This window comes from Cimex lectularius, unplaced genomic scaffold, assembly GCF_000648675.2.
Source record: "Cimex lectularius strain Harlan isolate CLEC.00 unplaced genomic scaffold, Clec_2.1 scaffold10, whole genome shotgun sequence".
Taxonomy (NCBI): Eukaryota; Metazoa; Arthropoda; class Insecta; order Hemiptera; family Cimicidae; genus Cimex; species Cimex lectularius.
This window is the reverse complement of record NW_019392665.1, coordinates 2267583-2409158: the sequence shown is the minus strand read 5'-3', so window position 1 is coordinate 2409158 and position 141576 is coordinate 2267583. Positions and strand designations below refer to the sequence as shown.

At 33.8% G+C, this 141576-nt stretch overlaps 13 protein-coding genes and 6 long non-coding RNA genes across 30 annotated transcripts; 14 read left to right on the top strand and 5 right to left on the bottom strand.

Moving 5' to 3' along the window:
• Positions 1–3005: 3005 nt before the first annotated feature.
• On the bottom strand, positions 3006–10376 carry LOC106667434 (cytochrome c1, heme protein, mitochondrial). Its single transcript, XM_014395388.2, has 7 exons — positions 10264–10376; positions 9995–10045; positions 9700–9848; positions 9506–9638; positions 3608–3901; positions 3423–3542; positions 3006–3360 (listed from the first exon to the last, which is right to left on the bottom strand). Exons 1-7 carry the CDS (start codon positions 10336–10338, stop codon positions 3253–3255), a joined length of 930 nt encoding a protein of 309 aa, XP_014250874.1. The 5' UTR covers positions 10339–10376; the 3' UTR covers positions 3006–3252.
• A 3079-nt stretch (positions 10377–13455) lies between these two features.
• On the top strand, positions 13456–20746 carry LOC106667418 (protein decapping 5-like). 5 transcript variants are annotated; one of them, XM_014395362.2, is made up of 8 exons: positions 13456–13774; positions 17649–17800; positions 17891–18071; positions 19088–19214; positions 19270–19643; positions 19701–19881; positions 19960–20182; positions 20248–20746. In XM_014395362.2, the coding sequence occupies exons 1-8, from the start codon at positions 13651–13653 to the stop codon at positions 20260–20262; spliced, it is 1377 nt and encodes a 458-aa protein (XP_014250848.1). In that variant the 5' UTR covers positions 13456–13650; the 3' UTR covers positions 20263–20746. The 5 variants fall into 5 exon arrangements, with proteins under 5 accessions (XP_014250848.1, XP_014250847.1, XP_014250846.1 ...); XM_014395361.2 differs by having other exon boundaries at positions 19076–19214; XM_014395360.2 differs by having other exon boundaries at positions 17891–18098.
• A 4852-nt stretch (positions 20747–25598) lies between these two features.
• On the bottom strand, positions 25599–29615 carry LOC106667430 (ubiquitin-conjugating enzyme E2 variant 2). Of its 2 annotated transcripts, XM_024225087.1 has the most exons (5): positions 29179–29615; positions 26587–26729; positions 26394–26519; positions 26202–26331; positions 25599–25698 (listed from the first exon to the last, which is right to left on the bottom strand). In XM_024225087.1, exons 1-5 carry the CDS (start codon positions 29201–29203, stop codon positions 25658–25660), a joined length of 465 nt encoding a protein of 154 aa, XP_024080855.1. In that variant the 5' UTR covers positions 29204–29615; the 3' UTR covers positions 25599–25657. The 2 variants fall into 2 exon arrangements, with proteins under 2 accessions (XP_024080855.1, XP_024080856.1); XM_024225088.1 differs by lacking the exon at positions 25599–25698 and having other exon boundaries at positions 25732–26331; positions 29179–29614.
• Positions 29616–29973: 358 nt separating this feature from the next.
• Positions 29974–30785, top strand: LOC106667428 (mpv17-like protein 2). Its single transcript, XM_014395382.2, has one exon. It carries the CDS (start codon positions 30075–30077, stop codon positions 30648–30650), a length of 576 nt encoding a protein of 191 aa, XP_014250868.1. The 5' UTR covers positions 29974–30074; the 3' UTR covers positions 30651–30785.
• A 2389-nt stretch (positions 30786–33174) lies between these two features.
• Positions 33175–44224, bottom strand: LOC106667427 (N-acetylneuraminate 9-O-acetyltransferase). Its single transcript, XM_014395381.2, has 13 exons — positions 43969–44224; positions 41210–41306; positions 40884–41151; positions 40490–40609; positions 40288–40425; positions 40001–40230; positions 39788–39925; positions 39577–39725; positions 39348–39517; positions 38947–39290; positions 38620–38836; positions 38339–38557; positions 33175–35124 (listed from the first exon to the last, which is right to left on the bottom strand). Exons 1-13 carry the CDS (start codon positions 44135–44137, stop codon positions 34999–35001), a joined length of 2385 nt encoding a protein of 794 aa, XP_014250867.1. The 5' UTR covers positions 44138–44224; the 3' UTR covers positions 33175–34998.
• Positions 44225–50490: 6266 nt separating this feature from the next.
• Positions 50491–59439, bottom strand: LOC112126293. Its single transcript, XR_002909880.1, has 2 exons — positions 51633–59439; positions 50491–50985 (listed from the first exon to the last, which is right to left on the bottom strand). It is a non-coding gene; the product is annotated as an uncharacterized LOC112126293 (long non-coding RNA).
• A 3525-nt stretch (positions 59440–62964) lies between these two features.
• Positions 62965–65233, top strand: LOC106667347. 4 transcript variants are annotated; one of them, XR_002909876.1, is made up of 5 exons: positions 62965–63748; positions 64596–64736; positions 64888–64920; positions 64988–65071; positions 65218–65233. It is a non-coding gene; the product is annotated as an uncharacterized LOC106667347 (long non-coding RNA). The 4 variants fall into 4 exon arrangements; XR_002909877.1 differs by having other exon boundaries at positions 63504–63537; positions 63661–63748; positions 64988–65229; XR_002909878.1 differs by having other exon boundaries at positions 64653–64736; positions 64988–65229.
• A 3254-nt stretch (positions 65234–68487) lies between these two features.
• LOC112126279 (zinc finger protein 425-like) lies at positions 68488–71015 on the top strand. Its single transcript, XM_024225040.1, has 6 exons — positions 68488–68613; positions 68719–68918; positions 68958–69099; positions 70563–70741; positions 70804–70845; positions 70923–71015. Exons 2-5 carry the CDS (start codon positions 68805–68807, stop codon positions 70837–70839), a joined length of 471 nt encoding a protein of 156 aa, XP_024080808.1. The 5' UTR covers positions 68488–68613; positions 68719–68804; the 3' UTR covers positions 70840–70845; positions 70923–71015.
• A 3308-nt stretch (positions 71016–74323) lies between these two features.
• LOC106667348 lies at positions 74324–78031 on the top strand. The gene is made up of 2 exons (XR_001340552.2): positions 74324–74767; positions 77416–78031. It is a non-coding gene; the product is annotated as an uncharacterized LOC106667348 (long non-coding RNA).
• A 1906-nt stretch (positions 78032–79937) lies between these two features.
• On the top strand, positions 79938–80762 carry LOC112126291 (telomere zinc finger-associated protein-like). Its single transcript, XM_024225089.1, has 2 exons — positions 79938–80194; positions 80508–80762. Exons 1-2 carry the CDS (start codon positions 80023–80025, stop codon positions 80747–80749), a joined length of 414 nt encoding a protein of 137 aa, XP_024080857.1. The 5' UTR covers positions 79938–80022; the 3' UTR covers positions 80750–80762.
• Positions 80763–86947: 6185 nt separating this feature from the next.
• On the top strand, positions 86948–87892 carry LOC112126278 (zinc finger protein 454-like). The gene is made up of 3 exons (XM_024225039.1): positions 86948–87071; positions 87349–87562; positions 87718–87892. Exons 1-3 carry the CDS (start codon positions 86948–86950, stop codon positions 87890–87892), a joined length of 513 nt encoding a protein of 170 aa, XP_024080807.1.
• LOC106667343 (zinc finger protein 425-like) lies at positions 87582–89733 on the top strand. The gene is made up of 4 exons (XM_024225038.1): positions 87582–88264; positions 88300–88540; positions 88602–88766; positions 89289–89733. Exons 1-4 carry the CDS (start codon positions 88037–88039, stop codon positions 89480–89482), a joined length of 828 nt encoding a protein of 275 aa, XP_024080806.1. The 5' UTR covers positions 87582–88036; the 3' UTR covers positions 89483–89733.
• Positions 89734–92449: 2716 nt separating this feature from the next.
• Positions 92450–95057, top strand: LOC112126277 (longitudinals lacking protein, isoforms A/B/D/L-like). The gene is made up of 2 exons (XM_024225037.1): positions 92450–92643; positions 93294–95057. The coding sequence occupies exons 1-2, from the start codon at positions 92501–92503 to the stop codon at positions 93508–93510; spliced, it is 360 nt and encodes a 119-aa protein (XP_024080805.1). The 5' UTR covers positions 92450–92500; the 3' UTR covers positions 93511–95057.
• Positions 95058–95378: 321 nt separating this feature from the next.
• On the top strand, positions 95379–97200 carry LOC106667296. The gene is made up of 3 exons (XM_014395162.2): positions 95379–95765; positions 95833–96146; positions 96629–97200. The coding sequence occupies exons 1-2, from the start codon at positions 95639–95641 to the stop codon at positions 96138–96140; spliced, it is 435 nt and encodes a 144-aa protein (XP_014250648.1). The 5' UTR covers positions 95379–95638; the 3' UTR covers positions 96141–96146; positions 96629–97200.
• Positions 97201–97366: 166 nt separating this feature from the next.
• On the top strand, positions 97367–99185 carry LOC106667388. The gene is made up of 2 exons (XM_014395303.2): positions 97367–97834; positions 97897–99185. The coding sequence occupies exons 1-2, from the start codon at positions 97630–97632 to the stop codon at positions 98523–98525; spliced, it is 834 nt and encodes a 277-aa protein (XP_014250789.1). The 5' UTR covers positions 97367–97629; the 3' UTR covers positions 98526–99185.
• Positions 99186–101062: 1877 nt separating this feature from the next.
• Positions 101063–101977, top strand: LOC112126292. Its single transcript, XR_002909879.1, has 3 exons — positions 101063–101092; positions 101146–101203; positions 101304–101977. It is a non-coding gene; the product is annotated as an uncharacterized LOC112126292 (long non-coding RNA).
• A 1218-nt stretch (positions 101978–103195) lies between these two features.
• LOC106667389 lies at positions 103196–105694 on the top strand. 4 transcript variants are annotated; one of them, XR_002909872.1, is made up of 4 exons: positions 103196–103947; positions 104064–104288; positions 104339–105344; positions 105604–105694. It is a non-coding gene; the product is annotated as an uncharacterized LOC106667389 (long non-coding RNA). The 4 variants fall into 4 exon arrangements; XR_002909870.1 differs by having other exon boundaries at positions 103196–103690; positions 103782–103947; positions 104339–105688; XR_002909869.1 differs by having other exon boundaries at positions 104339–105688.
• Positions 105695–107605: 1911 nt separating this feature from the next.
• On the bottom strand, positions 107606–132621 carry LOC106667445 (longitudinals lacking protein, isoforms H/M/V-like). The gene is made up of 5 exons (XM_014395402.2): positions 132519–132621; positions 131213–131409; positions 130350–131016; positions 130158–130259; positions 107606–107634 (listed from the first exon to the last, which is right to left on the bottom strand). The coding sequence occupies exons 2-5, from the start codon at positions 131378–131380 to the stop codon at positions 107621–107623; spliced, it is 951 nt and encodes a 316-aa protein (XP_014250888.2). The 5' UTR covers positions 131381–131409; positions 132519–132621; the 3' UTR covers positions 107606–107620.
• LOC106667452 lies at positions 123885–126761 on the top strand. Its single transcript, XR_002909868.1, has 3 exons — positions 123885–125872; positions 126017–126052; positions 126128–126761. It is a non-coding gene; the product is annotated as an uncharacterized LOC106667452 (long non-coding RNA).
• Positions 132622–141576: the final 8955 nt, after the last annotated feature.

Below are 141576 nucleotides of genomic sequence, written 5' to 3'. Positions count from 1 at the left end.
TGTATTAATTTTACATTCTTCCCAGGACATAGCTTTTTTATTTTATTTTTTTCTTGTACCCTAAACATATCAGTACATATTACAAATGTCATCCAGTACTTTTTATGCACATTGCTAACAAGTAATGCCAGTGCTGCATCTGAAGTACACATGCCATAAGAAATGCTGGCACTCAGTGTGAGGGTTAACGGACTATGGAGGATTAGGATTAAAGAATTGAGGGGTTAAAGAGGTCTCGAGACCATCATCAATTAAGGCAAGATGGCGGGTTCTCAAGGTGGAATGTGCTTGTGCAGTAGGGTTAGAATGGATTGAAAAATAAACTTTTGGTATCGGGAACGGATCAGTTCATTGACGAAGGGAATGTTGAGGTCGTTGACTTTTAATTAGGATTGAATGTCCTGGATGTTGGATGGCTTGACAAAACCCAACAATTCCACTCTTGGTGGTTACAGTAAAGCCTTGTATATAAGACAATTAATTAAGGTTTTTAGTTGAGATAAAAAAGTCAATGTCACGAGAGGGATTCGAACCCACGATCTTCGGCTTGATACGCCGCTGCTCTACCCCTTGAGCTATCGTGACCTCAATCCACTCAGACACCAACCTCCCCATCTCAACCCCACCTTATGAGTTTTCCCTCCTTTTGCCATTTTTCAAATNGAGGCCATGATCTTCGGCTTGATACACCGCTGCTCTACCACTTGAGCTATCGTGACCTCGATCCACTCAGACACCAACCTCCTATCTTAACCCCACCTTTTGAGTTTTCCCTCTTTGTATAAGGTTAGTTTAGTGTTGACAGACGGATTTCTTCGTAGTTATCCAAGTCTTCTGTTAAGTCTATTAAATCTTGTGTGGAGATATGCAATCTAGATATAGACCTAAGTGGTTGACCTGAAGGTTAGTCGGTATCTCCTTGTTGTTGATGTACAGTGAAGGGCAAGACTGTTCAATGCGAATGCACACTGAGTACATTTTCCTTTATTCAGTCTCGCCCTCAACTCTTTGCACCTGTCTCCGATTAACATAGCGATAATGTTGGAGCATGGATAGGATTTCAGCTATAAGACAAAACTGTAGTATAATCTGGTCCTAGGTGCTGATGATTGGGGTGTGCAGGTAGGTCAGCAGGATGGGACCAGGATTGCTTCCTTGTAGGAAGTTCAAGCTCTAGGATTTCCAAGCAGTGGGTAAGAAGTTTTTTTTAGAATTTTATAAACCATGCCCAGCCACCAGACCCTATCAAATGCTGCATCTATGAACACACCCAATCAATTTTCTTCTCCAGAATGGAGTTGATAACCAAAAAAGAAAAAGTTATAACACATTCCTACTACTTTAATTGCAGACAAATATTTCTTGCCTTCAGTTAAGTTGTCTTATATAAGACTTGACCGGAAGTCTGTATCTCTGTTGTTGGGAGGCATCAATGGCTTTTCAATATGAACTCAGTTCATTTTCCTTTATTCAGTTTCGTCCTCAACTCTTTGCACCTGTCTCCGATAAACTTAGCGATAATGTTGCAGCTTGGATAGGATTTGAGCTATAAGACAAAACTGTAGTATAATCTGGTCCTAGGTGCTCATGATTGTATTGGGGTGTGCAGGCAAGTCAGCAGGTTGGGACCAGGATTGCTTCTTTGTAGGAAGTTCAAGCTCTAGGTTGAATCGGTCTGATTTCCAAGCAGTGGGTAGGAAGTTTTTTTTTAGAATTTTATAAACCATGCCCAGCCACCAGCCCCTATCAAATGCTGCATCTATGAACACATCCAATCAATTTTCTTCTCCAGAACGGAGTTGATAACCAAAGAACAAGTTATAACACATTCCTACTACTTTATTAATTGCAAACAAATATTTCTTGTCTTCAGTTAAGTTGTCTTTTAAACCTTGTGGGGGATCTGCCATCTAGTTCTAGTCCTAAATATATTATCTGACTGGACGTCTGTATCTCTGTTGTTGGGAGGCATCAATGGCTTTTCAATATGAACTCAGTTCATTTTCCTTTATTCAATCTCGTCCTCAACTCTTTGCACCTGTCTTCAAGCTCAAGGTGTTCTCTTGGATGTTGGAGCTTGGATAGGATTTGTGCTAGAGGTCAAAATTGAGTATCATCCTAGTAGGTTCTGATGATGGTTTTGGAGTACAGGTAGGTCAGCAGTATAGATGATGCAGTACCAAGAACACTCTCGTGGGACTAGCTTGTATAGTATAGGTCTTTGTTCCGAGAACTCGTTGGTGCACCTCACTGAAGCAGCAGTCTGTTAGTAGGATTTCAGTTTGAGATAAGTTGTGGGTAGTGCTTAAGTTTATAAAGCCTGGGTGCCAATCCCTATCAAAAGCTGTCCTACATCTAGGAACACACCCAAGCAATAATCTTTCTTCTCGAGAACAGGTGGTGACAACTCTGAAACTTAAGAGGCCACAGCTAATATTGAAATGTTACTTTTTCTCCTGGTAATTTTTCAAATAAAATAATTTGTACACTTACAGTTATGGAAAAAATCCTTTCAAAATTAAATATTAATGTAAACAAATCAATATACTCTATTTTACAATAAAATAAATAGAACATTATTTCCATAAAAACTGTCTCGCTGACTCGAGAACTTTTGAAGAGTTGGAAATTGTTAATATTTCCACAGGTAAATGGATGATGATAACAATGATAACAAACAACATATTAACATTAACTTTTTTATATATAAACAAAAATGTACAAGTTTGCAAAAAAAAAAAAAACCTAAATGTGCAGATGTTTTTTGCACATGACTACGTCAATACCCTCAAATAAATAGAAAATATGGAATCAGCACCTACTTGATATATTTTATGCTTTTTTTGACAGTGTGTTTATTCCTCTTGGTTCCCAATTAAAATGAAAAAAAAAATGATAACTATTATTTACACTAAACAATATACAGAAGTTTAAATAAACAAATATATGTAAATAATCAACCATTTTACCTAAAGGATAATAATAAAAATTTAAATATGTTTGAATGTAATAGTCAACAACAATTTTATTTCTTTAAACAAGGAAAAAAAATCTGATTTTCTTTTCAATTAATACGTAAATAATACAGGTGGAAATTGGCTTATTATGTACAAAACTGATAAATTACAGAATTTATTTTTTTTTAAACAAATTAAATTTTAAAAAGACTACGAATGACACCGAGGCTTGACTGTTTTGTATTTCTGCTTCATTAGTTAATTGTTTTATTTTAAAATTGAATTAATAGACACTTCACTTCTTTGGCTCTTGGAAGAAAATCTTTCTAGATTTCATAGTTGACCATTTGCTACGTTTCCAGTACATAGTCACCAGAACGAAGAAAACGCCGATGGTTAAAACCTGAAAATTGAAAATTAAAAATTAGCAAGAAGTTTTGAAGTTTCGATTTAAAATCGGCTAACTTTTATGGTCATTTTTTTCCTATCATCGTGCTCAGGCTCGGACGTCCATTTAAGGAAAGTTGCAACGTCTTTGGCGAGTTGCGATTGCGTGGCAGGGGTGCCGTCGCCGTATTCAATAATCTGTAAAAGAAGAGAAAAAGAAATCAATGACTTTTTTTATTTAAAATTTTAAATGAACATGTTACCTCGTTATAAAGAGCTTGAGCCATGGAGATCGCACCTCCTGGGAAGTAAGGATTGTAATATTGGCCTTCCCTTAATGGGATACCTTCCGGAGGGTCACAGTATCCCGTGAGCAAATGAAATAAGTAATCTTCCTTTCCGTGCCTAGCAGGTACAATGTACGTTAGATCTGGTGGATAAGCACCGTTGTTGGCAGCTCTCGCCGCCTCCTCATTCGGATAAGGGCTCGGTATCGCATCGGAGAGCTTTCCTGGTCTCTTGAACATCTCTCCTATCTCATTTGGGCCGTCAATAATCTAAAGGCAAAAAAAAAAACGACAAAACTCAGCGTGATTTGGCACTATTCGTTTCCAAAGTGAGGATCCGAGAGCATGATATCATGCTCATCATTTTTCAAAGTGAGGTACTGAGAGTGCGACATCGTACACGTCATTTCCCAAGTGAGGTACTAAGAGCTTGATATATTGCTCTTCATTTCTCAAGTGAGGTACTACGAGCATATTGTGCTTTACTCTCTTCATTTTTAGAATCAAGTTCATAGAAGCCAAGTGAAGATGTTATGTAATATGTCTTAGTTTAGCCTTAATTAAATGAAGAGGCTTATATTTCAGAATTATAAAACCTTGATCTGTTACTTCTGATAAACCTTCTCTAAATTAAATCAGTTTCCTTTCAACTAGTCTTTGGCTTTGTTTTCCCCGGTTTGATAATTCGATGACTCGATTTGATATCAAGAAACCTGTAAGTTGATGTTTAATTTTAGGTTGATTTCTTTCAAAAATCTAGTGCTCTCTAGCAGTCACATTTTTGATCGTGTTGCAATGAAATTTGGCAGGGTGGTAAAGAATCGTATAAGGACGGTTGGGATTGTTTTTCAGCCAAATCGACTCGGAGTCACAGAGATATAGGCGATGAAAGTAAAAAATTCGATCAAATTTTTTGGCATTTTTGTGTTTTCTCCCACACAACAACCAGCTCGGTTGTTTTAACTTCACTCCCTCCAGGCTATGCCTTTCATTATTAGATTTTCACATTTTTGATACCGATTTTAAGCTGGATTCTTCCTGTAACTTGTAAGCTCGGTTTGGCTCAAAACCAAGCAGTATTTCAAATTACGACTAATTAAGGTTTTTAGTTGAAATAAAAAAGTCAATGGCACGAGCGGGATTCGAACCCACAATCTTCGGCTTGATACGCTGCTGCTCTACCACTTGAGCTATCGTGACCTCGATCCACTCGGACACCAACTTCCCATCTCAACCGCACCAGGATTTTTTCCCCAAATACAGTACTTTCAATCCTAATTTCTTTCAATTATCAAATTAATTTCTTTTTTATAATAAAATGAAACCAAAGGTGTTTCTTAATTTTTTGTTACAAATATTCCAAGATTTCTTTTAAATTAACCAAGAAATCACGGTAAAAAGCAAAAATCCTTAAAATTGTATATATTATTAATTAACATGGCATGGCCATCACACGTCAAATCTCCCATTATTACCAAAAAAGTAATAGTGAAGTAATGCGAGAAAATAATTAATTAAATAGCTTGAATAAAATTTCAAATTAGGTAGGACCATTTTATTTTCATTATTTTCAGTGGTCGAGGAAAAAATGGCCCGAATCTAATTTAACACCAGCTGTTAATAAGAAACAAAATTTATAAACTTTTTATTCTATTGCAATATGTTTATGATGTTACGTTTTGTATAACATAAATAATAATCATATACCCATGGTTTTCAAATTATTCTATAATTTTTAAAGTAGAACACTGCACAGTGGGACGAAAGGCCCAAAATCTCTGACATGGACCAAAAATTAATTTTTTTCTATTCGAAACCCCTAGTTATTTGCACTCTCTTACAACACCTCTTAGGTATAAGAAAATGCAGCAATTTTCCTGGATACAAAGCAGCATCGTTGTGTATATAAAAAAAAAAGTATTAGAAATCGGCAAGTGAGAGTTAAACATTCGTGAAATTATATTTCTTTCAACTTTAACTTTTTCTTGGTTTTCTAATAATGTTATCTGTTTTTTTTTTGTTTTTTTTTCATACTAATGAGGTATATTGAAACTGAATTAAAAACTTACGTCTAATAAAATACTGGGTGTATTAGATTGACACATTTACTAACTTTGAGCATGTTTGGATGCATTTAAAAAAAAGCTCCAAATTGCTCCAAAAAACTGACCACAGGCTTCTAACTTAAGTATTTAATGAAAGAAATACGAAGCAATTATATCCCTGTTCGTCCCATTTTGTCAGCAAAACATATTGCAACAAGTGGCTTCTGCGGTCAATGTCTATTAATACCACCGTTGTTTCTTTAGTTTTTATATTTATTTATTACATCAATGGCAAGTAGCCAATTTTACAACAGTACACATACTGAAAGTAGCTTTATTTTTGACCAGAGATGAACAGAATAAGTCCAGATCACTACTTAAGTTATTAACTTTAGCACATATTCTAGGAATGGGAGCATTTTTTTAGGTAGTTCGTTTTACATAATGGTATAAAGAACAGAGTAGTGAATCTTGTCTTCTTATCTGGTACATTAAAGGATATCTTCTCCAACAATTCAGGACAACTAATCATATTCCTTAAAAGTTTTACAAGAAAAACAATATCAATTGATGATCTACGATCTTCTAATGAACTAATTGTTCAGTACATTTCTGCGAGTTTCATACGATAACCAACTAGAATTTAGACCAAGTTTGTAAGAACAGTATTTAAGAAATTTATTTTGAACAGATTCAAGTCTATATAAGTAAGTGTGATAATAAAGTGACCATACTACTGAGTTAAACTCTAAGATTGGCCTTATCAGAGAAAAAAACAATATTTTTAGGCAAAATATACTATTAAAATCCTGTGTACTTCTTTTCAAGAAACCAAGTAGTTTCAAACATGTATTTACAATAGATTCAATATGCATGCTAAAAGAAAGAGAGAAATCAAAAATTACACCTAGGTCTTTGATATTGTTTAAAGCTATTAGTTCTACATCAAAGAAATAATATTTAAAATGTAATGGACTATGTTTCTTATGATAATGAACAACATTGCATTTATTAATATTTAGAGTCATATAATTTAGATCACACCATCTGACTAGATTAGTTATGTCTTGTAACATTTCACGGTCTGCAATAGATTTTATTATTTTAAATACTTTGAGATCGTCCGCGAACAACTTAAACTAACTATTTGTAAAACACTTAACAATATCATTAACAAATATATTAAATAACAAAGGCAACATGTGGCCCCCTTGTGGAACACCAGAGGTAACAGATATAGGTTCTGATTCCATATTATCTAACTTTACAATTTAAGTTCTGTTAATCAGAAAATCTCTCAACCATTCTAGCAGGCCACCATGAATACCAATCGCTTCTAGGTAGAACAGAGAAGTTCATGGTTAACTGTATCAAAAGCTTTGCTGAAATCAGTGTAAATGACTTCAACCTGATAGCCAGTATTGCGGGATTAAGTAACATAACATTATTGTCATTCCCGTTGCATTCTCGGTACTAACGTTTTGTGACAATGTTTGAGACTAACGGTGATTTGTTTAATTTTTTACAAAATCCTACAGATCCAAAAAATTATCTACTTCTTAAGGAAGAAATTTTTAGGAATATTTCAAATATGAGTTTCTCCAAATAATATTATTTTATTAGAAGAAAAACATAGTTTTTTGTGTACATTTAAAATAAAGATGGGTGCAATGTGGATACAGGAGGGAAACATCATCGCGAGTTTTATACTTCCAGTTGGAAAATTTTCAGAAGAGGCTCAAGAAGCTTTCAATAAAGTGTTTCGACAATGTAGAGTTTAGATCGAGGAAAATGGCGAAAAATTTGACAAATGAAGATTTTTTAAATAACCTTCTGATCAGCTCCGATCCCAGGATTTCTACCCTCAGACCAAACTGTTCATTGAAAATTCAATGGCAAAAAAATTATTTCCTGAATCCCAGATGCCAAGATCATTTGTCTCAAGATGACCTTGAAGATAAAAATGACACTTTTATGGATTGTGCTGAAGTACCTGAATCGCTATCGCTAGGAGAGACCAGCACTGATATGATGGAGTTAAATTAATTCAACACCATTGTAATTTTCTTTTATATATTCTTTAGTTTATTTTATATATTCTTTGTTTATTTTGATCGATTTTTTTTTATTTGATCAATTTATTACCATTCAATTTTTTGTAAATAATAAAATTTTAAATCATTGTTCTTATTTGCCTAGTTGTTTTCGCACTGCTCCAATCACCAAAATGACTTCACTAATCGATTCTACAATTTAAAAAAAAACAAAGAGAAAATGTTCCACTATGAAATATTTATGGAGGAATGTCAGGGTAAAACTGCCATGCCAGGAAAATCACACTATTCGTCCCACTGTGCGCTGGAGTGATTCTACAAAAGAAATCTACCTCTCATTCCTTTCTGCCGTGAGGGTTTTTTTGTTTGTTTATATTTTGTGCTAAAAAATTACATTGCAGACCATGAATTTTTTTACTCCTTTCTGTCATGAGGGTTGTTTTGTTCATTTATGTTTTGTGCTAAAAAATTACATTGCAGACCATGATTTTTTACTCCTTTCTGTCATGAGGGTTTTTTGTTCGTTTATGTTTTGTGCTAAAAAATTTCATTGAAGACCATAATTTTTTTACTCCTTTCTGTCATGAGGGTTTTTTTGTTCTTTTATGTTTTGTGCTAAAAAATTACATTGCAGACCATGATTTTTTTACTCCTTTCTGTCATGAGAGTTTTTTTGTTCGTTTATATTTTGTGCTAAAAAATTACATTGCAGACCATGATTTTTTTACTCCTTAGTGGCGTGAGGGTTTTTTTGTTCGTTTATGTTTTGTGTTTCTATCATGAGGGTTTTTTTGTTCGTTTGTTTTGTGCTAAAAAATTACATTGCAGACCATATTTTTTTTACTACTTTCTGTCATGAGAGTTTTTTTTGTTCGTTATGTTTTGTACTAAAAAATTACATTGCAGACCATGATTTTTTTCGTGATTAGACATGTCCTTCTGGTGCTTTTCTGATTTCTGCCTCGTGAATATTCTTATTCGTTCTCGTGATGTGATAATTTCTAAGTTGGTGATTAATTTTTCATATTCATTGATGTTGGTGACTAAAAACATTTACATTGCAGACTATGATGGAAAAACATTTTGGAAATATATGAAAAATATGTTCCTTTTTGAAATTAAAGTATCGAAACTTTGAAATCAAGTTTTTTTTCCATTTTTTCCCTTTGAAGGAGGAGAGCCAAAAATCAATGTGTAGAGTTTTCTCTCGATTGGAATGTTTTTAGGTCTTCTGTGCATTAAAAAAGTCGAATTTTTTTACCACCCTCCCTGATGACCAACCTGGATTCGCCTTTGGCTGTTTAAGTTATTATTTTTGTTTTCAGTATTAGAAGTATGGACCACTTTTTCACTTACGAACACTGGACCAAGGTATAGTCTTGAAAGAGAAAGCAAATTTAGTTGCTACTATCAAGCATTCGACTATTTTAAGGTCATCAGGGCAAAATAACCTTAAATAAGTACAGATTGATATAGTTTTTACAGGCGAATTTCCTTAAAGATGATTCAGTCCAATGACTGTATTGAGTCATGTTGGGCTTGAGTATGTCTTTAAGGAAATTTGAGGTCATCTGTAAAAACTTAAATATATCAATCTATAGATATATTTAAGGCCGTTTCGCCCTGATGATGACCTTAAAATAGGTCGAAATCTTGGGAGGAGAAACTAAAGAGTAGAGGTAGGGGTGAGCATGATGGCATGCACTTATTACATCACCGGGGGAAGTAAGAGCGTGATATCACGCTAGCCATCCGTAATAAAAGGTTGTTTTTACCATTTGTTCCTCAGCTTCGGCTTTCGCTTCTTGTTCAGTGTGGGTGACTCCGACAAGATTACGGTAACAGACGTACTTCAAGCTGTGGCACGCAGCACACACTTGCTTGTACACCTCATAGCCCCTCCTTACACTGAAATCATCAATGTTGCGATTGTTTAAAAAATAATAAATTTATTATCATCTTCACTCACCTGGCGTGGTCGAGGGCGTCAAAATAGCCACGGTGGGCCCAGGGCAATTTAGGCGGGTGTAGGATAAGGTCCGACGCCTGGACGCTTTTCTCAAGCGCGTAGAGTAACGCGGCACCACCCCCGACTGTAATGCCAGCCAAAGTTGCGGCCTAAATTCATCAAAACAGCAAACAAAATGTCTAAGCTTAAAATAAAAATATTAAAAAATTTGTTTGCCCACTATAAAATAATACTAACTGTGTGAAACAACAATAATATATTAAATTATTGATATTGATTAAAAATATTGACTTACAATTCTTTTCCCTCGACTCCACTGGGCATTGGCAGTTGATAAATTGGCGCCCTGGAAAGAAAAAAAAAATTGTCAGACTGGAAAGAATAAATGACACATAAGAATAATGAAGAACATTTATGGACCTATTAAATGTATGAAAATGTTATAGGCAAAAGAACTGAAAGGTGAAACTAAGGAAGGCCATCATCAAAATAACCACCCTGAAGACCTAAAGGTGAGACCTTATGGTAGAAAAATTAAACCCATACCCAAATTAATAAAATTACCTGGAGCCGGACGACCGAGGCTTTCGGCCTGAGAAACGAAGACCCTAAAATTCTTCCCAAAGAGGAGGCCATCATCTCGATTCTAAATCGGACGAGAAAGAACCGAAAAATAACCTCAGACCGGATCGAAGAGACGTGAAATTCCCAACTGGACTTAGAATCCGTCGAACACAGAATAAAATTCCTTGCTGACAATCGTTCAATCGCAATTTTAAAAAATTTAGTTTTCAACAGTCGACTATTGTTGTGAAGGGATTTTATTATTGACATACAAGAAAAAAAGTAGGGCAAATTTGCCGCCTTACTGCCAAAAGAGGTTCGGTTTTTGATTCCGTCTCCTTTCAACTAACCTTTAATTTCCTAAATAAAAGTTTTCTTTTACTCCCCCTGCCTTTATAAAAAAAGATACAATCTTTTTTAAAAATATAAAAGTTACTTGATTCAATATTGAAAATGCACAACTTTTTGAGGTATCTTCATAAACCCTGAGGATGGCCGAAAGTTTAGTGATCTGGAAAGGTCTACTTCATCACAAAGTCCTTATGAAGATACCTCAAGAAATTCTAATGTCATTACTGTCAGGTTGATAAAAACTCCAACTTTAATTACCATTTTCCTTGATCTTCTTGAAATGTATCACACTTATTTTTTTCTTCTTTATTGTCATTGTGTTATATTTTACTTATCAATCCTAAGCAGAATAATGTAAAGTACAAACTGTTAAAAAAAAAAAACAAGGTTTTTTTCTGTCGACTTTCATCTGCCTTTTGACACTGAGGTTAGAGATGCCCTGTTTTTTTTAAAAGTTTTAAATTTGCCAAATCAAGAGCAAAGTCATATAAGCTATAAAAGCCCTAAAGGATAGAACAGTATAATCAGTTTGGTCTAAGTAGGGTAGAAGTAGAGAGTTTAACTAAAACAAGGTGTTAAACAAGGTTGTCTTTTAAGCCCTCTTCTGTTAAATAAAAAAATTTCTGTTAATAAATGACTTGTGGCGAATTGTTTAATTATTTTGAAATAGATGACCTAATAGTTGATTCAATCACAAAAAGAAAAAAAATTAGCATTTGCATATGTTCTGGTGTTGCTGGACTCTACCCCACAGGCACTTCAAAAATTGAACAGAACAGATATTTTATTTATACATTATATAAACAATATATACATTATACATGCCTTATGTACATTACACATTATACAGAATGGTTTAGTGGAGTTTCTGTCTACCAACATTTACCTCCAGCTGGTTAGGACATAACGAAATTTTTGCTATTTATATTATTTTCTATTGAGGAGAAAAATATTATATTAAAAACCCCTAGCTATCATGGCCAAATTATAGGAAAGTTTTCTTTATTCTTTTGTGCGTATACTTGTCATCCAAGCAATAGTTTACATGGCAGCAGATTGTACTGGTACTAGCTTCGGATTATGTAAAAAAAAATTTTAAAGATTGCATCTCTGATGGATTCCAGCACCGTCAACATGTTCGTCACATTGTGCAGTTCCGAAATGCATGTATATCAGAACGAGTCTGTCACAAGTCTCGGAAACTTGTTCTACCCAACCTGCGGCCTGGCAAAGTTTCGTATTATATTCAGTAAAATAGTCCTGTTTTCTCTGAAAATCAACCTCCACCAACAGGGGACCCAGATACTCAATCAAGCACAATTCTCATCAGTTGGCTCTCTATATGGAGCCAAGGAACCCCTCGATTAGGTAGGACACACCGAGCAACCTTTCTCTGCAAAACAGACGCAAACGCAGACTTTGGCCCAAAAGCAAGTGTCCACGTGTCAATCTCACATGGCCTATCCCTAACCGGGTGAGGATGGACCTCGGTCTTATGTGTCCAGCTACTGTAGTTGGACTCCAGATGCTGTCAAAGCTAAGTGAAATCAGCACCCAAAACACACAGTTCCAAACCCATTCACATTCACACTCATTCTTGAATACATACAATCCTATATACATACCATTATCAAAATAATTTGATTGTTAATTTCTCATATTGTTATATTTTAATTATATTATAATTTATACTTTTATCAAAATAATTTGATGTTAATTTCTCATATTATATTTTAATTATAATATAATTTATTTTTATGTTATATTTCAATCTTTATTTCTTCTGTATTTATTTCATTTTATATTTTATATTATATTTTATTTATTTATTATTTTGTCAATATAATTTNTATTATTATATTATAATACATTTTCACTTTCATCTTTATTTCTTCTATATTTATTTCATTTTATATTATATTATTTGATATTATTATTGTTATGATTGTTACTTTTATCAAAAAAATTTGATTATTAATTTCTTATATTAAATTTTAATGATATTAAAAGTCATTTTTACTTTAATCTTTATTTCTTCTAAATTTATTTAATTTTATATTACATTATTTTATACACATATTGTTATGATGTTACTTTTATCAAAATAATTTGATTGTTAATTTCTCATATTGTTATATTTGAAGTAAATTATAATTTATTTTTATGTTATTATTTTAATCTTTATTTCATCTAGATTTTATAAATCTACTTTTCTATCCATTTATATTTTCTATTGCATTATTTTATTGTAAGCATTAGATTATATTGTTGTTGTTTTTTTACTTTTTGTACATTTAAAAAAGGGGGTGTAGCTGCCCATTTAATAAATGAATAAATACACTGAGACAGTATTTGGAAAGTTTTTAATTATAATAATATATTATAATAGTATATTATAAGGGTAGTATTTTAGTCATTGCATTGTAAGTAATTTTTTGAAAATATAGTGTATAGTTTGAAGAGGGCAACACTTACTTGTTGGTTTCAGCATGTTCTACTGACAGCAGCACAAACTAGTATTATATTAGGAACAAAAAAACTTAATTTTAGCCAATAAATCAGTTTTTTCTCTATCGTGAAAAAGTTTTAATTAGATTGTTGGAGTGAAATAAAGAAATTTTCTATCCTTGAGGTCCGAGCCTTAAGGAACAGTCAAGTTTATGGTGTAAACAAAGGACCCAAGGCGTAGAAATTAAAGGAGTTTTTTATTATTCTTTTTTTCTTTTTATATTGTGTATTTTTTCCTTTGATATCCGTGGCTTTTTATTTTTAAGTAGAGGAAAAAAGCTAGTGTATTGTGCAGTTTTCCCAGAATATTTTCGTAAGGTTTGGAGTGGGGGTAAATCTGACCCCGCGTAGGGGTAACTTCTACAGCGGATCGCCGAAGCTCGCAACCAGTCGCCATTTTTCATCCGAGCGAGTCTTGTCCTGATGATGTGGATTTGATAGAAAGGGCCGTTTCCAACTGACCAGGAGCCGCTCATCATCAACCAGCCGAAGCTTTTTCTTACCGTCGGACCGCAAACCGAGCGAGCCATGTCTTCGAGCGATATGCCCGAGCTGGGCAGCAAAATAAGCCTGATTTCAAAGGCGGATATCAGATACGAAGGGAAACTGTTTACCGTCGACCCTCAAGAATGCACGATCGCCCTCGCCAACGGTGAGCACCATTTCAAAATACGTTTATACTAATTAAAATCGAGGCGAAGCTTTCTCGCCTCCTTGGAAATGACTTCGGTGGGGAGGGGTGGAGCGGCCGACTTCGTACGGGTCAAACCCTGTTTCCAACTCGTTTCCTAGCGTTTTTATTACTTTTTCAACCCCCTCCTCTTTATTTGACAAAGTCGAAAAAAGTCGTACGGCCGTCTTTTTCACGGCGAAGTACGTGGAAACAGCTTTAAAGCTCGTTTTAACGTACTACGCCGTACCTACGAACGGACATTTTATTCAAGATTTGAAAACGAAATATTCCTTGTAAATAAGGGAAAAACGCGATTTTTCCAATTTCCACGGCCGAAAAATGTTGATTTTTTACCCTTTTCAGACTTTAGTCCTGATCTGTCCAGACATGATAGCATGCATGCTGCGACATGCACCCGACCAATTGGGAAGTTGCACCCAAGCCGGATTTTTTTTCTTTAAATTTTAAAATTTCACTTATTACACAACAATTTAGCAAAAAACAAAACTTAAAACTATTATTTGCACTATAGTACCTGATTTCTAGGTACGTGTACGAAGTTAATACTACTATAAAAAAAAATATGGTCATATTTTAAAATTTTTCCTGCATTCTGCGTTTGAATCTTCTTTTACAGTTTAATTACATAATAATTTTACAAAAAATAAAGCTTTGAACTTTTATTTGCTTTTTCAGTATCTGATTTTTGGATATGAATTAGCAAATGGAAATACTATCATTTAAAAAAAAATCAAAAATTGGTTTCCTGCTTTCAACTTTTGATTATTTATCCTGCTTTGTACTTATTTTTCTCAGTATTTTTTAATGAAAAATGTTCTACCAGGGGCTGGCTTTTTTTTTGAAGATACCATTTATATATCGTTCATGATTGTTCAGGCAGGAATCGTGTTGAATTGCAATTGGCCCAAGATATGGAATACAGGGGGAAACATGAAAATCTTTGTATAAAATTAGCTATTGAATACATTTAATTTTTTTTTCTTTTTTAATTACAAGCTTTTGAAATAAAATATCTTTGAAAAACTGGATATAGTCGCAGGAGCAGACGCTTGTTTTATTGAAAAGTTTAGCATTCATTCGACTTACGAAGTTGACTTTTAACTAAAACTTAATTCCAACAGGATCAATCAAGAATGCAACCCATTTTAAAGAAATTTTATTTAATTTTTTTATTTATTTTTAAGATTAGTTATGTTTTTCATTTTCTTTTACTTCTTGTTAAACTTTATGTTGCAGGTTGTTTTTTATTTAGTCCATACTAGAAGGTAAATTTTAAAAAAATGTTTTGAAATTCTGCCATACTCGTGCAAGCATTTTTTCTTTTTCTTTTTACCTTACACATTTTATTACATTTTAATTAATTGGGAACACAATACGTGTCGGACTATCTCAAGTAACTGATCTTTTTAATTGTAATCATTTACTAATTTTTTGGATATTGTGAAATTGTTGTGGTCTTCTTTTTCTCCCAATTTCACTCAACACCAATATGGACACCACTAGAATAACACCACACTTTATTCTCCCGAAGATGAACCAAATAAAGGTCAAAACATAGTTAAAAAAGGGAAAAAGTGTTTTTTTCATTCTTGCCACTCCTCGCAAATTCAACAAATTATTAAACAACCAGTCTCTTAAAAAAAACAATCATTTACATTATGTACAGTTCTGTTATAAACATAAAAAAAATTAGCCCTGAAATTTTCAAAAAATTGGTTGATCATAGGCTCAATAAGTGATTCAAGTTTTAACATTATTTGGAAATATAAGTTGGGTTAAAAAAAAATCCAGCATTAAATGTATAACATCATTTGAAGAAGCAAAAAAGTGGACTTTGAAATTTGTTTATGCAAGATTTCACAAGCTGAGACTTGTTTATTTAAACAAAATGATTGAAACTGATGAAAATTGTTTGGTTTTTCAACAGTTATTTGATGAATAGTAGACAATAATTGGTGTTAAGACTTTTGCAGTGTGCGAGTCGTTTGAACAATTCACAGCGTTATCAACTTGGTCGAGTTGTACTATTCACAAGCTTTAATCACCTCATTCAGAGCGAATTGAATTTATACAATGATGTATACAATACAGAAATTTTAGGTTTAATCTAAATATTTGTACTCGGTCAAAATGTGTATACAGAAAACATACACTTTGAGCGAGCGAGCACAAATACTTAGATTAAACTTAAAATTTCTATATTGTGTATATCATTGTATAAATTATTACATGTTTTGTATAATTTAAACAATTTTTATTAATCCCAGGCTGTGAAGATGATCTCAATAAAGATCAAAACGGCATGATAAAGAAAATGTTTTTCTAAACCTACATCACACCAGATCGCATCTCATAATAATGTGGATAATACTGTGCAAAATGAAAGCTAAATGGAATACTACAAGACTATATTTGTGTTTGCATTTTTTTTCTTTGTTTATAACAGGAAATTAGAGGTTCTTTTGCCAATAATTTGCTTACTCTGGATCTCTATGATATATTTTAGAAGTGTTTTTTCCCTTGCTCATTGTTGACAATAGAGATTTTATTAATATTACAAAATCTAGCTATTAACGTAGCCAATAAGTAATCATTTTCTAATAACTATCATAGATAATAAAACATATACACTAGAAATCTTGAAAGGAAGTATCTTAGAAGTCATATACACTTGAAAAGACCAGGACTTGTCCAGATGATCGAAAGTCCGAAAATTTGTAATTTTATTAGTAACGTATCATAAAAATGGAAAAAACATATGAACATGAACCTTTTATCCGTATATCAAGTACATTGAAAGTAATAGATAATTTTTATCAGTTTTATTTTTATTTAAGTCCAGACACGCATTTCTTGAAAAATTTATACGTAAAAACCTAATAAAAATGTATGTAATAAAAAAAAATTCAATGAAAGCCAACATACAAACAACACGACAACAATTTCTAGTCTTTTAAAATGTTATACACCTTTTATTTTTTTTTATTTTTTTTTTACAAAAACGTGCCTCTCCTGCCTCTTCGATCGTGTGACTAGTGGAAGGGCGATTTGGCCTTTATGAATTAAAAAAAAAATAATTTATATACATTGAGAATTATGAAAATGATAAAAAATGTGGTGTTTAGTGACCGTTAATTAATGATTATTTGGAGATTGTGAGTCTATACCACTTACACTATTATACCAGACCGCATCTCACGATCTCCAAATAATTTATAAAAAATATTTTAACAAAAGGGTCTGGATAATCTGGAAGTCCGGATCATAGGGGTGTGGATAAACGGGTTTCCACTGTATGCATAAAATAATTTTTTTTACGTTCTTAAATGGCTTGACACGTTTAACTTAAAAGAATCTTTTTGATTCGGCTTCTGTATTGATGTGTCCTACCCCTTTGATGGCGGTGACTTAAATAGGTTCCTTTTACGTTTCCATTTTGTGGTCAAGGTGTCATAAGTCCACATAGGCTTGAGAACCTGTTGATAAAATAAAAACTTATTTTCAATACCCATTAAGCCCAGTAAATTTGCCAGAATTTGATGGCTCAACACCCTTTTTCATCGCAAGCATGTAACTATTGTAATACAAGGTATTTTGCCTCTGGGTATATACAAACCAATATAAAAAATTAATGCTTATCTCGGCACGGTCTTTTAAATCTGCCACGTAATTAAACAAAACTGCTTCCACAAATTTCTGTCAATAAGAAGATGTAGTTCATCATAAATTATTGTTCAAACAGATCGTATTATCGGTTTTAATACTTGAATTTTATTTTTTTCCTGTTAAAATTTCTATCAAGTTTATGTTTTTATAACAATAATGTTTACAGTGAAGTCATTTGGGACAGAAGACAGACAGACGACACATCCTGTTCCGCCTCAAAATCAAATTTATGACTACATCCTTTTTAGAGCTTCTGATATCAAGGATATCAGCGTCGTCCCACCGACCCAGCTCTTATACGACCCGGCAATACTCCAGGTAATTAATTATGAAACCGTACCAATTAGATGCGATTCAGCCCCTTATTGAAAAGCGGTTTTGTAAACAGAATCAATCTCCCTGTTACAGCTGTCGGCCACACCGGCAATGGGAAACAGCAACCGGTTCTCAAACGCCCCAGTCAGCGCTTCATCACAGGCGGAAACCAACACAGGCTACCACCCGATAATAGGCAACATGAGCAGCGGTCAATATCAGGGTTTCAACCCGATGCAATCTGGACTGCAGACACTTGCGAGACCTTCGCCAAGTGAGTTCTTACATCAAGGAAATCTGGGTATGTGACCTTTATCGTGTCATAACTGCAAGCAGCCTGGTAGCTTTACTTATACGCTTAGAATGGCATGCTATTGAAGTATCATCCATCAACATAAAGGCCACATTCCACCATTTAATTAATTATAATAATGCACTTTCATATATATTTATAATTTTGCACGGCTTGATTTAATTTTATTATTGCACTTTTCTCATCCAATTCACTCTTACGACTTACGTACAAATTATTTTGCTCGCAGGGGAAATTTTCATTGGGTTTCATACTAACAATAAAATTAAATAATAAACCTGTAGTTAATTAATTTAATTTTAATAAACTGGCATAACAGTGTTTGGAAAATTAACTACAGGTTTAGGGGGTGTGTATTTCAACCTTTTCCAACGTTCAGTGGTATCTTGAGATACGAGTGCCAAATAGCTTGGTAAGCATGAACAAGTACGCGGAAATCTGAGCTGCTTGTTGGTTGTGACATCATCGGAAGCTCGTATCTCAAATCCAGGCTTATTTCGAGACAAAATTTCGACATGCTGAGGGCTTGCATGTTGGGGGCAATTGTATCTCAAGGTATCACTGTATATACTTTTTTTATTTAGATTAGGCTGATTGAAAATGTACCGAGGAGGAGATTCAAGTGCCTCAAAATGAATCTAAAGAAAAAATGATATAGTTGGACAAGCTTAAATAACACCTAAACCGCATAAGTTGAAATACAACAAAAAGAAAAAAAAAAAATAGCTTTTTATCATTAAAATTGGCGGGTTTAAAAGTATTTTAAGCTTTTGAATGATTAATTGTATTTCCCATTAATATTTTCATTTTTTATTTAATCCACTTAATGTACATCATGTACAGGTTGTAAGTAAATAACAAACTCGAGACAAATGTATTTTATAGATGTTGAATTTGCATTTATAAATAAAATCAAACTGTGTTTCTCAGTTAGTTCGAACAGGCCTTGTAAATGATATTGGAAGGATATGTTCTAGATTTCCTGTCTGGGTCGAGGAGCAGCACCCCCGGGTTGCACAAGCCTTCCCCTTCGATGGATCAGGCCACCCAAGCCAACAGGAAGTCGAGCCCGCCTCATCAAGAAGTCCGCAATCGAAACCAGCGGTAAGGAGGTACGTTCGGATGCTTGGAATCGGAATTTATTTTCGATTTGTTTCAGAGAGATGGGAAACCGAATGGATAAGCAGATCACCCGCACATTCAACATGAGAAACGACAATTACAACCAGAACAGAAACAGGAATAATTATAACCAGCAGAGCCATCAAAATCACCAGAACAGGGATTCGAACGGGCCTAAATCCTGGGGACAACAGCAACAGTCCAAAAACAATCAACAGCAAGGCCTAGGGCAGATGAACCGTATTAACAAGGGGCAGAGGACACAGCAAAGGCAACAGCAGAATTTCCCTAGAGCACCGGGTGCATCTCGAAAACAGCAACAGCCACTGAAATTTGAATCTGATTACGATTTTGATAAGGCCAACAATGAGTTTGAGGAGATAAGAAGCAAACTTTCATCTATGAAAATCGGTAAATTCATCACTGACAAAAACTTGGGAAAGATGATAATTTTTTTTTAACTTTCAGAAACTCAAAATGCCGCACCAGCAGCCCCAGTGTTGAACGGTGATGATAAGAAAGATGATTCAGGCAATGAGACAGTAATAGGGAATGACGTCGAGGCTCTCCAAGAGGATGTTTTCTTTTACAACAAGACAAAGTCCTTTTTTGATAACATCAGCTGTGAGGCCGTCGAACGGAGTAAAGGGTAATTTATAAATTTGAAACAATACAAAAATTCCGAACCTTAAGCCGAGCCTGTGAATACCAAATATATCTTTCAAAGGAGTATCCAGAGGATCGACTGGAGGAAGGAGAGAAAGTTAAACACAGAAACGTTCGGTTTCCTTTCTGCCCGTAGGGGTGGTAACGGCATGTACCGAGGAGGCCAACGCGGAGGCTACTACTACCAAGGTGGAGGACGTGGTGGTTACGGCTATGGAGGACGAGGTAACTTTAGGCCCTTCAGACAAACAAAGCCGACGCCAAGACCACAGCAACAGCCTCAGGTACATTTTCACCATCAATTATACAGTAATATACAATGTAAAATTGTGGTGTTTTTTTTTTACAGGCTGCAAATGCTTAAAAAGAATTATTGGACCTAAACTATTGAATAATTGGATAAACGAGGAAAAAAAAACTATTGAGCGAGGATTTTAATTTGAAGTATCTGAACAAAAGAGAGAACGAATTGATGGTATAAATAGAAAAATTGAAGATTCCGAAGAAGAAAAAGTCTTGTAATAAAGAATAGGATGGGTTTTACTGTATTTCTGTTTTTGTTTTTTCTTTATTTATTTTTCTTTTAATATTTTTTAAATTGCACAAAAACTTTTTTTTTTCTATGGAAGTTTGTAAGGGGGACTGCGTACTCGGGCTTTTAATTTAAATATTTAAGATTGGTAATTTTGTATGGGCGTATTAACCTTGAAGGGATAATACATTGGTATTGTGTGGTTTGTATCCTTTTAGAGGAAGTTGTTGGAAAATTTATTAAAAGTCCTGAAAGACATGTTTTTGAAGAATGCGCATGTTGTTTGTTTTATTTTATTTTTTTAATCATGTGAAATGTCTTTATTGCAGAACAAAAAAAAACCTTATTTCATTTCTAATCAAATGCCAATACAATTAAAGAAAGAGGTGATTTTATTTTGTAATTTCTATTTAATGTTTTTACTAGATACCAAAAAACATATTTTTAAAAAGAACCATGGTTTTTTTAATTATATTGTTCCCATCATTTGTGATTTTAAGATATTAACATGATCCTTTTTTTAGCTTTAAAATGTCTTTTTCTTTTCCCCCTTTTTTAAAAGTTTAATTTTTTAACGAATCTCACCTCTTTTTCCCCCCTATGTATGTATAAAATGAATGTAATGTTAGCACCCTCTTTTCTTTTTCTTTTTTTAAATTTAATAAGAGATTTTTTTTTTAATCGTATTGATGAATATAAAAGGGAAAAAAGCATTGTATAAACACTTTAGATGTATAATCTTAATTTTTATCTCCAGTTAATATAAAAACTTTTGCTTAATTTTTTTCCTACTTATTTTATTCATTTAAGAGAAGAAAAAACAGGATTATATATTATTTTAAGCATTTATACTGACCAAAAATATGCAATTTGCAGTCAGAGGAAGAAAAAAATGCATTAAAAAATGGAACAGAGATAGAATTTATTTTAAAAGAAATTAATGTAATATATTATATAGATAAAAAAAGAAAAAAACAAGGTTTTATTTTTTATCAATTTTATAATAATGTGAACAATCCTTATCCTCATTTATTCATTATAATTTTTGTAAAAAAAAATAGACCAAAAAATAAGAAAAAAAGCAAGATTTTTATTTAATAGATCTCAAGTCTTCCAAACTATGTTTTGGAATGCAAAATTGTTTACTACCAAAAGGAAATTAATAATAAACAAAACTGTTTAGCAAAAAAAAAGTGCATATTTTAATATAACAAATAAAATCCCATTTCGGATCCATCAAGAAAGAATCGAGGCCATGGTGTTATTGTGTAATTTTTATTTTTTGTAATTAATAAAATGCAGCCTTTATGATGTCCATAATCGACCCTCAGAGAAGTTAAAAGAAAAATGATTTTCTCAATAAAAAATAAAAGTCTGTACAGTAATTTTGGTCGTTTCCACTTATCCTCGTCGCCTACCCCCACTTGCTTTGGTCTGCCAAAACCAATTTGTTTTGACAGTGGTATAATTGTTTACATTTTACTTAAACCATAAATGAAAATATTAAAGAAATTTCATATCCCTTAAAATTCTTGACATTTTATGCTCATCTTGTAAGGTCGTAAAATAATTGACTTTTTAATTTAAATTCCCAGTCAGAATACATATAAATGTCTCGAGATTTCCTTTTTTTCTTTTTTAAAATATTTATTTTAAGCTTTTGGTCTCAATGCATTTTTTATTTCGAGTCAAAAAAAGACACTGTGTTGACTACAGCCTTATGCTTGGCTATTTTGATTGCTCATGGTGGAACCCTATTTCTCACTTAAAATTTGTACTTAAAAATTATGTAAATTTTTTTAAATTGATTTGTCGGGTGAGTAGTCAAATAAAAGTTGTTTTAACTTTATAATAATTTTTCATTTATTATATTAGGGAAATAATTAAAATAAGAAATATATATGCATAAAAGCAAACTATGTGGTTTTCATAGAACAAATAAAAAAATCCACATCGTTGAAGAAAAAAAAAATTAAAATGACTGTAACCAATGACATTTTTGCACTTTCTGATGTGGTCAGGTATTTCGAATTGAGCAGTGTAATGGAGGCACAGTTTAAAAAAAGTCTAAATGGGAGGACATGGTCTGTGTGGCCACTACACTCAGTACTCGTGTAATAATAAAATGAATAGGCAATTATGGACACTAAATTAAATTCCTTGATGATAAAACAAGGCTAAGGATCACAGCAATCGGTTTTCTCTCTGCCAAGAGCTGTACTTTCATTAAGCCCATAGGTCTTTTATTTTTTTAAATTTTAACGAGTGTTTCAACTACGTGGTTATGGGTTCATCCTCAGGGTGCCGGTGTTTTTGAAAAAAAAACATTTGTAAGTATGTCAGGTTCAAATACAGGGCCGCCAGATTTGAACTCAGGACCATTGCCTTACAATCATGAGTATGTCTAAAATGTAGTAACTACTGTCGCCCCCTGAGAGACACCTTATGTGAAATGTTTTTCTTTCCGTAAATTGTTTATATTTCTAATGTTTACTTTTTAGTTTTATTGTTCATATTTTGCAACTTCTATCTATATATCTATATATGAAATTATCACCAGAGAAATATTTTAAAAAAATTTGCTAAAAAAGGGGTTGGTTAAACTAACATACCTGCAATCAGACTGAATGTTCCCAGCGTCTGGAAACTTGCATAAGTCATCATAATACAAAAACCGGCTATGAGGTGAAATCATAGATCAGTATTATCAAGTTTCTAAGCTTTTTGAAAAATTATTACTAAAAATAATAAAACCCATTGTAGAAAACAACGAAATCATCCCTGGCCAACAGTTCGGATTCCGAACAAGATATTAAACAATAGACCAAATTCACAGAGTAACATACATGATAGAAAAATCACTCAAAGGAAAACAGATTTGTTCTGCATTTTTCTTGATATCTCAGAGGCTTTTGACAAGATCTGGCATGAAGGACTCACCATTAAACCAAAAGGGATTCTACAAAAGGAATATGTATTTATTATCAGTTCCTGACTTTTTAGAGTCAAACAAGAAGACCAATGTTCAGAACAAAAATTAATAAACGGAGTGCCACAAGGTAGTATACTAGGACCGATACTTGTTACACCAGTTCCAAAAAATGGATGCAGTCAAAATTGCAATGTTTACAGATGTCTCAGCGGTGATATCAGTAAGACTGAGCATCAACCATTCATCCAAAACCTTTCTGAAGGCACACGATAATTAGACAAAAAATAAAAATGGACTATCAGGCTCAATCAGCATCAAGCTTTTTATATAAATTTTACAAATAAAAAGTTGGGACTTGTTCCATCTCTCACCACCGATGCAGCTATTATTATACTATACAGCGATAAAGTCAAATTTCTGGGAAGTTGAGACTTAAACATAAAAAAAAAGAAAAAAATAGGTACCTATACACGACATCGAAACAAACAAGAAAAAAAATTATTAGGTGCCAAAAAAAGATCTAGGGAGTTAACCGTAGATGAATGAAAGCACGGTATAATGACAGTTTACTCTATACAGATTGACAGAACCCGGCTCCAAGAATATACAAGAAAGCCCTTCAGCCTATAAATATTGAACTATGTGGTTGTACAAAAAAACCAAATACACTCCAAAATAAAATGTTATGTAACATGGTCAATGTACCCTGGTAACTAAAGAATAAGGACTTACATATGGATCTTAAGATACATTCAGCCAGCATGAAAATGTGTAAGTGACCTGGTTGGTTTTGGACCAATTTCGATAAATAAAAGGGAAAAATAATTCTCTTTTGCTCAATATTTATTTAATTTAGTGTTCAATATAAACTGATAACCTCTGGCCACAATGAAGATAAGTTTATGGCTCAAGGAAATTCAGTCCATTTTCAGTAAAATAATAAACAAAAATGAATTTTATAATTTAATAGCTGGAAGAAGTGTCACTAGACAGAAACTCGACTAAACCATGAAACAGGAATGGACAATAAAAAATTTGGAGAATCTTTTGATTAGTTCAAAAGTTGAAAAAATCAGGTTGAACAAGGCAAAGTAACACAACAGCTAACTCAAGCAATGGATTCTCTCCGACAAAATTTCCAGCAGATGAAAACCCAAAACTTTACAAATTCATCACCATTTATTTAACTCTTTCTTTTTTTTAAGGCCTTGTTGATGTAACTATTTTGTTTTCCTGCATGGAATTAACGTAAATTGTATTTTTCTTATGGAATATATGTACATAAGTTATACATAACATTGACAATAAGCACACACAAAACAGAAAGTGCCTGAATGGTACATACAAAGAAAAAAAATGCTTTGAACCCTAAAATTCGAGGTGTTTCCTATCGCAGATGACGAGAGCCTACCGTACTTCATTTATTTATTCCTTCTCAAGTCAGAAGTTTTCCAGCTTCTTTCAATGAAGAGTAAAATCTCTTTTTTACCCACTCCATACTTACTAAACAGCACTGAGTCTTGAAGGTAGCTGTTAAATCTCTTAATTATTTTCAATATTTAAAAATAATGGTTCTACTCACAAACTGGTTTTGAAATTATCTGGGTTTTGAACTGTGTCGTTCATCAGATTATTAGTGATTACACGAAATCTGGACCACTGAAAAACTGATTTGTGATTGGAATTTTTTAATTAAATTAATATACTTACCCAATCGTAGCCATTTTTTTCTTAATTATCTTTAGGAGGCAGTTGAACAAAAAATTGACCCATCTATGACAGCTTCAAAATTTGTTTGAAGCAACTCTTGAAAATTATTTATAAATCATAAAATATCTTTAAAATTAAATTTTTATAATTTGATTACTGAGATATCGATTTGATCATATTTCTTTCTTTATAGTAAAGACTGATAGAATAGAAAAAATCACATAGTATACTAGTAACAGAACAAAGACAAAAATTGTAAAAAAAAAGATTTATATTTATCTAGGTTGTATCGTTTGTTTTGTTTAAACGTCAAACGTATTTATTTTCAAGCGTACATCTTTTGTTTTAATATTTTCCATTCTAAAAAGCCTAGAAAAATAAAATATACAAATGAATCAAAATCAAAACAACTGTTTACTTTTATTTGTCTCTTAAATATAACGGATGTTTTTTCTAAACAAGCTTCTAAAAAGTTTTTATTTATCAATCTTTTATAGAAACTCACATTACAATTATTTTAAATGTTATTTTAATAATATATATAGAAAATAAATAGTAATAAGGATTTAAAGGAAATGTACCTTTCTAAGCAGGCTTCACTGGTAAGTCTTTCATTGGGAAAATGCCTACAAAACCCAATTAAAAAAACAAACAAAATGTTTCAGTTAAACGTGTAATTACATTTTTTTTTGTAATAATTATACACAAAAATTAATAAAAGGCGTAAAAATAAACAGACCGTGTCACACTTGATGGCCAATTAGAATTTTAGGAAATTTCTTAATTTTAAAAATTCCAATTTACTGGAAAAATTTCATTTAGCAAAAGCTTTGAAAAGTGCTATTTTAAAAGGCTGTACAAGTTAATAATTTTGTTTGCTATCTAATTAAGTTTCCCATCGTTTTAAAACTGGTTGAAATATATGTACAAAGAAAAACTTGGTTGGGGGAGGGCAAGGGGATGTTGTAAAATGAAAACTGAACGCAATCACTGTTTCTTTTGTTTTAACCCTAAATTTATAAATCATACCAATAAGTTTTAACATTCTTGGTTTAAATACGAGGATAAAATAAAAATTAGAAAATATAAAGTAATTTGGAAAAGAAAATAATGGGCCGTTAGAACGTACTTCCTTCAGGCGGTTGCGTGAGCTTCATGTTATCTTTAATTGTCATGAGTCGACGTAGCTCTTGCAGAAGAGATTTAATAGTACAATCTCTCTGCCATCTCGCTAATAGTGGAACTGCTTTCTGGTCAACCTGCCAATCGACATACACAGCAGAATAAAACAGAAAATAAACATTTTAAAAGAAATAACTACCTGCCCAGTTGTACTATTAACGCAAGTCATATTAATTCGAGAAAGGAAACGAGCCGATGGCGATTCTTCTGGATATTTTTGTCCGCATTCTATCCGTAGGCTATACATTCGATTTTCATACGGAGTCTGAAATTTAAAGTAAAATGAGTTGTCTCTACACGATTTATTTTAATTTTATTCGAAATTTAATTACTCTTGGGGGTCCTATGATCATTCCTGTCCAATGAGTTAGTGTCATGTCATCGTCGTTCTCTAAGCCCCAGGAAATAGTCCCATCACCCACACCTCGTTGGCCTTGCTCCAATTCTTCTAAAAGTCTGAAGTTGCGGGGCACAACTGGAACAAAAAAAAATTGTCAAAACCAGAATCAGCACATTCAAGACTTTTTGTAGGAACAAAACAGTTGAAAACAGCAAAAGTTTAAGTTAGACAGTCAATCAGCATTAAATTATTCCTATTTATAACTCATGTTCACAAGTTCAAATACAATTTCCCAAGTAATAATTCATCAAAATAGAAATAAAAGGTGTAATTAAGGACTTGACTTTTAGGAAACAATAATTTTTTAAAAGTAATCCTTTTTAATAGCATTCTTAGGGAAAAGATATTATGGAAAAAAACAGGGATGATGATGGGAACTGAATCTACAACCGGTCTATGGGCCTAGAGCATAATACTGCTACAACGTTCCTCATTTAATTGACAATTTAGCTTTTATTAGCCATGATTTGAGAAGAAAAAAAATCTTACACTCAATCTAACGACTGTATAAAGAACATTACAAACTACTTTCACATACAAAAATTTAGAAAATGACTAATGATGGATAAGAAGTTCTATTATTTTGTAAATCATAATGTGTTTTTTTTTATATTTATGAGGTGATGAACAGTGCAGATTGGTTGTTTCAATGTGAAGTGGCAGACCAAGATGATCTAAAATTGCAAAAACATCAATATATGTACTTGGAAGAATGTCGTGCATGAGGTTTTTTAATTTTTAAATGAAAAAGCAGGGATAATTTATTGCATTTATGACATTCACTTCTTTGTTCAGATTGTACACATTCATACTGTTGAAATGCTGCCACAATCCCTTGAGCCCTAAACGGGCCGATAAGGGACAGTGTCCACAGCTTGCTCTCATACGTCCTTGCTTCCGTGCAAAAAATCCCGCCACCTGCCAATAAAAAAGGTTCGGACGGAACCTAGCAGATATCGTAGTAATCTAAGCCATCATACCAGGGACTTGGTTACGTTGAGGGTTTAGACGCTGAACTGCTGAGTACTAAAAAGAAAATCAGTTAGGACTACACACCCTTCACCTAGGTTTTAGAGGAATTTATTTAATTTTAGTGTAATTATTTTCATTAATGGTTTCACAACCACACCAGCACACACCCTATTCAACAGGGCCTACTTAGATTAATTTAATTATAATTAGGCCATGTTTAACAACTATAATTGACCATATTATTTCAATTAATATGTACTTTTTATGTACTTATTATTAATATGTACCAAGACTTTACATAAAGTTACTTTTTTTGTAAAGTCTTGGTTGAGATGAAAAAGTTAGTGTCACGAGTGGATTTCAAACCCACAACTTTTGGCTCAATACGTCGCTGCTCTACCACTTGAGCTATCGTGACTTCGACCCACTCGGATACCAACTCGCCATCTCAATCTGCAACCTTTCAAATTTTTCATCATTTTTTCCTTTTTCAAGTGTCGTGTAATCAGGATTCGATTCCCTCCGACTTAAGAAGTGGCCTCGGGGAGCTGTTAGCAAAGTGATAGCTGTTATAATTGATCATCCTTTTTATGTAAGGTTTTGGTTGGAATAAAAAAGCCAGTGACATGAGCGGGATTCGAACCCACGACCTTCAGCTCAATACGCCGCTGCTCTAACCACTTGAGCAATCGTGATTTTGATCCACTTGAGCATCAACTCATCTCACAACCTACAAACTTTCACATTTTTCATCTTTTTGCCATTTTTCAAATGTCGTGTAATCAGAATTCGATCCTCAGCGATTTATGAAGCGGTCAAGGGGAGCAGTTAGCAAAGAGATTACTTCTTTAATTATTACATTAATTCCTGTACGTTTAGCGGCATAGTTGTGTGTAATATTGTATAAAATTTTGTCTTAAAAAATGTTTTGAATATAAAATTTTAAAAAAAATTGTCTATTTTTACATAACAATTTGATTTTTTAAGGACAATGTACAACGGATTGTTGTAAAGTAAGAAGAGTAAAATAAAAAAGTAAGAGAAAATTCGTATTAAAACTAAAATAAATTATTGATCTGGGCTAAAGTCGCGCATGTAATTTGACAAAAATTCGATTAAAAAATATAAAAAAAGGAGTGAAAGATTTCATTTTACAAGCTCGTTATCTAATATCGACGACCTTCACTTGGCCCTGATGAAAATTTGTTTATTCTTTTTAAGTTCTTCTGTTGTTGGAGGGTATTATTTATTTAATTTTTTAATTTGTATGGGGTTGGTTTTTTTGTTGTTGAAGGGGTGTTTAAAAAAAATTCGCGTTTTTTTTCCATGTTTCTCCTTTAAGAGAGATTATTATTATTAAATAGAATGGAGCGTTCTTATTTTTATTTTTTTATGTAGTGTAGTGAATGTACGGATTTTTTTTTTTAATCGACTGTAAAAAGAAAGGATACAGTTGAGGTTAGTCGCAGGGTCGAGGGATACGAACCTCATCCACTGCGTTTTCATGTCAAAAATTAAAGGATAGTCTCGTCTGTTGAAAGGGCAGACTTACCAACACGTCCCGTAGGACTGGCCATGGCTCCGCCTCTAACCGTGCGATTCGAGAAATGACGTTACCGCCGGCGTATCGGGCCCAAACACATAAAAGCTAACCGGGCAAAATTAAATTCGATCCAATTCGAAAAAGGGCCGGATTATCCTCAGGGGGAGGACACGCGATTTGCCACCGGCACGAGCTTAATCCGCGAAAACAACGAGTAGAAAACGAAGAAAGAAAAAAAAAGAAAACGGCCAGGGGGGAAAATCCAAAAAGAAAAAAAATCTGTCAGAAAATAATATTTCGCGTGTCTACTGTTATAGCCGCGGCACGTTGCGATCGGCTCCTTTCCAACTCTACTCGGACTTCTGGGACTCGGGTGGGAAAATCACAAGCGACCGAGTTCCGTGACTCTGCCACTCTCCCTAAGCGGACAGCAGAGCAGAAACAGAAGAAATCCACGGCCACCGGTATATAACATTGCCGGCATGCACCTAGATTCCAGGATATTTTACACAAAAATAATAATCAATCAATTTCGTCGTTTTGTCCGAGAAGGAAAAGTTTCTCGTATGACGAGGCAAAAAAATAAAAATAAAATAAAAGTGTGACTAAGCCTTGTGGGCGAAGCTAAATGCATATCCCTTACCCTCAGGATTACAAGTTTTACTTAAACAATAATCTCATTTTTTTTTCTATTTCCTTTTTATTGATAATTTCTCTCAAACTAGAAAAAAATAACAAGGAACATTTTTATCATTGACTTATAAAAACTTTTTTTTTTCTTAATGTGAAAATTTGAAACCTTCAGTTTTTTTTATTTTGAGAAGGTCAACTTTTTCAAGTAGAGAGAGAGTTGAAAGATCGGCGAGACGACGGTCCGGAGAGCGGTCGGGGTTCGAGTTTCGAGGATGTCTTTCTGGCGAATTTCGTTCCTGCTGGAAAGGGCGAGGAAGGCCAAGGAGATCATGTTCGACAGACACCTGTTCCTGACTAACGTCTCTATTTCCGTGACCCTCTCCGGTGTCGGTGACCTGATCGTTCAAAGTTACAGGAAACACCACGGCAAGTGCAAAGAGATCGACCTGACCAGGACGAAGAACATGTCGCTGACCGGCGCGACCGTCGGTGTCCTCTGTCACAACTGGTACAAGTACCTGGACGTCTGGCTTCCGGGTCACACTGTCTCGATGGTCTTGAAGAAGGTGGTCGTCGACCAGATCGTCTTCTCGCCCGTCATGCTCACAGCTTTCTTCCTCACCCTGGGTGTTCTCGAAAAGTCTTCGTGGAAGACTATAAGAAACGAATTGGTCGAAAAGGGAAAGATACTGTACATGGCAGAGTGGGTCGTATGGCCCCCGGCTCAAGTGATCAATTTCTACCTACTACCGACAAAGTATCGGGTCCTATACGACAATACCATATCTCTCGGATATGACATATATACGTCACATATCAAAAATGACCTCGATCCAGATGGTAAATGACACTCGATGTTAAAAAAATCTCATTGTGTCAAAGTACTTACAATATTTGATCTGTGATATTTGCCTTACGAGTTGTACATAAATCACATATTGAATATGTATTTAAAATTTGAATAAATTATTTTTATCGAGGAATATCGTGCCAAATTTATTTCTTTATACAAAACCTTAAATTTACTCATTTCCATTTTATCATGACAATTTTTATTATCTTATCTTACAATTAGTTTTTTTTTACAAATTAATAACAATTAATTATTCTTTTTATGTAAGGAATTGGTTGGGATGAAAAAGTTAGTGTCACGAGCGGAATTCGAACCCACGACCTTCGGCTCAATACGCCGCTGCTCCAACCACACCGGCTGTCGAGACTGAAGTAGTTAGAGCAGCGGCATATCGAGCCGAAGGTCGTGGGTTCGAATTCCACTCGTGTCACTAACTTTTTCATCCCAACCAAGTCCTTACATAAAATGAATAATTAATTGAATTAAAAATAGTTTAAAGTACAGTTATACAGCAAAATGAAGATTTTTCTAATATTTCTTTTAAAAAATTCCATGAAAATGTATATAAAAGTTTTGCAGTTACGTACACCAAATAAAGTTGTAATCGAATAATTTTTATTGCTTCTTAAATAGATTTCCATTTTAGTATGTAGACCACGTTTATTCTTCTTCTGTGTAATTGAGCCTCTTTGACATTATTTCAACATTCCAAAAATCAAATTTTTGCCTTCTTGATACTGCATGTTTTGTTAGTCTGATACCAGTTCTGGATTAATTACCACAATCAGAAACGACCATAAATTCTAAGTTTTATTATAAATTTTGTTTGACCAATGTTTTTTGGTTGGACATTCACTACATGAGATCCTAAAAAAAAAATTCACCTTTTTCCTTACCCTTGCATAAATCATGTATTTGAACATATATTTAAAATTTGAATAAATTATTTTTTTCGAGGAATATCGTGCCAAATTTATTTTTTTAATCTTTTTATGTAAGGTCTTGGTTAAGATGAAAAAGTTTGTGTCATGAGCGGGATTCGAATCCACGACCTTCGGCTCAATACATCGCTGCTCTAACCAAACCAGCTGTCGAGATTGAAGTGGTTAGAGCAGCGGTATATTGAGCCGAAGGTCGTGGGTTCGAATTCCGCTCGTGACACTAACTTTTTCAAAAAATAGTTTAAACTACAATTATACAGCAAAACAAAGACTTTTTCCAATATTTCTTTTAAAAATTCCATGAAAATTTATATAAAAGTTATACGGTTATATACAACAAATAAAGTTGTAATCGAATAATTTTTATTGTTTTTAAATAGATTTCCATTTTAATAATTACGTATAATTGAGGCTCTTTGACAAATATTTCAACATTCGAAAAATCAAATTTATGCCTACTTGATACTGCATGTTTTGTTAGTCTGATACCAGTTCTGGATTAATTACCATAATCAGAAACATGACCATAAATTCTTCGTTTTATTATCAATTTTGTTTGACCACTGTTTTTTGGTTGGACATTCACTACACGAGAGCCTATAAAAAACATTAATCCTTTTAAAATTTGAATAAATTATTTTTATCGAGGAATATTGTGCAAAATTTATTTCTTTAAAGAAAACCTTAAATTTACTCATTTCTATTTTATCATGACAATTTTTATTATCTTATCTTACAATTAGTACATAATTTTAATAAAAATTAATTATTCTTTTTTATGTCAGATTAAGCGGTATATCTGGATTCCAAAATTTATATTATTTTTAAAAAAAAATCAAAATGTGTTTAGTAATTCACTCAGGCTCTGAAGATGACCCAAGTAAAGGTTGAAACATTGGGGAAAAATATGAAAAAGGTGTTTTTCAAAAATTCATTCCTGGCAGCTCCTCACTACTTCAACAAATTATTAGTTTGTTAAAACTTTTAATTATATATTTTATACAACATATAGACTGTAATATGACAATTATTTTGTACCATATCTTACAATTAGTTAATAATACAAGATTTTATGTTGAACCGGCACAGGGTCACTTACTGGGTCTATCTACTCTCAGGGTTTTTTTTTTTTTGAGTTATTCAAACAAGAACTCCTCACTGAAGATGGCACAATGCTGAAATGCTTTGAATAACTAAAAAACATCCATGAGTAGAGACAGACCCAGTAAGTGACCCAATGCCAGTTCGACATTTGTTCACCATCTCCCAGACCAAAACCATGATCAACAATAGAAAATTTGTTGGGATCATCTCAAACTTAACATTTCATGCAGGAGTATTCACTAATTGAAATATTTAATTCATAAAAATTTTCATAAACCAATCACAATTTTTTTTAAACAAGGGTTGGCAACAGCAGATATCAATGTGTTTGGAAAAAAAAAAATTGTATGTAAGGTTGGAATGCAGAGCCGCTGGATTCGAACCCGGGATCTTTTTGAATGGCTACATTTCCAGAAAATTATTTAATCGAGGTAGTTAGGTTTGTTTTTAATAAAACTATTACCAACGATAATCATATTTTATTATCTTTAAACAATAACAACAAAGGTAACAATTTTGTCATGATAATTAATATTTGAAGTAATTTGAGTTTAGTGATATACAACCTAAACTATTGACCCTATTAAAAGCCTAAGCAAAAAAAAAAAAGGAAAAAAATTCAAATTGAAATATACAATAAGTCTATATTTTCTCCTAATACTATTACGAACAAAGTTGCTAAGACTTTAAGACACCATTATTATTATTTATTTTACAGTTTTACAATCTCGGAGTATTCAATACTTTTTTTTTATACAAATGTTCTTGTATAAAATGGCAGTAGTATAAAAAAATATTTACAATGTGAGCATTCTGCTTAAAATCTGTATAAGACACAAATACACGCACACACAACCTCTCAAAAGTTTAAAGCCAAGATTGTAATATAAAAAACAGCAGCCAGCTTTATCGACCGAGATAAACATTTTCTTATTCTGAATATATATACTTTTTTTGCACTTTGGTCCCAGGTTCTCGAGTCAGTCGATTTTCCTGCAAACTTTAAACTTTCGAGGAACGATGGTTCAAACATGTTGTGGGGGGGAGAGGAACCGAGCCTCAACATATTTACAATTATTAAGAATTAGGAAACAATAATATAAGTAGTCACAACCATAAACTCAACTTGTGAGGTGTCGGTAAGTTTTCAAAAGTAGTCGGGTTTTGTACTTTTGAATTAAGAAATGTTTATACTTAAGAGGATTTGTGTCGTAATTTTGTAAATTTAATAATTCGCAAAACCCTGTTGATACTCGTGCTTTCCTCTTTTTATTTTCTTAGGTCTTTTTATTTTATTAGGTTTACATAATACAGGGTGTAAAATGTAAAATGTCATATTTTTTTAAAGCTTTTTCTTTAAAGAGTTTTTTACTCTTGTTGGTTCTCCATCATCACATCGATGGTATATTTTAATCTCACTGTACCTATTTTAGAATTCATAAAAATTTAATTATCTGTTTTATATTGTTTTCATATGTATAATAATATTTAAATGCAGTTATTTCGACAATAGATTATCTCTGAAGTTAATTGCCATTTGATTGTGGGACATTTTATTAAAAAAAATATTCAGTCATTTGCTTTTTTCTGTATAATTCCACAATCATTTTCAGCTGGGGGGGGACCAATTTATGAAATATCACATGTCTCAAGTCATTTTGCATGTCTCTGGGTGGTGAGGTTAAATTAAAATGGAAAAATGAACTATACATACAAAACTCACCACTTTTGAAAAACTACCCCTTTGATTTTTTTTTTCTAAAAAAAAGTATTATTTACACAATTTTATACACACAGACATGCATTCGAATTACCGTACTAATAAACTTCTGATATGCACTGCACTTTACACAATTAAAAATGAAAAAACAAAGAAAAAAAAAATGACTAGAATAACAAATATCATGAAGAATACAGACTAAAACGATTAAGTAGGAATGAAAGTGTGTCTCTTACAAGTGAAAATGTTCGTGACATGAGATCCTTCAAGTTAAAATTTTTAAATTTTACCCTAAACAATGTGGTAACATGTTATCCCCTAACAATCTCTCCTTTTCTTCCTTTCACTTTTTACAAAATATCTGTCATTTTCTAATGCAACAGAAACATATCTGTTTTGAAAAAATAAAAGGCACATAACTCTAGAAAAAAAGAAAAACTGAACCCCCTAATTGACAGTTTTCTTTTCCGCATTTTTACATATAGGCGGAGGGGGGAATCCAGAAGTGTTATAATGAAATATGGTCAATTGCCAAGATTTTTAAAGGCTGTACGAACGAATCATTAACCACGGGTGCCTCAGAACATCCCATCGTGAATCCCAATCGGGACGAGAATCATCAAGAATATGAAGAAATTTCTCAACACTAGCCTCCAATCGGATGGAACGGCATAAGGCATCAGAATACCAGTCAGTTTATGTATCTGCAACATATATAAAAGATATTAAAAATACCCTGCAACAAAAAAAATTATTGATTACAATATTTAGAATTAACAATATTTTATATAATTTTTACTCTTGTTTTGCAAATATATAAGTTACATCAACAAGAAGATTTGTTAATAATAATTGTAGGGTAAGACCAACTTAGTATTTTTCTATTTTTAATAAAAGTTATTTTGGAAAACAAAGTACTTTTTGTCTCAACGTCAACTTATGTAAGAAATTGATTAGGTTTCGTAGTCCGATTGACCAATTATGTTCTTTTTCAATAAATTAAACTTTAAGTAAGGTATTGGTTAAGATAAAATTTAATTTATTTAGAGATTTAATTGGTCAATCGGACCACGAAACCTAATCGATTTAATAAGGATAATTAAGTACTTCACTAAAGCTCTCCGTGGTCATTTCATTTGTCGCCGAGAATCAAATAGATTACATGACGTTTGAAAACTGGCAAAAAGGAGAGAAATTTAAAAAAAAAATAAAGTGAGGTTGAGATGGGAAATTGGTGTCCGAGTGGATCGAAGTCACGATAGCTCAAGTGGTGTAGAGCAGCGGCGTATTTAGCTGAAGGACGTGGATTCGAATCCCGCTCGTGGCACTGACTTTTTTTTAACTTAACCAATACCTTACTTAAAGTTTAATTAATTGAAAATAATTTAAGAAATATTTTTGTATCCTGAGGCAAAGTTACAATGATGATAAAGTATTTGCTTATATTGGGTGTGGCATTTTTCCTAGCAAAAACAGTCTAACTTTCAAAATATAATGAATTTTTTTATATTTTTAATCTAAACCATAATTTCCTTTGTTTTCAATAACTTATTGCCAATGTTTTGGTAGCAGAAACAACTATTTGTTGTAGTCTTGTTCCTTTTTTGGACCTTTTTCCTTCATCGCTGATCCAAGAAGTAAGGATTTGGTTGCACGTATGCAATAAATTATTCCTTGAATATCCCGCTAGACAAGAGGACTTTATGAGAGGGCTCTTAACCCCTACAGCGTTTCATTCTTCTTGCAAACCGTCCTTCGGCATTTAACATTTTTATAAAGGACTTCTCATACCTAGCGACCAATAGGAAATAAATCTTTTCTCTTTGATATTACTTAGGCGTTAAACACAACAAGCTCTTTGTTTCTCAGGGATGATTCATGAGTTCATGGGTTAAACAATGAGTCCCAAGGATCGAATTCTTCTTTCTACATTGTATTCACTAATTTCGTGGCCCGCTTGACCAATTAAATCATTACAATTAATTAAGGTTTTTAGCTGAGATGAAAAAAAGTTAATGGCACGAGAGGGATTCGAACCCACGACCTTCGGCTAGATACGCCGCTGCTCTACCACCTGAGGGTGGAGTTGAGATGGGGAGTTGATGTTCGAGCGGATCGAGGTCACGATAGCTCAAGTGGTAGAGCAGCGGCGTATCTAGCCGAAGGTCGTGGGTTCGAATCCCTCTCGTGCCATTAACTTTTTTTCATCTCAGCTAAAACCTTAATTAATTGTATTTCTACATTGTGTTCAGTACCTGAAATCTCTGATAGCTCATGCAATTAATTAGTACTCATCATCCAACGCCACTAATATATCATCATTTCAAGCTCATTAGACATTTCACGAGTCGTATTTAATTTGTCTTTTTATTACGAAAATGTCAGAACCCCCATTCACTCACACATTCAGTTACTATGTTTTAGCCTTAAACAAATTTTATCTGCTTCTATGTTGCACTTGTATTTTATTCTAGACTGACTTTTGGGATCAGCTACCCCTTTCAAAACAATCTTATTCAAAAGGAGTTTTCCCTTTTGAAGTTCCCCCCCTCACCTAGAGCTAATGGGGCTAGCAGGTAATAATCACCTTTATAAGAGTAAAAGTCAATATTTGAAGAAAAAAAATTTTGCACACACCCAATACATTTATGCTTATAGAATTTTTTTTTCCACAGAAAATACTCTACAGAAACAAAATACTATTTATAATGTTAAAACTACTGGGTATGTACATACTATATTTATGTAACAACTCAGGTAACCTAACAATTTTATTTTTTTCTATTTGGGCACATATTGAAGATGACAACAAAATACCAGTGATTTTTCCTTTGCATCAAAATCCCAACTAAAAAAAAGTGTAATCCAATATCAACTTGAAAAGCAATTTAATTTTATTTTTAAAAAATGCTAAAAGCAATTTTCCATTAATTAATCTTTTTATGTAAGGTTGTGGTTGAAATGAAAAAGCTAGTGCCACGAGCGGGATTCGAACCCACGACCTTCGGCTCAATACACCGCTGCTCTACCACTTGAGCTATCGTGACTAAAAAAGTTAGTGTCACGATCGGGATTTGAACCCACGACCTTCAGCTTAATAACGTGGCTGCTCTAACCACTTAAGCTATCGTGACTAAAAAATTTAGTGACACGAGCGAGATTCGAACCCACGACCTTCGGCTCAATAAAGCGGCTGCTCTAACCACTTGAGCTATCGTGACTTCAATCCACTCAGATACCAACTCCCCATCCCAACCTACAACTTTTCAAATTTTCAGGCCACTTCATATGTCGCCAAGAATCAAATCCTGACTACACGACATTTGAAAAATGGCAAAAAGGAGGGAAAATTTGATGTTTTTGGAGTTAGTGTCCAAGTGGATTGAAGTCCCTACAGCTCAAATGGTAGAGCAGCGGTGTATTTAGGCGAAAGTCGTGAGTTCGAATCTCGCTCGTGGCACTAGCTTTTTCATTTCAACCACAACCTTACATAAAAAGATTAATTAATTGAAAGAGGTAATTTAGTCAATAGACCACAAATTATAATGGATTTAATAAGTAAAACGAAGTATAACTATCCTGATTAAACGGCATTTGAAAAATGGAAAAAAGGAGGGAAAATTCGAAAAGGTTGTAGGTTGAAATGGAAAGTTAGTGTCCGAGTGGATCGAGGTCACGAGAGCTCAAGTGGTAGAGCCAAAGGTCATGGGTTCGAATCCTGCTTGTAGCTTTTTCATTTCAACCAAAACCTTACATAAACACATTAATTAATTGAAAGAAGTAATTTGGTCAACAGACCACAAAATATAATGAAGCTAAAAGCAATGTATTCTTGCAGTGATAATAAACCTTGGCTGGTTGCATGTTTAGAACCAATAAGCCTGTTGTTTGGTTATATTAATGTTTTCTATTCCTTACCTCATGGGCTGCACAGACAAATATGAACGAGGTGATGAGCACATTAAGTACTGGGTAACCAGGCACGAAGACTAGGACCCCATGAGAGTCGGCAGCAAGCCAGATGTGATACTGGCATATGCACAGTTCAAGCGATATTTTCCCAAACCAGGCGAACATTGTAGAATACCTTGTCCTGAGGATCCCGCTGACGTTTCTCAACGCCAAATACGATACGATCTGAAATAAACAAAAAGATTCAAACGTGTTTCTGGTTGTCGTTTTAAATTGATATGACGTACAGGTACAAAAGTACTGTAGGAATGTACTTCATCACAGTCGAGGTCGCTCGGGCATAAGAAAGCGTATGCAGACGCAGCACTCAGACCGAGGAGAGAAAGAAAAATGAGTGCTAAAGCAGGTCTTTTCGACATAAGATTGCTGTGGTTTGAATCATCCACAAGATTGAATCTCTGGGCTGTCACGAGTGCTAGACCAAAAATAACACCATAGCACATGCTTAAAAAAAGAAATAATATGTTAGCTCATCATTATTTTGCGGTTTAAATATATAAAAAATCATTAGTTGTATTGATAAAATTGTTTACATAACCAAGAAAATAAATCACCTATAGCGGTTGAGTTTCCATCTGACCCACCACTCATGGATATCATCATCAGTAGTGACAAAAAGAGCCTTCCAGGGACGTGTGACAAAAACTTTTTCAAAAAAGACTTCCGACATAAAAAGAATGATGATAAGACTGAAAAGGCCGACCATTTTTAAAACTAGGTAGAGGTAATGGAGTGGATTCGCTTCTACACTCGTCGCCGTCACCCTAGGCGGCATTATAAGGACGAGATAAACCAAAAGAAACCAAAATGAAATCAATGGAGCAAATGAATAAAATTGGTACGGCCGGTTCATGCAAAGACACAGTAGGACAGGTAGAAAGTTCAATCTGAAAAGCATCTAAACAAAACAAAAATTAATTTTGAAATATTCGAATAAGAATATTGAACATTGTACCTGAAAGAATCGAACAACACCGGCGTCAGTTCTATGCCAAAGATAATAGAAATGTCCATAACCCGAGAGGAAAAAGTATGCTGAAATGAGAATCTGAACATGGTTTCGAATGTGAGAGTTTTCACTGGCCCCAGTCATATTATAAATAAGCAATACTAACTGCATCCATCCTTTAAATGAAATTGTCATAATAAAAACAATAACTTTGCCACATCTTATTCGTGCATACCTTTCCATTCTTCAGATTGGTCTCTGTGAAGAACTTTCGTGTAACGGCTGTCCTCGGTGAAGAAAACCCCAAGGGCAAAAATATACCCGAGGGGAAGCCAGAAACTCACCGAAGAGTAATACTTGTTTTCTTTCATAAAGAAATTAGTTCTAAAAGCAATGTAAAGAAATTGATTAATTTAATAAATATTTAAATAATAAGTAAATCTTACCTATCACAAAGGTAAAAATATGCCATGATAAGGCCAATTTTGGCAAGTGCATTGATTAAAATATAACCACTAGAGGGTGGTTCTAATTTCATTTTTGTTTTATATCTTCTTATAAAAATTACAAATCCTAATATACAACTAGAAAATGAAGTATTATTAATAAAACATTTCTACCGTCAGTAAATTAAATTTAATATTTCTTTTAAAACGTACCAAATTCCTAAAAAAGTGTAAGTAAGTGATTGTAACATTGTTCGGTGCTCAGGTGAAGAACAGCAAGTACCGTCGTTGAAAGCCATGTGATCGTTACAGTGCAAATTGGCAAGGATCTGTGTATGATGGCGCAAAGCCTTGACCGGGATGTGTAAACCGTCCCAAGCGTCATTACCAGAAACGAGCATGCGTGTGCTCGACCAAACTTGAGCTCCGCTCTTGTACAGGGCCTGTAGAATTTAGCTTATAGTGTATTTTTTCTTGGTTATTGTCGTTTAAAACTTTACCTCTCTTGCTGCCCAGTTGTACTGGTCTATGACACGATTGGTCAGCGCCGCCCACTCCTCTGGTACCTTATCTTCATTCACCGGTTCTAAGAGTATCCAGAGCACCCTGCTCTTTTTCGAATTGAGGCTGTCGATAGGCTGGTTAAAATGAATCGCTTTCAATTAATTAATAAAACTGGGATGTTTAGTTTCATTAACTCACTGCGACAATTCTAGTTAAGTTAAGAGCGTATTCTTTAACACCTCTCGATGAACCGTTTGTTCGTTTAATCGCATAGTTCCCACACCCAGCGACTATAAGGCTCGGGGGCTCAGACTGCTCCTAAAATTATAATGAAATCAGTGGCTCATAACTTATAAAACAAAACTATTTAGCATCCTAACAAATAAAAATGAGAACTAGATTGCAAGATAAAATTGGAACAAAAGTTAACTTAGCAATTTTGATAATTCAGCCAATGCTTCATTTTGTTAATATAAATTAAATTGGAAACTATATTATTAAGCCTATTGAAAAAATTATTTATGACTTCATATTAAAATAAAGAAAAAGAAAAACCGAATAACTAACCAGTTCGTGATTTGAATCAATATACCTTCCATTTTTTAAAGCTGTTGACCATCACATCTGAGACGTATGGGCTCCAGATGAAATCTACGGTGACACGGAGTTGTGAATCAGAGACAGAATGGTTCCGGAATGCCTGAGGCTTGTTCTCTTCTTGCTTCGTACGCCCGCCCTCCCACCCGATCAAGTGGTTCAGGAACGCCTTGTATATCTCGAGAACTCGATTGTCTCCGATGAAGATGAAGTGGTTGTGGCGGCCGAAAAATGCCAAGTACCTTATACACCGCCTGGTGTCCCTGCAAAACCAAAAGTACTTTCATAATCATATTTAAACATAAAGTGTTGTTTACTCACAGTTGGCTGTATTGGTGCATCATACAGCCGTACGGCTGCCACTCCATGTCCCCTTTGTACTTTCCCCCGGAAAGTAGCCATTTGCAAGAATCGGTTCCTAAAAATTTCATGAAATAATTAAAATTCTAATTTGTAATTTATATGCATATAATTAATTTAAGAATTTCAAATTAAACAATATTAGGCGTTTATGAAGATAAACAACTTTTCCTCTATTGAAAATGATAACAGTATTTTTGATAAATTTACACATTTGTGTATATGTAATTTGAAAACCGCATTTCAACAACCTGAAAATTTATCAAATTTTTTCTCACGCTACTTTAAAAATTAAATAACAATAACACAATTTTATCCTCCAACTTGAATCCTATCCAAGCTACCTTCAACATTCAAGACCTTGAGCTCATTGAAGACTAGTGCAAAAAGTGGAGGACAAGACTTGAAGAAAAATTTACTCAATGTTGAATGTATGTCCACATCGAAAAAAACAGTATTGCCCTCCACTGTACATCAACAACAAAGAGGAGATATTAGGGGTGTTGGTGGTCGCAATGGCTTAGGGATTGACCGGCACTCATCACGGTAAGGAAAGGTCCCGTGTTCAAATCCAGCTGCCCTGCATTTGAATCCAACATACTCACAAATTACAATTAATTAAGGTTTTTAGTTGAAATAAAAAAGTCAATGGCACGAGCGGGATTCGAACCCACGATCTTCGGCTTGATACGCCGCTGCTCTACCACTTGAGCTATCCTGACCTCGATCCACTCGGACACCAACTTCCCATCTCAACCGGACCTTTTGAATTTTCCCTCCTTTTTGCCATTTTTCAAATGTCGTGTAATCGGATTGGTTCAAATCCCGCTCGTGCCATTGACTTTTTTATCTTAACTAAAAACCTTAATTAATTGTAATATATTAATTGGTCAAGCGGACCACAAAATTAGTGAATTTAATGAATACTCACAAATGTTTTTTTTTTTTTTTTTTCAAAAACACCAAGGGTTTAGGTGACCTCTCCTGTTCCTTCTCAACAGATTTAACCCAAAAGTAGATTATTATTATTATTTTTTTTTTTTAAGTGCAATCTATTAGCATCGGAAGTTGTGGTGCTCTTTCCTTGAAAATTAAGCCTCGTCTCATTAATTTTAATAGAAATATCTGATAAATGACAGTATACATTGCCATTTTTCGTCATTGAAAACAGTTACCAATTTGACATTGTGGTCCATCATCACAGAGGGTTAAAACTTCAAAACATAATCCCTATAATCGAGAGAAAGCCACCTCACTTCTGTACAGACAAGTTGGGAATGATAAAGTTTCTCATATCATCAAATAGTATCGAGAAAAGTCTTGACTTTAACATTGATTTAATATATTTAATAATTTGAACAGACACATCCAAAACTTTTTTTAAAAGAAGCTGGCATTTGTTTCACGGCTAATGCATGTCAGTGGAGAACACAATGACTGCTGCTGCAAAATAAAAACTTTCGTTTTCAGTACTCATCATCATTAATTTTTTAATTTTATTTATTCATTCCCCATTTATTTTTGTAATTACTTCTTCTCTAGGTTTGCCCGAGATACCCCTGGAGGTCTATGGACCACAGTTTGAGAAGGCTACTTTAGAGTATGGTAGTATCAGAGAGAGGGATAAAAATTCAGACTCACTTCTGTACGGACAAGCAGGGAATGATGAAAGCTGCCCATATCGTCAAATAATATTGCAAAAAATCTTGATTTCAATGGCAGCGATTTGATATATTTAATAATGATTATTTGGAGATCGTGAGGTGCGGTCTGGTGTGACATAGGTGAGGGGCACTCTCAACACGACACAACAATGACGCTTCTACTTGGAAAACAAACACTTTGAGCCCAGAAGATGATCTCAATAAAGACCAAAACATTGGCACGGTAAAGAAAATGTTTTTCTAAAACCTACGTCACACCAGACCACACCTCACGATCTCCAAATAATCATTGGCTAACGGTCACTACACACCACACATATTTAGTAATTTTAACAGACTCATCCAAAGCTTTTTTAAAACAAGCTGGCATCTGTTTCACGGACAAAGCACGTCTGTGTAGAACACAATGACTGTTGCTGGAAAATAAAAACTTCCGCGGAATTAAAAAGACTTCCATTCGATGCAGACTCCCAAGTTAGGGTCAGCAGAGCACAATTTGAGATACCCCGCTTTAGAGTATGCGCTGCATCCTCACATTTTTCTTCTCGTTATCTACGTAACTTATTACACTTCGCATTTAAACTCAGTAAACTGTTACTTTAAGTCTATTTTGTTTTTTAGGCCAACCGCTCGATAATTTTCTTCAATCCACAGACCTCTGCAGTACATTGATATTTTATGTGCAGGGCTTATTTCCCAAGTTGAGAAAACTCTAACATGAAGAAAATGTGCAGTCAAAGTCACATGTCTTTTAGGGCGTGGATACTATTTAACATAATTAAATAAATCGAGTTAAAACTGGGGTCTGTTCGAAAAATGTCAAAAATCTCCAGTTAGTTATTTTAAAGGAAAGCACAATGAAATTGTTCTGATTATTACTTCTTGATTACAAGTCATCTTATTAGGAAAATAATTAATTGTTAAATTGTCACGAATGGAAGTTAATGTAAAAATGATGTCGACAGGGCCGATTATCATTTCCAACCGACTCTTTCGTCAATGGAACGTATTTAAAAAACTTTAGGTGATATTTAAATTGGCGATGAAAGGTCGTACCGTATCTTAAATGTACGATTCCGTGGTAGAGGATGAAGCCGACGACGAGGCCGACGGCGACGTACTTTGCGTTCTTGGCGTTGATCTGCTTGACGACGTCCACCGACTTTTCTCGGTCCTCGCCCTCCCAGAGCAGAAATTCGTTGGCACCGTCGCTTTCCAATGGCATGTCTTTCTAAGTAAACTGGGAGGGAATCGGGAAAGCGAGGAGCAGGAAGGAAGGTCCTCCCTCTGATATCTGCTTGGGAGGTTGGAGGGAGGATTACGACTGCAGCTGCGCAACTGGGCACGCCCAGTCCCAAATGCGCGCTCTCTTTCGTTTTCCTTTAATTTCAGTCTTTCTCCATCCGTGCCGTTTCAAATTTTCAATTTAAAACTAAAGGAAAGGAAATCCTTCTATTGAATTGCACAAACTAAATAACTCTTTTTATGTAAGGTCTTGGTCGAGATGAAAAATCATTAGAACCCACGCATTCGAACCCACGACCTTCGGCTCAATCCGCCGCTGCTCTAAACACTTTTCATCTCAACCAAAACCTTACATAAAAAGAATAATTAATTGAAAAAAGTAATTTGCTCAATTAGACCACTAAACATAATATGGATTAATACATATAAACTTAACAGCGAAACTTCAAAGATTCACTGAAAACGTTTATCAAATCTTTATTATTGCAGTTAATTCAGGGCCAATATTTTTGAAGGATCTGAAGGAAAAATTATCACATACTGCTTTGAAACTCTCTTAAGCCAAACTTTATCTAAAATCTGTCTCAATTTGCAAGGCAAAAATGCAAGGATGTTGACAATGATAAATTATACCCATAAATACCCCTTAGCTTTTTCATTCCACCGAAACCGTACATATTAAATTTATTTATTTCCGCGAAAGGTCCAAATAGGGCTTTAAGCCACCTTACATGTACACATATTAGAAATAAATTTAGTTTTATAAACATAGTAAAATAATAATAACAGTAGTAATAATAATAAATGATTATTTAAAAATTGTGAGATGCGGTCTGGTGTGATGTGGGTTTAGAAAAACATTTTATTTATCGTGCCAACGTTTCAAACTTTATTGAGATCATCTTCAGGGCCTGGGATTGATAAGGGCATAAAATGTGGTGCTATTCACAACAATTTCACACAAAACCAACACGACACCACTAGAATAGCACCACAGTTTATGCCCTGAAGATGCTCCGAATAAAGGTCGGAACGTCAGCAAAAAAACGAAAAAGGTGTTTTTCTAAACTTCCTCATTCTCACAACTCCAACAAATTATTAAACAACCAGTCACTAAAAAAACACATAATATTATTATTAATAAGACTTTTAAGACTGATACTATTACATGTAGACAGTGTTTTGTTAATAAATACAAAGTGTGTTACCAGAGGATGCTTCAGGTGAATTTGAGCATTGCTAAAATGTTCTGCTGTTTATAGCATTATTATCATAAACGACTATGCATGGTCGAATCTACAAAGGAAAACAATTTAATTTGAAATATATTTATTAAAACTTTTAATTTTTTAAGTGTTTGGAATGTTAAGGTTGCGGAAGACATTAATATAGGAGGAAGTATGATCCCTTGGTTTAATACCATAACAGTATCTAATGAAGGAATAAGCAATTTGAAGACGATGAGCAGTTGAGAGTCTAAGGAAAGTGAAAAAATAGCACTAGAGTAAGAGTATAAAAAAAATTATTAGGGATTTAATAAGGAGAACTCTAATTTTGTATGGAGTCAAAAAGCCAAGGCGTCGAAGAGAATGGAGGCTTGAGTAGATCTTTTTAATAATAAAGCTCACATGATCATGCCATGTAAGCTTGGAGTTAAAAATAATGCCAACTTTAGAGCAAAAATTAATATGAGATCGATTGATATGAGGAGAGGATAGGCAATCTGTACTAATGGGTCTATTGAAAATTAATAAGGACTGGGATTTTTTAGGGTTTAAAAAATATTTCTTGTATTCGGGAAGGTCTGGAAGAGGATTCCCATTTTTTTGTACATATTTCGATTCTTTATTTATATTTACATGTTTATAAAACTATATTTATTTTTAATATAAGTACGTGTAAGGAGGCTTAAAGTCCTGTTTGTACTTTTAAAATAAATAAATTGTCTCGTTAAGAATGCAAGGTTGTCCAATTGAATGCACAATTTACATTTTTTGATTGATTTAATGTTCTTTATTTATGATGAGTTAAAAAAAAATCATAGTTAATATACTAGATGACAATTTCAATGAGTGTAGTGCAGTAATAAAACCCTCAAGACCAATCACCCAAATAACTTTATTCCGCATTCTCAATGAAATGGAATGTATTCAAATTTCATGCTTGTTCTTCATTTCTTCAACGTGAACAAGCTCACAAAAGTATGTGCTAAATTAAAACCCCTTATCTCATTATCAACAGAAAATCCCAATTAAAACAAAAAATTTTATTCTGACTCATTTATCAGTATAAATCTGAAGTTTGGGGAAGCACCTCAGTGATAAAAATGAACAAAATCCAGGTATTCCAGGATAATGAACTGGTAGGAAATCTGGTTTAACATAAGCAATTGACTTTATTAAAGAGAAATTTAAAAGGTTCCAAGAAAAAATAAGTCATACGAAATCCTGTCCTTTCGTAAAATATAAATTATACCAGTCAGAAATTAAACTGTACAAATCACTTTGATCAGAAAACTCAAACTTAAATTATTGCAAGACTTTATGTATGAAGTTAGTGATTTATTATAATTAATTACATCATACTAAAATTACCAATTATTCAGGGTTAAATTTGGTCTACCTGATGAACCAGCTTTGAAAAGTACAAAGTGATTTGACCCATCACCTGTGGCTAGTTATTTGACAGGGATTTTTTCTTTCAATTTTTAGACAGCATAAGTGCAAATCCTTGAATAAATGCATAATAATTGTCATTAGAAACTTTCAAGTTCATCTCATGAAGTTTTCATTTGAACATTTACAAATCTATTACGTATTTACACAATTTTTACAATCAAATGGCAACTTAAAAGGGCCATGGGAAAATATTTTTGTCTTCTAACTTTTACGGTTAAAACAAACGATATCATTTTAATTATAAACATGTGCAAAATTGCTAAACACTGTTGGCAAAACATTTATTCAAATTACAAAATTTTTCCTGGTTTTGTTAATTCTATGTAACTCAACTTACAAAATTATGTAAACTGATTACAAATGTATAAATGGTCCTTTATATAACAAGCTATGACAAAACCTTTATCAAACGCAGTTTTTTTAATAAAATTATTTTCAATTATTTAAGGACATTTTACTGTTCTGCTAATTACAACAAAAAGTAATACAGGCAGTTTGAAAAATAATGCAAATGTGACAACAACATATTTTAAACATTAATAATATTAGAAGAAATATAAAATTATCTTATATCGATTATACCATAAGAGACCAGTCTGCAAAATCACAAGAATGATGGGCTTATTCGTAAACCAACTGTCCTAGAACAGATATCTTAAAATGCCTTCTACTTCCTTAAGCAGATCTCTTCCTTTACAACCTTATTCTTTACCGTATAGATTGTCCTGAATTACTTTCCTCCCTTCCTTTCCATGTTTCTACAATGATCACTCGTAATACAATAATTTTTAACAATAATCAACAAGAATTGTAAGATGATTGTGGTTATCAGTTGTTATCAATTATTCAAATTTATACTTACTGTTCACAATTTATTCTATAAGTTTCAAAATTTTTATTTGTGGGATTTTATTTTACATTCAATCTTTTTTTATCAAGTATTAATATTTTTCTAATCTTAGTACTTATAATTTTCATTTTATTTTTATTATTATTTCCATAGTCACTATTCTATATTATTTTGTGACTATTTGCATTATAATAATATATTTCATACACTTGTTTAACATAAAAATGGGGTTGGGTTTAACAAAATAAATAAATAAATAAATATTTTCAAATTAATAACTCTTTGAAATAAATGATGATGTAGGATGCTGTAAAATAGTCCTTATAAACAAAACCAAATAGGAACTATTAACTACAAAAGCATATTAAAAGTTCATTTCTTTATACTTTGTTCTTTTGTTAAAAAAAGTAATACTTTGTTTGTTTAAAATATTGTTTTCTTTTTATTTCTATTTTGAACTTTTTTGTTTTTATGATCACTCACGTCTTATATCATCTGATGTATTTATACGAGGATGTTTTGCGCTAGAGCAAGAAGGTCACACAAAACGAGAATGTTTTAAAAGTTAGATTCTGGTTGAGAATCGCAAGATTTCCATTTGATTTACTAAAAGCTAACAAATTATTTTGGAACACAATTGTGCTGAATGTTATCTAAGTTGACCTAGATTGGAGAAAACAAAAAAATTTTTTTTAAACAAATATAGTCATATAAATTGGCTATAATGGAAAGCGAGAAGAAAAAAATATAAATAAAAAATTATATATTTTATTCAACAAAATATTTTGTCTCATTATAATAATAATATATGCATAAGTTATAAATTGTAAAGAATAATGTATAAATTATTACAAAACTTTATATATACATATACATTCATAATACAATACAAATATAGTAGGAAAGGACAGGTAAGATCTCTACCAGCTTCCTTGCCAATCCCTCATATGGATTAGAGAAAAATGTCTTCACTGTCTTCTCAGGAAATTTTTTATGTTTTAAAGTTTCTTCCATCTTCTTTCTTCTTATATTATATGCTTTCAGAGGCCTTTTATTCCCCAAGTGAATTCTACAAATTTATAGTTCTACTAGGGTTAGTATTGTCTTTTGTCTTAAATGTCTCTGGCAGAGTGAATTCCATTGGAGGTTCAGTCCGATCAGTAGTGTAGGAATAAAAAGTAAGCAAGTAAAAAGTAAAAGTATTTCATGAAAGAGTTTCAAGAGATTATGCCCAAATAAAATATAAAAAAAAAATATTTCACACATTATACAATTTTTGGGCATAGTTAAATATTTTCTTTTTAGCTAAATATATTTTAATAATAAATATTTATTTAAAAAAAAGTAGTATATTCAAGTCATCAGATAGAAATTATTGCCAAGACAACAAATTTTTAAAGACAATATTTTATTTATTTTTATATTCATTTTATTGCATTTCAAATGACCCAACAGTCAAGAGGTCAAAAAACATTCATAAAACTTTCTAATTTAAAAACTTAACATTAGATAAAAAGAATAGATCACAGCTTAAGAATAACTGCAATAGATGACAATAAAACTTGTGGTCAAGTAATTTTATTAATTTATTAATTAATATAATTTTATTATTTTTTTATTGCCATCTATTGCAATTATTATCAAGTTGTAATCTATTCTTTTTATCTAATGTTGTTTTTAAATTATAAATTTTTATGAACGTTTTTTGACCTCTTGACTGTTCAATTTGGGGTCATTTGAACTGCAATAAAATGAATATAAAAATAAATAAATAAAATATTGTTTTTAAAAATTTGTTGTCTTGGCAATAACATCTATCTGATGTGATGTATTGAATATACTATTTTTTTTATAATAAATATTAATTATTAAAATGTATTTCGCTAACAAGAACATCTAATGTGCAATTTAAACTATGCAAAAAAATTGTCTAATGTGCACTATATTTTTTTTATATTATTATTTTTTTGGTATATTTTATTATCTTTTTATATTAGATTATAACAGTAATTTTAGCAAAGGAGAACGTTTAGCAATGTCGATGTGTTCATTTTCTATGTTGACATTTGACAAATGACAATAGGAAATAATTATTGTTGATTTTTTGTAAAAAATCAATTAATAATAACAATTAATATGTCACTATTTATGTATAGTTATAATGCGGTATTTAAGTGATTATAAGTAATTTTGTACATTTTAAACAATGATTAGTTGTTAAATGCGCTCGTTGTTTTTAGTTTTGGACCTTTCTTTTCTTTTCTTTTTTTTTTTTAAAGATTAATAGGGGGTGTTTGGAATGGTGGCAGCCCGTGTCTCAGGTAGGGCGAGTCGTCAGGTCCGAGGGCGGGAAAAATTCCTTTCCAACCACCCAATCGGTGGAAAAGATTCGGAGATCCTCATGGAAACAGCAGCGCCGTCGGAAATCCCAACCCGCCTCCTTGCCAAGTGCCAAGTGCCAACCCCCGGCGCTGGACCGAGTCGACCCGGAAAAAAAAGAGGGTGCATCCGCGAGATCCCAAGTAACCTCTCTCATTTAGTTTTTAAAGGTTACAAACAGTTCGGCGTGTCGGTTGTATTTCCTCGGCGATTTTCACCCCCGGAAAAGCCACCTGGGGGGTTTTCCGAGGCGTCGAGGCATTTTTGTGACGTTTACGCGAGTTTCCTGTGATTTCCTGACCCGAACGCCGGGATCCCGAGGGAAAAGGAGCTACTGTGAGTCGCATGTTTTTTCTACCCGACCGTTCAAAATAAAAGAGAGTTTCAAAAAAACACTAAAACTATAAACATCAAGAAAAAGACTCATTTTATATTGGACGGCCACTATTTAGCATTTATTTTAGTTATTACTGTTACTGAGACCGTTGCATAGCCTTTTTATCATGTTTTTTCCTCCATCGGATGGAATGTTTGTTTCCATTCTCGACTCAAGGTTAACCCACTGTTTTTCGATTTTCCGCTTTTTACGGTTTCGAGACTCGGTTTAGAAATTTTCCGAATGACGCGGAATCGAAAAGCGGGACTTTATTTTTCCAGTTCTCGAGCGGCTTGAGTCCTGTCTTACCGTGGAAGCCGTCCAGCCTTTGTCCCGGATCCGAGCGCTGACCCCCGTGCCGGTGAAATATTTTTTTTACTTTACGGCTCCCTTTCAGGGTCTCCGCTGTTTTCAACTTATCAGGAATTCATTTTCACTCAGGGAGAGAATCCCGCCGGGCCGATACGCTTTCCTTAACCCTAGCGCTATCCGTTTTTTGACTTGGATGACTCTTCTTGTCCAATCGTTCCAGATTTGTCGACTCTCTGTCCAGATGAGAGATAGCATTAATTATGGATTTATTGATTTGGACGAAAGGCGTTGATGATCCTTCATTGACAGAGACAAGAAGAAAATGGTTTGCCTTGTTACAACTTATCTGCTCAATCGTCCAAACCAAATCCAATAAAGTCTATATTTCATGCTTTTTAATATTCGAGTTCCCTAAAATGCCTTTACAATTAAAATTGAGGGTTCAAGAACAACTCATAAAACTGAAACTGAAAAGCAATACATCATTTGTAAATCATCGAAATATTTCTAACTGTATTGCTTATTATTCTAATGTGTGTACAATTATTTAAATTGTCTGTTTTCAATGTGACTGTTTGTACAAATATTTAATTTATAAACGTGCTGAGAATAACAAACCAAAATATAGAAAAAAATATGAAATGATTCAATATTGATGTTAGCTTTGTCACAAAGATGGCACAGTTCATCTTGTTCTCCTTTCCAACTGTCCAGGCATTTCATACAATTTACCGAAAAACTATAAGATGTTTTTTTTATACAAAATTTCACAGTTTTAAAATCTAACAGATTGGTCATGTTTGAGTGAGTATTCCATTGGAGAGCATTTTTTATTTTTTGTTTAATTATATCAAATCATTAGTGTAAGTTACGAACTTACAGTAAATATTGATGTTAGTTTTGTACCAAGGAGGGCATAGTTCATCTTGGTCTCCTTTTCAACCAGATATGCATTTCATAGAATTTACCAAAAAAAAAAAACAAAAAAAAAACACTGTAACATGTTTTTTTATACAAAATATCTGTTTTAAAATCTAACAGATTGGCCATATTTGAGTGTGTATTCCATTGGAGAGTATTTTTGTTTAATTATATTAAATCATTAGTACAGTACATATTGCTATTAGTTTTGCTTGTTACCCTTTCCAACCAGATAGGCATTTCATAGAATGTACCAAAAAAACTATAACATCTTTTTTTATACAAAATTTCTCAGTTTTAAAATTAACAGATTGTCCATATTTGAGTGTATATTGGAGAGTATTTTTGTTTAATTATATCAAATCATTAGTACAGTACATATTGCTATTAGTTTTGCTTGCTACCCTTTCCAACCAGATAGGCATTTCATAGAATTTACCAAAAAAACTATAACATCTTTTTTTATACAAAATTTCTCAGTTTTAAAATTAACAGATTGTCCATATTTGAGTGTATACTCCATTGGAGAGTATTTTTGTTTAATTATATCAAATCAGTAGTGTAATTTATGAACTTACATTACATATTGATGTTAGTTTTTGTACCAAGGAGGACATAGTTCATCTTGTTCTCCTTTCCAACCAGACATATATTTCATAGAATTGACCAAAAAACTAATATTTTTTTATACAAAATTTCTCAGTTTTAAAATTAACAGATTGGCCATATTTGAGTGTGTATTCCATTGGAGAGCATTTTTTATTTTTTGTTTAATTATATCAAATCACTAGTGTAAGTTACGAACTTACAGTAAATATTGATGCTAGTTTTGCACCAAGGAGGGCATAGTTCATCTTGGTCTCCTTTCCAACCAGACAGACATTTCATATAATTTACCAAAAAAACTATAACATCTTTTTTTATACAAAATTTCTCAATTTTAAAATTCACAGATTGGCCATATTTGAGTGTATATTCCTTTGGAGAGTATTTTTGTTTAATTATATCAAATGATTAGTACAGTACATATTGACGTTAGTTTTGTACCAAGGAGGGCATAGTTCATCTTGTTCTCCTTTCCAACTGGATAGGCATTTCATTGAATTTACCAAAAAACACTGTAACAAGTTTTTTTATACAAAATTTCTCAGTTTTAAAATCTAACCGATCGGTCATATTTGGCATTTCGTAGAATTACCAAAAAACTGTAACATGTTTTTTTATACAAAATTTCTCATTTTTAAAATCTAACCGATCGGCCATATATGAGTGTGTATTCCATTGGAGAGTATTTTTGTTTAATTATATCATGTCATTAGTACAGTACATATTGACGTTAGTTTTGTACCAAGGAGGGCAAAGTTCATCTTGTTCTCCTTTCGAATTCATAGAATTTACCGAAAAACTGTAACACGTTTTTTATATGAAATTGTTTAATTTTAAAATCTAACAGATTGGACCATATTTGAATGTGTATTCCATTGGAGGGTATTTTTGTTTAATTATATCGAATCATTAGTGTAAGTTATGAACCTTATTTTAAGTCAACAGCATATATTTCCACATCTCCATGTCATGATCTTTTCATTATGTTCAGATATGTTAAAATCTGCCATCCTTCCTTGAAGTAGTTCTTGTACATTTACCCAGTGCTTTCGTAGCATTTAAACATTGAACAAACGTGAGTTTTCTTAGTTTGACTCTTTTTCTACTACCAGTACCTCCATGTATATCCATATCACCTACCTCCATATCAGAACCCATGATTTTTAAAGATGAAAATGTTGGTTAACGGTTGGAAAGTGATTTGACCCCGTGTCCACGATACCTAATAGTTGACTTTTATAGTCTGTGAATACATATAAAAAAAATCAGTTTATCTCATTGATTGGAAAGCATCTCTGCCTGGCACGTAACTTATTTTAAACCATAAACCTTAAATTGTTGTCTCAGCAAACATGCTATTTGGCTAGGGAATTCTCTAATCTTTACTACAATTTATTGTATCAGGTTTAAGCAATTGACTTTGTTTTTAGGCAAATTGATTTATATTTGCAGCATCTCTATAATTTGGTTCTTTGCATGATGTTAGGACGCATTGAAAACAATCATGCTGATTTGACGACATATAAGCCCAAAAAAACAGCATTTTACCCACAGATTCGCTCTAATTAATTTGTGCAGTTATATTGAAAAATAAAAATTTCCGAGCCACATAATTATCGTGTTGATTGGGAGGTACATTTATCAATTACAAATAGCTATTTTATGCTTAGCTAGTTTGATCCATACAGTTCTCAAATCTTGGCATTTATTCAATTAGTTTTTCAATAACATTTCAAATATTGACTGGCATTTATTTTAAGCACACGGAAATATTAGTCCAATTATGCTATACCAATGACTTTGGCCTTTTAAATTTAAGACAACAATCCAATTATTACAATGATCAGTATCATGGAATTTAGTACTCAGATTAGTACAAATTGTTGTCCCAAAAAGGTAACTGTTTGTAAAGTATCTTCTTCTACGTGCAATTGCTAATCGTACTTTATTTTAGTCTAGTTTGGAATAAATATTTGTACAAACTATCAAATTATCATACTGATAGAAAACATCTTTGTTTCACAGCCAAGCTGTTTATGGCAGTCCCAAATCTGCATTGTATTTAATCAAAATATTAAGTAGGCTGATATACATACCAAGGTCATATACTTTTTCCTGTATGATTACAAGCAATTATTTTTTATTTATATTCTAGTAATCAGTGTATTTTAGCATTTTATTGACAAATAAAGGGGGATCGCAGTGGCCAAGTGGTTTTTGCCATGCTAGTGGTTCTTGGTTCAAATCTGGGCAGAGCCCATGATTTTTTAATTGAACGTATGAAAATGTCTTATAAAATAGTTTGACCTCTTTTCTGCAACACCTAATAATTGGATGTTAAGCCCTCCGGTATGACAGTAATCACTGAAATTACTTTACTTTGATTGAGAAATAAACAAAATATTGTGATGTACTATGTTGAGGTATGATAATTTAATCATAAGCTGTTTCATGGTTAACTTTCTCAATAATTATCCAATAATCCTGTTGATTGGTAAACATCCTTAGCCTATTGGCAATGACAGCACATTTTCACCCTAAAAATTATCACAAGAATAATGGTATAAATAAAATCATCAAATATGTTTATGGTTAAACCGAATTTACCAAGTTATAACCCATTCATTATCTTTACATATGTTAGATGCTATACAGGCATTGATTGAATATTTGCTAAAAAGCAACAGAATACCCACATATTCCCAATCAGCGTTTGTATGCTTAATATAGGCTCATAAATTGTTGTGGTTATATTGTAATTATCATGCCTAGGACTTATTCCTAGGCAAAAATTAAATTATTAAGCAATTAGATGTAGATGTATTATTCGGGGTTATTATTATATTGCACCCTTTGAGAACTGTTGAATCACCCGTTGTGTGCTTATAGCACACCAGTGAGTTGTATACCATTAAGGAATTTGATTAGTAGGCCTGGTTTCAGTGGTTGAATCTCTTCTATGGTTACAATGTACATCCCAAAGCACTTCCTCCTGCAGGCAAGTGTTGCACCACGGTTTGTCAGTAGGTGTGTTGGTGTTTCCTCTGCTTCTTTGCAGAATCTGCACGTGCCGTGTTGGGTTTTGCCAGTGTTCTTTTGTTGTCGATTTAGTTTTCTGTTATTTTCTGTTAGGATTCGCAGTTCTTTTCTGCTTCCTTTAATGCATTCTGTTACCTCTTTCCTTCCAAAGTTTGTTAGTTCTTGGATTATCCATCATTTTCCTTTTATCATAATGTCTGAGGTGCTCATTGATATTGTGGATTCCTATGCCAAAGAAGGGATCGGATCCTTTTAAGGGATATAGCAGCCCTTTTTGGCTGGGCACCCACTGCCTCGTTGCCTTCTACTCCCACTTGTCCTGGGACCCAGCATAGGGTGACTTTGTTTTGCATAACTAATTTGTTTAGTTTAGTTTTGCAATTCAGCACCTTTGAACTGGGTATATCTCGATTGCATGAACTTCAAAAGTATAAGAATTTGGGAAAAGGAAATTTCTTCATGAAATATTCTTATTTTTGAACCTTTTGTTCATATTGGACTGGGTATATCTCTCGAATGTATGGACCTCATCCTGGAAGATACTGCTGGGGTATTTGCCAATTTATCATCTTAGAGCTAATGATGTCTGAACATAGCGTTTTGATGACTACTTGGCTATTAGACATGATTCCTCATCATGAAGTATTCTTATTTTTTAACCCTTTGTTCAAATTGAACTGGCTATATCTCTCAATTGCATGGAATTCAGCCTGAAAGATACTGGGGTATTTGCCCATTTTATCATCTTAGAGCTAATGATGTCTGAACATAGCGTTTTGATGACTACTTGGCTATTAGACTTGAGTCTTCTTCATGAAGTATTCTTATTTTTGAACCCTTTGTTCAAATTGAACTGTGTATATATATCTTTCGATTGTATGGACTTCAGACTGGAAGATATTTATGTATTTCCCATCTTTGAGCTAATGATGTCTGAACTTAGCATTTTGATGACTACTTGGCTATTAGACATGATTCCTCTTCATGAAGTATTCTTATTTTTGATTATTTTTGAACCCTTTGTTCAAATTGAACTGGGTATATATCTCTCTCTCGATTGTATGAACTTCAGCCTGGAAGATACTTAGGTACTTGCCCGATCTTTGAGCTAATGATGTCTGAACTTAATGCTTAGATGGCTGCTTGGCTATTAGACATCATTCCTCTTTATAAAGTATTCTTATTTTTGAACCCTTTGTTCAAATTGAACTAGATATATATCTCTCTCTCTCGATTGTATGAACTTCAGCCTGGAAGATATTTAGGTACTTGCCCAATCTTTGAGCTAATGATGTCTGAACTTAATGCTTAGATGGCTGCTTGGCTATTAGACATCATTCCTCTTTATAAAGTATTCTTATTTTTGAACCCTTTGTTCAAATTGAACTAGGTATCTATCTCTCGATTGCATGGACTTCAGCCTGGAAGATACTGGGGTATTTGCCCATTTATCACCTTAGAGGTAATGATATCTGAACTTAGCGCTTTGATGGCTGCTTGGCTATCTGATAGGATAGCTATATTCTCATTTTTGTATCCTTTACTTAGATTGAATTGGGTACATCTATCAATTGTGTGAACCTCAGCTCAGATGATTCTGGTGTATTTTCCTGTGGGTTCTGAGTATTTGATTCCAGGACCAAATACTCCTGCCTCCTTACCATCTTCCGTTCTAGATCTTTCTGTGAACCTGTTGGTGGCATTCTTAAAGGAGGTGTTTTTCTTTCTTTCTCATTAAGCAGTTAACATGAGCTGTTCTGTACATATGCAAAAACGTATTAAAAAAATTCATTATCTTGTTAATCAGAAATCTTTGAAGACCTTTAATGTTATGAAACTATCCTTTATTATAATTTTTATTTCATAATCAGCTTTCTTGTTAAATTAATAATTTAAAATGCAAATTTGGTTAATTATTGATGTAATGCTTGTCATGTCATGTAAAAGTTCTCAAATTGCATTGTGTTGTTGGTGCTCACCGTTTTGTCTGTACGCAGAGCTGCTTAACCACCCTGTCATAAAGTATGTAAGGTTATGAGTTGTAAGGTGTAATAAAACCTGAGGAGGTTGATCACCGTTTTATTACTTGAAAAAAAAAGAAAAAAATCTGTAGTTAGGTCGTTTGACTTCCATTTAAATATCATTTATTATGTTTGTATTTTTAAATTTTTTTTCTGACACTATCGAAAATCCAGCATTGGCATGGCGAGGTGATTCAATATTTTTCTGACTGACCACCTGAAATATTATTAACTTTCATTTTGGTATTTTTAATTATATAACACAATTAAGAGCAGGAAATTATCTATTAAAGGAAAGTTATCTAAATTTATATATATAATTATAATTAAAACACAAAATTTCACGGTATTGAAAGTTTTTGTAGCCAATTATATTTTGTTGTACAAAATTAAACAGCTTATATTTTCTATTCCATACTATCATTAGAATTTATTATAATAATCCATTGTGCTAAAATGTGTGACTTTTGTAAATCAGCCTAATCATTCTTCATTATTGTACAATAATTGGAGGTTCGTTTATCTGCATTACAAAATGTCCTATAAGCCTAAAGCTAGTTTGAAAATGCTTGTCTGAATTATGTTAACAAAAACAAATTTCCTTAATTCTTACAAAGTTGAAGCATGTAAATGTATGAATTTTGTTTAGACATAAAAATATCAGTCATATTGATGAAAAAATACAGGTAAATTGGCTTTTGGAGACATTAAACATATCAAGACATGTAAAGATTTGTGGTTATAACATGAAGTGAATGCACAATTGATATTTTTAAATTATTCTCATCTTACCTGTTTTTCATAGAAGGATAAAAGACGCGGCCACAGGGCCTTTTTCACCTCGACCTGAATAGATCTATTGTGCTCCCCTGTTTTTATAACTCATTGGCCAGCTTCAGGTTGTTAATCAGCCTCCACAGCTTTGCCAGCTGCTCCTTAGTGAAGGATCTTGCTTGTTGTTTTGCTTGTCCTAGTTGCAAGAACCTGCACCTACCTTCACAGAAACATAGTGTTCTGTGGACTCCTCCTCTCGTCCTAGCAGTATATGCACAATACTTCTTCTGTCTGTACTCCTATCTTCTTTCTGCTTAAGAAGCAATGCCCTGTCAGGAGTCCAACCAGAATCCTGGTTTGGTTGTGGTTGCCTTCCAGTAATCCTTTTGTAAGCCCTTCTAAGAAGCTCTTCGCGTGCCTCATACCTGTAGTATTGTTCCACCAGGTTTTGGACTCATTAAGGATCCATTATCCTCTTTTGCGACAGGATGCTAAACCACAGTAGGGTTTAGGACCTGGAGCCCATGTTGGCTCCCCAGTTGACCAGCATGTCAACCTTTTCATTGTCTCTACTCTCTATGCCCTGAGTGCTCTGGAACACATACCAGGGTCAGGTCATTAGTGTCACTGACTTCCGTCAGGGCCTCCGTGCAGTTCCAAACACTTTGCTCCGCATGAGGCTAGGGCCCTTAGTGCTGCCTGATGTCAGAGAAAATGGTTATCTTCCTAGGAATGTATTCCTAGCCTTTTTATTTCTCTGGCGCAGTGTTCAATCGCTATAATTTCAGACTGCATATTTACCTAGGTTTACTGTCAGTTCGGTCTTTGGGTTCATCCCGAAGACTCCAGTTACCGAGCCTTGTCGGTTTGGAGCTGTCAGTGTACCAGTAGGAGGTTGCCTTTAGCAGTGTTCATTTGGTCCATTCTTCCTATTCTGGTATTAGAACCATGTAAATTTTAGTATTTTGGAGTAGTGGCATCGATTGGCATGCCTAAAATGGCAATTGCCTGTATCTCCTCCCTCACTTTTCATTGTTTATTTACACGGCCTATCCTTACAGATGATTGTCCATTTATGAACCTGTGGGCTGCTGCTCTGGCTTCTCCTTGGATTAAAATGAAGTGTGGGAGGTTTAACAACACTTCCAGGGCCACAATTGGCGTTGCGCTCATGGCTCCAGTGCCACTGGGTCAGGCTTGTCTTTAGGTGCCAATTATTAGGTGCCTGATTGCTTTGGCCTGCAGAGTCTTGGTCCACCACACCACCGACCCATTGTCAACATTGGTCTTAAGTGTGGTGATTAGTGACTGTTAATCGATAATTATTCAGAAATCGTGAGATGCGGTCTGGTGTGATGAAGGTTCCAGAAAAACATTTTCTTTATCGTGCCAACGTTTCAATCTTTATTGAGATCATCTTCAGAGCTCAAAGTGTTTGTCTTCTGTGTAATTGTGCCATTCTTGCATGTCGTGTTGAGAGTGCACAATTACACAGAAGACAAACACTTTGAGCCCTGAAGATGATCTCAATAAAGATCGAAACGTTGTTACGATTAAGAAAATGTTTTTCTGAAACCGACATCACACCAGACCGCATCTCACGATTTCTGAATAAATATTGGTCTTAAGACGCAGATTTATAGCCACAGGGTCATTTTGGGGTTTAAACCCTAGTTCAGAGAGGGAATATTTAACTATAATGCATACATCAAATAAAAACTTGCCATCATATTTGTTTCTATAGTTAAATTTTGTATATTTATTCTTTTTGAGAAAGATAATGAATAAAAGTCAAATAAATATATTTTAATGTTATTTACAAGTAAAAATCTTTTTCTTTAAACTTTTTAAAATCACTACAAATTCATTAAATTGATGGATATGACAAGAGAGGGTAAAAGGCTGTAATTTTTTTACTGTTTATTTTATCTGCAGGTTTTATGTCCTGAGTCGGTTAAAAAATTGGGTTTTAAATTCTTTATGCTGCGGCTATAAAAATTAAAAAAACAAACTTATCCAAATCATTTTCTCAAATGGATTTTTAAGGCTGGCTCCTTCCTCTTGTAAAACATGGTATTCAGTCGCTCGAGAAGGGAAAATAATGTTATTAGGCCGTTTTGTACAGCGTTTCTATTTTGTTTTTTCGCGATTTCAGGTTTGAACTTCCAGTTTCTTCGAAAGGTACGTGGAAATTTTTTTTATGTAGTGCATGGATGTATTCGGCCATTTGACCATAACACATACACCATTAACACTAGGTTTACATCAATTGCAAGAAGTTAAGTCTACTTACAAAATTTTTTGACAATAAATTAATAAATGAATGATTTATTTAAAAGAGAATAGTATTTTTGAGTCCCTAGACCACAAGATTTTAGAATTTGGAACTAAAATATAAATATGAAGAACACAATTGTTTAACACCGTATAGTTAGTTAATTTTAGTTATTAATAAATAATCTAACATATCAAAATAATGAATTGAAGTTTAATTTTATTTTTGTCCAGCTTTTAACATTTTGAATTTCCCTCAATTAGAAATAGAAAATATTCCAGATCGATCCAATTTCATTCAAATAATAAAATGAAATATGCATGTTTTAAAAAATATTTTTTATTATTCAGTTAAATAGTCCATAACACAAAATTTATATCTATATTTACCAGCTATTCCAGTCTAAACAATTTTTATTTTCACAATTGATATGCTTCATTCGTCCCGTAAAAATTAGAGTTACAATTCGAACTTGTACAGAATAAAATAATTAAAATACGTTAAATGTTAATTTTACACGTACCAACATTGTAATAAAAATGGCCAATACTTGTAGCTTTTCCAAGGCTATGCAACGGAACCCATCGTAGAAATCACAAGGTGCGAATTTGTCAATGAAGCAATAATACAAAATTAACGGTAAATTATAAAACTCACACGCTTTATCGGTTCTGAGATTGTACATATTTTATTGTGATAGTGTAACAGTGTAGACCGTCAGCATACTCCTGAAAAGATGACAATTTTTTTTTTTAAATCTGAAACAGTAAGTATTATATTTGCATTTTATTATATTATAACTACCATTATAACAATACCTAACTATATATATTTTATTCTTTTTTAGAAAAAAAAAAACAAAAAAAACTGTTGTTATTGTTTTTTTATTTTTTGTTTCTTTTCCTCAGCCTTGTTTCAGGTTTTATCTAAATTGTAAATTTTCTATTAGTTGTTTTGGAAGGTATACTTTTACATATCAAAATGGTAAGTACAAAACAGTAAAATGTTAAGATTTTCGATTTTACTTGCGGGAAATATTTGAATAAATGTGTTTTCAAATTTTTTTTTAAAGATTATAGAAAACAAATTAAGTAGATAGTTATCTACTGTTATATTAACTTATTAGTTAATAGGGTTATAATTTAATTAAAATGATGTGTATTCTAATATTAATAACAGAGATTCTTTATACTATTCATAAGATAAATACTGGTACAACTTATAATTAATTGCCTTTACTTCATAACACTTTCAGTTTTTTTCAGGTTTAGCTTTATTTATTTAGTGATTATTATTGTTATTATTAATTTTTAAGGGCGTTTTAACGGCTAAGGTCATTTCATGCCCTAACATCCAAACCTTCTATCTTAGTTTAGTTATATCCCTTCTGAGTGCTATAAAGTTCTGACTCCAAACATTCACTTGTAAACTAATTGCCATCCAAGCTTTAATTTATCCTTTTAAAATTCTTAATTTGGAAGGCCAAATGTAGACAAAAATCCCATTTTAGTGATTATTATTATTATTGTTATAGTGTGTAGAAAAGGTAGTTTTTTTAAATCTGTATGATTTTTTAATAAATAAAAATGCTTTTCTTATATTGCGTTATTTTACTCACACCTCATTACCTTTTTTATTGTCTAATGAATGACTGAGATGAATCAAATATTATATATACAATATCAAATATGATATATATATAATACAAGTTAGAAAGAGTTTTTAACAAACATTCGAAAAAGTACATGAAATATAGAATATGTTGTCAACTCATAAGATACAAATAAAAAATGGACTACAGTTATTGAAACAATTAATTGGAAATTGTACAATTTTTATAATAGTTTTTTATAATTCAAAATGGGAAAATTAATTTGATTGGAAGAAGAGATTAAATAAACAGTAGTAAAAATTTATATAAAATTGAATAAATTGGTTATATTTAGTGGTCTATTGACCAAATTAATTCTTTCAATTAATTAATCTTTGTACGTAAGGTTTTGGTTGAAATGAAAAAGTTAGCGTCACGATCAGGATTCAAACCCAGCCAAAGGTCAAGGGTTTGAATCTCACTCGTGACACTAACTTTTTCATTTCAAACAAAACCTTACGTAAAAAGATTAATAAAATTTAATGTCGGACTACAACAGTTTATTTATTGGAATAATCTGTTTTATCACTTGGAATAATCGGTCTGGCTGGGCCGATCATGGACCAAGGCATGGGGGCTTCCCAGATGGATGTTGACTATATATAATGTAAACAGTTTTTATCCATATCCAGGAAAAGGGCTCTAAACATCAAGTGAAAATGTATAAACAAATAACTTTGTAGGTGAGCCCTAGGCTTCGGTTGGCTATAGGCACTGGGCGGGCCTTCACCCACAACCGTCAATCAGTGGTCTTACCCTCCCAATTCTGTACAATCACAAAATATGAGCATATTTCAACGGGAAAAAAAGTTGGCATAAAGAAAGCAGTTTGTCGCATAAACTCGATTATCTTTTAGTTCTTTTTTCTTAATTCAAAATAGTCACAAATAATTTTTTGGTATTTAAAAACTTTTTTGTTGAAGCAGTTATTGAATTTTATAAATATTTATCCTATGATTTACCATTAAAACATTATACTTAGATTGTAATGTTTACATATTTTGGTTGGAATTTAAAATGCTTATTATTTGTAACAAAATCTTATGGTAGTATTCAACATAGAAAAACCCCAAACTAATTATTTATGCTCATTATTCTTAACAGTATTTTTGAATTAGACTCCATAAAAATAATTATGAGAATGTTATAACATTTTGCCTATGAGTTGTTGATGGGTTGACATAATTTTATTAGCTTGATAGGGCTGTATGTTTGCACAAAAACATATTCAACAGGTATTTTATAAGAAAATGGTTAGAAATTAGGTGGGTGTTATAAGCAGTGATAAAAAATATATTTCAAGCAAAAAGAAAAATACTAAATTTTGTTAGGGAGGGTAGTTTATTATTTGTTTTGATGTTGACCTTGTGATGCTTAAAGGGATAACAATAATTCTGTATTGACCAAAATTGTTTTTTCCAGCTCCAAACAGGATTGTGATAAGAAAAAAATTAAAATATATTTATTTGTTAGATATATTTTGTTTGAGGCCTGGATGGTAATGTACCTTGACCTGGAGATTAATTTATGAACAAACTTTTCACAGTTTTTGAATTTATGTTTGATTCTGAAAAAGAAAAAAGTCTTATATACAGTGTTTTCAAATTGTTTTCCTTTGTAGATTCGACCATGCGTAGTCATTTATGATATTAATGCTACAAACTGCAGAACATTTAAGCAATGCTCAAATGCACCTGGAGCATTCTCTGGTAACACACTGTATTTATTAACAAAACACTGTCTACATGTAATAGTATCAGTCTTAAAATGTTACATTGTTATTATTATTATTAATAATAATATGTGTTTTTTTAGTGACTGGTTGTTTAATAATTTATTGGAGTTGTGAGAATGAGTTAGTTTAGAAAAACACCTTTTTCGTTTTTTTTGCTGACGTTCCGACCTTTATTCGGGGCATCTTCAGGGCATAAACTGTGGTGCTATTCTAGTGGTGTCGTGTTGGTTTTGTGTGAAATTGTTGTGAATAGTACCACATTTTATGCCCTGAAGATGCTCCGAATAAAGGTCGGAACGTCGGCAAAAAACAATAAAAGAGGTTTTTTCTAAACTACCTCATTCTTGACTGCTTCTCATGACTCCAACGAATTAATAATAATAAAGAAGTAAATTCATTGAATTTGAAATTTTTTGATTTATATAAAGAAATCTACAATAGAAAATGGGCGATAGTCCATCTGACAGATTAGTGGTTTCATCGAATAAAGCACATTAATAATAATTGAATAACAGAGGAAAATTATAAATATTATAATGATCTATGGAATTTGTAGATATATTTTATTTTTAACTTACAGATAAAATCATTAAAGTATTAATGTAATAATTCTTTCCTCCAAACAAATAACATTTTCATTTTTTTTCTTAACAATCTGCATGCAAGTATTATAAACAATATCCAAATACATGCCCATGCAGAATATTTTTAACCAGGGTTCTGCGTTGACTCGCCACTGTTTACATACGAACAATAACCCTTACAATAATGTGTGAACATTATTATTTTTAAAAAAAGTTTTATAATATTTATTGTACAAGGAACAAGAAATCTCACTGCTCTGTATTATTAATTTTTAACAATTGTCATAATGACAGTATGAACTTTGTGGTAACAACGAAACACAATGCATATGGAATTACTTATGATGATCGCTCCAAGTTTTCAAAAGGAATATTCAGGTAATTTTTAAAATACATAAATAAATTTAAAAAGAAAGAGATGGAACAGTAGCTGAAAATTAAACTACAGTTCAATTTACTGAGAAGGTGTACTTTAAAACTAAGAAGGGTAAGTTTATTATCAAATTTTTAATTTTTTTTAAATTTTCAGAGGAGTAAAATTTTGTAAGGGTGCTTTCTAAAGGTATAAACATTCGTTTTACTCAACTGTTATAGCAAACCAGTTCAGTTTGTTAATTTAATGCTTTCAGTATATCACCTTTTCTTCTATGAAATTGAAAGGTAACATTTGATTGGATTAAAGCTTTGTTGAAATTCGATGAGACATGAATGAAGTAAGTTGATATTGAGATAAGATTAAGCACATTTAAGTTTTCTTTTGATTTTTTAAAAATATATTTACAGTACAAAGGATTATACAAAATTTACAGTTTATTAATGTATCGGAGCTTTCCTAATGCACAAACAAATTGAATTTCAGGCACAACGAAAACGAGGTTCATGTGTGACTGCGGAAAGTCTTACAAGCACAAGCCGAACCTCTTGAACCACAAACGGTTGGAATGTGGAAAGGAGCCAAGCTTCCTCTGCCCTTACTGTCCTCATAAGTCAAAACAGAAAGTCCACATTAAGGTGCACATAGCATCGAAGCACATGCATATGAACAATATTGTGTAAAATTGTAAAACTGTACATATATAATAAAAATTGAATTTGACCGACTGTCGATTAAGAACCTTTGAATCTTTGAAAAAAAGGGGGGTTGTGATGTTTTACTATGCAGTGAAATTTTGCTGAATTAACACCTTTTTGATACTCGCACTTAGTAGTTGTTGTTTAAAAGCCCAAAAAGCACTTAGTTTGAGAAAGAGCACGTTTCGAAAACTTTGGCCTTTGTAAAAGCTGGACAAAGTAATAAAACGTTTTTCAGAAAAGGAAGAAGTTGAAACTTCGTATTTGGGGGAGGAAATGAAATTTCATATGACCCAAAGAATGAAGGCGTCCTACGGTTACAAGGATGCGGAGTTCGCCTGCAGGAGGTGCGGTTTCAGGACCAAGAGGATCAACTCGCTCAAGAGCCACATGTTTTTCACTCACCACGAAATATTTTCATGATACAAGTTTTCAAATAAAAAAGTCCCATAACGTCACCTCTGCCGGCCTCTTCATTTTTCAGTTTTATTCCTGTTATAATTTTACACTGTTAACTTTCAGGAGTAAAGGCGAATGCTTCGGAAGAGTACCGATGCTCAAAGTGCGACAGGACTTATAAATACAAGAGGAGCCTGGCTCAGCACGAGAATTACGAATGCGGGCAACTTCCTCGTTTCCACTGCCCGCACTGCGATTATAAGTCCAAACAAAAAATACACCTTAAGATCCACATTGCCAAAAAACATGCTAAAATTTATGATTTATGAAAAATCGGTTTAAAACAATGACTTATTAACGGTTGTTATCGACTTACCTTTCAATATAAATTTGTGTATAAATTGTCTAAATTTTTTAAAATAACCCACCTCACCACCTATTAAATACATACAAAATATGTCCGTAGGTATGTTTTTTTTCTAGTCTGTCATCTTGCTAAAGTGGCAAAAACTTGTATGTTGTTCAAAAATATTTCCGTCTTCAATAATAATACTTGGATATTTTATTGGATGAATAATACATAATACAAAAAATAAAAAAGTATAATCATATTCGTCTGCTGGAGGACAGAGCATGGACGAATTTTCAACTGCAAACTTGGTTCATTTAGAAGAGCGACTAGTTCTTCTGAGAGAACTAGCGGTTAAAGTAAAAAGTGCGAACTGCTGGCAAAATAGTACATTTTCGTCAAAAATTCAGTTCAGGTCTCAGATTTGTTCGAATTGTCAATTTAAGCATATATACTTGACAAAACATACTATAAAAAAAGGCTGTGAACAGGCAGTATGATTTTTTTTAACACCCAAAGCCAATTTTGATGATATTGAATCCCACGTTTCAGAGTTAGATTTTGGGACAATAATGCGATTTTTGTAGGGGTTTTTAAACTGAATTTACTTTCAAGCCTTGATGGAGCCGAAACAAGCTGCTGTCATATTTCAACAACAATCAGCATGGTTTTTAGCCAAAACCCTTTGTTAGAAGTAAGTACAATTATAGAATCCATGCTGAACTGTAGGGTCACTTATTGAGTCTGTCTTCACTCATGTGTTTGTTAAATTATTCAAACTCTTGTCAGCTATTGCGCCATCTTCAGTGAGGAACTCCCAGCATCAGATTCACTTTTTAAATTCAAATCCAGTACTATTTATGTTTTTGGGCTGAAGATGGTGAAATTCTAAACTGAATGAGGAACTAAGGAATAGTTCCTCACTGAAGATGGCACAATGCCGAAATGTGTTTGAGTATTCAACAAACCCGCAAGCCAAGACGGGTATAAGTGACCCTATGCTGGTTCAGTACGAGTTCGCTGGCTCGCAGACCAACCTATCAACATCAGAATGAAAATATTTACTACTGAGGGTGTCAAATCTCTTTTTTTCAGTTTACAGTAACTCGGGGATTTATAAAGACGTTGGGTTGTTCTGCCTGTATTTTTGTGTGTTTCTCTGCAGAAACGCTTGGTATTTTTTGAAGGGAATTTTTGTCCATGAATTCCACAAGACTTGTTTGGAACAAGTTCGTCACAACAGATTTTTCTTCCGATCTTCTTTTTAATTTTGTTTTTTGTCTGTCAATGCCCGCAGGTACCGTCTTCCAGTGTCCTACCTGCCCCAGGACGTACAGGCACAGGACATCTCTAATCAACCACCGGCGGTTCGAATGCGGAAAGGACCCGAGCTTCATATGCCCCTTCTGCCCCTACAGGTCTAAGAGGAAAGCGACTCTCCAGGGTCACATGATATCCAGACATGCCGAAGAAATCCGACAACCCGGGATGCCAAATAGCTAATCCCAACGGGTCAAATTTTAACAAATCTTTATAACGGTTTTAAAACGCATACCTTAAAAGTATATAAACTTGTAACTTTTTTTAAATGATAATTTTTACGGACTGTCTGGTCTTTTGGAAGGTCCACCGGAGAATTTCTCGGTACGGTGTCGAAGGAAAATCGTCCTTGTTTCAGGCATCAAATAGAGAACGCCCTAAGAATGCTTCTAGTGGGAAAAAAGAAGAGTTCCACCGTTGTTCCTATATACCAAGCAATAAAGTTTTTTTAGGCGCATTTGTCTAAACAAAACTTGTCTTGTATTCTTAATTTAAATAAAAACAATTTTTTACATTTTGTTTCGTACCTTAAGTCTTGTCAATCGGAAAACAGAAATAACCATAAAAGGAAGTTTGTTCAATCAGGATATGGTGACAGATGATATCATTAGAGTTCAATCCAGCAGAATCCACAATAAAAAATGTCCAAAGGTTGACTTACTTCTTCCCTCTTCCCTTCCTGCCTTTTACATCCATATGAAACTTTTTAATAGAAAAATTTCAGTTATCCAACGGTTAATGGTCTTATGACAACTACTGCCATAACCTAAGAAAATAGAAAGACCTGATTTTCTCTTCGTCGTTAAAAAAAATGTGTGGTGATTAGTGACTGTTAATCGATAATTATTCAGAGATCGTGAGATGCTGTCTGGTGTGATGTAGGTTTCAGAAAAACATTTTCTTTGAGTCCTGAAGATGATCTCAATAAAGATCGAAACGTTGGCACGATAATAAAATGTTTTTCTGAAACCTACATCACACCAGACCGCATCTCACGATCTCTGAATAGTTAAAACAAATATTTTCTAGAAATTGTACACTGGCCAAGTGATTTTGAAACACAGCTTTAATCAGGCTGACCGAAGAAAAACGCCCTAGTCCATTGAGACATATTCGGTAATGATATATATAAAAAAATGTGCATGTTAATTTCATGTCCTCTCGTCAAATTTTCTGAACAAAAGCTAAAAAGAACCATATATTCTGTTTTTGCTTTTTCAGATGTGTCATATCAGGTCAGGGAAGAGAGTTTCAGTTGCCCAAATTGCACTAGGACTTACAAACATAAAGTCAACTTAACTTCACATATGAAGCACGAGTGCGGTCAGGAGCCGAAGTACCATTGTCCTTATTGTGCCTATAAGTCGAAACGTCTCGGCAACCTCAAGACACATCTTTTCAATAGACATAATGACAAACTGTGACCGTCGTGACGATCGTTTGCTGACCGTTGTTGAACTTTTCCAGGGTCTTCAACGAACCAATCTTTCCAATGCCCGACTTGCCCGAAGACGTACAAGTATAAGCGAAATCTCTACAACCATAAGAAATTCGAGTGCGGCAAACCGCCGGGCTTTTTCTGCCCGTTCTGCGAGTACAAGAGTAAGCAGAAACAGTCCATTAAATCTCACATCGCTTGCCGACACCGAGACAAATTGGAATTCGACTTTAAGATTTAATAAATAAAATTATTGTTAATTTTTTTTTAACTTGTTTTAATAAACCTGCCCTGCGCACTATACCTCCTACTATGCCGTGGGGTTTTGGATCGCACATTTTCATTTTACAGGAAAGACATTTTAAACATTGACTACAAGCTGAAGGGACTTGAAATAGCAAATATTTTATTAACAGAAGGGATGATATAATGTTGACTGTAATATCAAAATAAGACAAATTTTGACGTGGTTTGTCAATAATATATACGCTTGTTTCTTGGGTTGCCAAATTAGCTTTCATAAGGTGCGGTGTTTATGATAATTTATTGGATTGAACTTAATTTATTAGTGTGAACGAAAGGGATTATTTAGCCCTGCCCCATGAGTGTATGATTCTGGAAAGTAAAAGTAATTTATTAGCGAGAATGGAGTGAGTTCAACCCGACCCGAGGAATATCGAGTACTTGGGGGATTGAACGTGACCAGACTTCTACGTTTGTAGTGATATTTATTTTCGACAACCTGAGGTACAAATGAGAGACTAGCATTTTAGAAAATCGACTTAGTTTTCATATAAAAGCAGAATCTGATACAGATCGAGACGCACAAATGGCTGCAAGTTGAAAAATATACATGAAAGTCAAGAAAAAGAAGTTCAAACAACGACGATGACCTCAGTTGTTTGTCGACCCCTTAAATTTTCCCCATTATTATTATTGTGGTGACCACCTGCAGTTACCAAGTCAAGCACTAGTTCAGAAATGATCTCGTCCAGCAAAATGAATAAGCATGCAGCAGTCCTGTTTTTAAGCAGGGGCACTGCCCGCTGACTTCCTCGAAGCCGACCACTCAGCTCAACAGCAAGGGTACTCGCAGCATCAGCTCTCGCTCATGCCTTCTCAACTGCCGATTTGGTTACCGACTACCTGCTGCACGAGTCCTCCCTCTGCCGAGTCTACAGATCCTCTATATCGAACACTGTCAAAGACCTTGACCATTGACTCCACACACACAACACCAGCCCTTATCAAGGCAACCAAAACTCTTGGTCTCTAAAATTATTATTGGAGAGGAATATCATATTTGGGTGTAAGGAGACGATTAGATTAGAAATATAAATAGCAAAACTAAAAAAAAATGTACTCCCCAGAAAAATGAGACCTTTTGTTTGTTTGCCCTTATGTCTTCTGTTTTCATATTTTATTTTAAAACATGCTCTCAACAGCATTTCATAATTTCTGTCCTTAATCTTCTTTTAAACGAATACACTTGTTATTTGTTTGTAGTTTAATTATCCTATTGTACTCGCAAAAGTCGTAACTCTCCTTTTTATCCTTTTCCTGCGTTTACAGAAATTTTTTGACTTGATGACTGCCAACCGCTGATCTTGGCGATTTTTTCTTCCAGACAATGAAATCTTCCCTTGCCCGGAGTGCAACAGGGTGTACCGACGGAAGTCGAGCGTGAAATACCACATGAGATACGAATGCGGGAAAGAGCCTTGCTTTCAGTGCCCTTTCTGCAGCCACAGGTCGAAACAGAAGCAGAACCTGAAGAAGCATGTGTGCTTGAAACACCCTGAACATGTACGCACCTTCGTTCTTTTACAGACATCTTCTTTTCTATTTCATTGTGTTATTTTTTTCAGGCGGCCAGATTCACAACGATGGTCCGAAGGACTTGAGAAGTTGTACGTCGCGGCCAAGTCCCCTTGGACTAACAAAGCAACCGCTTTGGACTTCTGACTAACCGACTTCTTTGTTCTAGACTTAGATTGGACGTGCCAGAGATGTCAAAAGCCATACAAACACAAACGGTCACGCGACGCCCACCTTAAGTACGAATGCGGGAAGCCACCCCTGAACAGTTGTCCTTTCTGCGGACACAGGACGAAGCTCAAGAAGAACTTAAGATCCCACATAATTTTCAAACATGCCGACCAATACAATCAATGAAGAATACGTTAAACCTTTCGAAATGTTAAAAAACAGTATTCGTTAAATGTTTGTAGATTTTCCTAATAAATTTCTTTTAATAGTTGATATTTGTTCTATTTTCAAGAAGAATGCTTGTGATTTTTGCCTTTTGGAAGTTAAAGCACTGCCAGAATAAGAAATGATGGCTCTTTAAAAGCTTTGATCCTTAAAAAAACTCATTAACATTTTTCTTAAAATAATTAATCTTTAAGTAAGTATTGGTTAAGATAAAAAAAAGTCAGTGTCACGACAGGGATTCGAACCCACGACCTTCGGCTAAATACGCCGCTGCTCTACCACTTGAGCTATTTAGCCGAAGGTCGTGGGTTCGAATCCCGCTCGTGACACTAACTTTTTTATCTCAACCAATGCCTTACTTAAAGATTAATTAATTGAAAAGTATTTATTTGGTCAATCGGACCACGAAACCTAATCGATTTTTCTTAAATATGTGGTTTAGGGTCCGTTCCTTGATGATTATTTATTGGTCAATTGACCAAGTTACATCTTTCAATTAATTATTCTTTCCATCTAAGGTCTTGGTCGAGATAAAAAAGTCATTGGCACGAGCTGGATTCGAACCCACGACCTTCGGCTAAATACACCGCAGCTCTACCACTCTCTCAATTTAGCCGAAGATCCGTGAGTTCGAATCCCGCTCGTGACACTAACTTTTTTTATCTCAACCAATACCTTACTTAAAGATTAATTAATTGAAAAGAATTTATTTGGTCAATCGGACCACGAAACCTAATAGATTTTTCTTAAATATGTGATGTTTAGGGTCCGTTCCTTGATGATTATTTATTGGTCAATTGCCCAGGTTACATCTTTCAATTAATTATTCTTTCCATGAAGGTCTTGGTCGAGATAAAAAAAGTCAGTGTCACGAGCTGGATTCGAACCCACGACCTTCGGCTCAATACGCCGCTGCTCTACCACTTGAGCTATCATGACAAGTCGAGGCCGTGGGTTCGAATCTCGCTCATGACATTGATTTTTTTTCTCGACCAAGACCTTACATGGAAAGAATAATTGGAAAATGTAACCTGGTCAATTGACCACTAAAACGTAAATGAATTTTCTAATAATACTACATCATCTATCAAATACAGACAAACCAACATACATTTCCATGCCATTCATTCTCGGCCTATCACATAAATTAAACACATTTCTCTCTTCTGACAACATTAAAACAGCTTTCAAAAACTATAAAACAATTCACGCACTTTTTTCCAAAGTTAAAGTTACCACACCAGTAACAAATAAATCTGACGTAATTTATAAAATCAATTGTTTAAATTGTCAGGCAACTTACCTCAGTATTACATCCCAATATCTGGATAAGAGAGTAAAAGCAACATGTCTATGATTGCAAAAAACCCAAACAAAATCCTACAGCACTGGCTACCTACCATTTTGAACACCAACACAATTTCGACTTCAACAATCCAAAAATAATACACATAGAACAAAACAAACACAAACGTAACTTTTTAGAAATGTTTATTTAGAAATCGTGAGATGCGGTCTGGTGTGATGTAGGTTTTAGAAAAACATTTTCTTTATCGTGCCAACGTTTCGATCTTTATTGAGATCATCTTCAGGGCTCAAAGTGTTTGGCTTCTGTGAAATTGTGCCTTGCGTGTCGTGTCGAGAGGTTTTAGAAATGGTTTAAATCAGCAGGGATAAACACAGCATCAATTACAGAATAGATACATGTAAACTCAGTCGCAGCTACTCTAATATCATTAATCAAATTCAATATAGATAACATACATATATCATAATCATTTCACACAAAACATATAAAACAGTCATCACATTCCACACATCAAACATTTCTACATAGCCTAATTTTTCATATTTCTTTCCTTTCCCTAATATTATCCCCGTATATATAATCCTGAAAGGATAATCAGGCCGAACCATTCCCCCTTTTTTCCTATTGCTGCTGTCGGCTCCTTTCATCTCAAAGAAGCCGACTCGTCATATAAAAATGCCTTTATATTCCCGACTTCCCTCCCCACTCCTTCAAAATCTAAAAAACCTAAAACATCAATATCTCACTGGCACTCTCAACACGACAGACAAGAATGACACAACTACACGGAAAACCAGCACTTTAAGTGAGTACAAAAACTTTGATTGAATCTAAAATTTTTTAGCATTGTATAAATTCTTTTTTTTTTATCTAAAATTTTCTAGCATTGTATAAATTCATTTTTTTCGCATCCTACATGTATTTGTAAAATTTAAACAATGTTTATAAATCCCAGGCCCTGAGGATGATCTCAATAAAGACCGAAACGTTGGCATGATAAAGAAAATGTTTTTCTAAAAATTACGTCACACCAGACCGCATCTCACGATTTCCAAATAATCATTTTTCTTAAATTTAAATTAAAGGATTTGTCGAAAAGGCCATTGTCACCATGAGCCAAATCGACCATTGGTGGAGCAGTACAATAGAACCATGTTTACACTTGACTGTATCGTCTTCATCACAATTTTATTGTTTAATTCACTTGGTTTAATATCGTTTTAACGTTTTCCTATTCTTCTATTAAGCAAATTACAAAAAGGCCTACCATTTATGCCTGCAAACTATTCAAAAGTAAAGTTGAATTTGGATTTTATAATTTCAAATCTGCACTTGTCTGTATATACAGGGTGTTAGTCTAAAATAAGATTTATTTTGAGTGTGAATTCGACCTAGCTGATGACAGCACCTGGAGCCCAATCTTGGTGGCTGGGTGGATAAGACTAAGGTCTGACTCCGGATTGCCAACACCCAGAGTCCTACAATTTATTGCAAATTCCAAAAACTGGAATTGATCTGGGAGAAGTGATAGGCTCTGTACATGAGTGTATACAGGGTTGAAAGTCAATACTGCCATGGTGGATTCACTAAAAAAAAAAAAAACAGTTCAGTGCCACCAGAATGAGGTTTCTGTCTTGGCTCTTTATTGAAATATTAACATTTTTGTGATATTTGTCTAAAAACATAAAATTGTAATTTCTCAATTCTATTATCATTAAAATATAAATCTGACCTTTATTTCGAAAACTACAACAAATTTTCCACAAGTTAGCATTTCTTTTTTTTTAAATACTCAATTGTGGCTTATGCAATGACTTTTCTATCAAAGTTGCCTTATTTTATAAGTATTCCAAGGACATACTCACTTTTACCTTTTTTTAGAGCTTTTCTTAATGAAGTCTACTTTGCAAGGTTAAAAAATGTGACATAGAATCCAAGGAGAGCAGCAACTCAAGAACATCGTAAATGTCATATTTTTAATGAAAACATTTATTACTTGGTAACAAAAATTAGATGCATTCTTCTCATGGCATGACCAGCGAGGTGCCCTGAATTGACCCCACTAGATTTTTAAATATGGAATCACTTAAAAGTTCAGTGTACAGCACACCCATGGAAACAAGGAAACGGCGTGCAATGACATGAGGGAAAGAAGGGAGGAAAATGGATTTTTGTTACCAGCTAATAAATATTTCTAAAAATTATGACATGTAGATATTCTTGGGTTGCTGCTCTCCTCGAGTTCGAGATGACGTTTTTCAACCTAGCAAAGGATATTTCACTAAGAAAAGTTCTAAAAAAAGGTAAAAGTGAGTATGTCCTTGGAATAATTGTAAAATAAGATAACTTGGTGAAATCCCTGAAAATTTTGATGGAAGAGTCATTGCACAAGAACACACAACTATTTAGTATTTCCAAAAAAGGGTTTTGCCATTTGTTATTCTTTGTATGGATACTGTTTATTTGCAAGTGCGCATTTTTCAACGGAAATGTTTTCTCGTGGAAAATTGACTTTATTAATTTACTGTACTTTGCAGCATAAAGGTCAGATTTGAATTTTAATGATGCTAAAGTTGAGAAATTACGTTTTATCTTTTTAGACTAAAATCACAAAAATGTTAATATCTCAATAAAGTGTCAAGATAGAAACCTCATTCTGGCGGTACTGAACGATGTTTTATTTAGTGAATTCACCATGGCAGTTTTGACTTTCAACCCTGCATTCACTCATGTAGAGTTGGGTCTTATCACTAAGTACCAGTTCAATTCCAGTTTTTGTAGTTTGCAAAAAATTACCGGCAGGCCTTGAGAATCACCCACCCCGCGTGTTGTCCGGGGTCAGACCTTGGTCTTATCTGTTCTCCAAGGTTTGGCTCCAGGTGCTGTCATCACCTAGTTCAGATTCACGCCCAGCATATGCAGTTCCTAGATCCAAAACCATTCAAACATTCTTAATTATTTCTACGCCATTCACACAATTAGGGTAGTGGAGTACTCGATATTCTTCCACCACCCTTTACACCTATTATATAATCACCTGACTACATACACACTAATAAATACATTCAGTCTCAATATACACAAAGAAACACAAGACGAATATTTGTAAAGTACTATATGTAGTAAAATAGCCATGTTACCTTTAAAAATTGAAACAGTGGGCCCAGATACTTGCTGCCATAGTACAATTCTAATATTGGGTGGCATCCCTAAGCACTCTATATGGAACCAAGAAATGACATAGGCGGATGATGGTGGTGGTGATGAGGATACTAGGAAGCGAAGTTTGTGCTGCCCAGGCACTGCAGTCTTCTGGCTTATTGTACCTTTCAAGTTCCCTAGTTCGGTGCAATCGACTCACTCTTGCTTCTCAGAAGTCTTAGGTCATTGCCTGTTGCTGCTATAATTTCATTCCCTAGGTATTTTTCTATATGCTAGGTTATGTCTCCATTGAACCGTTGCTTCGCATTCGAAGATGTTATGGGTGGCTGTTTCTTCTTTCTCATTACATAATCTGCAAATGGGATCATCGTTATACATGCCCGTGTTATATAGATGTTTTCTCAGATGTCAGTGACCAATTAATAGCCCTGTCACTCCTCTGGCCCTCTCCTACTGCAGCCGTGAGTTTGCCAGTCTTGGTTAGGGTTGTTTTAGTTTAAGTTTACTGTGTTTAGCGTCCCTAGAGTTTGTCCATTTCTGTTTTTGTTTTATTTGGATCCATTCTGCAATGTAGGATTCTGTATTTGTTTTTGTTATCCCAAGTATATGTTCGGAGCCTATGGTCTTGCAGATCCTCTTCTGCCCAGTCTCTCTGCTTTCTCATTACCCAAAATTCCTCTATGCCATGGCACCCAAGATATCATCAGGTTGTGCTTCTACACGTTTTGGAGATTTTGAATGCATTACTGACTAATTTTGATGTGATTCTTTTACATGCTAATGCTTTAATGACTACTTAGATGCTGGTTAGATCTTACGAGGATTTTTTTGGCAGTGTAACCTCTTAAGATTTTCTAATGCACAAGCAATAGCGGCATGTAATTCTGCTTGAAAGACCGAAGTTTACTTCCTTCGTTTGATTTGGAGCCACTGTATTAAAGAAAGTTGTTCTGCACAGTCTGCAGTATGGCAAAGTATACAGTAAAATAATCTTGTTTCCTTTAAAAATCAGAACATTGGACCAGGTACTCGCTGCTGTACTACAGTTTTCTTATTGGGTGGCATCCCTAATTACTCTCTACATGGAACTAAGTAATGACACCCTACAATTAGGCAGAACATATCAAGCAACCTTTCTCAGGTGTACATTCTTATTTATTTACCTACCATTCATTCAGTTAGGATGGTGGAGTACACACCTTACTTCTGACACCTATAACTAACCTGAGGATCAATGAGGTACCTATTCCTTCATGCTAATAAATCCTTTCAAACCTAATCCACACTTGCTAGGGACCCAAATTGTGTTATATACTATAAATAACCCTGTTTCCTCCAAGAATCGGAACGAGGGACCCAGATACTCGCTGCTTGCTCAAGCACGATTCTCTTCGGGTGGCTCTCCATATGGAGCCAAGGAATTGCTCCCTTCCATCAGGAGGGACACATCAAGCAACCTTTCTCAGCATTCCAGAAACACGCTTGCTTTGGCCGAAAAGTAAATGTCCGTGTGTAAAGTTAAACTTCAATTTATAGCTGATTTTTATTATTGCCTTAAATTAAAAAAAAATGTTTGTTTACTCTTAGGACAATAAGATTTTATCAAATCTCAGAACTAAGTCAATACTAAGTTGTGGGAATTGTCGTTCCATGGAAGGGCTGGGTATATTTTATTTTAAATGTATGCCAGTTTTTTGGGCCCAGTTAAAAAAAGTCAAATTGGAAATACATAATTTATAAGTACAACATATCCCATGATTTCTGTTATTTTTAATGTTTGGACGTTTTTCGCCAGGATACGAACTCTACAGTTGTCCAAATTGCAACAGGCAGTACAGGCATTCTTCAAGCCTTTTTAACCACAGGAAATACCACTGCGGGAAAGAAGCCGTTTTTCAATGCAGCCTTTGCCCACACAGGACCAAGTGGAAGCATCGCTTAAAGACTCACATGGCGTTAAAACATACCGACAGTTGTATATCGGGGTTTTCTGAAAATAAATAAAAATAAGAGCTCAAGTCTTTGATTCCCTGCCCTTTCACAACAAGGACTACCGTGGTAGCAAATGATCTGACATTATGCTTTTTCAGGACAGGAAAGTTTTCCTTGCCCGGATTGCCCAAAACAATACAAACACGCAACCAGTCTTTTTACTCACAGGAAATATGAATGTGGGAAAGAGCCTCAGTTCCATTGTACCAGTTGTAATTACAAGTCGAAGAGGAAGCAAACCCTCAAGGCGCACTTCGCTCTCAAACACCCAAGCCAGATGAAAGACTGGCACTTGGTTTGCAAATCCAACAACTGCTAATTACAATATTGTGAACCATTATTTTATTCTCTTAAAATCTGTCCTTAACAACAGTTCAGTTAAACAGTTGTCAACATTTTAAAATAAAATTGTTATTCTATTCCATATTTTTTCTTATAAAATCCTTATTTTTGACTGGCATTCAGGACGGTTTTTAATGTGTGGTGAATGTTTTTAATTTTCAGTATTCCTTCGCTGATACTCTAGTTCAGAGTTCAGGAGTTCATAGTTGAAATGGAATACTGAAGAAAATCGTATTTCGCATGAAGATTCTTTCAAAGAAAACCATACACTCAAAGACAGTTTTTTAAAAATTATTATTTGGAGATCGTGAGATGCGGTCTGGTGTGACGTAGGTTTTAGAAAAACATTTTCTTTATTGTACCAATGTTTCGATCTTTATTGAGATCATCTTCAGGGCCTGGGATTTATAATCATTGTTTAAATTATACATTATTATATATTACATTATTATATATTATTGTATAATTCATACAATGTTTATAAATCCCAGGCCATCTGAAGATGATCTCAAAGATCAAAACGTTGGGATGATAAAGAAAATGTTTTTCTAAAACCTATGTCACGCCAGACTGCATCTCACGATCTCCAAATAATAATTAAAAGAACAAAAAACTGACTTTGAGTGTGTTTTCTTTAAAGAATCTTCATGTGAAATACGATTTTCTTCAGTATTCCATTTAAACAGCCAGTTAACACATCTCGTCGATCCTTCTAGTCCAATGTATTCAAATATGGAATAACAATGGCTTTTTTTACAGCTCTCTTCGTCTGTACAACTTGCTCCAAGAAGTACAAGCACTATCCGAGCTTGTACAATCACAGGAGGTTCAGCTGCGGGAAAGAGCCTGGTTTCTGCTGTCCGTACTGTCCTCACAAGACGAGACTCAAGACCAACCTGAGGAAACACGTCATCCTCAAGCACCCCGAGAAGATAGCAGAGTGGCCAAAAATCAATTTTGACTTATGATTTTAAATGCTAGCCTTGATGTAATAAAATCACCGTTCTCTCACATTTTATTTCAATTTTGTTTTTGTTCCGTAGGTCTCGCCGGAATCAGTAAGAGGAGATACGTCTGTCAAACTTGCTTCAAAAGTTACAAACATGAGCGTTCGCTCAACACCCACGAGAAGTACGAGTGTGATAAAGAGCCGTTGTTCTCCTGTACGTTTTGCAAGTACAAAGCGAAGCGGAGACAGTCTCTCAAATCCCACATCGTACACAAACACCCAGAAAACCTGAACGCCTGGATGTCTTCTAACACAACCTAGCTCCCCTTCACGGAAAAAAACCCGAACAAGTGGAAGAAATGTACAGAATTAAAACCATTACTGTTGTAAATGGGAACAAATAATAAAATGATTTTAAAAATTATGAAATTTCACACCCTAAACCATCTCCTGTCCTAATCGGCTTCAGGGCTGGAAGGTTTTCTCAGTCACTCATACTGTTGAGCATACAAAGCATCGAAAAACCTAAATCTCGGTTCTGCATATGTGATATTTTATCTTGGTTGGCTTAGGACTTTTAATGAATTTTATTTTCCCATTAAGACCAGACCTTCCGGTGCAACGGGTACACCAAACAATTAAAAGAAGAGCTTTCAGGACCAAATGCGCTTTGAATTCGGTAGAGTTTCATTTGTAAAAAAATGTCAATAAAACTAAAAATCCATTGTTTCATGAAACATCCCAATAGAAATGTACTTGGATGCAGTTGTTTTCACCCTGATCTTAAACGGACTGTAATGCTATCAGACATTAAGATTCAACTGGCAAACACGTAAATATTTTGTACATTTACAAATGAATAAAAAGTTTGGTTTATTCTGTATTACTTTTTTCTCCTTTAAAAACCTCCACCTTTAGTGATTTGATAGTTAAAATAAATTGCCCTACAGTAATAAAAGGTCGAGTACGGTTCAAATAAGCAGAATCAAACAATCTTCAAATTCCACTAATTTAATGTGTATGTGTTTTTGTAGGAGATACAGAGAGACCGTTCGCCTGCGTGAAGTGTAACAAACGTTACAAGCACAAAAAGACCCTAGTCTTCCACGTGAGATTCGAATGCGGACAACCGCCAGGGTTTGTCTGTCCTTATTGCAGTTACAAGTCCACGCGGAAACAGCATCTGAAAACCCATTTCTTCTTCAAACACCTGGACAAAAGAACCTCGTGGCCCAAGCTTTCGGGCAAAATGTATCCAAAATATTAAATCGAGCATCAGAAGAGAGGACGGGTTTGTTCTTTTTTAATTTCAATTTGAACCAAAAATTTTCTAAACAGCCTCCCGGCCATTCTGCTCTTTTTTCTTTCGCGTATATTATACTAACAATGGAACAGCAGTGAAACCGCATGAAAACAGTATTTGAGGGCATCAACCGTTTCAAAGATTATAAGACCAAAACTAGTATTTTCATTTAAACATCAAGTGCATATGAAAAAGTTGCATGCACCATTTATATGTACATTTGTATGTAAATACATATTTCTAAGTACTAACAATCAAGACAAATCAAATTCTACAATAATAATTTAAATTATTTTTTCAGCCGATAAACGCTTCCCTTGCCCGGTCTGCTGGAAGACGTACAAGTACCAGAGGAGTTTGAGCAGGCACAGAAAATTTGAATGCGGGAAACTGCCGAGCTTCTATTGTCCGTTCTGCTCTCACAAATCCAAATTGAAGGAACACCTCAAGTCCCATGTAATGATGAAACACCCGACGGAGAGGCAAATGTGGCCATTCATTGCGCGACCGCCTCCAAAACCACCCTGTACCAATATCAAATAAAAAACAAAAATTATTTCATTGTTTTTTTTTTTATGCCTTAAAAAAAGATTTTCTTGTTCATTCTGTGGGTGAAAATTAATTTTTCCTGCTGGCCAGCCCGGGCCTTTTAAAAATTATTCACCTTTTGATCCGGATGACAAATAATTCTGTCAGTTTTCACAGTTTGATGTTTAAGTAGTGAGATTATTTTAGGAAGAAACCAAAACCCTTTTTGAAATAGAAAAAATAAGGTTTACCGTATGCCTGTTAAACGAATAACAAACAATCAGCAAGTATAAGCATTTATTACAAATGATATAAAAAAAGCTATCGCGATCATTGAATTGACATTAATTTTTTCTTTTCCAGGCCCCTTCGTTTGTCCAGTCTGTTCGAAAAAGTACAAATACAAAAACAACCTTGTGAGTCATAGGAGGTTGGAATGCGGGAAGGAGCCCATGTTCCCCTGCCCTTATTGCAAGCACAAGTCTAAACAGAAGCAGCACCTTAAATCCCACGTAGCTCTCAAGCACCCAGATGGCTTGAAAATTTGGCCGCAGATATCAGCCTCCTTGCCAAAGTTACTTCCTCAGTATTTGTACAATAATGGATAATGTTTTACGGTCAGAAAGCGACCTGAAAAATACTCGAAACATGATGACGCTTATAATAAGCAAGGATGGATTGCGTTTAACCGATTTATTAAATTAATTATGTCAACTAGAAAATACATTTCTTTAAAGTAAATTTCAATTGAATACATCAAGCTCCCTTTCTCTGATTGTACGTTTCAGATGCCACACAACCGAGAGAATCTTCACTATCGCCTGGAAATCTGAACACAGAGAAAAATGGAGAAATGAAGATTTCAGTTGGAGCTAGCTTTCTAGACTTAAATTTTTAGTTATTTCGTTTAATGATTAATTTTGAACGGTTGTAGATTTCACTAAAAGACTGAGGGTTTTTATTTTGTATATCTACTTAGTGTTGTCTTCTTCACTGATTTTGAAAATTCGGGTTGAAAGGGAGTGAATGTGTCCAGAATTCTAGGTTTGTATCGGGTGTTGTGTGTATGTTAATTTATTGGATTGAATGTTTTCAACACAATTTATTAGTGTAACATGTGTTAACCTCACTCTATCCCCTAATATGCCGCGAGTCTTGCATTGCATATTTTCATTTTACAGGAAAGACTTTTTAAACATTTTACTATTGCTGAAGGGTCTTGAAAATTAACAGAAGGGACGATTTAATGTTGACTTTTTAATATCAAAATAAGACAAAATTATGACATATGTCAATAAAATTTACATTTGTTTCTTGGGTATCCGACGTGGAATTCAATTGAGAACCCTGCCCCGAGAAATTTCGAGTAGAGGAGAGTGACTGTGACTTTGTGCCGGGTGTGATATTTATGATAATTTATTGGGATGGATGTAATTTATTAGAGTAAAAGGAAGGGTTTAACTTTACCCCAAGGAGTATTGAATGCTCTGGGGTGAGTGTACGACTGGAGATTAAAAGTAAGTTATTAGTGAGAATTGAGTAAGTTCATCCCCACCCTAGGAATATGAAGTACTGTGAGGGATTGAATGTGACTGGACTTCATTTTTCTGATCAGAGCCCAAAAAGAGAAGAAAAATTATGCAGAGGACCAAGGACGACCTTAGCTTTTTGTCGGCCCTTAAACTTCCTGCATTATTATCATTACAAGTCAAAATACTCGGCAGTTAACAATATCTGTTCATTTTAATGCGAGAAAAGGTTGAATTTGATTTTTTTTCTCAACCAGTTATTGAGGTTTTGTTAAGTAATTTATTATTCACCAGAAAAGCCTACCAAGCACGCCTGACACCAAAAAATATAAATAAAATAATAAATAATTTTATTTCATTTTGTTTCTTTTCATTGTTAATTTTAGCACGAGGCATGTTTGTGTGTCCTTCCTGTGGAAAACGGTACAAACACGTTCAGAGCCTGCACAACCACAAGAAGTTCGAATGCGGCCAAGAGCCTCGTTTCAAATGCCCGCATTGTCCCCACAAGTGCAAACAGAAGCAGAACTTGAAGAAGCACATCGTTGCCAAACACCTGATGGGAAAAGATCGAAGTAGAAACAACACCAATTCTTGTAGATTAACTATTTAAAATTTCTGACAATAAAATCTGACTTATTTAATTTTGAGTCTGTCTGTTTTTCCCATCGGCTGTTTTCAGATGTTCTGATTTATGGACATTTTTCTCACAAGGTTTCGATTTCGTTCACTAACAGAATCTCTTTTTCAGATTTAAGATGCTGTAAGGGTTGTTGTTGAGGAGGGAGTGGAGCTGGAAAGCGGGATCATTTATCTTTACGCTTGAATCCGGGAGGAGATAAAATTGACTGGTCGTTGTAACCGACAATAATGATGTTTTACTCCTGTGTCGTTTTATTCACCTTCTTACCGGTCCTTCTGTTTCTCCTTGTGCATGTTGTTCCTAGCCAATCTGGTGACAGTTGCAGCTCTAGCCCAAGATTCGTACAAGATCCTAAGGGCTTTTTTTAAATTTTTCTTTGTTTTCTTTTATTGGTTTTTTTAATACAGCTAGAGCTCATGACTAACGCCTCGCTTTGTTTTAGTGCATGCCTCTCGCGTTCAAACACCGGGCCCCTTGGGGCTTGTTGGCTTATCTCGACCATTTTTTGATTCTAGTCATTGGCTACTTACCGGGTTTCATATTCAAGTGTCCGGACTGCTCCAAGCAGTACAGGCACTCGCAGAGTCTCTTCCGTCACAGAAAGTACGAATGCGGGAAGGAGCCACAGTTCGTGTGCCCCTTCTGCAGCTACCGGACCAAATGGAAGCAGCACCTGAAGACCCACATCGGGGTCAAGCACAAGAAGTTCGCCTCGGCTCTCACCATGATGTAAATCCATAAAATGAATTATCAAAATTCTATCACATTCGAGAATGGAGTACCTTTTAAGGGCACGTAGCTTTCAGATTATCGAATCAAACCACTCCTTGTTAATTGAACAAACTTCTAAAGTTATAACACAAATTAAACATGAAAGTGTATTATTTATGAAAATTATAATTTGTAATATAAAGGTAGAAGAGTTAAATAAATATTATTAACGTTTTCTTTAACATTTCTTTATATTGGCCCTAAAAATTTCTAAATTTAATTTGGACATCGACTTCAGGCTTTCGTTTTTTGCCTCCAGAAGAAAACAGAAGTAAGTCAAACTTCAAACAAATTTGTACTTTTGCTCATAAATTGCATTAATTCATTATTTTTCCAGATAAAACTTTGATTTGTCTCGTGGATTGGATTCATGGGGTATTCAAGCTTGTTTAAATCAATATGCCATATACCGAATATAGTATGGTGAAGTACAATCAATACTACTTCTTTTAATTTGCCAGAAAATTTAAAATATGTGTAAAGAACTGATAATTGTGATTCATTTGTTTTTATTGTCAAATAAATTTTTATGTCGCTGTGCATCACAATGGATTATTTTGACAGGACGTTTTGTCAACTGCGATCCCCTAGTCTATCTATCATCCTTCTTTCGCCTTGGAGACCTCACGAGCAAGTCCATCGGCTCCATGACGATTATTTTTATATACTTTTGTTTTAAACTTTATTTTAGGCGCATGGTTATACAGATGCCCGGACTGTTTCAAACAGTACAGGCATCGACGGAGCCTGGCGAGTCACAGAAAGGACGAATGCCGACTTCCGGCCATCTTCTGGTGCCCGTTCTGCCCTCACAAATCAAAACAGAAGAACTCCCTCAAGACACACATCATAAATAACCACCGGGAGCGGATGTGACATAAATCATTAAAAATGATTTACAAAAAATTAAATAAATGTAATAAACTATTTATGGTCGTGGGAGAATAAGTAAAATAAGTGTTTTTTTTTTAATTTAGGAATATTCTAATTTTCAATTTTAAGTGGTATGTAGGGGGAAAATGGAAAAATCTTGCAGTTTGTTAGTTGATTACATCCACATATAGAATTTTCTTTGATGATTTTATAATTATATTTCCTATCCTTGCACAATGATTTTTTTTCTTGTTCAATTCATAATTGACAGTTCATTCCATTTAAAGACATGCAATAATTTCCTTTCTTTGCGGCTTTTTTTATAGCTAGGCGTGACAAAACAAAAAACTTTTCTTATTATTTGAAAATCTTAATATTAAGCTTGCTAGTTTATTACATGTAATTTTAGGGTTTATTTTCTTGGGAACCAAATCCTGGTTTTTAATTTTTTCTATTTTACTAATATCTGAATATCGAATTAACATCTTCTATCACTTCCACTTGCTATTATTATTGGTAAATTTTTGAGTTGATGAATGTATGCATGATGATGCTTCGAACCTACAAAAAATAAAGTTTTCATTTTATAAACTCTAATTTTACTACGGTGCTATATTTTTCTGAGTCTGAGCTAAATATTTGATTGACATTTTCAGTTTATGCAATTTTTGTTTTTATTTAAACTTCCCATAGATTTGTATACAGTACTTTAAATAGTAATATTAATTAACAATAAGTATTTGTTCTTGTATGTTAGACAAGTTTGTATTTTTATGTTTTAACTAATTGGCGGCGCTTTGTCTTTGGAATCACTCTTATGTGAAAGACATTTCTAGGTATTTTTGACCATTTCCTCATTGTCCGGCCTTATGTAACTAATATTGTATTCCACTTGCGTATTGCAGACGCCAAAAAGCCACACCGTTGCCGCAACTGTGATAGAAGTTACAAGTATTTCGGCAGCCTGGCTAAGCATCTGAAGTATGAGTGCGGCAAGCTGGCCACCTTCGCCTGCCCCTACTGCGACCTGAGCTGCAAGCAGAAAGGCAACCTGAAACGACATCTCAACCGGGTCCACCCTGACAAACAGCACACCTTCATATAAATACTCACAAAGGACGTTTAAATCAAGTGAATTTTTCAAGAAAGAAAACTATAAATTACTTAATATTAAAAGTTAAAAGATAAGCTGTCGGAAATTCGTCTATATTGGTTTATGAAAATGAATTTTGTTAAAAATAAAATAAATATTAAACAAAAAACTTGGTTTAATTTTTAAAAATTCTTCTTCGAATATAATAGGTATAAATACCAGTCCATCCAAAAGTTCAGTTTCCTTATGTCCATTTTATCTTGTTAATTTTGTTATTATTTTGTGCTCATCATCCTAATTTATAATATAGGCCGGTTTTGAATGAAAAAAAACTGTTTAGTTTTATTCGCACACCCACTGCGAACTGGTGACAGAACAGCAGTTTTAGTATTTATTAGAGGTAGTTACTAGAACTAGATGTTGAAAAAAAAAAAAAATGGTGACTGTGAAGTGTTGTTTTTATTTTCCAATAAATATCTTTATTTATATATATATTTATCGCAAAATGGTAGATTTTACCCATATTGGATATTTATAGGACGTCGATCACTAATATTGACAAATATTAAATCATTCGAATTTCTTTTTTGTTTTTGTTTTCTAGAACTCGATCAGCCTTACAAATGTGAAAATTGCTCGAGACGGTACAAGCACTATAGCAGCCTGAAGACCCACCTGAAATTTGAATGCGGTCAAACCCCACGTTTCAGGTGTACAGATTGCTCCATCGCTTTCAAACGCAAGGGAAACCTGAAGAGGCACATTGCTATTGTCCATTACACAAAAAGTCTTCAATAAATACTGTGTTGTTTCTTTTCTTTTTTTTCTTCTTTCCTTTTTTTCATCTGTCTGTTTGTTTTAAAGAGAATTTTCAACATTTTTCATTTGTGATATTTTATCAACATTAAATACACATCATTAGCATTCACACTACCCCAGAGTATTCAATATTTCTTGGAGTAGTTGGATATGAGCCCTTCCATTCACGCTAATAAATTCATACATTTATTCCCACCCCAGGGTACTTGATATTATTCGGGATAATTGGGGATAAGCTCCTCTATTCACGCTAATAAATTGACATATTCATTCACACCACCCCAGAGTACTCGATATTTCTCTGAAATCGAGAATTTTTTTAGAATGTAAAGTCGGAAAAGTAACTGTAATGTTTTATTAGCCAAAAGATGCCATTCTAAGGAGAAATGAGTTTGATATTAATTGTGCGACTTCTCTATGGAATTATTTTTTGTCACCAGTCTTTAGAAATTGATCCAGACAAAAACTTGAAATAAGCAAAACAAATGCCACAGACACAACTTGCTGTAATTTCTTCTTTGTATTTTGCAGAATTTCCTGTTTCCATAAAATGCTTCCAATGCGGGAAGAGGATCAATGAAGTTGAATTGGGCGAAGAAGACGTTTGTGGTTTTAAGTGTAAACCGTGCGAGTTTGTGTCGAATCTGAAACGAAATTTCAATCTGCACCTGGACCGCAAAAACAAAACCGTTTAATTTTTTTGTTGGATTTTAAAATACAAGAAAGTGTTAGGATTCTTGGTTTCTTTATAATTTTATTGATTGTTTAATAATCAATACAAACCCTGCAGACTTGCTCGAGATGGATGTTCGTCTTGCAGAAACCCAGAAGAATTAATTTTTTTTTTAAATTTATAAACTAACGTATTTTTGTCCTTTTTTTTCAGAAGGAGACAAACCCTTCGTTTGTAACGTGTGCTGCAAAGGTTACAAACACTTAAGCAGCCTTTACACCCATAACAAATACGAATGTGGCAAGTCGCCCATGTTCAGATGTCAGCATTGTCCATATGCTTGCAAACAAAAGGGCAGCTTCAAGCGTCACATGTACTGCAAGCATTCGGAAAAGTACAACCCGACTGACACAAAAGCCGTGGACAAGCGAGTTTTTCCAGACTGATACAGAGAGAAAAACTGATCGATCATTGTCTTCGAGAAATAAAGATTTTTTTCTGTCACCTCTGTTTTTATTCTTTTTAAAAAACTGCATTTAAGCCTTTTCGAAAATTTGACTTAACATTGTCGCCTGGTTTCAGAGGAGAAAAAGTTCATCTGTCACAAATGCATGAAAAGGTACAAGCTCGAATCCAGCTTGCAGAACCACTTGAGGTACGAGTGCGGCAAGTCGCCTATGTTCAGATGTCAGCATTGTCCCTATGCATGCAAGCAGAAGGGAAGCTTCAAGCGTCATATGTATTTCAAGCACTCTGAATTACGCGACCCAGCCAATATGTTTCGCTGTTAGAGGGGTTGAAAAATGATTTGTTTCAAATTGTCCATTCAAAAATTAAAATATAACATTACTATTTGAACCTATAAATTTATTTCTATTTAATCCTTTTGTGCACGAGCTTGATGTTGAATGATGTCTTGACCCGATGCCATCTGGTTTCAGAGGAGAAAAGATTCGTCTGTCACAAATGCTCGAAACGGTACAAGCTAGATTCCAGCTTGCAGAACCACTTGAGGTACGAGTGCGGTCGGGAGCCGATGTTCAAGTGTCCCTACTGTCCTGCTCTTAGCAAGCAAAAGGGCAACCTGAAAAACCACATATTTTGCAAACACCCTGACAAGCTTATAAATTGATATATGAAATAAATTAATTAATGTGTGCTTTTATTTTGTCGAGCGTTTTTCTTTCTCATCACTTCCCTGAAGGTTTTTTTCCATTGGGGCCATTTCGACTGACCATTTTCTCTTTTGTAGGGGCTGCTCTCATGTGTGAGGTTTGCAAGCAGACTTTCAATTCAATGAGCACGCTCAAGAGGCACAGGGTACTCCACGAAGTCTTCCGGAAGGACGAAGGTCCCAGGGAGTCGGCGGACGCCCCCCTCATGACGCATTTCCTTCTTGACGATGGTAGTTTCAACGAGATTCGCCTCGAACCCTCGTGTTTAATCTGATCCGGTTTTATTTTTAGACAAAGACCGTCCCTTTAACTGCCCCACGTGCATGAAAAGGTACAAGAACAAAAGGAACATGTACACTCATGTCAAATACGAGTGCGGGCAGTCGCCCAGGTTCAAATGCCCCTGCTGTAACTACAGATGCCATCGCAAAGGTGTCTTGAGAGATCACCTGATGCGTAAGCATTCCGTCATTTGATCTCCGGCTCGACAATAAAATAATTCAATACGCCAGAACGAACAATATTTTGTACACATGCTATGTAATTTTATCAAATTTATTCGGTTTATTTTTTAATGTATTGCCTATGATTTTGTTTTTTTAATAAATTGAATAAATTCACAGGGGGTTGGTGTGAGTTTATTACACCAGTTTCAGACTTTGTTTTAGCACAAGACTTGAAATCGTGGACAGATTTTTGATCAAGAAACTGCACTTTAAAGTGACAAATCTTTTGGAACGTTACAGTCCTGATCAGTTTGTTGTACTTTTCAGCCATCTTATTTACCCATTGTCTGATAAAAAGAAAAGTTTAAATCAAAATCTCACATCATAATGGTTATCCCCAATCATTGCAGTACCCTTTCTATGACGTTACTTTTTTTTTTTTTTTGGCACGTAGAGAACGTTATCCCCCGATACATACAGACAAAAAGACAACTGCTCCCCTCTAAAATGGTGAATGTTTCTTTCTGTACAGGTGAGAAGCGCTTCGGCTGCCCCACTTGCCTCAAGCAGTACAAGCACAAGCGAAACCTTTACATGCACACCAAGTACGAGTGTGGGAAGCTGCCGAGGTTCAAATGCCCCTGCTGCACTTACATGTGCAAGCGTAGGGTCGACCTGAGGAACCACATGTTCCGCAGGCATTCTGACTCCCTGCTCGAGTACTAGTGAACTTGTATCGTTCGATTGCTCAGCCGACGACTAAAATATTACAAATAAAATAGGATTTCTCCTCTCTTCTTGGCTATATTCCTTAACTCCTCTTCTTCTTAGCCTTCTCGGACTTATACGTCATAGTGCCAAAATTAACCGAACCCAATTTGTAGGTTTCTTCACGTGTGATGTTTGCATGAGGAAGTACAAATACAAGAGGAATCTGGTCGCCCATGCCAAATACGAGTGCGGGAAATCGCCGAGGTTCCGGTGCCCCTGTTGCAGCTACATGTGCCATAGGAAGGCCGTCCTCAGAGACCACATGGGCCGCAAACACCCTGAAACTTTCAGCTCTGAATGGATTTGAAATATACTTTATTCTAATTTGAAAATTTAGTACTTAAAATTTTTAATTTTTAAGGCCCTTTAGTATTAAAAAATTGATGTTTTATGTTAAGTTTAAAAAAAAAGAAAAAACAACTAAGTATTATACTTAAGCTTAGTTAAAAATTTGTATTACAATTTTTTGGGTAATGCTTATAGTTTTCCTGACTTACATTTTTATGTTTTGTAATTGTTATTTATGAAATTCTCTGTATGAATTATAAAATTTTTACAAAGTTTTTTTAATAATTCGACAAAACAAAATAGCAACAATTAAGGTAAATTGTGATAGTTCTGATCAAAATTCTTCCAGTTTTCAGCACCCAGTCTTCCTATTGTAAGAAAAATAGAAAATTAGAAGATGGCGAATGTGTTGAAATTTTTTAAATTGTACGTATGCAGTTTATTGTTTAATTGCGTAGAAATTGGATTCTATAATTCTTTCTGTTGGATCTGATCGGATTCTGGCCATCTGACCTTTTTAATTTGTTAAGGATCTATCCATTAATTTTTGTCTGTTGGTTAAACAGCCTGTAAATGTCGTTTAACATTTTGTTGAAAACGGGTCCAAAATGTCCAAAAGCTATTCTGTACAATATATGACTATATTTTTACTGTTAATTATTTAAAAAATTTCTATAACCGTGGATTAATTTTATTTAAAAAAATAAAAAAATGTCCATCTGTTTCTATCTAAACATTGAATTGTTTGAAATTTGTAAAATATTGACAGACAAGGTGCTTAATGTATGTTATATGTTCTTATTTATTGAAACGTGTTGCGATTTTTGTTTGTTAACAACCTGTAAAGAGAAGTCAGTTTTGGTGGACAAGTAGGCATGAGAGTGACTGATTTTTTCAAAAAAGACAAAAAAATAAAAAAATATCTTTGCCTACTTTTAACCTCACTTCTGAATTTCCAATACGATATTTTTGTTTATATATTTTTATAGATTTTCGCTCTTGTTACTTTCATATTGTAAGTTAATTTTTGTAAATTAATATGAACAAATTAATTGAAAAGACACATTGTAAAAACTTATATATAGAAAAAGTTAATAAATTTTGTTAACATTTTTGAGTTTTTTTGTGTTTAATCGAATAGATTTAAAAATTATATTTATTTTTGTAAATTATTGTGATATTATAATAAAGAGTAAATGCGTTTTTTGTTTGATTAAAGGGAAGGTATTCAGATGCGATAAGTGCACGAAAACATTTCGCTACTATTCCAGTTGGTGGAGGCACGTCTCGATCGTGCACTCCGAGGACGTCGAGACGCCGAAGAAGCGTCGTTCGAGGAAGAAATCGCTCAAAAACGGTCTGGAAGCCAGTGAGTCGATGCTTTAAATATCCCCGTTTTCCTTGGGAATTCTCTAAGAAATATTTTCAGACGGACAGCAGCATTTCATATGTGGCAAGTGCTCCAGGCAGTACTGGCATTTGACCAGCCTCAAATCTCATGTGCAGTTCGAGTGCGGAAAGCTGCCCGGGTTCGACTGCCTGTTCTGCAGCTATAAGTGTTTCCACAAGGGCAATCTGAAGACTCACATTTACAGGAAGCACCCTGAAAAAGTCAGCACTGTCTTGTTTTAAATACTAATTAAAAAAAAGTTCCTTTCTCATATATGAGAGCAACTTGTAAGACTATTAATATGCTGTTTTGTTTTTAAATCTTAATAAATATTTTATTACTTTCTTTCTTTTTTTTTTTTTTAAAGAATTTACAGACTTTGGAATTACAAATAATTACTCAGATATAGATATCTTCTTCAAAAATTATCATAATTAAGTTTGAGAGACCATGGTAGCTGTGTGGTTAGCGGTGATAGACTCTCATAGACCCACGGTCATGGGGTTAGATTCAAACTGTTGCTCTTATTTTTTATTTTATTTTTTCAAGATCCCTTCCCCTATTAATACAATGAATCGTCAAATACACAATTTTCCTTGGCTAATACGCTATGTTCATAAGGCAAAAAAGTTAGGTTTTGTCAGATTTTTACAGAACAGAGGCCTTTTTAAATTAAAAATCAAAAGGTAAACTGGACAACAAGGCGAAAACAGCTTCTTGTTTATGCATAGTAAAACGTGTGATTACAGGTCCTTTCCAGTGTCCCAAGTGTCCCAGAGTGTACAAGCACAAGAGGAACTTAGTCTCGCACGTGAGGTACGAGTGCGGGAAAGAGCCCGGCTTCAAGTGTCCTCACTGTTCTTACAGGACTAAAGTTAAAAGAAATCTCAAGTCGCATGTTTACTGCCGCCACCAAGAACATCTCATTGGGCTCAAGTTCGATTTGTAGTTATTTCATACTTTTTTCATTTTTTCCATTGTTTAAAGAATCTACCGGTACCTTAAAACTATAGAGAAAAAGCTTGTGTGATATCTTCTTCAAAAATTACCATATATCAATTATTAATGTTTTTTTTATGAAGTGTAAATATAGTCTATTAACCAATCTGATTTTTACAAATTATAACAATCCAGAATTTTAGTGAAGTTTTTTTTAAATTTAAAATAAAAACCGAAAGGTAAACTGAAAACAAGGTGAAAACCACTTTCTGTCCGAAGGTAGTAAAACATGTGTGATTTCAGGTCCTTTCTGCTGTCCCCAGTGCTCCAGAGTTTACAAGCACAAGAGGAACTTAATGTCCCACGTGAAGTACGAGTGCGGGAAAGAGCCCGCCTTCAGCTGTCCTCACTGTTCCTACAGGACTAAAGTCAAAGGAAATCTAAAGTCGCACATTTACTGCCGCCACCGCGAACTTATCATCAAATCCAAGATGGATTTCTAAGTTCCCGCCAGGGAAAAAAAATTCTGGGCCATGAGTTTCAATTGTCAGCTTTATTAAACTTAACTGTTAAATGGATTATGTTTTGATTTGGAAAAATAATTGTGATGTATTGTCAAACAGAAATAACAATATTGTTCATGAAAAGTTTTTATAAAGATTTCCATTTTGAAAATTTGTATAAGAAGTTTATCTCCTTCCTCCAACTTTGTCATAAAATCTGTACTATCCGTTGTACAGCCTTGCCCAAAGATAACTGACAAAACGACAATTCAAACTACGGTGATGAAATTTTTTAAAAAGCCCATGAAGACCACGACACAGTTCACGGTACCCCATCTCAAAAAATAAGATATTTTGTTCTCCCGCATACTACCCACACATTTTGCTGTTCTTGCAATTTTACTGATATTTTTGTGCCTTGATTAAATAATTAAGTAATAAAATAAAAGAGGGGTGATTGATTTATTTTAATTTGGTAGGTGCCTTCCTTGAAAGATGGAAGTTGGAAAAAGTTGTAAGTTCATGGCCGTCACTGCACTCCTTTCAATTTTTTTTCTTAATAATTCAAATATGTTTTAAAAATGTTTATGATTTTTATTTGTTTCAATTAGCTATGAAACTTTGTGATAATAAAATATTTCTAATAATTGACCAATTTTCTCGCAGGTGCGCCATTTAAGTGTCCAACTTGTCCCAAGTCCTACAAATATAAGCATAATCTCAACAGCCATCTGAGGCTGGAGTGCGGCAAAGAGCCGGGCTTCCAATGCCCTCACTGCCCTTACAAGAGTAAGCAGAAAGCCCCTCTCAAGAGCCACATTGGACGGAAACATATGATGGATTCGTCGAAGATCCAGTACTGACTACGAAAAAATGTAAATTTATATAACGACTCAGGCATTACCAAAAAATATATATGCATAAATATTTTTTACACTACATTTTTCTTGTTACTCCTGTTATACTCCTACCAGACTGCATTTTAGAACGGTTGTTACAAAAAGTGAACTTCAGCGCCTTCAGAACTTGCAGGAAGTTGAAAGACCCTCTGTCTAGAAAGTCATAGATTTCTGTACCTTACAGGTGTCTTTAATAATTTCAATTCAATTTTCGAAGCATCTTATTTATCCCCCGGACTCAGTTTTTAATCGTCTAAGTTGCGTTGTCTTTTTTGTGCAGAGTTTTTCTCCTGCACGACCTGCTTTCGAAACTTCAAGTACAAGAAAAACCTCTGGCGTCATACGAAGTTTGAATGCGGGAAGGAGCCATCGTTCAGCTGCACCTTCTGCCCTTACAAGGCGAAGCAAAAGGCCTCTGTCAAATCCCACATGATCATCAAGCACTGCCTCAACTGAAAATGACGAAAAAGGTTTGTCGTTGAACATGCCCCGTACAGCGTTTTGTTGATTGAAAATGAATTTATTTTCAGCAATGAAAACATGGAAACATTCAACCTTGATTTTTGTAGCTAATAAGAAAGTGAGGGTGAAAGTGAATTATTCTGGAAGAAGAGCTTTTCGATTTGAAGTTCTGCTTTCTCTATTGATCTCACAATCAAGTACATAAAGTTAATAAACAATTAATAATAAAAAATCACTTGTTCTTTATTTTAATAAAAAATTAAGAGAAATATTCGTACGTAAAACATTTGTGTGCTAAAAATGTCAGTCTGAAAGGGTTGTATTGAATTTTATCTTATCTGTTAAAAGATGCTTTCTTGCAACAGCAAGAGTTTCAAGTACTGCAGGAATTTTTGAGACATGAAAAATATGAAATCATGAAGGAATCAATTTTTGTCTACTGCCTCCTATGATCAAAACTATACACTGGGAAGAGAGAGGTTTAACAAATTATTGAAATTGGGAAGATGTCTAGTTTTACAAAAATGATTTTTTATGATAAAACATTAAAAGTTTTAAAATTAATTTTCAATTAAGCAATTTTGAATTGTTTACCTTAAAAAAGTCAAGAATCTCTCGAATGGTATATCCATATGCAATTGCATATCTTTTAAATTGAATGAATTTTGTTTAGGGTGGCCGTACATGTGCATTTTTTTAATTGGAATATATGTTAATTTCTGATTTAAAAAATTTTCTCCCTGTTATTTCATTACATTTTAGTCTTCTGCTATTTTTGATAGGTTTTATTACATTTTTAGAAAATGACAAAAAAAATAGTAGTTTATAAGTAGTTTTCAAAATACTCTCCTTCAGTCTTTCAGCCGTCTTGTGAATTCACTTCTCGTCCCGGGCAAGACGTTAAACTGCGTCCACACAATACCAGTCATATTCACACAACACAAACTTTTCCATCCACCTCGTACAATTTTTACCTAGTTTGATGAACGACTTTTACATCATGTTTGACTTGTCTTGTTACTCTTTTTTTTTTTTTTTTTTTTTTTAAACTTGGCTGTTTTTAGCTTGTTCCCCATTTGTTCTTCATTGATATTTCCAATCTTTAATCATCGAATGAATTTAACACTTTATTTATTTTTATTAGAAAGTTTTAAGATTATTTTGTAGTTGAAGTTTCTGTTTTCAAATTTTTGCACTTCAGTCATAGTATTCTTTTTTTTTTATTAAATACATTTCATTTCGTAATCAAATGTTTTATTGGTGTAAGTCAGAGATTTTCAGGTAATTGTCAATTTTATTTATGGATTCACTTAGGATTTATTTACATGGGAAAACAAGGTAAATATATATATATATTTTAAATTTGTTTATATTCTAAATGTTCACTCACATTCCCAAATTGACTAAATCTCCAGAATTTTCCAGAACAAATGTGTCTGAAATAAAATTTTTTGTATTGGGTTTTGTTTTATTTCAAAGACCTTTCATCCTTCACGCATCCCTTCCTACACCAGCATGTGGCATGAACGGCATGAATTCAGAAATTAGCAGGAAATCGGCACAATCTTAACACATTCTCGCTTCAGGTGGAGTATACAGGTGTGCCACGTGCTCCAAGTCGTTCAAGTACATGAACGCCATGCTACGACATTTGGAGGTGTGCGAGGCGATAACCAAGCCGATAAAGAGATACAGCTGTGAGAAATGCCCCTTCCGGACCAACCACAAATGGTATCTCAAACGGCACATGTGTAAAAGTAAATAATTTTTTTTTCTGTTTTTCGGGGCTGACATCGTGGAATCGATTAACCGAACGTTTTCCAGGCATGAGGAACATCTGCAAGGAGTGCAAGAAACGCTTTCCCACCCCGACAGCCCTACTGCTTCACGTCAACAGCAGAGAGGGCTGCAACGGAGACATGAAGAAAGACTCTGTCATCTTGATAAAGGACGTCATGTCCATGAACGACCCGACACGGCATTTAGTCGCAGTTAGCGTTGACCAGAACCAGCAGTCGATCCTTGACAGTTCACAGGAAAATGTCACAGCCAATGGATCAGTCGATCCTGGTGACAAATCCGTTGCCAGTATCAAAGAAGATACATCTGAAGTTATGAAAATAAAAAATTAAATTGAGGTACTTTAACTTTTACCTACAACAGAATGGCAGCCCCTGGCATCTTTGGTTCATCTATGGTAATAAATTGTATATATTTTGTAAATAAAAAATACCAGCTTCACCGACTTACGGTCCACCAACCTGTAAGAACTTTTTTTAATTGGCTATTGTTTTATTAGCAAACATCTTTGGTTCTCAAGGATACTTCAAAACTGCTCACTTGACTTCATCTTCGGTACATGCCAGGTTATTGTAAATTGTAGTAAGCTTTCGAACATCAGTGACAAATTTAGTCAAAACTTTTTCAATTTGGTTCTGATATAAAAGTATAATATATTTTATTACACGGTCAATTTCAACAATTTGTTCATCGTGACAATTGTTTTATTATTTTCAAAAAATACTCGAGGTTAAACCAAAGGTACTTTGTGCGGTGCCATCATTTTGAAATTTATTCTTTAGAAATTTATTATGTGAATTTTTATTTTTCTGTTTTACAGTAAGCAGTACAGCTGAGGGCTGAAATGAGTATAAACCATGACATTTGGATGATTAGAAGTCTAGTTTTGGAACAATTCAACATGAAAGAGTATTTCTTAGGAAAATCAGTATTAAAAGCAAAAGATCTGAAATTCATTCTTTGTGGGGTTATTTTGCATTATCAATTTTTTAAGATATAATTTAGCTATAATTTTTGTACTATTTTATAATTCATTGTTTTGATTTTAGTTATAATTTTTAATTATTAATTATATGAATTGTTTAAGCCTTTAGGAATATTATTGTGTTTTGTGCTAGGCTTAAAAATTAGTTATAGTTTAAATTTAGTTAAGTTTATGGTACAATTTTAAAGTATACTATTTCCATTTATTTATGAATTTATTATATACTTTATCACTTTGTTCTTTTCTTTTTTTATTTCACTTAAAGTTGTAGTTTTTAATTGGTATGTTATACTACTTATTTAGTTTTAGATTGTCTAGCACATGTGTATAAGAACAGTAGTGTTATGGATGTAACTGTGTAGGCATAATAAAAATTAAAAAAAAAAAAATAAGTTGAATACTCGTAATGAGTTTTGCCTTTCCATTCGTTATCCCGAGGGAAAAAAAGAATAACGCAGGAATCAGACTAGAGAGTAGGAATTACTGAACTGTGTGGCTTACAGCCAGACTTATTTTATTATATATATTTTTTTTTAAGTAGTATCAAATTCAAATCCTCAAAATTGTATACCTTTATATGAAAGGGCTTAAGTTGGTGATTGATTTGATGTAATAACATTACCATAAGTTAATATTTTTACTGATTACTGATTGATTCTTTGATGTCCTTATTTCTTTTCTTACAAGTATTGTTTTATTTTTCATTCAGGTACCATATTTGGGTTATTAGTATTGATTTCCCTCCTTTCTAGTTTTATTCCTTGCTGTTTTCTGCCTTCTTTAGTTTCCTTCTCCTGAACCTTTGCTTGCTGAAGAAGCCAGGCATTCGAATTCTTATGCTCACCTCTTTTCCAGGTGCAGCAGGTCCTCCGTACAGGTGCGCAACCTGTTCCAGGTCTTTCACGTACATGTATGCGCTCATCAACCACATCAACACGTGTGTAAGAGATGTCAGCGGTGCACCACTAAAACGGTACAGTTGTGAAAACTGTACTTTCAGGACGAATCACAAGTGGTATCTTAAGCACCATTCTTGCAAACGTAAGAACCCGTATGTCCAATAAAAATGGAATTTTTTAAATATATATTTTTGCTTCTTTTAGGCAAGAGATCAGTTTTGACTTGTAAAAGATGTTACATAACATTCGAGGATCATGAAACCCTGATTGCACATTCCAAGGCTAAAATGAGGTGTGAACCAATCAAACAGAAGAAAAAAGGAAGCAAGGAACCCGTCAAAATCAGCCCTGCAGTCAAAACGGACAACCCGACTGGCGATATCAAAATCGCAGATACGGCAGGGCCCGTGGCCAGCGGGACGATCAGGATCGCTGACCCTTCTGGCTTGATGGCCGGCAGAGCGATCACGATCGCGGACCCGTCTGGCTTGATGCCCGGTCGAGCGATCAGGATTGCAGACCCTTCAGGCTTGGTGAGCACACCGGCCATCAGGATAGGAGGGCCTGCCAACTGGGGTGGGGCCATGATCATCGGAGGAGGCTTCAGGATCAGTGATGGGGTGATCAAGATCGTCGACCCTACCGGCGCCAATACCTTCAAAATTGGTGAAACAAAGCCGGCGGGGTCTGCTCAACCTTTCGACAAGCCAAAAGAAATTGAAGAAAATAAAAAAGAAAATACTTCAAGTGTGACCGAGTCAAAAGAAGAAAAAGAAGACACTAAAAATAAATCTAAAAATGAATCTGAACCTGAAAAAACCGAGCAAGCATAACCAATTGAACAGTTTTATTTAATCAATCATAAAATATTACGTGCTATTTAATGTTTTTAAGTATCTTTCTCTAGGAATGAACAGATCTCATTATTTTCTGTTCAAGCAGATAAATTAATTTTAACGTCATTATTTTTAGTTTTTATTCACGTATAAACATAGATAAAAAGTATTTTAAAGGTTTTTTTTTTTTACTTGTATGATATTACGATAAATTAGCATTTACTGACAGAAGAGCGGAATCTTTGCTTCAGCTTCAAAATCATTAGCTATATTATGTATTTAAAATCCTAAAAAAAGTTCGATCATGATAGTTATGTTGAACTATTGTTTTTATTAGAATATCAGAAAAAATATGAAAGTAGCTTTAATTTGTTTTTGTATAATCGATTGTGATATTTTTTTCCTTCAATTTTTGTATTCAATTTATAATTTTTGTAAGTTAGTTAATCAATATGTACCACGATTTGTAGTTTTCGATGCAGTAAGTTAAGGACATTTTATGCACAAAGAGCTTTGAATTTATGAGGTGAAATGAAATTTTATTTTGCATGGCGAAGGCATTTTTCAAACATTTACTATTATGAATCATTTATACTCATAATATATAGAGGTTGTTGGTTTTGGAAGCTTATGTATAAAATAAATATTAGACAAATGTTTGTATATTTATACTATGTTTAGACCCTGTCACTAAGTGGGGCTCGACGGGAAACATTTTTTATGCATTTTTATGCATTCAGTTTGTGTCAATTTCAGGACCATGTGAAATAAATTCGTGACAGAAAAAGATTTGTGTTGGTGTTAGGAGTGACATTTTAAATATTTTTTCTGTTTTCTTCAGATCCTCGAACTGAGAATATTAAATTTCTGCTAGACCATGATGTTTAATGCCTAATACATGACCAATTTCAGTGTATTTTTTTGAGGTAAGCTCGTTCTGATGTAAACAGCTGACTGTTTGTTTTCAGACGCAAGGAAGAAGTTTGCCTGCGTTTCCTGTGCCAGGGTGTTCAGCCACAAGAAGACACTGGTGCGTCACGTCCGCTATGAATGCGGGAAGGAGCCTATGTTTAACTGTCCTCACTGTCCTTACCGGGCGAAGCGCAATTGTCACTTGCAGGCGCATATCACCCTGAGGCATTTTTACGGCGGTTACAACAATCTAGTCGAACCGCAAGCCTTTCCTTTGCCTTGAAATAAATCTGTGTGTATTGAAATACAAAAAAAAAGTCGATTCAGTGATTTTTTTTTTTTTGTTATTGCAATTAGGACAATTTTTTTAACTGATGTTTGTTATTTTAGCCAAAAATGCCAGCTTCTGTTGCAATAAGTGCTACAGGCGGTTTGCCTACAAGTACACGCTTGTTCGGCATCAAAGGTACGAATGCGGAAAGGAACCGGCTTTCCCCTGCAAGCACTGCTCCTACAAAGCGAAGCACAAAAGCCATCTCGTGTCCCACTTGGCCTTCAAACACTCAGATATCACAACAAATACATTTTAAAGTTGTCACAGCATTCATTCAAATGAAATTGTATGATTCTACACCAATATAATCTGAAGTATTATATTTACAGTTTATTTTTAACCATCCCTAACGTTGACCTTACCCTTTAAAACCATAGATTTTTCCCTTATTTTATGTTTTTTAAATATCTAATGGCAATTGCTAATCGACCTTCAATCAGAATTTGATGCACCAGTTTTGTAACAATAAATGAAATTACAACTTTAGGACTTGTGAATACATAATGGATGATAGAAAAAAAGAAGTCAGATTGTCATAAACCAGGCTGTAGACACAATATACAAGAAATACATCCGATATACACCTCATAGGTATTTTCCTGTTAAAAAGTTGTTACTGTTAAAAGTATGCCCAACGGTCTTATCAATAAATCGATCATCTTAATTTTCCCATTATATTACAGCAAGTTCTAGTCTAATTTAATGTATCGCTTTCAGCAAAACCATTTATTTGCAACGTCTGCGGAAGGACTTTCACGTACAAATACAATCTTATGAGGCATATCAGGTACGAGTGTGGTAAGGAACCCCAGTTCCCCTGCAGCTTTTGCAGCTACAAAGGAAAACAGAAGTCACACCTCAACAACCACATGATTTTTAAGCACAGAGAACAATTTATAAGTGGGACTGTTTTGCAAAAATAATTACTTGTTCATTTTTCTCCATTTAATATTAATAAATGTAATTTTTTTACAATGCTGTTTTACTCAGACTTGATGTTTCTACCAATAAAGAAGCAATTTTCAGATTAGACTTGAATGCCGTGATATCTATACGTTTTAGCGCTTCAATAGATCATCGTAAAAACGAATCTGTTTAGTTTTCCTCATTGCAGTGTTGTTCTAGGACTGCCAAAGAACTTCTGTTGTCCTAACTGCACCAGAAAGTTTGCCTATAAGAAGACATTAAACAGACACCTGCGTTACGAGTGCGGGAAGGAACCCAGCTTCGCCTGCAAGTACTGCCCGTACAGAGCCAAGCAAAAGGCCCACCTTACGGTTCACGTTATCGGGCAGCATCAAAACCTCTACCACCAACTGTAATTATTATGCGAACGTTTTGAAAAATAATTTATTCTAATTGTAAATATAGTTTCAGGAATTGCTGAATATAATAAAAACCCAGTTTGAACCTGGGTTGATACTCCTTGGTACACATCACAGTTGATCATTTAACAAACTGTTAAAACAGTTGTCTCGGGTTCAATCAATCGTCAGTCAAACAAGGCATCATCAGTTTTGGTATTTCAGGTGTCCGTTTTGGCTGCGATTGTGGTAGGAGCTTCAGGCACAAGAGACATCTGACATTTCACATGAAGTACGAGTGTGGCAAAGAACCGAGCTTTATTTGCCATCTTTGCCCGTATAAAGCCAAACGAAAGGGTCACCTCAACCAGCATATGATTATCAAGCATAATCGGTTACAATGACAGAACTGCACGGGAAGACAAACCAATTCCAACTCTCACAACACTCACGAGACTGTTTCTTCTTGTTTTCTACAAATTTCAAAATACAATTTGTCCAGTGCTTTAACTTTTTCTTTAAATATGTTAAATTCACTTAATAAAAAAAAAATGTTTGAATTAATTTTTTTTTTCAAACCAACCATAACTACCAAAGGTTTTACAGTTTTATACAGTTTATATCTAGATGATTATTATTTAGGGGATAGTCTTTATAAGAAGTTATAATTGTTTAATTCTTAAATTGCAGGGGGCCGAAAACCTTTTCTGTGGCAGTGCCCAAACTGTCAGGCAAGATTCACTTTAAAGCACAATCTCCAGAGACACATCAATTACGAATGCGGAAAAGAGGCCACTTTTAAGTGTGCCGATTGCCCGTACAGGGCTAAACGAAAGGAAAATCTTAAGAGACACTTGGTCATCGTGCATTTGAAGGCGCCGAACACGTCGAGCCTTTATTTCGGAGACGGTTTTCCATTTAACTGACTATCCCCAGTTTTATTTTGGTTTCAGGCTTCGCTTGCATTGTTTGCGGTTCCACTTTCACTCGCAAGGACAACTTTCTTAGGCATGTCAATCACGAGTGCGGCAAAGAGCCGACCTTCTTCTGCACATATTGCGCTTATAGGGGAAAGCGTAAAACCCACCTGAAGCAGCATATCGTGTTTCGTCATCCAGATAAATATTTACAATTTGTCTCACCTACATTCTCTGCTCAACGCAAAGAGTGAATGATCAAATTTTTAAAATAAAGTCCCTCCAAATTAAAGTATTTCTGTTGTTTTTATTTAGCTGCCTTTCATTCGATTCATATTTAATTTGTAATTTACAGTGTTGTGTTTATTACAAATAACATATTGAGCAAATTTGCGTCAGAAGTGATAGAATGGACAAAGTGGTAATACAAATTTGGAATCGATATTCACCTGAGGTTCTTTATCTCCTTTATCTAAGTTAATAATATAGATTTATTTTTTTATGGCAGATTTTTAACCGAATACACATACCTTTGCACTTTCATAGTTCAAAATTTACATGGTATGTTGTAGATTGGAGACGGTTTGGATGCGTAACCTGTGGAAAGACTTACAGGAATAAGTGCCATCTTACACGGCATTGGAGGTATGAGTGTGGGAAGGAACCGACTTTCAGCTGCCCATGCTGTCCATACAGGGCCAAGCATAAAGCCAGTGTAAAAACTCATATGACATTAAAACATCTTTCATAATAAATTATTTATAACAAAAAAAAGAAAAAGGAGAGTGTTGTTTCTTTAAAAACATCACCTCACATGATTAGACTATTCGAATACGATAATCACGCCTTGATATTTTCCCTAATTAATAATGTTTAGTTAGTAATCGAGAAGAGATTCTCCATTGCCTTGACAATCCGTTTATTCAAGGACTAACAGCAATCCTTCAATTACAGACAGCAGGCGTTTTGCATGTGAAGCTTGCGGCAAACGGTACACCCGTAAGGAAAACTTGAACCGCCATGTAAACTACGAATGTGGAAAGGACCCGACCTTCAGCTGTCCTTCCTGCCAGTATAAGGCGAAGCGAAAGTCTCACCTTCAACAACATCTCATCTTCAAACATCCAGAAATGATCAAACATCCGGAAATTCTGAAACAAATAAATACTCAAAATAAAAATATATTTTAAAAATGTAACGTTAATATACAAGAAAAAAAAAATGAAGCAATAACACTGAGATCGGTTTGCTAATTTACAGATATATCAAGGCCTTTTGGAAGCCAGGGTTGTGGGAAAAGATTTATCAACAAGAAATGTTGTCAATGGCATCTTAGGTACTTAAGCGGGAAAAAATTGTCAACAATTATTTCTAATTCTATGAGATGAGGCTATTCAAAAAGTACAGGGCAACTAAGCATTAAAAGTGCTTTCGAAGATAGTTCTTCTGTTCAAGATAGTTCTTACACCTTCTGAGGAAGATTCACATCAACAACATTGAAACTTGATGTACTTTAGTTCAGTATACTCTGATGTACATATTGTCCTGAAATCAAAGGATTATTTTTTCTTCCAATAAATTTTTAAAATGTATCAGTTGTCATAAATAAACATTTTTTTGAAATTTATTCTCCCAGGTCACTTTTGACAGTTGAAAACATTTTGTCATCCGACTTCATGCTAGTGCACTAATGAAGTAAAATTTATTATTTGATTTATTTTAAAATGCTAAAGGAAAAGAAAAAACTGTGTATGGTATCGTTGATAATCCAGTTTGTACTTTACAGATAAGCTAAAATGTTTTGGCTGCAAGGATTGTGGAAAATGTTACGTTATCAAGGAGGCACTTAAGATACGAGTGCGGGAAGGAACCGGCCTTCGTACGTTCCTACTGCCACAGGCAAAGCAAGTCTTAAAAGCCACATTGTCTTCAAACACAGCAGCACGATTACAGTGAATATTCAGACTATTTATAAATAAATAAGTGGAATGAAACGCCTCAAAATGTTTGCATTATTGTAAAAGTTTTCCCTGTATTTTCAATTTTTTAACTCTGCCTCCATTTCCAGGCAGGGAAAGGCGTTTCGGGTGCGAAGTTTGTGGTAAAAGATATCTCAACAAGGAAAGCTTGTCCAGGCATTTAAAGTACGAATGTGGAAAGGAGCCGACTTTCAGCTGTCCTTCCTGTCATTACAAGGCAAAACGAAAGTCCCACCTTAAACAGCATATCATCTTCAAACATCCAGAAATGTTTACACGAAAAAATCTCCAAAATAAAAATATATTTTGAAAATGTAACGTTAATAGAAAAAAAAGAAGAATTAAATCAATAACACTGAGATAGGTTTGCTCATTTACAGAGTCTTCTGGAAGCGAGTATTGTGGAAAAAGATTTATCAGCATGATCTGTAATGCTTATCTTAGGTACTCAAGCGGATAAAAATACTCAACTATTATTTCTAATTCTACCAGATGAGGCCATTCACAAAGTACAGGACAACCGAGCATTCTGTGATAGTTCTAGGCTTTCCGAGGAAGATGCATATTTACTCAGTCGAATCATGATGCCCTTTAGGCCAAATTATACTGCTGTTCGTATTATCCTGATATGAAAAAATTACTTTTTCTTCCAATAAACATTCAATTGTTAAAATGTATCAGTTGTCGCAAATAAACATTTCTTGTGAAACTCATTCTCCCAGGACACCTTTGACCGTTGAAAATATTTTGTCATCCTGCTTCACGATGCACAAATGAAATAATTTATTATAAAATGCTCAAGAAAAAGAAAAAACTGTGAATGGTATTCTTGATAATCCAATTTGTACTTTCCAAAAAAAGCAAAAAGTTTTGGCTGGAAGGGGTTGTGTACAATGTTATGTCAGCGTGAAGAGGCAGGAACCTGGCCCGTACAAGGCGAAGCACAAACCAACTCTTAAAAGCCACAGTCTTCAAACACAACTGCACGATTTCAGCAAATATTCAGACTATTACAAATAAATAAAGAAGTGAAATGTCTTGAAATGGCCTCATTGTGAAAATTTACCCCGTTTTCATTTTTTTTTTTTTAACTTTGCCTCTATTTCCAGGCAGGGAGAGGCATTTTGGGTGCGAGGCTTGTGGTAAAAGGTATGTCAACAAGAAGAGTCTCACAAGGCATCTGAGGTACATGTGCGGAAAAAAGACTAATGCATTATTCGCCAACATCCTGATAGAAAAGGCCATTCACAAAATACCGGAGAACTGAGCATAAAAGTGTATTCGAAGATTGTTTTTCCGTTCTAGTTAAAGATAGTTCTTACACCTGAGGAAGATTAAGATTTACTTCATTGAATCATGGTGTCCTTTAGGTCAATTTATACTGTGTACATATTGTCATAAAATCAAAAAATTACTTTTTCTTCCAATAAATATTCAATTTTTAAAATTTACTTGTCACAAATAAACATTTCTTTTGAAATTCTTTCTTCCAGGTCACTTTTGACAGTTGAAAACATTTTGTGCTCCTATTTCAATATGATGCACAAATGAAGAAAAATTTATGTTTTATTTTAAAGTGCTAAAAAAATTGTAAATAGTATCCTTGATAATTTGGTTTGAATTTTACAGATAAACTAAAACGCTTTGGCTGCAAGAATTGTGGAAAATGTTACGTCAACAAAGATAGTCTGAGGAGGCACTTAAGATACGAGTGCGGGAAGGAACCTGCCTTTGTATGTTCCTACTGTCCATACAAAGCGAAGCATAAAGCAAGTCTTAAAAGCCACATTGTCTTTAAACACAGCTGAACGATGCAGCGAATATTCGGAATAATTACAATTAAATAAATAGGTGAAATGAAACGCCGCGAAATGTTTTCCTCGTTGTAAAAAATTTGTCCCGCATTTTCATTTTTTAACTCTGCCTCTGTTTCCAGGCAGGGAGAGGCGTTTCGGGTGTGAAGTTTGTGGTAAAAGATATCTCAACAAGGAAAGCTTGTCCAGGCATTTGAAGTACGAATGCGGAAAGGAGCCGACTTTCGGCTGCCCCTACTGTTCCTACAAGGCGAAGTACAAGGCTGCCCTAAAAACCCACATTATCGCCAAACACTAAACGTCTCCACCTAAAATCATAGGCATAAATTTTGTTTATCAGATTACATATTTGCCAAAAATAAATTTTCCAGCCATTAAATTATTTTTTAACGAGCGATTTTGTTATAGGTTAAGTTTTACCTCACACAACTTTGAGGTATGTTGCAAATTATATTAAACTATCTAATGTTGTGCCAACTATGTGTACACCATGTCTACAGTTAATTACATCCCAAGATCCAGCAAAGGTCAAGATAAGCAATCGTACTGCTAACGTTATGTCATTTATGTCCACAATACATCAACATTATCAGTTCATTTTATCCTGATTCGAACAAAGAACATGACAACACTCCAAACTAGCATATAAGCCCATCACTACTTTTTTTTAAATAGGAGTACTTTATTAACGATCTCTAGCCTAAGTTGTTTATTATTACATTGTAAATTTACAATAGTGTACTCTTTTGAAAAAAAAATTGATTCAGTTGCTATACTGTTGCCCATATCGTAAAATCAAAAATAAAGTTTTTTCTAATATTTTCTTTTTCTTCTTTTACCTTTCCTGTTTTTCATTATGGATAATTATTACCGTGTAGATTTTGTTTGTCAAAATTTGAAGATTAGGATTATGTTTTTATTATTTAAATACATTTTAACATATTTTGTGCCAATTCATGTCATAATACTCGTATCTATTAAAATTAATGGTAAGTAAAATTAATTTCACTAATTTCGTGGTCCGCTTGACCAATTAATATATTACAATTAATTAAGGTTTTTAGTTGAGATAAAAAAGTTAATGGCACGAGCGGGATTTGAACCCATGAAGATCCGAGAGAGAGAAGAGAAAAGCCGAAGATCGTGGGTTCGAATCCCGCTCGTGCCATTAACTTTTTCTCTCAACTAAAAACCTTAATTAATTATAGTAGAATTATTCGCTTGATTTCAAAATTTAGTTAAAAAAAAAAAAATCTGAATGGATGGATCCTTGATAATTTGGTTTGTACTTTACAGATAAGCTGAAGCGTTTTGGCTGCAAGAATTGTGGAAAATGTTACGTCAACAAAGAGAGTCTGAAGAGGCATTTAAGATACGAGTGCGGGAAGGAACCGGCCTTCGTATGTTCCTACTGCCCGTACAAGGCGAAGCATAAAGCAAATCTGAAAAGCCACATTGTATTCAAACACAGCTGAATAACGACAGTGAATATTCGGACCAAAAATTAAGAAGTAAAATTAAATATCTTGAAGATAACATTTATTTTGTAAAAAAATTGTCCTGCATTTTTTTTTTTTTTTTAACCCTGCTTCTGTTTTTGTGAGAAAGAGCGATTTTTGGAGCGAGGATCATGGGGGAAAAGCACTTAAACCAGAAAATGTCACAACATACAGTACATTTTTATATTTTTTATTTTCATTCACAAGATGAGACATGTCATGAGCGAGGCGAGGTGGTCGCAACGATTAAAATGTTGACATTGCAACTCTTCCCAGGTTTGAATCTCAGTGGCTCTGAATTTGAATCCAAAGTACGTCCAATTGGGCTTTTTTCTAATTGAAAAACACTGTAAAAAAAAATTTTTTTTTACATTAAATTATTTGTTACTGTAAATCATTTTGTTGTAAAATTATAATTTATACCTTATGAAATTTTGCCCCAAAATTTACATTATAATTTTAACTTTAAAATAAATCTTTTTGGATTTCAATTAGGTATTATTTTGTATTTTAATGTTTAGTTTAATTTCTATAGGGCAGACTTATTGACTTTCAGTTTTTCCTTACTTTATCAAGTACGACGAAAATGCCTTCAAATCAGCCAGAAAAAATCATGAGGCACATTTTTTTATTTGGTACATGTGATAGGAGATTAGACTAAAAAGTGTGATTGTTCAAATTAATTTAGAATATTTATCGATTAATAAAAGGAAGGTCAGTGGATGCAGTTTGCTCAAAACGTCATCGGATGTAGGGTGGACCAGTTAGTCGTTCCTTTAAAACAACTGAGAATCGGTTACAAGAAGAAATCAAACTGAAGCTTTAATATAAAAAGAAAATCATGATTTAGACAAATTCAGCATATAAAGTAGCAAATATGTTCAGTGAAATGTATTAGATTGCTGTACAGAATTTAAACAAAAATTTAAAGATTTATTTAATTTTTTGTAACCGATAATAAAATTTTGTGAACAATTTCATTTTCACCTATAAAACAAGATGAAAAAGGGTAGATCTTTCTGGGGGTTTATGAAAACGTTCCACTTGCAGATCAACAATCAATGAAAATCCGTCCAAAAAGAAAGTGTGTTGTGACAAGTGCACCAGACAACAAATGTAACGATTTTCTTAAGCACAATTGGCCCAAAAATAGTCGACTATTTAAATGACGATGTTTCTTTTCCAGATAACCAAAGGCCGTTCAGCTGCTTCTGCGGGAAAACTTACGTCAACAAGGAATCTCTTGGGAGACACATCAAGTACGAATGCGGGAAAGAGCCGTCATTCAGCTGCCCTTACTGTTCGCACAAAACAAAGCAAAACAGCAACCTGAAAACCCACATCCTTCTGAAACACGGTCTAAATTAAACACATTAGCCCTGCTATTCCAAATGAATTCTTTTGACAGTCTATTGAAATTATAACTAACATATAAATATAATTTTGGGCTATGTCAATATGTGGATTCATGAAGTCATAGACTTCTTAAGAGGAATTGAAGACTGATTAAATAAAGCATATATTTACTAGTTATTCAGAAATCATGAGATGCAGTCTGGTGTGATGTAGGTTTCAGAAAAACATTTTCTTCGTGCCAACGTTTCGATCTTTTATTGAGATCATCTTCAGGGCTCAAAGTGTTTGTCTTCTGTGTAATTGTGCCATCCTTGCATGTCGTGTTGAGAGTGCCTACATCACACCCGACCGCATCTCACGATATCTGAATAACTATCGATTAACGGTCACTAATCTCTACACATATATTTACTATTAAAAAAAAGTAAGAATAAAAGTTGAATTATTGTAAATAATAATAAATACATATTTATGTATGTCTTCTGTTCACCATAAATACATATTGTAAGATCCTATCAGACTGAGCTCTCTACAAATGACTTCTGACAGAACACTATCCACAGTCGAGATAAAATAATCTATTGTATTTTATTATACATAAAATGTTATGTAGGAGTCAAGCAAAAGGAATTAGCTAATAAGTAATTGTAGTCGAAGACTAAAAAGAAAGTCAGTCGCTCTCAGAGTTTGACATTGCTTTAACAAGTAAAGACGTTTTTCAAACTCTGGGTTATTCTTTACAAACTAACGACCTTAAATCGTACATTTTTGGTGTTAGAAGTGGGATGGCTCGTCCGGTTTAATGTTAACTATATATCCTTAATAATTAATTTATTAGGAAGTCACGATAGCTCAAGTGGTAGAGCAGCTATTAGCTGAAGGTCGTGGGTTCGAATCCCACTTATGACACTGAATTTTTAATCTCAATCAAAACCTTAATTAATTGAAAAGGGCTTTTATTTCACTCCGGCAGAACCTCGAAGATAAAGATGTCTCCCAGGATTAAAAAGAAGATTTCGAGGAAACGAGCAGCCTTTCAAGTTTCAACATTTTAAAATTTCAAGTAGAAGGGTTGGAGGAATTGGAGGCAAGACTTAAATGAAAGCAAGAAAATGACTTCTTTCCTAGAAAGTTATACAGGCAAGACTTTTTTGTGTGTGTAACAATTTATTATTTTATAAAATTTATTTAGTAAAGTTATTTAGAAAAGTAGTGTAATTTTTGTTATTTTTTTAGTTTGTAAAGGTGTTTTTTAATTTTTTAAAAATTTTAGTTTACTTTTTATTTACTGTACAAGGGCAACTGGTAATATTTTATCAATTGATTTTATATTAGTTTTTCATATTCAAATAATTTTATTATTTTAATTTAATTATTATTTCATTGTTTTAGTTGCATTGTTTTTCACAAAATGGCCATACTTAAAATAACTCCAGATGTCCATTCAAGATCGTCAAAACTTTATATTTATTTATTTTTGGAAATAAGGGTGGACTCAGTTAACCGAAAAAAAATCAGATCTGTCTGACCTTATTGCCATCTGCCATGTCCTAAATTCGAACTACCGCAGGACAAAGAATATGTATGATTTTATCAAAACTAGACGACAAAGAAGAAAACGAGAACGACTCAGAAGACGAAGAAGAATTGGAAGATGATTCCCGTGAAGAGGATTTACAGGAACAATGGAAGAACACGTAACAAAACAAAACAGATAAAAACGCAATTTCAGTGGTCAGAAAATGTATTGAAGTTAAAAACGGTGAAGAACGGACATGGAAGAAAACCTTGCATCACAGATCATCTTCAACTCCTTTTCCTCAAAATTACAATACCTTTCAAGATGCCGAAGACCAATTGATGAGAAATCTGACTATTCAATTAAGAGAGGGATATTTGACTTGGCCCAAATTACAAATATTAATTTTTGTAAAGAAAAAAAAGTAATAATAATAAAAGGCGTAGGAAAATATATTTATTCTATAAAAAGCATCAAACTTGGAGGAAGTAAAAATAATTATTGATATAATTTGATGTGAAGACGTCATTCACTAATTACTAGAAGAAAAAGATAAAGAAATATCAATAAATGTGTGTCATCAAGAGAGTAGGAAGGCGTGAAAATATCGAATCCAAGTTATCATCAATTACATCATGGATGTGTCCCAGAAAGATGTAGAAACGCTTACAAACCAATGAATCAAGACGTCAGATTTAGAAGATAAATGCCAAAATATTTAACAATCGATAGCGATTGAAAGAATAAAAGGACTTTTCAACTGTGGTGAATCAGAGCGTAAAACTAAAGATTGCTCTAGTTAAGAATTACAGTTAACGTACAAAACATTTCAGCCAACAAAAGCGGAAAAAACAGTGGTTGTAGCAATGGTGCTCATCACCATTTACCATCATTTACTTGTGCCAATTTCATGAAATATACGGTATACCAAAGTGAATAAAAGTTGAATGAACAAATATTAAGAGTCAGGCAAAAGGAATTAGCCAATAAGTAATTGCTTTTATTTTTATTTTTTAATTATGTATATTGCAGAGAAAGAATCAATTTTTTGATGGTGTCCATCCTGATTTTGTTGTACTTCATAATAAGATAACGGATAAGAAATAAATTGATTGATAAATTCTTGACAGATTATTCGCCAAACCATTAGACCAAAATGTGTCTGATGAATGTCCTATTGTGGAAAAGGCAATTTATTTTCGACCCATCATCTTCAGTCTTGGAGTTTGATATTGGAAAGCTATGCATTTGTGCGTAAAGAAGTAAAGGCGTTTTAAAATTAGCCCTGTGTTATTCTTTACAAAACCAACAACCTCAAATCCTACATGTTAACTTTTTAAAAGGTCTGAAGAGAAAATTGGCAAGAAATAGGGAAAATTATAATATTTTAGTCAAAATTGATGAAATTACGTTACGATTATTCGAATAATAATAATAATAAATTAATTTATTTCATTTCAGAAAGACGTTTCATATGCGTCATTTGCGGTAAAGGGTATGCCCGTAAGGGCCATTTAAACCAACACCTGAAGTACGAGTGTGGGAAAGAGCCTGCGTTCAACTGTGCATTTTGTCCCCACAAGTCGAAACGTGCGACCAACATGAAACGTCACATGATTTGCAGGCACCCCGAGTTTGTGGCGGCCTTCCACCCGGCTCTGATGAAGACGGGCAATTCTGAGACTTTCGTACTTCCCAAACAGGCTGTGGTTACTGAGGAGCTCGAAGCTCCGGGATACAATCGATTCACTAGATGAATAGACTAAAAGCTGTATTATTGTAAATAATAATAAATATATATTTTATATGTTTTCCATTTGCAATAAATACATACGCTAAGATCCTATCGAACCTAGCTTTCCGCCGGGAAACACAATTTTCACAGAGGATTTACAACATTCTGCTCTATCTGTGGATTTCTCTTTATCATATATTACATACAAAAAGTATATTTTTTAAAAAGTCTGAACAGAAAATTAACACAAAACGACTAAACATTTAAACTATGGATTTTTTAAAATATTATTTGAATAATAATAAATTACTTTAATTAATTTCAGAAAGACGATTCACTTGCGACATGTGTGGTAAGAGGTATGTCCGTAAGGCCCATTTAAAACAACACCAAAAGTACGAGTGTGGTAAGGAGCCTGCGTTCAACTGTGCGTTTTGTCCACACAAGTCGAAACGCGCTACCAACATGAAGCGACACGTAATTTGCAGGCATTCTGAGTTGGTGATCAATAGTAGCAACCTTGATCCTTTTATATTTCCCAATCAGGCTGTGATTAACGAGGGACTCGATGCCAGGATGCAATCATACCTGTAGCTGTCGTTTAAAATTTGTATAATTGTAAATAATAAATATACTAAACATATAAATAAATATTGTGAGTCGTATCAATCGAGTTGTCAACTGACAACATTCTTCACCAAGGATTTTCAACATTCTGCTCTATCTGCGGATGTTTTTGGATGGTTATGTGATTTAATATTATATTTTATATGTTAATTTTTATAGTATTAATAGAAAAATAAGGAATGGTAAAATTTCGTTCAAAAATTGTCATTGATGTATTTGTGTGAGCAAGCGGTTCTGGGGTCAAATTCCAGCCAAGTCCTTGAACTTTTATTTGAATTCAATTAAAAAAGTATATGAAATGAATTATTTTTTATTTGACATTTCATGAAATATTCTTGAAATTTCTTTTATAACAATATCAATTATTTTTAAAATAATAAATTACTTTATTTAATTTCAGAAAGGCGCTACCCTTGCACCTCCTGCGGTAAGAGATACGTTCGGAAGGGTCACTTGACCCGACACCGGCGGTACGAGTGTGGCAAAGAGCCCATGTTCCACTGCAAGCTCTGCCCGTACAAGGCGAAGCAGTACTCAAACTTAAAAAGTCACATGGTCTTGAAACATGTTGCACAGTGTGAATAAAAAAAAAAAAAAAAAAAAAATCACGAATAGATCCACTCGTCTTTATGTTCTCAATCTGAAATGGTTTTAAAGAAAAATTATTCTGTATTTCCAGGTAGAAAGCCAATTGAAAAAATAATAGGGAGAGAAAGACGTTTTCACCCATCCAAAGAGTTTATCTCTAATAAAACTTTCTTTTAAAATAAAGAGTATAAAATATGAAAGTGATTATTTATTTCAATTATTCAATCGGATGAATTCTCTGTTTAAATGTGGACCATACCAAGCCATTTATACAAAAATTACCTATGACTATTTTTAAGCTAACTTTTCGTATGTTCATTTCAGGAAAGAGTTTCGCCTGCTTGTCTTGCGGTAACAGGTACTGCCACAAGCACCACTTGCTGAGACACCAGAGGTACGAGTGTGGAAAGGAGCCAACGTTCAAGTGTCCTCTTTGCCCCTACAAAGCGAAGTACAAGGATTCCCTCAGGCGGCACTTGTTTTGCAAGCATTTCTACGCTTGAAAAATTACCATTGCAGTTTTTCTTTAATTATCCATATGTTAATTAAATAAAAATGTTAATAACCGTGATAGTTTAAAATCTGTGATACAATGTATTTGTATTAAAATGATTTTTTATTTCTTATTTTTGCACATTGGTTCGTGTTAGATGTAAGAGAGATCCTTGAGGCAATCTTGCATGATCAATAATTAAAATATCCATTAATTGGTAATTAAAAGTGCTTTTTAATATTAACAGTTCCTAATATTTTATATCGGTACTTCATGAGTCTCCCTGAAACAATTGTCCCATGTTTTGACATCGTTTAATGTTTTGAAAAACAACAAAAATAAATGAGATTATTATTTTATTTCATTTATTTTAGAAGTGCCTTGAAATTCTTTAAGCGTTTTATCTTAAATTTAAAATAGGATTTTTTTCTTTAATAATAATGATAAATATTACTAATTTACTGAAAAATAATAATACAATTTTTATAATTAGATATTATTTTCTTAATGGTAATTGTATTTTGTGCAGATCATTGGAGTAAACCGGTGTGCGAAACCTGCAAGACGGAGTTCAGCCACAAAACCGCCTTAACAAGACACCTGAGGTACAAATGCGGTAAAGAGCCTAACATCGTATGCCAATACTGCCCGTACAGAGCAAGGCGCAGGGACAATTTGAAACGCCATATGATTTTTAAGCATTCCAACATGCTCTGTTCGAGAGGTTTTAGCGATCTTTGAAATACTTCAGTGTAAATTGTACAAAAATATTGTTGTAAGCCTCGCCGGACCGTTATAATTATAACTGTAATCTAATTACTACTGTAATCTTTAAATGTAAAGCAAGAGTAAGTTATTATTTGGACCAAGTAAAAGAGGTGGAAAATCTAGGACGCTTTTCAAAAGAATTTTGTTCGAAGAGAAGCTAGGGGGTAGGAACGAGAGAAGAGAAAACCCTGAAGCTACACGGAGACTCAGAAACTATGGCAGGCTGTAGTGAGTCAGTATTGCAATGATATTCTTTTTGAGAAATCCTCTGGTGTTAGGTGATTAATAAACCATCTTTTTTCCATTATGTATAGATTTTTTATTTTTAAATTATGTATAGAATAATTGTTAACTGTAAAGTCGGTCCGGAAGAGTGCTGAAAGTGATTTGTGTAAATTTGATAATATAGTTCTGTATTATGTTCTTTGTTTTTAAATTCTTATTTCCTTCACAAAAACAAAAGAGTGTAATAAGCTTTAATCCATGCCTTTTACTTCACCATTTCTTTAATTCTTAAGTCACAATTTGTAAATTCACGATACACTGTGTTTCTCCTGTTACAATTTTATATTTCTTCTTTACAGTACAAGCATCCTATGTCCCGTCCTTATAAATTCAATTAAAAGTAATTCTCACAGAATGAGAAAAATTTGTCGTATAATTATTATCACTACTATAAAAGTATCTCTCAACATGAAATAATATATTTTTTTTATTTCAGGGTTCAAGAAATTCAGCTGTGACGTTTGCGGGACCAGGTTCTCATACAAACGTAGTCTGTTGTCTCACTTGAAATATCAATGTGGTAAGCAGCCGCAATTCTTTTGTCGTTATTGCCCTTACAAGGCTAAAGTTAAGGGCAATGTTATACGTCACACGTTTCTAATGCACCAGAACAAACATAAAAATTAAATAAAATTTTAATATGTCCTCTGTAATATCCTCAAAAAACCTTGCCCTTTAATCAAACTAACGGATTTGAATGTTTTCCAAGAAATGTAGTAATGTATGTACTAACCTAACTTATAATTTGTTATTATTATAAAATTATTGTATTATTTTAGTACTTTTCTGTATTATAATATTGGCACATTATTATGTATGACTTAATGCACTATTGTCATTGCAATATGCTGAACACGAAGACAAATAAAATTACAAAATTGAATGATCTGTTGTATTATTATTATTTTTTTGTTTGTTTAAATATGTTTATACTTACTCAAGTAGATTGTGCAGCGGTTACAAATGTAACAAGTGTTTGTCGGTAAAAATCCTGCAGTGTGACATCGCATTTTTGATATAAAAGAATATAAAATGACATCTGACATATCAAAATGATCGAAGGTCAATTTTCAAATTTGATTTTGATTATATTTTTTGTTTAGTTAGTTGATGTTTGAATACTCTAATACTTTTTTTTTTTGTGGGAGATGGGACCAGAAATTCCAGCAGCGACGGAGAGAATCAAACACACGATCAACAGCTCCTTTTTTAAAACATTCCTGATTCGACAAGGGCTTTCATTTATTCCATCACACGAGAATTCACTAAGACTTTTTTGACCAGATGCGCCAAAAAGTGTACAGTGAAAAGCAGAATGATTGAAAATGGGTGTGTGAAGGAACCAATGATAAAAACATTTAAGATTAGTATCTATTTATTAAAATTATATCAACCCAACACTTTTTGACTTCAAGGACTCCATTCTGTCTTGGTAATTGGCCCCTTATTTTGTTATTCATAATTTTTTTTTTTTTTTCAAGTTAAAACTTAACTATTCATAATGTCATTCAGCCACTATTTGTCTATATTATCCTGAAATGATGTTTTCTTATATTTCGACCTCAACAGTTTAACTTATGATTTTTCCTTCTTGAAGGTGGGATAATAGGTCATCTCAAAAAAACCACAAGTTTTTATCCACAATGTTTCGGATTTATTTTATCCTTCTTCAGGTGAGTTAACGCAATGGTTAAGACAGTGGTCGCCAGTCTAGTCAGGTTCAAAATATTAAAACGTTTGTTCGGAGTCTGAAAGACTTAAATATGTACCACACTTGTTCTTTTTTAAAATAAACTGTTATAAAATATTAATGACTGACAACCACTGTTTTAACCATTGCGTTAGCTCACCTGAGGAAGGATTAAAATAAATCTGAAATGTTACGGATAAAAACTAAAACTGGTTTTTTTGAGATGACCTATTATCCCACCTTCAAGAAGGAAAAATCATAAGTTATCCTGAAATAATAACTAAAATTTCTTCTGTTGCCTTCTTTTTTCCATTTCCTGTTTTCAGTTATGGATAATTATTATAATTGAATTTTTTAAGCCAAAACTTGTGTAGTTTTATTTTTTAAATTTAAATGCAACATTTCCATACCTTTTATGCCAAAGGTTATAAAACTTGTATTCAAGAATCATCCACCCTGGGTGTTGGCAGCCTGGGGTCAGACCTCGGTTTTGACCGTACAGCTGCTGAGGTTGGTCTCCAACAGTCATTTTAACTCCCAACTGCAGTACCCAAATTTATTCATACTCTTACCCATTTTTAATTATACTATTCACCCACTTAGGGTGGTGTACTTATTTCCATACTCAATTTTCTGCCATCAGCCTTGTCACACTGTGCATTCACGCTAATAAATAATTCACTCGACACATACTAGACATAAAACTTTAGTAAACCTGTCTAAAAAACATCATTCTTATGATTGGGCAGCAGTCTTACACGCTCTCTATACGGAGCCAAGGATACTCTTCAACTAGGTAGGACACATTAAGCAATCTTTTGTTTATGCCGGCTTTAGCCCTAAATTAAGTGTCCATATAAAAAATATTAGAGCGCTTGATTATGAATTTATTTCTGCTGGTGGAGCAGGCTTGCTGTAGCTGAAACTACCAGATAGTTTGAATATTAAATTATTTCAGTTGTTGTTGCTAGGAAATTGCCACCACTTCCCTTTTTGTAATAGAAATATAACAAATTCGTACATCACAGTGAAGAGAATTTTTAATTTTTTCTGTCATATGGTTTTATGGTAGTTTCTGTGTCATAAAAGAAGCTATTTATTATGCCTTTGGCCCAAAAGTATATGTCGATGTGTCAATTTGGCCTATAATTGGATGAGAATCATGAGAGCTTCTCTGCCCCATAGACAGCTTTTAATCATTTTTTTTAATTGATTTTTTAGCATCAGAGGGCTGGGTTGCAGTGGTTTAAGTCCGGAGTTTGGCACGTTTTGCCAACATGCACCAGTTAAAGATAAGTGAAAATAACATTATTTGTTTTAAAATAAAAAATTAACAATAAAAAGTCTAATCTAGTTTGTAATTTGCAGATAAGCAAAAGCGGTTTGGCTGCGAGGATTGTGGAAAACGTTATGTCAGCAAAGACAGTTTGCAGAGGCATTTAAAGTATGAGTGCGGGAAGGAGCCTACTTATAGTTGCATTTACTGCCCCCAAAAAGCAAGGCGTAAAGACAATATGAGGCGCCATATACTTTCTAAACATTCCGTGTTTTGTTTAAACGAATTTAGCAATACATGATATGTTTAAATGCAACTGTACACGAATGTCAGTGAAAAACTCATTGTACGGAAATTTGTCATGTATGATTAATTTGTAGAATAATTGTTAATCATTTAGCTGGACTGACTTGATTGATTGACAATTATTCCAGGATGCTCAAGATGATTTTTATAAATTCAATAATATAGTTGTCTGTTATATTGTTTGTTTCCTTATTTCCCTCATAAAAACATAAAAGAGCATGAGACCTATACTTTAATTTTTCTTCATGTGCCCCCTTATATCAGCATTTCTTTAACCCTTCTTGGCCATCTCACAATAGGTCTAGTTAGGATTAGCCTGATTCTAATTTAAATTTTCATCTGTTCGCAGAAAAAAGTAGGCCTTTTATGTGCATGAGATGCACGAAAAGGTTCACAAAGAAGGGCAACCTTTGGCGCCATGTTAAGTATGAGTGCGGGAAGGAACCGATGTTTTCCTGCGACTACTGCCCGTACAAAGCCAAGCAGAAAATACACCTCAAACAGCATTTAGCCTGCCGACACTTAAGCATTATTCTCGGAAGGCAATTTTAATTTGTACATAGCGCATTATACTTTATATTTTGTTTATACATCAGTGTTTATTTAAATAATTGATAATAAATAATGCATGAAAAGCTTGATAGAACAATTCTTGGACTTAACTTATATTTGTTTATATTTATAAAATAAATAACTCTGATTTTACATATTTAAAGAACAATTTGTATGTATTGTATGCCTTTAATTGCCCAATCACCGATTATTCAATTTCGATCCCAAATAATCATATTGTTCAAGTCAGGTGCAGATCAAAACATTCTAGAATATTTAATGTGGGAAATTTTTTAATTTAGTGCGTTCTAGGATACTTAAGATATTTTTATGTTGAAAAGAATATTGTAGAAAAACTTGTTACAATACAAAAAAATCTATTTTTCTCACATCATCTAATCTCGCTTTTAAATCATTTCCTACTCATGAAACAACACTCGATTTACAGTTATGCTAATGTGCAGAATTTTTTTTTTAAAGTGGATACGCACTATGGTTAACGATCGTCGGATAAATATTGAAAGTTTAATACTTTGACAACGCTTTCAGATGCAAAGAAGCCACACAGTTGTGTTTTCTGTGGTAAGAGTTTTACAGCAAAGTACAACATGAACCGCCACGTGAAGTACGAGTGCGGGAAAGAGCCTGCGTTCTCCTGTCACCTTTGCACCTACAAGGCTAAGCAGAAATCGAATCTCACTCGTCATGTGGCATCTAAGCATACATAAACCCCAATATCCTAATACTAAAATGTAAAAATAAAAAAATCAAGGTAGACAATATATCATATGTAAAAGAGTAATTTCTTATTTTAATCATTATTTCAGGTTGGAGGATTGTTAACTTGACGAGTCCGGAAAGATTTTTTCTCAAATTTTGTTTTATTCATTTTAAAAAATACAGTTTTTGACAAAAAAAATGTGTTTTATTAATTATTGCCCTTAATCATTTTTTTCATTAACTTTCATTTGGTTTTATTACACTTTTTTATTTAGAATTTTTCACAATTATATTCTCTCATATATTTATAAGTGGACCAAAAATTATGAAAAGGGTTTGACGAGGCAGCTTTCCATTCAGAATTGTCAATGTGAGATGTCAAAATGTGTTTCAGACTGCACTGTTTAGAAAGAATCTCAAAAATGTTTAGGGCAGGTTTCAGAATTATACTTCTTTTTTTTTTAATTAGTTATTTTCCAGTTGAGCGCTCTTCAGTTTCTTACCTTTATCTGGTTGAGGTATTAATTGTTTTTCTTTCCAGGTATAAGGCTGATTGAGTACCCTTGTCCGACCTGCCCGCGCAAGTTCAAGTACAAATCCAACATGACCCGCCACCAGAAATACGAGTGTGGGAAAGAGCCGATGTTCAAATGCCAATTTTGCGCGTACAAGGCCACCTACAAGGGGAGCCTCAAGACGCACATGTTCTCAAAGCATAATGCGACCAAGATGCCGAATTTTTCGATACAATGAAAATATCGAGGCTGTAAATTGTCCAACCTTTGTGCACGGTTTGATCTTCCCTGTTCATAATGATTCTTTTATATTGTTTTGTGATCGATAATCGCACTGATGATTAAACTGCAGGAAAAAACATTAGGAATGTATAATATATCGAGGTAAAACATACTTCTGTCGTGTTTTTAAATCAAATAATTACAAGAAGTATATTAATAAAATTGTAAAGGTACAGGAAAGTAATAATTAATTGACAGACAATTAGTCCATTTAAATTTTTTTCCTTTTACGCAAATTACACAGCTCAATCAACAAGATGTGAGTTGGATTACAAATAATAATAATTAAAAATGGAACAAATTTAAAAGGAAGGCAGACTGCAATTGTGGTATTTTCGCAGGTCAATAAGTAGCGATGGCACATTTACAGGGCTTATCAATCTTAATTGATTTCATAGATTTGACCTAGTTGTAACTTTTCTAGAAATGATAGCGTTTTGTTATGAGTAAGGTCCTTAAAATTTATGTACTCAGAACCCTGTGATATATGATTTTTTTATATTATTTATCTATCAAGAAACCTGCATTATGAATGTTTTTGATTACATACTATGCCATGGTAGTTATAATAAATTAATAAATAATGTATGTTTTATTTTAGTTTAAGTTAATCCACAAAAAATTAACCATTTCAGGCCCATGGGCATGTCCAACCTGTCAGTACAAAAATAAATAAAAGAGCGAGTTGAAGTCTCACTCCATTGAATCAAAGTTGGTAAAGTTTAAAACTTTAATCTAATAATTATTTTTTATATGTGTTAGGAAAAACCAGATATACCTGTATAAATATTATGATTTCACTGTGGTTTGGTTTATATTTTGCGCCGATTCACTAAAAAATATATATATTCTAATGTTTCAGCTCCATATTTCTGTGCTAATTGCAGTAGAAAATTTAAATACACGAGTTCTCAGAAGTGTCATTTGCGGTATGAGTGTGGAAAGGAGCCGAGCTTCGAATGTCCAGCCTGTCCGTACAGAGCTAAGCAAAAGAGCGCGTTTCTAACTTAAAAATAAAGTGCCAAATAGCTCAAACTTGAAATAACACTCGGTCTGCGTTTTCAGACCGATTAATCCTATTGTCCCTATCTGGGATTGAATTAATCGACTAACAAATCATTTATTCATTTCTAGCGTTTTATAACCTTTGTGGCAATTGTGGCCGGAAGTTTAAGCTGGCGAGCTCACTTAGGAGACACCTCGTCTACGAGTGCGGACAGGAACCGCGCTTTGCGTGCCAGCAGTGTCCTTACAGAGCTAAGCAGAAGTCAACGCTCAAGTCACATATCGCACTTCGCCATATGAATGAAAAACTAAGGACGTAGGAGATATTAGGTTTTTCTTTTTAAAATTTAATTGTACTTAGTAACCTGTTGAAGTGTTTTTTGTATCCGTTTATATCAAAATAAAGCCAGATATATTTTTTGGGAACCCTGTTCTGTAAACTACCTGGTTGTTTTGCAAAACATTAATTTATAAATTATTCACCCTTTTGTTCTGTATTTTCCAGGCATTTGTGGACACAAGTGCATCCATGTTGGAAGATTGTTTTCTTAGCAAAATTAACCTAAAATGAGGAGGCAAGCAAAACTCAAACAAAAATAAAATAAGAAAACAAGCCCTCTTGATTCACTTTTATTTATTTTTTTTTTTTTTTTTCAAAAATCGCTTACCATTGAAAGATGTATAAGGGTGAGTAATTGATAATTTGTTTTTGCTATAAACCGCCATTTTCTCAAATTCTTCAATGTACACGGAACATGAAATTCAGAATTTATATCCTATATGGCTCAACATAATTCTTGTTTCTATTGAAATTTTCTTCGCCCCTTAAATAATGTCTATGTTCGCAGAATTCATTCAGAAATATTTTTCCTTTCAGGAATTTGCCATACATGCGGAAGTTGTAAGAAAACGTTCAAACACATCTCCTCGCTTAACAGGCACACGACTTACGAGTGCGGCAAGGAGCCGTGCTTCAGCTGTCCTTACTGTTTCTACAGGACAAAGCGCAAGTCGAGCCTAAAGACGCACATTGCTTTGAAGCATTACAAGGGAAATATGTGATGCTCATAAAAAAATATACATAAATAAAATTTAAAAAAATTAAAAGGTTAACAATTAAATTTATGTAAATCTACAAAACGCAATAGTTTCTGTCATTGCTGCTATTTGGTTTTGATTGATGTTGGATGTTTATTTAATATTCCCCTTTTGTCGATCAATGGCAAAGCTACATTTTCTGTTTTAGTTGTAATAAATAAAAAAATATTTATTATTTTAGGGCATTTGATTCCTGTTGCACCCTTGGAATTTTTCAACTCCCCTCAAATCCACGAAAAGGAAAAATTCCATACTTTCATATAAAAAGAAATATTTCTCTTAAAAATGACAACATTTCTTAGTCTAAGAAGACCCACTGTTTTTCAACAAATATTTAATTACTTCCTTAGTGTGTTTTGGGGCGTTGTATGACAATCAAATGGGCCTATTATACCAATCATTTGTTTTTTCATACTCATTCTCTTCAACACAAATTATACAGAATCAGCCTACACTATATAAAAATATGGCCCCGTTATGTCTGTCTAAATTTTAGTTTTTTTTTACCATTTATATAATTTTATTAAAATGCTTCACTCATTAGTAACTAGAGGAACTTTTTTTCAGGTATTATTTATGCTACATGTAAAAAAAAAAATGAAGGCATAATTTTGAGGAAAAAAGAAACTTCAAATTTCAATCACTAGTAGAAACATGATGTAGGCAAATTAAAAAAAAAAAAAAGTGCATATGTACATACATAATAAACTATTTTGCCTTTAGCATGATTACCTCAATATTTATTTTGACAATATTTGTTGCTTTTGCAACCCAATCTTTTGATTATTCAGAATTCGTGAGATGCAGTCTGGTGTGATGTAGGTTTCAGAAAAACATTTTCTTTGTCGTGCCAACGTTTCGATCTTTATTGAAATCATCTTCAGGGCCTGGGATTTACAAACATTGTTTAAATTTAACAAAAACATGTAGGATGTGGAAAAAAGTGAATATAATATTTTTTATATTCAATCAAAGTATTTTAAATATTTATTCAGATATCGTGAGATGCGGTCGGGTGATCTCACGATATCTGAATAACTATCGATTAACGGTTACTAATCTCTACACATATTTTAAACTTTTTTAATTAAAAAAAAATACGTTTGTAAATCGCAGGCACTGAAGAGGATCTTAATAAAGATCAAAACGTTGGCATGATAAAGAAAATGTTTTTCTGAAACCTACATCACACCAGACCGCATCTCATGATTTCTGTATAATCATCGACTATCAGTCACTAATCAATACACCAAACTTTTGATAAAAATTCTCCTTACAAATCATGATTTTAAGGGAGAAAGAAATGCCGTTGGTAAGAATAAACATAAAAAAGTGAATTAGAAAAAAAATCGAATCGATTAATTAAATAATTTCTCTTCAAAATTTTTAATTTCATGTAAAAATCAATTGGTCTTACATTTTAATTAATGCTCTATAAAGTTTTGCCCCACAATGGACAATACGTTAAACAATGAACTCCATACGAAAAATATGCTTATCAATCATTATTTTTAGAAAAAACAAAAAACAAATGCTAGTTCTGCCCTGTTAAAAAGAAATGTCATATCTATTGTATTGATAGTTTTGAGAATCTGAGCTTTAAAGTTTTTCATGCTAAATGGCCTCAGTTGTAAAGTTTTTGTGGTCTAGGACTTAATTTTTTTTTGTATTTGGATTTGTATAGACTCAAATCTGAACATATATGTACAAACATGTGCTGTTTTTTTAAAAAAAATCTTGAAAGCTTTTTTTATTATAATTTATAACGTATTTATGAGTTCCTTTTTATTTATTTTTTTATTTTTTAAATCAAAAAAGGTTGTTACGTTAAATTTAACTAGCAGATTTGTATAATTACTTACGAAAAAGAAAGTACCTGAAAATTGCTTTTACAAGCATACTTTTTTTTTTAAATAATTCCTTTTAAAATGCAATAGAAATGTAACAAATAACGAAATACACGTTTAAACGAATACCACGGAATTTTCACTTAATTTGTGCGACACTATGCATCTCCCCACTAACTGATATGTTTCACTCAGAAAACGAGTTTTCGTGGTGTAAAACAAGTAGAAAATAACATAAATGGCATGTGTTAATTTTATCTAGTAAGATACAAGCTCTTTTTATTAAGATATGGTAAAATTTCGGAAATATAATTTTTTGACTAGTATTTTCTTCAAAAAGCTTTACCCTTTGTACAATGTGGCAATATTTTAAACTGATATTTTTGATATTTCTAGACTGATTTACATCACTTTTATCATGTTTTTTAATAGCAAATGTATCTAATAATACGATGGTAAAAAAACTGAGTTGAAAAATTTTGAGATAATTATATTACTGGTTGAAAATCGTTAATAAGGCTAGCAACCATACTGAGTTGGCGTTTAGTCCCAAGCACGTTCACTCTTATTTCTATGCACCCCATACAATGAAGATGACAGGCCTCTTAATGTACGCAAAATGTTGAAAAGGAGAACTGATGTATCAGAATGGACGGGGATTATAAGATTACAATTCTATAGACAAAAGTCAGCTTTTTTAAAGAAATATAGAAAAGCATTCAATCACTTAGGTCATTTTGTGCATTGATTTTACGTCCAATGTACACCACATCCCTTATAGGTCCAGGGCTTCAATATTATGTTTGTAAGGCCGTCGGTCCCTAGAATGGACACGCAAACCCATACCCTACCTCTCATGTCACAGGATCATATATTTCATGTTAAAATTGAATTGAGTATATTTCGGTCATGTCTGGATTGTTTAAGAATTCACATAGGTTAGAAACGGTACTGTAAGAATATCAGCAATATTTGTCAGATTATATTTAGTACTTTACTGTTCATATTTCCTACATTCCATGAGCATGTTTTATTGTTGCTGGGGCATCACATGTGCATTTTTGTGGGGCTCATGGTTTATAAAATATCCGTGACTGAGTCTAACCTGTCCTACTCTCATTGGTGTAAGGCAGCTTTTTTTCCCCGGTTAACAATGTTTTATTTCATATTTTGTTGTACTATTCCACTCTTTTTGCTACTGTCTCCAGATATTAATTTTCACAAATGAGTTACGGTCTCTATTCAATACTTTATTACAACCGAACCCCTCTAAATGTGGCAACTTTTCACCACCTTGTCAAATTTTTGTTTCATATAATGTCGCAATGTCCACTTTTAAGAATCATCACAGCTAGTGGACCATGTAATTTTTTTTTATGCTTTTTAATTTACCATCTGATTATATTTAAAATAAATCCCAAGGTAGGCTGCCCGTACCAAAACAGCTTTGAGTCACTTATACTCATATTTATGTATGTACCTTCAATTTTAAACTAAGACCTATAAAAAAAAAAAAAATAACGTAGGCTTAAATTTTAAACTAAGACCTATTGACAAAAACAATCAGTGTGAATTTCATGGGCTAATGCCAGCTTTGACTATACAGTAGATCTACCATTACACAATGCAAAAAACACTTTTGACTACCAAAATCACTCATTTTTTTAGCCAAACGAAAAATTTCGTTGTCTTTACAAATACAATGTAATAACATTTTTATTTGATTAAAATGTTAATGAAATCATAATATTGTGGCTATTCACATGAAAGCTCTGATGTATTTTTTTTTTTTTATGTTTAGGGATACCACTTGGTTCTGCCATAAGGGTGATTCATAATTTTTTTAATTAGTTAAACCTGCTTTACCAGTGAATACAAGGACAAAAACCCAAATATAAATAAAAGTGCAGTCGTCATCAGAGGGTAATGTAATTTATGATTTAAGGATTAAGCTGTACCATAAACTTTTTAACAAAAGCCTATCACCATACACTTTTGTTAGCACTGATTTGTTAAGTCTGCATAGTTGTTTTACATGTGTATAAATACGATTTTATTTTATTTTAGACATTTTTCTGGAAAGCAGCCTATGTGATCCAAGAGGTATAATTTCTTTCTCTTCAAATTTCCAATCAAAGTAATCCATTATCTTAATAATTATTTGCATCTATGTAATAGACAACTACAACAGGTGCTCCGGACTGGGAAGAACTGATCCAAAAGGTAAATGTTTTATACTACACGTTTAACCGTCACTGCCTGTTTTAAAAATTTGCAGCTAGAAAAGACAGGATCAAGAGAAAAATGCGTACGTGTAAGAAAATCAAAATTTTCACTCGGGAAATCTTGAGGAACAGGAGGCTGCGGTACTACCAAGTGTACACAGATTCTGAAGATGAAGTGTGATTTTTTAAAAAGTCAAATTATCTATTAAAAAAAACTGACTGTCAACAACTAAGAAGATCCTCCTAAATTGCTATCTCTTTATATTATTTTTTTCTTTTTAAATAAACTTGGCAACTTTTAATAATATAATTTTTCATTATTTCATGGCCTTTTTCAGATGTCCACTACAGAAGAAATCAATAGAAATAGGACAGATCTTAAAACCATATTGCAAAAAACTTGCCTTACCATCAAACAATACAAAAAAATTCTTGTTCTGTTTTAAGAACCCTGAATACAATTTTTTCCTCAAACCAGTGCACTTCAAAAGCAATACAAAAAGAGGATTTGGATGAATGTCTCCTATTTAAAACAATCACTCAATAGGCATCCAGTTCAAATATCAAAATAATACAATTAATTAAGGTTTTTAGATGAGATAAAAAGGTCAATGGCACGAGCGGGATTCGAACCCTCGATCTTCGGCTAGATACGCCGCTGCTCTACCACTTGAGCTATCGTCACTTCGATCCACTCTGACACCGACCTCCTATCTCAACCCCATCTCGTGGGTTCGAATCCCGCTCGTGCCATCGACTTTTTTATCTCAACTAAAAACCTCAATTAATTGTAATATATTAATTGGTCAAGCAGACCACGAAATTAGTGAATTTATCAAAATAATTATTTGATGATTGGTGTTATGGCATTTAATGACAAACATATTTTTTGGATATTCAAGCGTTCTTTCAGATAAATCCGTTACTTTGCATGGCAATCTACAGTTGTATGAAAAACCACATCAGTACCAATTTCCCAGAGCAGCTTTTGGTTTGGATCCTAGCCAGCTACGTTTTACAACTTTTCAAAACTGAGACAATCATTATTTTGGATGCACTGCATACTCAACAGCACAATGGCAGTTACATTACTAGAGGGAAATCAAACCATTACTTCTTAAACCAACACTAATCCAAACAATTAAAGTTAATTTATAGTTCTAACCAAGGTTTGGCATCCGATATGTCTAAAAACCAGTCAAATTTGCATAACCCTTTAGCCATCACAAGCCGATATTGGGCATGGTGTGCAGTTTCCTCAAATTAACTTAATATTAAACTATCAGTATTGGGACACAAAACTACAACCATTTTTGCCTTCATTGCGATGCAAAATTTGCAATTAGATATGGTATGCTCATTATCCTCAAAAAGCCTGAAGACCTCTTTGACGAACAACACATTGTGGCGTTGGACTACCAGAGCATGCCAAAAAAATCAGATAAATTTATTAGAAAATATAAATCGCCGAAAAACAATTATAAAAACTCCATAGCTATGTTTCAAGGTTATGTAGATCTGGTCAATTCAGGTAGATTGAATAGTTTTGAGTAACAAGTATGATACTTTATACGTAGGTAGGTGCAAAAGCACTGGAACCAAATGGCCCATAGGAAAATGCACTCAACCTTCCAGGATGAAATCAATTCGATTTGAACTAAGGTACAAAAGGAAGGATGCCAAGTCAAACAAGCGTCAAAGCACCAAGCTCAGACATCATTAGCTCCAATTTTGGGCTGAACCGCACCAAAAACAGCTCTCTGGGGGGAATCACACTAGATTCTTGTTAAAAAGTCAAAGCACTTGGCTCAAACTTCTTTGGCTCCAATTTTGGGCTGAACTGCACCAAAACCTGAGCTATTCTGTGGGGGAGTTGGCAAAGGGATTCATACTATAAATCGACAAAAAGAACCATGTAGAAAGCACCTTACGCTTTTACCATTTTTAGTCACATATTAGACTTGGTTAACAGTGGTCGATAAAACAGAATCGGCTTGGCAGTATAAACATCTGGGCATTAATTCCAGATCTATTTAGGACGCCATTCCCCCAGTTTGGAAACTGTCGAACAACCAGTTCTGACATGCCAAACTTGTAGCAAGTCAATCAGACCAAAACATAATTACTAGTTTTCTGGTGTGCCAGGTTGCTTCATACCCCACATTGTAGGGGATTTTTTTGTTTATGGAGGGAGAATTACTTTCCTATCAAGCAATTATTACTAGCTTAAGCGTCACTTACTCTGAACTCTTAAATAACAGGCACGCGTCACTTACTCTGAACTCTTAAACAACAGGAACTAACTGATTTTACATGTTTCATATACCAATCGCCTATTACAAAATTTTTGGCCAATGAAGCAAATTCCCACAAACTTATGAATTTGCATAAGGTTGAATAACCGTATACCATCAAAATATTGAGGATCACACAAAACATGAATATCCAAGATTTTGTATCTCAACTTTCCTATTCTCAACTACGATATATAACCATAATACTCATTTCTATTAACATTGCTCATTCCAGACTGAACAATTTTTTAGCAGTAAAAGGAATTTAGTAAACTAAGACAAGAAAAATCTAATACTTCAACCTTAACAGATTTTTTTTATCAACCAGCCATTTAAAAATTTAAATTTTAGCCAGGTCCAAGTTATTTAATTAGTAAACAAAGACCAGAAAAGAAAAATCTAATAATAGTTTTACCTTAACTGATTTTTTTTTATCAACCAGTCATTTAAAAATTTAAATTGATACCGGAAAGATTTTTTTTTAAATGAGAAAAATTAATTACAAATTAGTTTATATACTATTTTAAATTATCACTTACCTCATTACTGCTTCTCAGCTTATTGAGCACGTAAACGTGCTTTTTTCAGGTAATAAAAAACACAATCTAAATCTTTTTATTGAAAAGTACAAAATTCCGAAAAGAAATGCCCTACCGGGCTTTACGTCGGATCCTTTTTTTCTCTTTTCATGTAAAATGATTGTACCATTATACTCACGTCCTTCCTACTTTTTTTTTTCTTCTTTTCCATTTCACTTTGCACTGACTCTAATTTATTATTTTGTCCCACCCATCCAGATACAAAAATAAATACTGAGAAATGTCCGGCATTTCTATCTTTACCATCATAACCATCATCAAGACAAACCAAACAAATTTGACATGACAAATACAAAAAATAAATCCACATGTAAAAGCTAACTTTCAGACATTTTAACCATTTGTATTAATTGTAATTCTTAGAAAAGAGAATAACTCTTGAAAAAGAACTGAAAATCAGCTTTTTGAAAAAATATAAATGAATAAATATAATAATTTTTATACTCACTTTAAATTTTTGGGGATCCAAATTATTACCTTTACCATACATACATAACATAAAATATAGGCTGCGCACAAACGCTTTCACGCTTGGCGTTACCTTTAAAAACATATATATCTTTAAAACTAGGTTTGAACTTTCACATTTGATTTACCTGCGGCTTTTTTTAAAATTAAATTTAAAATATAATGAATGTGGAAGTTCATAATTCAACAAGCTTAATTACTTCATTTGTGATGTTGCAAAGGTTCAACCGCGTGCAAAATAAATTTGGGATGTGAATACAGTTTGGATAAATAAAAATAGAAGGGTGGTGGGAGAAGATAGTATGTGTTAAAGTGTAAATGACTTATATGTGAGTATGACTCAAGCCCAAATGATGGTACGAAGCTGAGACACAGGATTCCGAGTGAACAGACGGACCATTTCTTCAAATTCATACCACCAAAGACAAAAAGCCAAACTGACACAACATATTTTTATATAAGCCATTGGAAAAGCTAACAAGAAAGTAATAAAGAAGTAAAAATAAAATTAAACGATTAAATTAAAAGAATTTACTTGAACGCTTGAAAAAAGACCATTTTGCAACATCACGGTTGATTTACTTATTGTCTAATAAGAATGGCAAGAAAATCGCATGCCTACCTTGTGGGTTTGATTGATTATTTATCGCTTCTGTCGCAGCCATAAAAACCTCATCCTGTCCGGTTCGATCGCCTCCCATCATTTGCCAATTCGAAAAATCAGCTGGAAAAATAAAAATCATATTTAATTTTGAGAACTTGTACAAGCATTACTTTTTATTGAGTTGAAAATTTACGTGGATGAGAAACTTACGTTGACTAGAAGATCCTCCTTGTGCCATTCCGTAAGACGTTCCAGGTTTAGACATATCAGACATATCATTGTAGTCGTCATCATCGTCAAGTGTCAGGTCCTCGATATCTTCGTTCGTTTCTTCCATATACTCAGTCTTGGGTTGAATCATTGGTGTGTCCATCGGTTCCTGTTTCTTGACGGTAAGAAGCCTAGGTTCGCCGGGTGTGGAAGTCCGTATGTCAGCCTGGGTCGCTTGCGGGGGAGCGGCGGGGGTCGGGAGAGGTGTGGCCGGTAAGGCCGGGATATCACAAGAGTTATCTGCGGAGACATCGTCAGTCGAAGGTCTTCTCGGCCTCCTCCTTCTTCTCGTTGAAGGAGAGATCGAGCCTTCCCTGAGCGGTGCATTTCCGACTAGTGGGCTCTCCGGTGCGACGTCGGACATTCCAGTTTTTCGCCCGGGCCCTTTCTTGGCAGGAGGTTCATCTCCTGTCCCTCCCCCTCCACCTTTATCTGCTAAACCTTTTATTTGAAGTGCTGTCGCAGTGCTTATGAATGATGCTAAATGGTCCTGGTGGATATTTACTTCTCCTCTGTACATATAATCTAACATTGCTTTGAGTTCTATAAATTTTACATCTTTCAAGAAGATAATAGGGTGTTTATCCTCCTGCACACACAACATCGACTGAAAAAAAAAGAAACACCCCATTAGTCAAATTACACAAGCAAAAAAATATTAAAAAACAGTTTTCGCTGACAATTATTTTTACAATTTGTACGAAACAATCCACATTGACATGGACTAGTTATTTATAAAAAGGACATTGTCATAATTCATGCCAGTGTTTTAATAAAACAAAAATGTCTTTTAAGAGGCTCACCTCAAAGCATGGGCTGCAGGCCGACAGGACAACTTTGTGTGCTTTAAGAAGTTGTCCTTCTGCGCACAAGGTACAGTCTATAAGTGTTTCCGATTCCAGAAGGTGCTCGAAGACCGAGACAAGCGTACTCTGGTGGTTATTCCACCTCAGGCAAAAATGTTCACTCATAATAACTATCTTTTTAAAAATATAACAGTCTGAAACAAAAAGAAGAAAAATTCGTTAAAATCAAATTCAGAGGGGAAACTGTACACTTAAAACAAAGATTCTTACTAATACTAATTATTTTAAATTCTGACTTATGCGGGTTTCGTTAACATAAACATTTAAAACTAGTTACTTGTGAAAATATACAAGCTCTGAATTTTACTTTTAGGTTTACTACATAATTATTAAAGAAAATCGACTGATATTAACAGTTAGTATTTTAAGGCTAGTAATAATTTGTGTCGACCAGAATTTTATTTTTAAAGGTTATAAAAACCTTTAAAACTCACTTAAGATCATGCTTCTCCGTTAAAAAAATAAATAAATGAAAAACCGTCGTTTTTATATTTTTAAAAATTAAATGGATGATCGAAAAAGTAAAAACACTTAAATTGAACTTTTAAGGCCAATCAACAGTTGGCTTTAAAAGCTGTTTATTCTTAAATCAACAGAATAATATCTATTTATGCTTTAAAGTTTACATCAACAGACTTCCTATTTTGAATTTCCTTTATTTTTATTTAATTTATTAATACACAATAAAGAGACTTACAATTTAATTCCCTAGTTTCGTGGTCCCCTTGACCAATTAATATCTTTCAATTATACATAAAACATACAATATAATACGTACGAACGTTAAGGAATTGGAAAAAAAAACAACGGGACCATTATTTTACGGTAAATTATCAACGGGAATTCCAGTTAAAAATTAAAATTGTCAATTGCGTATTGGAAAAACGTTGAACTTGATGAAAATGACGTGGCCGTAGCGGACATGCGTGCCTGGCGTCCAACATGGCGTACGGCGTCGGCACGCAAGGTACAAACGCTACGGACGCGAGGTTAGACCGCACCCAAGCAGCCATGTTGGACCTTACACTCAACTTGAGCCTTTTTTTTATTCCAATTTACAATAAAACCGAAAACCCGTTTTTTAAAAATATAAACGTAAAAAATTGTTAATAGTAAAAACGTAAAATTAAAAATAAAACGTAAAAACTATGTGTATATTTATAGAAATTAGTTTGGGTGTATTATTGCCCTAGAGAGAATGCTTTTTTTAAAAGCTTTTCTGAGATTGTGTTGTAATAGTTACCTTAAAATTCAATGGAACCAAGTTGGTTGTTTCTCCTAGTGAAGAGGGAGAGATTCTGACGACGACCCGTTCGCCGGGGCTTGCGTGTCAACAGGGGCGCATGCGCGCACGGCAAGTCGAGCACAGTTTTAATCTTTTCACCGGTCTAAAAAACACTTTAAAGTCCGTTTTATTCTTTTAAAAGCCTTAAAATGCGTTTTTCCTTCGTTTAAAAATCAAACCTGGACTCCAGCGTGTTTTATTTCGTTGTAAAAGGCGAAAAGCCGGCCGGCACGGCGAGGTACAGCGCTCGTCAAAACAAACGGCACTCGTATGGATTTTTGAGAGTCAATTCAACATCTTTCGATATTTTTACACGATAGAAATTACACTTTTTAAACTGTTTTAACCTTTTTAAAAAATCTCTTTTAATTTTTAATTAAACCATATGATCAGGAGAAATTGTTTACAAAGGATGAATTAATAGTGATTATTGTTTAAAAGCTTTTTGTAAAACAAAACAACAAAAATTAAATACCCGAAATATAATAAAAACCCTTCTGTGGTAAACAGAAAAATAATTTCATTATAAACAAAACTAAATTAAAACAATTGCACATAAAATTAAAAATTAAATTAAATTTTTTTTTTAAACTCCAAGAAATACACGGAAAAAATTCCCTCGAAAATGTCCTAAAAAAACATACATATTCAAAAATATATTTTTCAATAAATCCATATATTAAAAATGGCCCAAAACAGCAAAATTATATAAAATGTAAAACCAGCACGTATGGTTCGGTTTGATGGTTCAGCCGGTAAGATGGCGGTGCCGGCTTGGCCGCGTCCCAACGTTCCCTATATTACGGTCCCAATTCCGTCTTTTCCGTTCATTTCGAGCTGAATGCATGTGTACCGTAATTTTTTTTTTTTTTTTGTTAATTTTTTTAGTGTTAATTTTTGCTTTAAAAGCATTAAAGCCTTTGTGTTTTGTTTTGTCGAATAAATACACGATATTCACTGGAAAGTCCTGTTTGCGTACATTTGTGTGTTTAAACCGCAAAATCTATTGTCGATTCCCAGTGTTTCTGTACCGTTTAAAAGAATTTAATATATATTCCCCATATATAAAAATGGTTTGCTATATTTCTAATACTAACTTGTTTGTTTTTACCATTTTTTAAATTCCTGATTTACACTGAATGAATTAAGACAGTATTGTACATAGATTATACATACACAATACTTAAATTAATATAATATAGTATATGCTGTGTAAAGGGGTTTTACTCGATCAAAAACCATCCAGGTCGATTTATTCAATTATTATTTATGTTATTTGATGAGAAATATAAACGATAATATTATTTAATTATTTATTTATACTGTTAACTTTACTCACAAGTTCTATAAGAATTTAAAATATAAATAATTAATAATGAATAAATGAAACATGATTAATAATATACATATAACTATAATTAAAACTATGGACATATTAAACACAAAAAAATATAAAGAAGTGAGAAGGAATGATAAAAATTTAATAAAACAACAGAAATATACAAACAAATATAATGGAAAGTGTGAAGGAACGATAAAAATATAGTTAAACAACATAAATATATAAACAAATATAAAGGAAAGTAAGAAGAAATAATAAAAATTAATTAAACAACAGAAATATACAAACAAATATAAAGGAAAGTATGAAGGAACGATAAAAATGCAGTTAAACAACAGAAATATACAAACAAATATAAAGGAAAGTAAGAAGAAATAATAAAAATCTAATTAAATAACAGAAATATACAAACAAATATAAAGGAAAGTAAGAAGTAATAATAAAACTACAATTAAACAACAAAAATATACAAACAAATATAAAGGAAAGTGAAAAAGAAATTATAAAACTATAATTATACAACAGAAATATACAAACAAATATAAAAGAAAGTGAGAAGTAAAAATAAAAATATAATTAAACACATAAATATATAAACAAATATAAAGGAAAGTGAGAAATAATAATAAAACTATAATTAAACAACAGAAATATACAAACAAATATAAAGGAAATTCAGAAGAAATAATAAAAATGTAATTAAATAACAAATATATAAACAAATATAAAGGAAAGTGAGATAGAATGATAAAAATTTAATGGAAACAACAGAAATACGTAAACAAATCATTCGCAATTGCCATGATCAATATTAAAAAAAAAAAAATGTTTAAATCGACTTAAGGAAAGGTAAAAAGTGACACAATTTAAAGGAAGTTGATTATTCGTTTCCGTGAGTCGAGGAATCGGACTAAATTTTAAATAATTTGCGTTATACATAATTAGATTTAGAAAATAATGTTTTCTGTGTGGAATTACGCTGATATATATTTGACTTTCAGTAAAGGCAACATACAAACTCATCCAAGGTCCTCCTGTAATTTTTCGACGAGTGCCATATTTCCTAACTAAATTCCTAACTGCTGTTTAAGCAAAATTATTTGCTTTCTCACTTCGTTGGAAAAATTAAAATTTTGATATCTTGTTTATTTATTATACAAAATATTTTTGTATATATGTATTTATACATATTTAATTTATGCCGAAAATTGAGCTATATTTCTTTGCTCGTCTGTATTTTAACTTCTGTTTATTTTTGGGCTTTCTAGAAAGGAAAATCCAGGAAAACAGAAATTAAAATTTCAATAATATCAAATTCGGATGGCTCCACCATTTGATATCAGAAAATACTAAATTAGTTGATTCTTCCAAAAGAGATTTTGCACTTTTTATTTGATTACTCTTAATTTAATTTAAATGAACAAAGTATAGTTAAATTTAGAGCACGATGTGTAAATGCAGCGTGAGTTTGATGATGTTATTTCGACGAAAATTAATTTATCCTCATTTCGAGATTTTTCTACAGTTGTAATATTTTCGATTAATTATCTGTTTATTTTTAATTATGATTTTTCAATTTTTATGTAAATATGTTTGAAAAGAAATATTGGAAGTTGTACTTTTCAACTTTTCCAACTAATCAAGTTAGTTCTGAGTTTTTCACGAAGGTTTTCTGAATAAAAGTAATAATTTTCTATGCATTTCACCGAAACGGAGAGAATTTTGTTAAATTTAAGTTCAAGCAACTTATTGTTTTATTAATTTTTAGTTTATTGTGCAAACGAATTCCACTGTGTTATTTATATCAATGTTGTATTTGTTTGATTTTTTCTATTATCTGTTAGCACTTTTATTTTTTCCCCTCTCTTTTCCATGTTTTTGAGGATTACCTTTTGAGGAAATCCTTTTACCAAACCCAGATTTATTTTAATGTATTTTATTTTTCTTAAATTACTCGAAATTATCTCTTGTGAATGAAAGAATACGCGAGTTATTTAAGAACCTTCAATGGGAATAAAAGGCGTTTACAAATACAGTGCTCTCTCAGTAATCCTTCGACTAATTGCTGGAGGGGATTACTGAAAAATTCGAATTAAGGAGGATGTTAGAAAATATACATTTGTAAAGAAATATATAAAAACAAACCAACCCAAAACGTTAAACTCAAAATTTTTAAAAAAATTAGATTTTTAAAAATTTATTTAACATTTTCTTCACTGGTACTTTTTCTTTTTCTCTCATTTTAAGCAATAGGTATACTATACTTAAAACAAGAAAAATGTAGACTCAAATCTTTTTTAGGAATGAACGGTGGTGAGGGAACAAAAGAAATTTTCGAAAATTCGATTAGTCTAAGCTGCTCTTACTTTTTTGTATGGCTATTCCTCTCACTCACTCACTCTCTCTTTCTTTCCTCTCCTTCTTCACTCTCTCTCTCACACACACACACGCACACGCACACGCACACACATACACACCACACAAATTCTCTCTCTCTCTCTCTCTCTCTCTCTCACTCACTCACTCACTCATCACTCATTCACTCAATCAATAATTCAGTCTTAATCCCTCTCTCTCTCTCTTATTTTTTCTCTATCACTCTCCCTCTCACTCCCTTATCACTCACTCACTCCCTCAATAATCCACTCTCAATCACACTCTCTCGTCCAATCTCTCTCTCTCTCTCTCTCTCTCTCTCTCTCTCTCTCTCTCACTCACTCACTCACTCACTTATCACTCACTCAATCAATCAATCAATAATTCATTCTCAATCACACTCTCTCGTCCACTATCTCTTTTTTTCTCTATCTCTCTCTCTCTCTCTCTCTCTCTCTCTCTCTCACTCCATCACCACTCACTTATTACTCACTCACTCAATCAGTCAATAATTCTCTCTCAATCACACTCTCTCGTCCACTATCTCTTTTTTTCTCTATCACTCTCTCTCTCTCTCTCTCTATCTATCTATCTATCTCTCTCACTCCATCACCACTCACTTATTACTCACTCACTCAATCAGTCAATAATTCTCTCTCAATCACACTCTCTCGTCCACTATATCTCTCTCACTCACTCACTTAATTAATCAATAATTCACTCTCACTCTCTCTCTCTCTCTCTCTCTCTCTTGTCTTTTCCTCTCTCTCTCTTTTCTTTTTCTCTCTCTCTCTTTTCTTTTTCTCTCTCTCTCACTCACTCCCTCACCACTCACTCACTCAATAATCCACTCTCAAACACACTCTCTCATCCAATCTCTCTCTCACACACTCCCTCACCACTCACTCACTTACCACTCACTCACTCACTCAATCAATAATTCACTCTCAACCACACTCTCTCTTTTCTTTTTCTCTATCACTCTCTATCTATCTCTCACTCCATCACCACTCACTTATCACTCACTCAATCAATAATTCTCTCTCAATCACACTCACTCATCCACTCTCTCTCTCTCTCTCTCTCTCTCTCTCTCGCTCTTTTCTCTCTCTCTCTCTCACTTCACCACCACTCCCTCATTTATCACTCACTCACTCACTCACTTATCACTCACTCACTTCATCAATAATCCACTATCAATCACACTCTCTCGTCCAATCTCTCTCTCTCTCTCTCTCTCTCTCTCTCTCTCTCTCTCTCTCTCTCTCTCTCTCTCTCTCTCTCTCTCTCTGTCTCTCACCACTCACTCACTCACTTATCACTCACTCACTCACTCAATCAATAATTCACTCTCAATCACACTCTCTCTTTTCTTTTTCTCTATCATTCTCTCCCTTTTTCTCCTGCTCTTATTCTTCCTCTCTTTTTCTTCCTCTCTCTCTCTCACTCACACTATGTATCTGTCTGTGACTATCTACGTATTTATCTCTCTCCTTCCTTCCCAACGACCCCTACCTCCCCGAATAATGTTCAAAATTTTTACGTCTTCAATTTTTTCCATTCGGATTTCCGAAACTCGGTGTAGTGAGAGAGTAGTGATCGTGAATTTTGACTTTTGCTAAGTCCACACAACGGCAAAAACTTCCCAAACAAATTTATAGGGCAAAAACTACTTTTTTGTTTTGTTTTTGTAAATGTGTGTTTTTAAATGCGTTAACACAATATGACAAACAACATAGAATGAAAACTTAACTATAACAAAGAAAAACCCAGAGTTTTTGCAGTTAAAGGGTTTGAATAATATTCAGAGGGTATGTTTCTCTTTCCTTGGGAAAATGTTCCAGGTGAAGTTTTAAACCAAATCTTCGTAAAATTGATCAGAAATATCAGTTTCACCCGGTCAAAATGCATTTTCTTCCAGATATCAACCCAATGCACACGAAGGCTCGCCCCGGGCCATCAGATGGTGTTAATCAATATTTCCGTCTGGATGTAAAAGCGCATGACGCTCCTTAAAGATTGACCCGGTGATGTCCTGCGATTCAATTAAATCAAATAATTTACAAAAAATTAAGATTTTTTTTTAAATCTCGCCACTCAGGCTCGGTTGTAAATCCGAGAAGAACATAATTTGTTCATCAGGTTGAGAATCCTCTCAGAAGAGAGAACGACCTGGAGAAGTGGATGACTCAGGCGAACAAATTGTCCGTGAGAACGGGTCAATCCCACATCCGTCCATTTTTTTTTCTTTTGTACTTTACCCTAACCCTCTTAGCCAATAGCGTCCTCGTATATACATGGATCCCATATACAAAATCCTTATCGAGTTTGTTAAAACATTTTTATGTTATTATTATCTGAGATTTCAGATGCTATGACTGCAAATGTTTTAGACTCGATGCGTCTTGGTTGAGAGAAAATTCATTGTTTATAAAAACGTTTTCTATTAGGTTTCAGTATTTCTGACGTTCCATTGGTTTGTTTGATCTGTGATTCTATCATTTGAAAAATATGTTTTCAATTTAAATAGATTGATGTTGGGTTTATATTCTTCACAATGCAGAAAGCTCCTGTGTCTTCTATGGATTATTTCTTTGAAGGACCTCTTTTGGTCTTTGTCTGAATTCATAAACGCCTGAACTTGACCTCTAGGACACGAAGCAATTATACACTCGGCACTCAGGGTATAAAATCAATAGGTCTAGCCTTTGGAGTGTCTTGGGCGTGGCCACGACCGCCCGACCCAGTTCAAACCCCTATTCCTGAATAAATTAAGGGTCGACAACCCATTGTGTTCAAACAGAGCAGAGGCTGCCATATCGCCTCCATTGAACAAAGTCCAATAAGTATAACAATATGTTGTTTTAAAATTGTCACAGTTAAATTGGGCTTTGACTAGTGTGGGTTAAACCTTCGTTGACGATCGATAGGGAAAATTGATTTATTGTATCACTCGTGGATGGGATAGATTTTTAGAACTGTTTCATATTATGAAATTTAAAAAAACAACTGGGAATACTGTGCCTCGAATTTCGAAATTCTTCTGATTTCTGTTTATCCATCTATCGTTTGAGCAAGTGGACCAATATTCAAAGTTAAATGAAAGTTGGACAAAAATCTCGTATATATTTCTTCTATATATCTCATTGTGTTAATAAATGACTCAAAATTTGGGCAAAAAAGAGTTTTATGTTCGAGAGTTTTTTCCCAGTACAGTTATCCCATATAATAACATTTGTTTGGTGTATTATGGAAAGAATTGATCGAATGAAAAGCAGAATTTTAGTTTCTAAAAAGAAAATATATTATCATAAACAAAAATAGAAACAAGTTTCTGGTTTTGTATCAAACATAAGTGCACTTCTTGAAAAATGAAAAACTGAAAGTATTTTTTAAAATTAAAATTTAGCTTATTAAATCCGTTAGATTTCGTGACCCGATTGACCAAATAATTTTTTGAATTAATTAAACTTTATGTTAGGTATTGGTTGAGATAAAAAAGTCAGTGTCACGAGCGGGATTCGAACCTACGACCTTCGACTCAATACGCCGCTGCTCTTACCACTTGAGCTAGCGTGACTTCAAAAAGTTAGTGTCACGAGCGAGATTCGAACCCACGACCTTCGGCTCAATACGCCGATGCTCTTACCACTTGAGCTAGCGTAACTTCAAAAAGTTAGTGTCACGAGCGGGATTCGAACCCACGACCTTCGGCTCAATACGCCGCTGCTCTTACCACTTTTGGGCCACCTCCAAGGTCCAGATTAAAAATGTAACGAGCCGACCTTGTCAAGAGAGACTCGAAAATATAAAAACAGTATTGCTTTAAAAACCAAAAAACCAAAATCGAAATAAAAGGACTTAAATTACATTTTCAAAGAAAATTGTATCAGAGAAAATTGACACAGGTGCATCAGAATTTTTTGAATTATGATCTCTCCACATTTACCATAAGAATAACAAGGAATGTATTTGTTTGTATATATCTTTATTTATTTATTAAATATTTAATCGTACAAGTACTTAATTACAATAGACAGTTCTGTATTGTGAAAATAGTAGTTTTATAATAAATTACAATATTAACAATAATTATTCTTTCAATGTAAGGCCTTGGTTGAGATATAAAAGTCAGTGTCACGAGCGGGATTCGAACCCACGGCCTTCGGGTGAAAAATGGCTAAAAGGAGGGAAAATTCGAAAGGGAGTTGGTGTCCGAGTGGATCGAAGTCACGATCGCTGACGTGGTTAGAGCGCGGCGTATTGAGCCGAAGGTCGTGGGTTCGAATCCCGCTCGTGACACTGACTTTTTTATCTCAACCAATACCTTACATAAAGATTAATTAACTAAAATTTAGCAACAGAACCCACTGTCAGAATGCAGAGTAAAATGTCCAATATTGTTTCGCTTCCTCTGGCAGTTGAAAACTCGTTTCAACTTAAGACATCGGTAATTAAATGGAAAGTTTTTCATGATATTCTGTAGGGAAAGCATAGATATGGTATATCACCATAGTCGTTTTCATCTATTTTCCTTGTACCTTGTTTTATTAGTTGTATACATATATATACACAATTTGAAAGTATAAAAGTGCTTGAAACATGCTTAAATTTTGCTTGAGGTATTGTGCTGTATTCGAACCCGGTACCTTTACTTTGAGCCCCAGGCCTAAACCTTTGAGGTCACCAAGCAGATTTTCTTATCACCCTGGTTCGATATCAAAAAGATCCGAGTAAGACTAAAGAAGACAGTAAAAAAGTAAATGTGAAAATAATCTTTTCCTCCGAGACGAATGAAAGGAACTTTCATCCCAGAAGATATTTTGACTCAACTGCCTGAAATAATTTTTTCCCAGTACCCACATGAAATGATAAAAGTATAGCAGCCCAATGGATAAACTTGAAAAAGGGTCATGGATTATTTAGCAAGTTGTGAACCTGGGAAAATCTTCAACCGATTGAGAGTTACGAGCAGTTGGCATGGGGTAGTTGATCAATAGGCCTAACCTGGAGGGGTTGGGCTGAATGCCCAGTTCATAATGAAGAGTCGGCCAAACCCATTGTGTTCATATAAAGCATCAACTGCCAAAATGCAACGAAACTCCGAAACCATGACCCGTTTTTACTTTACCTTATCTAATCTATGTTTAACGAAGATCGACAGAAAGAATTACCTGATAGGACTGACTCAAGTACGGAACGGATTGGTTTAGTCGATGAAATTAGGCGAAAGCTGATATTGAAATCTATACAATGACATCATTATTTTTTCTAATCTAGTAAACACTAATAAACTCT

What these genes read in the sequence shown, in the direction of transcription:
- LOC106667434 (XM_014395388.2), bottom strand. Translation starts at nt 10,338, where the DNA reads ATGATGGCCTCCTCTTTGGGAAGAATTTTAGGGTCTTCGTTTCTCAGG. An exon ending in GACGCCCTCGACCACGCCAG is followed by an intron (nt 9,639 to 9,699) that starts GTGAGTGAAGAT and finishes TGATGATTTCAG; the next exon opens with TGTAAGGAGGGGCTATGAGG. An exon ending in GGAAAAAAATGACCATAAAA is followed by an intron (nt 3,361 to 3,422) that starts GTTAGCCGATTT and finishes TTCAATTTTCAG; the next exon opens with GTTTTAACCATCGGCGTTTT.
- LOC112126279 (XM_024225040.1), top strand. Translation starts at nt 68,805, where the DNA reads ATGAAGCACGAGTGCGGTCAGGAGCCGAAGTACCATTGTCCTTATTGT. An exon ending in CCCGTTCTGCGAGTACAAGA is followed by an intron (nt 69,100 to 70,562) that starts GTAAGCAGAAAC and finishes TTTTTCTTCCAG; the next exon opens with ACAATGAAATCTTCCCTTGC. An exon ending in GCTTGAAACACCCTGAACAT is followed by an intron (nt 70,742 to 70,803) that starts GTACGCACCTTC and finishes TATTTTTTTCAG; the next exon opens with GCGGCCAGATTCACAACGAT.
- LOC112126278 (XM_024225039.1), top strand. Translation starts at nt 86,948, where the DNA reads ATGCCACAGACACAACTTGCTGTAATTTCTTCTTTGTATTTTGCAGAA. An exon ending in GGGCGAAGAAGACGTTTGTG is followed by an intron (nt 87,072 to 87,348) that starts GTTTTAAGTGTA and finishes CTTTTTTTTCAG; the next exon opens with AAGGAGACAAACCCTTCGTT. An exon ending in GACACAAAAGCCGTGGACAA is followed by an intron (nt 87,563 to 87,717) that starts GCGAGTTTTTCC and finishes GCCTGGTTTCAG; the next exon opens with AGGAGAAAAAGTTCATCTGT.
- LOC106667445 (XM_014395402.2), bottom strand. Translation starts at nt 131,380, where the DNA reads ATGAGTGAACATTTTTGCCTGAGGTGGAATAACCACCAGAGTACGCTT. An exon ending in CCTGCAGCCCATGCTTTGAG is followed by an intron (nt 131,017 to 131,212) that starts GTGAGCCTCTTA and finishes TTTTTTTTTCAG; the next exon opens with TCGATGTTGTGTGTGCAGGA. An exon ending in AGGAGGATCTTCTAGTCAAC is followed by an intron (nt 130,260 to 130,349) that starts GTAAGTTTCTCA and finishes TTATTTTTCCAG; the next exon opens with CTGATTTTTCGAATTGGCAA.
- LOC106667296 (XM_014395162.2), top strand. Translation starts at nt 95,639, where the DNA reads ATGAACGCCATGCTACGACATTTGGAGGTGTGCGAGGCGATAACCAAG. An exon ending in CAAACGGCACATGTGTAAAA is followed by an intron (nt 95,766 to 95,832) that starts GTAAATAATTTT and finishes AACGTTTTCCAG; the next exon opens with GCATGAGGAACATCTGCAAG.
- LOC106667343 (XM_024225038.1), top strand. Translation starts at nt 88,037, where the DNA reads ATGTTGAATGATGTCTTGACCCGATGCCATCTGGTTTCAGAGGAGAAA. An exon ending in GCATTTCCTTCTTGACGATG is followed by an intron (nt 88,541 to 88,601) that starts GTAGTTTCAACG and finishes TTTTATTTTTAG; the next exon opens with ACAAAGACCGTCCCTTTAAC. An exon ending in CTTGAGAGATCACCTGATGC is followed by an intron (nt 88,767 to 89,288) that starts GTAAGCATTCCG and finishes CTTTCTGTACAG; the next exon opens with GTGAGAAGCGCTTCGGCTGC.
- LOC106667430 (XM_024225087.1), bottom strand. Translation starts at nt 29,203, where the DNA reads ATGGCCAGTCCTACGGGACGTGTTG. An exon ending in TGATCATAGGACCCCCAAGA is followed by an intron (nt 26,520 to 26,586) that starts GTAATTAAATTT and finishes TTTAAATTTCAG; the next exon opens with ACTCCGTATGAAAATCGAAT. An exon ending in TTAATAGTACAACTGGGCAG is followed by an intron (nt 26,332 to 26,393) that starts GTAGTTATTTCT and finishes GTCGATTGGCAG; the next exon opens with GTTGACCAGAAAGCAGTTCC.
- LOC112126277 (XM_024225037.1), top strand. Translation starts at nt 92,501, where the DNA reads ATGTCCCACGTGAAGTACGAGTGCGGGAAAGAGCCCGCCTTCAGCTGT. An exon ending in ATCAAATCCAAGATGGATTT is followed by an intron (nt 92,644 to 93,293) that starts CTAAGTTCCCGC and finishes ATATTTCTAATA; the next exon opens with ATTGACCAATTTTCTCGCAG.
- LOC106667388 (XM_014395303.2), top strand. Translation starts at nt 97,630, where the DNA reads ATGCTCACCTCTTTTCCAGGTGCAGCAGGTCCTCCGTACAGGTGCGCA. An exon ending in TAAGCACCATTCTTGCAAAC is followed by an intron (nt 97,835 to 97,896) that starts GTAAGAACCCGT and finishes TGCTTCTTTTAG; the next exon opens with GCAAGAGATCAGTTTTGACT.
- LOC106667428 (XM_014395382.2), top strand. Translation starts at nt 30,075, where the DNA reads ATGTCTTTCTGGCGAATTTCGTTCCTGCTGGAAAGGGCGAGGAAGGCC.
- LOC112126291 (XM_024225089.1), top strand. Translation starts at nt 80,023, where the DNA reads ATGCGGACAACCGCCAGGGTTTGTCTGTCCTTATTGCAGTTACAAGTC. An exon ending in AGCATCAGAAGAGAGGACGG is followed by an intron (nt 80,195 to 80,507) that starts GTTTGTTCTTTT and finishes TTATTTTTTCAG; the next exon opens with CCGATAAACGCTTCCCTTGC.
- LOC106667427 (XM_014395381.2), bottom strand. Translation starts at nt 44,137, where the DNA reads ATGCCATTGGAAAGCGACGGTGCCAACGAATTTCTGCTCTGGGAGGGC. An exon ending in CCAATCTGAAGAATGGAAAG is followed by an intron (nt 39,518 to 39,576) that starts GTATGCACGAAT and finishes TTTCATTTAAAG; the next exon opens with GATGGATGCAGTTAGTATTG. An exon ending in CCTACAGTACTTTTGTACCT is followed by an intron (nt 38,558 to 38,619) that starts GTACGTCATATC and finishes TGTTTATTTCAG; the next exon opens with ATCGTATCGTATTTGGCGTT.
- LOC106667418 (XM_024225081.1), top strand. Translation starts at nt 13,651, where the DNA reads ATGTCTTCGAGCGATATGCCCGAGCTGGGCAGCAAAATAAGCCTGATT. An exon ending in ACGACCCGGCAATACTCCAG is followed by an intron (nt 17,801 to 17,890) that starts GTAATTAATTAT and finishes TCCCTGTTACAG; the next exon opens with CTGTCGGCCACACCGGCAAT. An exon ending in GCCGTCGAACGGAGTAAAGG is followed by an intron (nt 19,882 to 19,959) that starts GTAATTTATAAA and finishes TATCTTTCAAAG; the next exon opens with GAGTATCCAGAGGATCGACT.